Consider the following 144,179-nt stretch of genomic DNA (forward strand, 5'->3'; position numbering starts at 1 on the left):
CAATGTCTATCTTCCACTAAGCTGATAACGAAAGTTATATCCTTATGGTTGACTCAAGCTTGCCTGGAAGATTCCAGGCGTTTTGATGGATCCTGTTGTAGTGTCGCCTGCCTTACTCTGGCATCCAGGTCATCTGCTTCACAGGCAACCTGTAAACCATCATCGAGGCATCAAGCTGGGAGGTTGCGAGCAGTCATGAAGATTCCAGGTGAGGTGGTGCTGCCAGGAAGCGAAATGTGAGTTTGGAGCAGCAGTGGTGGATCTGTGTCTCTCCCCACTCAACTTCTGCCCAGCTTCTTTGTAACATAGAACCACACCTCTGGGGCGTTAGCTTATCAAAAATAGTTTCCTACAAATACAACCCAAGATTGATTGACACTTCACTTGTTTTCTCTCAGTGTCCACAACGTAACCAAGTCAAGCCGGCAGGAGTTCAAACCATCTCCAGCCCTCCTGGAATCGTTATTATTGCGATGGTGATCTATCCTCTGCTGTGTGATCTTTCACAACGTGTCGTTAACAATCCTTCTAACAGCCCTTTCTCCTTTTAATCGTCCTTTTCCTTCAGACATGCTGAAGCCGATTTAATCTCAGGCTTTCGTTTATCAGATGATTTTTTTACGACACAGAGCAGCTGGGAAACTCCTGCAGTAAGTAATGGTTAGGGTCAGGTACACAAGGCTGGGTGACTTTGTTGTGCAGCCTCCCGGCATCACCTCTCTCCTTGTTTCTCTCTGTGGATCTACTTTTCCGTTTTCCTTCTTTCTATCTGTCTCTTCCTCCTTCCCTTTCCATCTGTCTTTGTATCATTCTGATGCTTCTCACTCTCTCCAGCACTGCTTCTGTCTACTTCTTTCTCTCTGTTTCGATTTGAATTCTCGAACTCTTCTTTGCATCTGTTTCTGTATTTCATTCCATCTCTCTCAGTCTCTGTTTTAATATTTGTATTTCTCCCCATCTCTCCTGTTTTCCATTTTCTCCCTGCTTCCTGTTCCTCTTTTTCTCTTTCTCTTTGTCGTTTTATGTCTGACACTCTCTTGCTCTGAATCTTGCTCAGTCTCTAGTTATTTTGAATTGATTTCTTCTGTCTATTAACCTCTCCTCTCCTTTGTAATTATTTGGCAGTGTCTCTCTCTCATGATATATGGAGAAAGAAAGTATAAATATATATATATGTATATATATATACTTTCTTTCTCTCTTTATTTTTCTCTCTTGTCTTAATAACTTACTCTTTATTTCTCTCCGTCTCTGAATAACTCTGTCTCTGCCTCTCTTTATTTCTGCACTTTTCTAATTGGTACATTTATGTTGTCCTTGTGTTCTCTCTCTGTTTGTCCTTCTCTCTGTCTCTCGTCTCTCTCCCTCTGCCTCTCTATCTATCTGTTTATTTCGCTTTCTCTGCCCTCTCTGTCTCTCATTCTCTCTGTGTCTCTCTCTCCCTGCCTCTCTCTTTGTCTTTCTCCTGGTCTCCCTCTCTGTCTCTCTCTCGGTCTATCTATGTGCCACTCTCTCTGTCTCTCTCTCTCTGTCTTTCTCTTTCCCTCGCTTCCCTCTCTCTATATCTCCCTCTCTGTCTCTCTGCCTCTCCTTCTTTCTCTCCATCTTTCTCTCCCACCCTCTCTCGCCCTTTCCCTCTCTCTTCCCCTTTGTCTCTCTTTCTCTGTCTCTCTTTCTCTGTCTCTCTCCAAATCTCTTTGTCTCTGACTCTCCCTCTCTCATTTTCTCTGTCTCCCTCTCTCTGTCTCTGTCTCTCTCCAATTCCCTCTCCCATTCTCTCCCTCTTTCTCGCTCCCTCACTCCTTCTTTCTCACTCTCTCTCTGTCTCCCGTTCTCCCCCTCCCCTCTCTCTCTCTGTCCCTCTCTCTGTCTCCCCTCTCTCTCTCCCTCTCTCCCTTCCCCTCTCCATCTTTCTCACCATTTATGTGAAGGACACACATCCTGATCAGGTCCACAGAAGTGAATTTGATTTCCAGCTTTGCCCATTTTGTCTTGCGGTCAGTTAATTAAAGTCCAGCTGAGCTCTTTGGTGCCGTCGTTTTGAACAACAATTCACGTGTTGTCTGCAAAGAAAATCCCGCCTCAATAGGTGAGATTATCAATAAAATATAATCTCAGAATCAGATTTAAGATCATTTCAGGGCTCTGTGCTGCTAATATAAAATGTACTTTCCATCCCCTGGGAAGTGTAGGGGATGGAGTATGAAATGGGATTTAGTTCTCGTGCTTGAAACCCTTCAGCGCTTTCGATGATTTCACTAAATTAACAATTTGATTGAGTGGGTATTTCACCGCGTTCTTCAGCTCCTCTCTGAATTTAGTCTGGGTCAGGACATAAATACACGTGTTTGTGCAGGAACTGAGAAGCCGCAGCATCTTTGATGTCTGTTCTGAGATATAACCAGGGTCAGTGAAGGAGTAATAAGACCGAATGTCTGCAATTCGCACATAAATGAAAAATACAACATATGTCAGCCACAACAGTATAAAACTACCCGAGATACTGAAGAGCAAAATGATGGATTTCTTTCGGTTCTCCATCTCTGGATCACTCCGATTCTCTCCATTGCTGCGGCCCCGGAGTCCCCTGCGGACTCGACTGGACATTAAAATACGCCTGACTGTCAGAACATTGAGCAGCAAAATCAGACAGAACGGGAGACAAGGGGTTAAAATGAGGTGAAACATGTCAAATGCGGCCCATGTGGGGGAAGTACGGAAGCTCAGTTTACTCACACAAAACCAGGGAGCATTATTAATTATATATAAAGGTTCATTGGTAAAGTACCAGGGGACATTCACCAAACAGCCCAGCACACTCACTGTTCCCAGAACCACAGCCGCCGTTCTCTCGGTGCAATATTTAGTTTTCAGCTTCTCACAACAAATGGCCACAAAACGATCAAAGGTGAAAGCGACCGTGAACCAAACAGAAACATTCGTGGTTACAAAACTCAAGACTATAACAAAACTACACACGGGAGTGATGTCCAGGAATGACATTGTGAAATAAATCGAAGTAATCTGACTCAATATCGGATCAGTGATAACGACCAGAAGATCGGCCACTGCCATTCCCACCAGGTAGACACTGATACATTTGGAGAGACCGCACTTTCCTCGGGACAGGATCACAATCGCCACCAAGTTAACTGTAAGAGAGAGAAAAGGAAGCAGCGAAATTATTGATCTGACCTGGAGTGAAAGCAGCAGTTTGAGAGGATCTGAGGTGAAATTTCCAGCTTTGTTGCTGCATCAAACGGTGGAAAGTGATTGATTGACCTGGGCAGCACTTTCGGTCAAAGGGATGTTTTTAAACACAATGATCAGTAATGAATTAAGAGATGGATACAGAACGTGAATGAAGTGAGCACCGGATCCACTGGAAGGGCTGGGTGAGGGCACAGTGCCGGTGGGGAATGGAGAAGGGGTATTGCACACCCGGAATCCAGCTGATTAAAGCCGGATTTGGGTTCCAGACTGATGGGGAAAAGGGGGAAGGGTGGGGAATGTGAGGGTACAGGGTGAGGTACAGCTGGTTTCTTGCTCTGGGTTAAGTGAGCCGACAGCGGCTGGCACTAAATGGGAAAGGCAGCTGGAGCCCGAGCCAGTGAGTGAGATTGGGAGGGAGACAAGGAAAAGGACATGTAGGAGCTGAACGGGAGTCAGGAGCAGATGGTTTGGGAAAGCGAACAAATTGAGCAACGGATGAGGAGACAGAGGATTCAATGCAGTGAGAGGAGAGGCTGGGATTCATGGGGAGAGACTGCAGCAGAATGTCAGACGAAATCGAATCTATAGGTCCCACTAACACAATCCAACTATTACATTCAATAGTTCATTTCTGTGGTTATTGATATCAGGGAACCTGTGTCGTTATAAAATGTGTACAATAAATTTACTTTGTAATTCACTTGAAATTAAATTTAAAAGTATTAATTAAATCAACCTCGTTGTTTATTGAATTCACCTAACTTTAACGTACTGTATCCGAACAATTCATTACGATCAAGACATTTCTGATTATATTTTTTTCAGCAAATTTTAATTATGTTCAGTGTTAAGTTGGAAAACAAAGAACATTCACAAAAACAGACTGAGGACCTGACAGGGATATAAACATGAGGAGCGAGTCCCACAATAAAAACTCACCCAAACTGACCACATCATAATAACATATTCAAGTCATTTTTTCTCTGTGTAATTGTACTGGAAGTTTCAGCAGATCATTCTGATGAATTATTCACACCACAGCCTCTCGCTTTCGCTCTCAGTCTCCCTCTCTATCACTCACTTCACTCTCTTTCTCAAGTCCATTTTCATATCCGATTAAATCCAATCATCCTGAGCCTGCATTCTGTTCACCAGCCCCGTGTTCCACCGATCCTATTCTCAGTGTTAGTTTGTTAAATAGTGAAGCCTCTGTGGGATAGTTTAATGTTTCTACAGATCATCCAATTCTCCACCTGTTCACCTGCACTGTTCTCTTCATCCACAAATCATGGAATAAACAGAATCGAATCCCTCTCCCAGGCAGAACTCACAATAATTGAGATTCCTTCTCCAGTAATTATAGGGTATGGGGATGGATGGCGGGATTGTTCAATTTACAAAACTCCAACATCATACTTATCACCTACAGGTACATAGAAGGGCTGCTGATTCCAACAGGGACAGTGCAAATTGAGACCACAAAACATCAAAACATTTCATTTTACAGTGAAGTCCAGTGACAGTCAGTGAATTCATCCACAGTGAAGCAGAGAAGGAGATGTGAAAGAGTCAGCAGAAAACTCAGTTCAGTAACCAGACATCTGAAGCGGCGTCAGATACACACATAATGAAATAATATTTCATAACAGTGATAACCAATAAATACATTGAAATCCCAGTTAAACTGAAGCATGTTATTTGGGAGGGAGGACATTCCGCTGCCTCCTTGTAACACTGAGACCGTGAGCTGTCTCATTATCAATCACTGAAAACACATTGATGAAAACATATTCCAGGACAGGTTAGTTCCACAACAAGAAACTGTTATCAGCTCCTGATGGTCTGATACCAACTCTTAGCCCAGTACATTCAGTACAGAGAATAATCCAGTAACAATGCCAGGGTTGGATAGACAAATTCATGACAGATATAATGCAGCGCCTCAATACCGAAAGAGCAGAGACTTAACACATTCCATCATTCAACCAATAGAACAGAACAAGTGACTGTGTAAAATATGTAGGGACAAAAAACAATTTTCCAAGTACAGCAGCAGAGTTAACACCGATTTACACCATTAACAGCTGAGATAATGGCTTACCTGGAACTCCAAATGCTGCAAGAACTGGATAATAAATAAGTTCTATCTGATGGATTACTGGATATTCCATTTCTGTGAGAAGCACTGACTTCTGTTACCCTGGAAACCACAGATCCAGCAGGCACTCTGAGCTGATCCATTCCAACAAGCCCTGATTTATACAGGGGATAAGTCTCCACTGACACGGTTATACTCCTGATCATTGCTGTTAGTTACAGTCAGTTTAACAAACACATTACATTAGCAGCTTTGACTCCGCTGTAAATAATGTGGTGAATAAAACACAAACATCTCAAAGTCCACGATATTACTTAGTCAGATCTCTCTCAGGAATAAAGTTTAAATCTGATCTCATACAGGACTGATCCAACAATAATAAACGGCTTCATTTACAGCTTTTATATAACTATATTGACCATGTTCACTCCTGGTGATTCATTTATAATTTAGACAGATGTCTCCGCAGTGTGCACTGAATCCAGGGACACAAGCAGACCCGTTTCACTCTGTTCCTGCAGTTTCCCAGTTAAAATATGAATTGCGAGTCTCTGACACGAGGACAGTTAAAGGGCAGGTTGAGGATTGCAGCCTAGAAATGACTGGGTGATATTAGGGGACGGACACTGAACATGTCATATTGACATTCCTCTCTCCGCTATTTTACTGCAGATGTTTACCCGTTTATTCCACATTGGTTAACGGTTCCAGTAAAATTGGTCCCGTGTAACACCGAGCTGAGCCCATGACCCTTTTTGACCTCCATCACAAAGGCCCCGTAATTCCCTCACCCGCCTCCATTCCTTCCTCAGCCCTTTGCCATTGAAACCCTCATCAATGCCTCTGTCCCCTCCAGACTCAATTCCTCCAATGCACTCCTGACCGGCCATTCAACCTCCACCTTCTTTAAACGTGAGCTCGTCCAAAACTCTTGTCCGTGTCCAACCAGCACCAGGTCCTGCTCGGCCTCACTGACCCTCACTGGCTCCCAGTTGCATATTCATTAAATTTAAAATTCTCATCCTTGGGTTTAAATCCCTCCCCATTTCCATACCGACAGACAACCCACCCGTCAGCATCTCATTCATCGGAAACTGGCCTCTTTTGCTGGGACTCACCTCACTTGGTTCCACTCACCTATCTGATCAGAGCCAGAAGAAGCTTCTCTTCCCACCCTATCACCGTTATCTCTGATGTTTCTAAAGGTTCAATCCTTGGCTCCCTCCTCTTCCTCATCTCCATGCTGCCCTTTGGTGACACAGTCCGCAGACATGGACCAGCTTTCAGATGGACGCTGACAAAACCACCGCCTCTCTTGACCCTTCCAATATATTTGTGTTGCCAGACCCACATTCTGTTTTAGATGAGCCTCCAGTTCCTCCAGTTAAAAATTGGGAAGTCATGATCTTTGGCCCCACAATCTCCACATACTTGCCAGGGATTCCATCCTCACCCCTAGTTTTTTGATTGGTGAGTCACTTTGGATTCCAATCTCCTCAGCCTTTAGTTTATTTTTATTCTTTCTCACACTTGAATCCATCAGGGCCTCACCCCTCCCTATCTCTATAAACTACCAGTTCCGGAAGCCCCTCCCAAACATTCCGCTCCTCCACCTCTGGCCGCTTGTGCATCTGCAGTCCATTTGTCCTACTTCTGACAGCGGTGCCTTCAGCCATATCCACGCTCCTGAATGCCCTCCCTAAGCCGCTCCATCTCCATTCCTCCTTTCACGTGTCAGACGTGGCTCAGTGGGAGCAGTCTCACCTGTGAGATAGAAGTCTGTGCATTGAAGTCTAATTCCAGATACTTGAACATATAATCCCGCCTGACACTGCAGTGCAGTCCTGAGGGAGCACTCGACTATCGGAGGGTCACTACTGAGGGAGCACATTACTCTCGGAGGGTCAGTACTGAGGGAGCACAGTACTCTCGGAGGGTCAGTACTGAGGGAGTGCTGTATGGTCGGAGGGTCAATATTGAGGCAGCACAGTACTGTCTGAGGGTCAGCAGTGAGGGAGTGCTGCACTGTCGGAGGGTCGGTACTGAGGGACTGGCGCACTGCCGGATGGTCAGTGCTAAAAGAGCGCAGTACTGTCGGACGGGCAGTACTCTGGGAGCGCTATACTGTCGAAGGTGCCGACGGTACGATATTTTAAGCCGAGGGCCCATCTGCCCTCTCAGGCAGATGTAAATGATCCTACAGCAATATTCGAAAAAGAGCAGGGGAGTTCCTTCCAGTGTCCTGGCCAATATTTACCCCTCAACCAATGTTTATAAAACCGACTTTCTGGCCATTTATCTCATTGCAGTGTGTGGGAGCTTCATGTGCGCAAATTGGCTGCCACGTTTCCTACATTAACACAGCGACTACTCTTAACAATGTACTTCATTGACTATTTAGGGACGTCCAGAGGTCAAGAACGGCGCTTGATAAAAGCAAGTTCTTTCCTTCTTTCAGACCTTCCAAGAAACCCGTCTCTTGCTCAAGTTTTTGCCGTCCTTCCTACTATTTCCTCACTTGGTCAGGGGTCGTCGAAATTCTACTCTTGAAAACCAATCATATCCCCTCCGATTCTCCATTTACTTCTCCTCCTTTTACATCCTCCCGAAACCCACTCTTGACCAAGGTTTTCGCCAGTCCTCCTGATATCTTGTTATTCCTTTTACTTCTCCGTGAATCCGCTTGGGAATGTTTATTCCATTAAAGGCGGTCTGGGAATGCAAGTTGTTGTTAACTTTCATTGGAATGTGTTCATTAGTTGTCCACTGTATGAGCAAAAGTAGTTTCTGGGATCATATTCTTGTACCAGAAAGAAATTTATATCAGAGACAGACTTGCTCACATAAATAAACATTGGAAACTGCTCGTGGACACCGTTTTATTCGAACAACATAACTTGGTTTATGTTCAGGCATCGCATTGAAATCGGTTTGTACAATCGTGAGGGAACCTTTAGGGGAACCTTGATCTAATAGGAGACAAGCAACACTGACTAGGATGAAGGTTTATTAGTTATTTGCCTTTTTACTCCATGATTATAACCCGTTTTACTGCTCCCTGGGACTGATGACTATGATGAAGATTTATTAGTTACTCTATTCGGTTAAACCACATAGTTCCAGAGCAGTTTCGGTGTCCCATTATAGAAACAACATTAAAGCCATAGGGAGAGCACAGTGTAGATTCATTCGAATGAGGCCAGGGAAGGGAAACTTATTTGGAAAGACTTGAAAAAACAGGATTATTTCCATGGGAATAGAAAGGACGAGGCTTAAATCTTAAAAAAACAGTCCATTCGGCCCAACTGTTCCATTCCGGTGTATATGCTCCACACGAGCCTCCTCCTGACTTCATCTAACTCTTTCAGAATATCCTTCTGTTCCTCTCTCCCTCGTGTACTTATCCAGCTTCCCCTTAAATACATCTCCACTATTCGCCTCAACTACTCCAGGTAGGAGCAAGTTCCAAAATTCCATCCACTCTCATGGTTAAAAAGTTTCTCCTGAATTCCTTATTGGGTTTATTAGTGACTATTTTATATTGCTGAGCCCAAGTTTTGGGCGCCCCACAAGTGGAAAAATTTTCCCTCCCTCTAACATATCAAACCCCTTCCTAATTGTAAAAACCTCTATTAGGGCACTCGTCAGCCTTCTCTTCTCTAGAATAAAAATACCCAGCCTGTTCAGTCTTTCCTGATATTTATAACCTCTCAGTTCTGGTATCATTCTAGTGAATCATTTTTTGCACCTTTTCCAGTGACCATGTATCGTTTTTATAATATGGAGACCAGAACTGTTCACAGACCTGAAATGTGAAGACTGTTTCTCTCTCCACAGATGCTGCCTGACCTGTTGTGTGTGTCCAGCATTATCTGATTTAATTACAGTTTACATAGACTGGTCTAAACAAGCTCCTGTACAAGTTCAACATAATATCTCTGCTTTTCAATTCTATTCCTCTAGAAATGTTTGCATTTTTATGGCCTTCGCCCCTCAGCAAGATCGCCAGCTTGCCCCACAGTATGATGGCCGCCTTGCCCCTCAGTATGATGGCCGCCTTGCCCCTCAGTAAGATGGCCGCCTTGCCCCTCAGTGAGATAGCCACCTTGCCCCAAAGTATGATGGCCGGCTTGCCCCTCAGTATGATGGCCGCCTTGCCCCTCAGTAAGATGGCCGCCTTGCCCCTCAGTAACATGGCCGCCTTGCCCCTCAGTAAGATGGCCACCTTGCCCCTCAGTAAGATGGCCGCCTTGCCCCTCAGTAAGATAGCCACCTTGCCCCAAAGTATGATGGCAGGCTTGCCCTTCAGTATGATGGCCGCCGTGCCCCTCAGTAAGATGGCCGCCTTGCCCCTCAGGAAGAGAACCACCTTGCCCCAAAGTATGATGGCCGGCTTGCCCCTCAGTATGATGGCCGCCTTGCCCCTCAGTAGGATGGCCGCCTTGCCCCTCAGTAAGATGGCCGCCTTGCCCCAAAGTATGATGGCCACCTTGCCCCTCAGTAAGATGGCCGCCTTGACCCTCAGTATGATGGCCGCCTTGCCCCAAAGTATGATGGCCACCTTGCCCCAAAGTATGATGGCCACCTTGCCCCTCAGTAAGATGGCCGCCTTGACCCTCAGTATGATGGCCGCCTTGCCCCAAAGTATGATGGCCACCTTGCCCCAAAGTATGATGGCCGCCTTGCCCCTCAGTAAGATGGCCGCCTTGCCTCAAAGTATGATGGCCACCTTGCCCCTCAGTAAGATGGCCGCCTTGACCATCAGTATGATGGCCGCCTTGCCCCTCAGTAAGCATTGCTGGCTCCATTTTGTTTTCAGTTCAGGGCGGGAGTGAATGGTTCCCTGTTACCCACTGTGTACTGTACATGTCCAGGAGCTGACACTGTTCCATACATGGGCCGTAAAGTACCGAGAAGGAGAGACACACTGAGAGAGGCATTTTGTTTAAATGTAAAGGCACTGATTTTTTTACAGGTGTCTGTCTCAATTTTGTGTTTATTCAGGGCCACCATTTTGTGTCAACACAGCACTGGGACATTTATTACAGAGCAGCTCTCCTCACTGGGAAATAAACGCACTGTACAGAGGACAGGAAATATAAAGTGAAACACTGATACAGGTCTGAATGGAGATCAGAAATTGAACAGATAAAACACAGGTGCAGATCTCGTTGTTATGTTTAATAACTGTTTTTTTTATTCGTTCATAGGATGTGGGCGTCGCTGGCGAGGCCGGCATTTATTGCCCATCCCTAATTGCCCTCGAGAAGGTGGTGGTGAGCCGCCTTCTTGAACCGCTGCAGTCCGTGTGGTGAAGGTTCTCCCACAGTGCTGTTAGGAAGGGAGTTCCAAGATTTTGACCCAGCGACGATGAAGTAACGGCGATATATTTCCAAGTCGGGATGGTGTGTGACTTGGAGGGGAACGTGCAGGTGGTGTTGTTCCCATGTGCCTGCTGCTCTTGTCCTTCTAGGTGGTAGAGGTCGCGGGTTTGGGAGATGCTGTCGAAGAAGCCTTGGCGAGTTGCTGCAGTGCATCCTGTGGATGGTACACACTGCAGCCACTGTGCGCCAGTGGTGAAGGGAGTGAATGTTTAGGGTGGTGGATGGGGTGCCAATCAAGCGGGCTGCTTTATCTTGGATGGTGTCGAGCTTCTTGAGTGTTTTCGAGCTGCACTCATCCAAGCAAGTGGAGAGTATTCCATCACACTCCTGACTTGTGCCTTCCAGATGGGGGAAATGCTTAGGGGAGTCAGGAGGTGAGTCAATCGCCGCAGAATACCCAGCCTCTGACCTGCTCTCGTAGCCACAGTATTTATATGGCTGGTCCAGTTAAGTTTCTGGTCAATGGTGACCCCCAGGATGTTGATGGTGGGGGATTCGGTGATGGAAATGCCGTTGAATGTCAAGGGGAGGTGGTTCGACTCTCTCTTGTTGGAGATGGTCATTGCCTGGCACTTATCTGGCGCGAATGTTACTTGCCACTTATGAGCCCAAGCCTGGATGTTGTCCAGGTCTTGCTGCATGCGGGCTCGGACTGCTTCATTATTTGAGGGGTTGCGAATGGAACTGAACACTGTGCAATCATCAGCGAACATCCCCATTTCTGACCTTATGATGGAGGGAAGGTCATTGATGAAGCAGCTGAAGATGGTTGGGCCTAGGACACTGCCCTGAGGAACTCCTGCAGCAATGCCCTGGGGCTGAGATGATTGGCCTCCAACAACCACTACCATCTTCCTTTGTGCTAGGTATGACTCCAGCCACTGGAGAGTTTTCCCCCTGACTCCCATTGACTTCAATTTTACTTGGGCTCCTTGGTGCCACACTCGGTCAAATGCTGGCTTGACGTCAAGAGCAGTTACTCTCACCTCACCTCTGGAATTCAGCTCTTTTGTCCATGTTCGGACCAAGGCTGTAATGAGGTCTGCAGCCGAGTGGTCCTGACGGAACCCAAACTGAGCATCGGTGAGCAGGTTATTGGTGAGTAAGTGCCACTTGATAGCACTGTCGACGACACCTTACGTCAATTTGCTGATGATTGAGAGTGGACTGATAGGGCGGTAATTGGCCGGATTGGATTTGTCCTGCTTTTTGTGTATGAGATTTTTGGACTGGTATGCAATGTGTATCTCAGGCTGCACTAATAGAATTGATACTCTATCTTTAAATCTCATTCTACGAGGACATTCTGAACAAGTATCTAATTTGTTTCTCAGGTTTACTATCTTTCAATATTTCTCAATCTGATACTCTACCTGAGTTTTGGACTTGTATGCAATTTGTATCATATGATACACTTTTCGAATGGATATTGCATGTATTAAAGTCATGTGTGTGAGAGTTCTGGGCTCGTATTCAATTTGAATCTCGGGGTACATTATTGGGATTCATTCAGTACCTTTGAATCGGGTACCATGTGTGATTTCTATCTGGTATTTAATTCGTAGCGAATGTTGCCCTATTGTGAGATTGACACAGTGCCTTTCACTCTGAGTGTGTGATTTTGGACTGGGATTTTTGTATCTACCTGTCAGCGGGACTGAGTTAGGGGGAAATGGAACAGTGTCTGCCTCACCTACTCTGCTTGACTGTTGGATTGAAAATATGTCTCTGGAAATTGTGATCAGTGTGGGACTGACGACTTCTGCTGTCTGAGACTGTGGAACTGATGACCTGTCTGTGTCTCTGTGCTCTGTGAGTGATAATATACCTCCTGTGTGTGAGAAGGAGCTGGCTGCATTGTTCCTTCTGCCTCGGGTGGAGGAAGCATCACATTTATTCTGGATCGTTCAAGGGTTTGCCTGTGGAAAGAAAATTATCTCTTGTTACTCAGGAACATGTGAGGTAGAAAATACAGAAGTGATCAGTTTAATATCTCTCTTAATGATCATTTTGAATATCCACAAATGAAATCCAGTGATACAAACAGTGTCAGTGTCTGACTCCACTGCAGTACTGCAGCAATCAGCTTCTGCATACCAGGTGTGTTGGGCTGTTTTATAACAATTTAATGACATCCAGACACGGCCCAACCCATGCACTGATCCATGAATGGGACGACCCGATGGGGCAGGGACCTTTGCACAGGTCAGGTTTCTAATCCCCTCTCCCATGGGACTAACCGTTCAATCGAAACCAAACAGCCGCTGTTTAAAATGTGTCCTTCACACTTCTCACCTGATGCCTGCAATAGATGCTCTTTGTATAACTCCCCACATCCTTCCTGTCCGGCTCTGTTTCCACTCTTCACTGTCCAATAACAATAAACAGGGTGAGCATGGAACTAAACCAGGACCATTCACTCCTGGTTTGGGGAGAGAAAGCAGCAATGATTTTAATAGCAGGTTCTGCCCATTCTCTCTCCCTTCCCCTGGACACACCCTGTACACACACAGCCCGAGAATGACCTCTCCCTTCCCCCCTCTCACTCCATGTTCCGGGACCAGTTCCTGATCGACTCCGCCTCTTACAAACAGCCCCCGGACTGCCCCTGAACTTCCCCCGGACTCAATGCCGATCTCTGAGCCCATCTGCGGACACGGTCCCGAAGCGATGATCTGCTGTAACGAGGCTGCTCTTTGCTCCCTTCCCCCGGGGGCCGTGATCTCTCCATTCCCGACTGTTTTAAACCATCTTCTTCCGCTCACTGAGGGAATGGCGCCCACAATTCCCAATCCAAAAATCGATGGAAACTTTCCCCAATTGGAATTTTTCCGAGTCTGAGCAAAGGAATTGGGTCTGGGGGAAATGTCAGAGGGAATGGGGTCCACAGGCAGTGCAGGAACAGGCACCAGAATGGGAAACAGATGGGATTCCACCAGTGCCTAACGCTGGAATCCAGACTGACTTTACAATCTCCAACTATTAAACTAGATGTTTCCATCCCTGCTGTTTCTCTCGGAGTCTTTTGATGGGAAATGCCTTTCAGAGATAAAGTGAGCGGCTGTGAAATCAGCCAATGGATTCTCTTCATTAATGGCCCCTATAATGTGTGACTGAGAGAGGATTTCTCAAACCAATCCTGGAGAAACATGGGAGGAAAGTGGGAGTCGGTGTATTTGCTGGGACCGTGTAGGGTTAATATCAGGCAGCAACAGTCGCAGATTAATTTAACCGGAGTGAAACTGTCGGTCACTGAGAGTAATATCGAACAGCCCTGAGCTGTAAAACTGCAGATAGTACAACAGGCATTAGAGGGTTAAATGTGACCCATTGTTTCTGTCCCTCTCTGTACTGTCCCTGGGTGTGGGATTAATAGTGTTTCTGACCCTTGTACAATATCAGTGAGAGATGAGATTGCATCTTCTGTCTCTCCAACGCGATCTTTCTGGATAAAACGGCACTTTCCCGGTAAGTCTGGATCTAATACTGTTAACGTCTGTCTGTCACTGTGTCTCACCGCTCTCTCTGTCTCTCTCACCGTGTCTGCCTCCCTCTCTCTCTATGGTGCTGTATATGAAGGTGGATACTGCTATTGAGCGTGATTTGGACACAGATCGGAAGTGTAAGACTGATACTGTCTCTCTCTCTCTCTCTTCCTCTGTTGCTGGACCTGAAAGTGGGATACTGTCTGATATAAAATAGAGAGAATGAGATGTCCGGGCCGGGCCTCACTGTAACTGGGGATGTGTTCGGCTCCAGTCCCAGTTCATGGTCATAATCTTTTCACAGATTCAGGGCGAGTGTCTCTGTGAGACGGTAACACTGGTGGAGAAACTCCGCGTCATAACTCAAACCCCAACAGATGAGATTCTCCAAATAAGCTGGAATAAGGTGTTTGTGAAACGCTGAACCCGTCTGGGAGGGGATGTGTGGGGAGATAGAACAGGGAAACAGACTGAAATGGAGGAGCCGAGTTGACTTGTTATTGAATGGACTGTATTCAGACAGGAATATTAACGATTTCTCATTGTAACGGGGCTTATTTGAAAGCTTCGGGTTTTGGGAACCCTTGACTATGAAGCCCGGGTCTGTCAGGGTTTGTGCGGAGCGCTGAGGTTCGGTTCTATTATCGATAAACGGTTTGAAACTGTCGGATGGAGAGAACTGGAGGTTGAGTTAGAAGATCAGATGCCGCTCTCCGCTCTGTCACTCTGACTGTCTCCTCCCCTCCCGATTTCTCTGTTTAATCCCCCATATGGAACCAAAGCGGGTCGGTGGACTCTAAACACGGTTTACTCGTTAACAGGACGAAAGGCGAGTAATGTTCCTGATCTCCTGGGCACCAGGCAATTCACTGTTATTTGTTTCTGTACAGAGTTACATTTCAGAGACTCCCCAGTGAGTTTGATGCGTTATGTAAATAATCCAACAAAATAGAACAGAAACAGAGCGAAGCGCTGAATTCCACAGATGTAGAAAGGTTAGTCGAGCAGTTCTGGTGATTCTTTATGAGCCCAGCATGGCAAGTAGTTTAAATAAATACAAGAAACCTGGTGATGTGTGGGCTGGGGTCTATAAGTCACCGTTTAATGTACCGGATTGTGGTCACTGCCCCGACTCCAGTCCCATTAATTCCTCATCTCGTCCACAACGAGACAAAAGCAGCTCAAAGCCTCACTGGTAGCTTGATATCAGCGTCTCCCTTCAGACAGTAACCAGCCCTTTCACAGATACAGAGGGTGGCTCTGAAAAGAGCCTTTACATCCAGTTACATTGAAACTGGAGCACAGAAACAGGCCATACGGCCCAACTAGTCTATGCTGGCGTTTATGCTGCTCATGAGCCTCCTCCTTCCTTACTTCATCGAACCCTATCGGCATATCCTTCTATTCCTTTCTCACTCATGTGCTGATCTATCTTCCCCTTAAATGCCCCGATGTTATTTGCCTCAGCTACTCCTCGTAGTTGCAAGTTCCACATTCTAACCACTCTCTGGGTAAAGCAATTTCTCCTGAATTCCCTATTTAATTTATTAGCGACAATTTTATGTTTATTACCTGAAGTTTTGGACTCCCCACAAGTGGAAACATTTTCTCTACATCTATCCTAACAAACCCTATCATTATCTTAAAAACCTCGATCAGATCAACCCTCAGTCTTCTCTTTTCTAGAGAAACGAGACCCAGTCTGTTCAGTCTTTCCTGATAAGAATATCCTCTCATTTCTGGTATCATTCTTGTGAATCCTGTTTGCACCTTCTCCAATGCCCCTATGTCTATAATATGGAGACGAGCCCTGTTCGCAGTCTTCCAAGTATGGTCTAAACAAGGTTCTATACAAGTTTAACATAACTTCTTTGCTTTTCATCTCTATCCCTCTAGTAATGAATCCTAGTGTTTGATTTGTCTTTTTATGACCTGATTAACCTGGGTCGCTACTTTTAGTAATTTGTGTATCTGTACCACTAGATCCCTTTGCTGCTATATCCCGTTTAGACTCTTATTATCCAAGCAGTGTGTGACCTCCTGATTCTTCATTCTGCAAGTTTATTAATGTCCTCTTGCGTTTTGATGCATTCTTCCTTTGTATTAACTAAATCCCCCAATTGGGTGTCGTCCACAAATTTTGGAATTGTACTTCCGATTCCCGAATCCAAATCGTTAATGTAAATTGTGAAGAACAGTTGTCCCAGCAACTGGAATTCCACTTCCCACCTTTTTGCCAGTCTGAGTCGCAACCCTGAAACTCTATTCTCGCCTGTCAATTTTGTAGCCAACTTCCTATCCATTCTGCCACCTGACCTGACTCCACTTGCTCTGAACTTAGCCATGAGTCTGCAATGTGGTACATTATAGAAGGCCTTCTGAAAATCCAAATATATCACATCTACTGCATTAAACTTGTCTACATTTTCTGTTCCTTCTTCAAAGATTTCAATAAGGTTGGTCCTGTCCTTTGGGTTATCAGATTAAGCCTTGGCCGGTTTACTTGCTCTTGGAGCTCACAATGCTGGTTTTCTTCGGCAGCATCACGGCCTGGATATCAGACAACACCCAGAGCGATGGTCACCCGTCCCGGCAGCTTGTTGAGCTCCTCGTCGTTACGGATGGCCAGCTGCAGGTGTCTGGGGATGATGCGGGTCTTCTTGTTTGTCCCGGGCCGCGTTGCCGGGCAGCTCGAGGATTTCAGCCGTCAGATACTCGATGCACAGCAGCCAGTTAGACCGGGTCTCCGGCACCCACACGTTCAGCATAGTTCCCCTTTCGCAGGAGCCTGTGAACACGGGTAACAGGGAACTGCAGTCCGCCCCGGGATGAGCGAGACTGGGCCTTGGCCCGAGCTTTACCGCCGGTTTTTCCTCTTCCAGACATTTAACACAATCTCACAAACACTTTCACAAAGAATGAAGAAATCCTCCCGCACTCGCCCTTCTTATACCTTCTGGAGGAGTACAGTGGGGGCACTTGTGATGAGTCTCTCTCAGAGTGTTTACACTGCCCGCTCACCCTCACTGATATTCTATCTTTGAACTGCTGTAATATTGACCATTAGTAATATTGCTGCTCCTCCTCCTTTCCCTATTTCCCTGTCCTTTTTAAAGTTCTTATGGACTTGAATATTAAGCTGCCAATCCTGCCCAATTGTTCGTCAGGTCTCTGTAATGATTTAATGGAATTATTTAACTTTACTCAATCGCTGATATGAGCTGTGGTAAAATGTATTGCCAGCTGGTCAAGTATTGCCGGTATCGACAATCTCTTCAGTCCGATTTCAGTTGAAGAATTACTGGCTGGTGTGGAATTTCCATTGATTGGGGGTTGGCTCAATCTCCTGGGCGGAAACAGGAACTGCAACAGAGCGAGAAACGATCCGTCAGAAACCAGTTCAAATGAAGAACAAAATCCAACAGCCTGCAGTGTCGGATCAGGATCTGATGTTTGGCAACTATTTTATTGTTGATTATTTTTAGCGATGGCGGTATAGTGGTGATCATAGCTGCCTTCCAAGGAGTTGACCCGGGTTCGATTCCCGGCCATCGCAGTTAAGTGTTTTTATTAGTTTATTTCCATCAGAAACTGTTAAGTTTACAATCGAATTTGATGCAGTTCAGTTGGATATTGTTTCCAAAACATAGTGCAATTATAGTAAAATATTTTCAACCTTCATTTCTTTTCCCGAAAGAAGCAAAAGAGGAATAACATGCTGGAAATACTGATTTACCAAGGGTCGAATGAGAGTGAGGAAGGGAAATGAAATGTTAGCCTTTATTGTAAGCGTGTTGGAATATGAGAGTAAGAAGGTCTTGCTGCAATTGTAGTATGAGGAAATATTGTGTAAAATTGGCCAATTTTCGGTGGAGTTTAGAAGAATGAGAGGTGATCGCATTGAAATGTATGAAATTCTTAGACGGCTTGACAGGGTCGATGCTGAGAGTCTGATTCCCCTGGCTGGAGATTCAAGAACTCGAGCTCATGGTCTCAAGATAAGGGGTCGGCCATTTCGGACCGACATGAGGAAACATTTCTTCACTCAAAGGATTATGAATCTTTGGAATTCTCTACACCCCAGAGGGCTGTGGATGCTCTGTCGTTGAGTTATATTCAAAGCTGAGATCGATAGATTTTTGGACTCGAGGGGAATCAAGGGATATGTGGATCTGGCGGGAAAGTGGAGATGAGATCGAAGATCAGCCATGATCTTATTGAATGGCGGAGCAGGCTCGATAGGCCATATGGCCTATTCTGCTGCTATTTCTTATGTTCTTATGTTGAGAGTTTATTTCCAAGTGTGCTGACGACAATAATTTATGATGTGGAGATGCCGGTGATGGACTGGGGTTGACAAATGTAAGGAATCTTACAACACCAGGTTATAGTCCAACTGTTTTATTTGAAAATCACAAGCTTTCGGAGGCTTTCTCCTTCGTCAGGTGAGTATGGGATTCCATGGAAGGTGACTGCATTTATCGTCAGAGAACACAACCTGGTGATTACAGATAATCTTTCCAACTGCCCGTTGTCAAGGCAATCAACGTGTTCGGACAGATAGATGTAACCGACAGGACCACCGAATATACAAACGGCCAGAACAAAAGACAGAGAGAGAGAGAGAGAGAGAAACTTCCGAAAGGAAGAGAAAGACAGAGAATGACCCGTTGTATTAATAACAGAGAACTTATTTTCGCTGGTGGGGTTACGTGCAGCGTGACATGAACCCAAGATCCCGGTTGAGGCCATACTCATGGGTGCGGAACTTGGTTATCAATTTGTGCTCGACGATTTTGCGTTGCTGCATTTCTCGAAGGCTGCTTGGAGGCGAGTGTAAAGCGACCATTGTGAAGGGCAAGGTTGGGCTAATAACTGGGGAATTAGCTCAAATAGTAGAGCGCTTGCTTAACATGCGAGAAATAGCGGGATCGATGCCTGTATTTTCCCTCACTTCTTTATCTTGGGGTTTTGCAGCGAAACAAAAATGGTGTCAGTTTTCAGCAAATCCATGACCCACGGAAAGCCAAAGCTTCGATAAAGAGAACTCAAGGGGCGATAAATCATTTGGTGTGCTGCAGTCAGCAAAAGTTTTTGATTTTTGTGTTAAGCAAAGATGGAAAGATGAAGTGAGACATGGAAAAAGCTTCACAGGTCCTGATATCTTTTCTGTGGTTTGAACTCAGCATTTCCAAAGATAATAAAACTGATGAATTCCCTGCTGTGTGAGGAGCGCACGAACGGCGGAGACTGCCAGGCAGCACTGACAAGTTGGTCAGTTTACAAGCTATCTAAATTCATAAAGTCATGGACAGTTTGCAAAAACAATCCAGTCAGGTTGGAGTTGACCAGACAATCTTCTGATTTGTCATCAGACACGATATCCGCTGCTCCAATGGCCTTGGTTGTGCAGAGAAAGTAGCAGCTCACACTGCCACAGCGCTGCGGCATGTGCAGGAACCGAGTCAGTCTCGGTCATGCACACGTGACTCCACGAGTCCGGGAGTGTCAAAAGGCGCACAGTGAACATTTACCAAAGAGAGCAATCTTTGTTGCTTGCCTTCGATCGTTCAGCTGGTACAGCGGAGGACTGCAAAACAATTAACAGATAAAAGTCATCCTTAGGTTTCTGGTTGGAACAAGCGAACGTGCTTTTGGAGTAAGCAGAAATTAGCTCAATGCCGTTTTCTTTACTTTACAGACAGCCAAAAGCTTAACATGTTGGCGCTGAGGCACAGGAGACCTCCTTTCCTGTCTGAAACCAAAAGCTTTTTGTGTCTGTCCGAAAACGGCTGTTTTGCTCGAGCGCTCGCTGAGCATGTGAAAAGTAGCGAGATCGATGCCCGCATTCTCCACTCACTTTTTTACCTTGGGCAATTGTCCCGAAACAAAAATGGTGTCAGTTTTCAGCAAATCCAGAACCCACGTCAATCCTCAGCTTTGATAAATAGAGATCAAAGAGCAGCAAATCTTTTGGTGTGCTGCAGTAAGCAAAAGTTTTTGATTCTGGTATTTAGCAAAGATGGAAAGATGAAGTGAGACATGGAAAAAAGCTTCACAGGTCCTGGTATCTTTTCTGTGGATTGAACTCAGGATTTACAAAGTTAATAAAACTAATGCACTCCCTGCTGTGTGAAAAGCGCACGAACGGTGGAGACTGCCAGGCAGCACTGCCAATTAGGTTAGTTTGCAAGCTATCTAAAGTCATAAATAATGGGCAGTTGGCAAAAACAATCCAGTCCGGTCGGAGTTGTCCAGACAATCTTCTGATTTGTCATTAGACACGATATCCACTGCTCCACTGGCCGAGGGTGTGCAGAGAAAGTAGCAGCTCACACTGCCACAGCGCTGCGGCATGAGCAGGAAATGAGTCAGTCTCGGTCATGCACACGTGACTCCACGAGTCCGGGAGTGTCAAAAGGCGCACAGTGAACATTTACCAAAGAGAGCAATCTTGGCTGCTTCCCTTCGATCGTTCAGCTGGTACAGCGGAGGACAGCAATACAATTAACAGATAAAAGTCATCCTTAGCTTTCTGGTTGGAACTAGCGAACGTGCTTTTGGAGTAAGCAGAAATTAGCTCAATGCCGTTTTCTTTACTTTACAGACAGCCAAAAGCTTAACATGTTGGCGCTGAGGCACAGGAGACCTCCTTTCCTTTCTGAAACCTGAAAGCTTTTTGTGTCTGCCAGAAAACGGTTGTTTTGCTCGAGCACTTGCTTCTGCTCACCAGCAGGGAGTGCCTTTGAGTAACAACGCGTCAAACCGCGCTCACTTTCAGGCAAATAAGCCTTCCATCAGTCAGACAGACAGACAGACAGACAGAGCTCTCGCTGTTTCCTCAAGCTCGGGCTGCTGTTCTTTTCCGATGACCTTGTCTGCCTTCCGCAGGCTCGGGCTCTTCTCAGCATCATTCACGATGACTGTGCCTTCCCGTTCTGCTGTTACTCAATTGCGAACACTCGTTACCGCGGATTGGAGCAAAGTATTGAATGCATTCAGGGAGTTGGCACTTCGCGGCGCTGCCTGGAGACGAATGTTAAGCGATTATTGTGAACGGCAAATTCACTGCCTCAACTGGGGAATTAGCTCAAATGGTAGAGTGCTCGCTTAGCATGCGAGAAGTAGCGGGATCGATGCCCGCATTCTCCACTCACTTTTTTACCTTGGGCAATTGTCCCGAAACAAAAAGGGTGTCAGTTTTCAGCAAATCCATTACCCACGTGAATCCTAATCTTCGATAAAGAGAGGTCAAGGGGTAATAAATCTTTTGGTGTGCTGTAGCAAGCAATAGTTTTTGATTTTCGTGTTTCGCAAAGATGGAAAGATGAAGTGAGACATAAAAAAAGCTTCATGGGTCCTGGTCTCTTTCTTGCGGATTGAACTCAGGATTTACAAAGTGAATAAACCTAATGCATTTCCTGCTGTGTTAAAAGCGCACGAACGGTGGAGACTGCCAGGCAGCACTTCCAATTAGATCAGTTTGCAAGCTATCAAAAGTCATAAGGTAATGGACAGTTCGCAAAAACAATGCAGTCAGGTTGGAGTTGACCAGACAATCTTCTGATTTGTCATTAGACACGGTATCCACTGCTGCATTCGCCTCGGGTGTGCAGAGAAAGTAGCAGCTCACACTGCCACAACGATGCGCCATGAGCAGGAACCGAGTCAGTCTCCGTCATGCACATGTGACTCCACGAGTCCTGGAGTGTCAAAAGGCGCACAGTGAACATTTACCAAAGAGAGCAATCTTTGCTGCTTCCCTTCGATCGTTCAGCTGGTACAGCGGAGGACTGTAATAGTATTAACAGATAAAAGTCATCCTTAGCTTTCTGGTTGGAACGAGCGAACGTGCTTTTGGAGTAAGCAGAAATTAGCTCAAGGCCGTTTTCTTTATTTTACAGACAGCCGACAGCTTCACATGTTGGCGCTGAGGCACAGGAGACGTCCTTTCCTTTCTGAAACCAAAAGCTTTTTGTGTCTGCCCGAAAACGGCTGTTTTGCTCGAGCACTTGCCTCTGCTGATCAGCAGGGCGTACCTTTGAGTAACAACGCGTCAAACCGCGCTCACTTTCAGGCAAATAAGCCTTCCATTCTTCAGTCAGACAGAGCTCTCACATTTTCCTCAAACTCGGGCGGCTGTTCTTTTCCGATGACCTCGTATGCCTTCCGCAGGCTCGGGCTCTTCTCGGCATCATTCACGGTTACTGTGCCTTCCCGTTCTGCTGTTGCTCACTTGCGAATACTCGATACCGCGTATTGGAGCAAAGCATTGAAAAAATTCATGGAGGTTGCAATTCGTGGCGCTGCTTGGAGGCGAGTGTAAAGCGACTATTGTGAAGGGCAAATAGATCCGCCAAACAGGGGAATTAGCTCAAATGGTAGAGCGCTCGCTCAGCATGCGAGAAGTAGCGGGATCGATGCCCGCATTCTCCACTCACTTTTTTACCTTGGGGAATTGTCCCGAAACGAAAATGGTGTCAGTTCTCAGCAAATCCAGAAGCCACGTCAATCCTCAGCTTCGATAAAGAGAGGTCAAGGAGCAGCAAATCTTTTGGTGTGCTGCAGCGAGCAAAAGTTTTTGATTTTGGTGTTTAGCAAAGATGGAAAGATGAAGTGAGACATGGAAAAAAGCTTCACAGGTCCTGATATCTTTTCTATGGATTGAACTCAGGATTTACAAAGTTAATAAAACTAATGCACTCCCTGCTGTATGAAAAGCGCATGAACGGTGGAGACTGCCAGGCAGCATTATCAATAAGGTAAGTTTGCAAGCTATCTATAGTCATAAAGCAATGGACAGTTGGCAAAAACAATCCAGTCAGGTAGGAGTTGTCCAGACAATCTTCTGATTTGTCATTAGACACGATATCCACTGCTCCACTGGTCTCGGGTGTGCAGAGAAAGTAGCAGCTTGCACTGCCACAGCGCTGCGGTCTGAGCAGGAAATGAGTCAGTCTCGGTCATGCACACGTGACTCCACGAGTCCGGGAGTGTCAAAAGGCGCACAGTGAATATTGACCAAAGAGAGCAATCTTGGCTGCTTCCATTCGATCGTTCAGCTAGTACAGCGGAGGACTGCAATACAATTAACAGAGAAAAGTCATCCTTAGGTTTCTGGTTGGAACTAGCAAACGTGCTTTTGGAGTGAGCAGAAATTAGCTCATGGCCGTTTTCTTTACTTTACAGACAACCAAAAGCTTAACATGTTGGCGCTGAGGCACAGGAGACCTCCTTTCCTTTCTTCAACCTGAAAGTTTTTTGTGTCTGCCCGAAAACGGCTGTTTTGCTCGAGCACTTGCCTCTGCTCACCAGCAGGGCGTACCTTTGAATAACAACACGTCAAACCGCACTCATTTTCAGGCAAATAAGCCTTCCATCAGTCAGTCAGACCGACAGACAGACAGAGCTCTCGTTGTTTCCTCAAGCTCGGGCTGCTGTTCTTTTCCGATGACCTCGTCTGCGTTCCGCAGGCTCGGGCTCTTCTCGGCATCATTCACGATTACTGTGCCTTCCCGTTCTGCTGTTGCTCAATTGCGAACAATCGAGACCGCGGATTGGAGCATTGAATGCATTCAGGGAGGGGGCAATTCGTGGCACTGCCTGGAGACGAATGTTAAGCGATTATTGTGAAGGGCAAAGTCACCACCGCAACTGGGGAATTAGCTCAAATGGTAGAGTGCTCGCTTAGCATGCGAGAAGTACTGGGATCGATGTCCGCTTTTTCCACTCACTTTTTTTACCTTGGGGAATTGTCCCGAAACAAAAATGGTTCCAGTTTTCAGCAAATCCATAACCCACGTGAATCCTGAGCTTCGATAAATAGAGGTCAAGGGGCAGTAAATCTTTTGGTGTGCTGCAGTCAGCAAAAGTTTTTGATTTTGGTGTTTCGCAAAGATGGAAAGATAAAGTGAGACATGGAAAAAAGCTTCACGGGTCCTGGTATCTTTTCTTTGGATGGAACTCAGGTTTTGCAAAGTGAATAAAACTAATGCATTTCCTGCTCTGTGAAGAGTGCACGAACGGTGGAGACTTCCAGGCAGCACTTCCAATTAGGGCAATTTGCAAGCTATTAAAAGTCATAAAGTAATGGACAGTTTGCAAAAACAATCCAGTCAGGTTGGAGTTGACCAGACAATCTTCTGATTTGTCACTGCTGCATTCGCCTCTCGGGTGTGCAGAGAAAGTAACAGCTCACACTCCCACAACGATGCGCTATGAGCAGGAACCGAGTCAGTCTCGGTCATGCACATGTGACTCCACGAGTCCGGGAGTGTCAAAAGGCGCACAATGAACATTTACCAAAGAGAGCAATCTTTGCTGCTTCCCTTTGATCGATCAGCTGGTACAGCGGAGGACTGTAATACAATTAACGGATAAAAGTCATCCTTAGGATTCTGGTTGGAACCAGCGAACGTGCTTTTGGAGTCAGCAGAAATTAGCTCAAAGCCGTTTTCTTTACTTTACAGACAGCCTACAGCTTAACATGTTGGCGCTGAGGCACAGGAGACCTCCGTTCCTTTCTTCAACCTGAAAGCTTTGTGTGTCTGCCCGGAAACGTCTGTTTTGCTCGAGCACTTGCCTCTGCTCACCAGCAGGGCAAGTGCACCTTTGAGTAACAACACGTCAAACCGCACTGACTTTATCACGAACAGAAGACAAACACACGTCTTCGTTCAAAAACCACCCTGCAGGTGGACACGGAGTGAGATAAACACAGGGCAGAGATGCAGACAGTATCCGTAAACATCGGGAAGTAGACAAGAGAAATAGATTGAGCGCTTTGTTATCAGAAAAATGTCTGAACCTCCACGGTCAATGAAAGGGCTTTTGTTGGTCGGTTTCCCATTGAACCGGATAATTCGGGAGAACTTGGTGGATGTTTGGTTTGGTTCCCTTGACCCCACCAGCGGAAAAGGTTTATCGATCCCACCCGACAACTCGTTTTAAAAGCCACTCTGTCCAAAGCAAATGTATCCTTCCAGATTAAAAGGGAATAAAACTTGAAAAGAGCGTCACTGTGGATCAGTTTTCTCTCACTAAAAGTAAACTGTTTAATGAAGTAAAAGATGCACTTTCCAAAGAATCAGGGAACAGCCACTGTCTCCCTTTTTGGCAGGAGAAGAAAATCGATGTGGATGTTTATGGAGACCAAGTTCCAACATAATGTTCTACCCGGAATCGAACTGGGGACTTTTTGTTTACAAAGCAAACGTGATAACCGCTACACTACAGAAATGGATAATATTTCACTAAACAATGGGCAACTGAATGGTGTCCTCTCTCTGCTCGCAGTTGGAATGTGTTGTTTCAAGTGCAGCAAGAGATACAGACAGTGGCTGTTCCCCCTTTGCTTTAAAAACTCTCAGGGTGGTGGGTTTGAGCCCACGTTGGGCGAGTACCGTTTTAAACTTTTGTGCTGCTTCCACCGGTGAGCCCCAGCTCTGACACTTCCCCCACCCGCCTCTGTCTCACCGCGCACGATGGGGCCGCGCCCGGGCTGAATCTCTCCAATTAGGTTTCCGCCCCTGTCGCAGCATGAAATGGTCCTTATCAAAGTCACAAATGATACCCTATGTGACTACCACCATGATAAACTATCCCTCCTCATCCTTCTCAAATACAATATCTCACCGAGCTGTTATGCTGTTAGACTAGTTTCCTCTCTCTGCTCTTATTTGGAATATGTTGCTTTTCCGTCTGACAACACTTGGTATCATCGTATTATGTTAGTCCACAAGAGGAGATCATTCGGCCCGTCGTGCCTGTGCCGGGTCAAACGCACATTTTCGTTCAAAATTCGTTCAGGAATAGATTGAGTGCTTTGTTATCAGAAAATTGCCTGAACCCCGACAGTCTACAGCTTTCCACCTCGATATCAACCACACGGCCTATTTTTGTGTCACCCGCAAATTTCTTCATCATGCCCCCTACGTTTAAGTCTAAATCGTTAATGTATACCACAAAAAGCAAAGGACCAAGTACCGAGCCCTCAGGCACCCCACTGGAAACAGCCTTCCAGCCGCAAAAACACCCATCGACCATTACCCTTTGCTTCTTGCCACTGAGCTAATTTTGGATCCAACAAGCCACATTCCCTTGGATCCCATGGGCCTTTAATTTTTCGATCAATCTGCCATTTGGGAATTTTTCAAAAGCCTTGCTAAAATCCATGTCGACGACATCAATTGCGCTACCCTCATCGATCCTCCTTGTCACCTCCTCGAAAAATTCAATCAGGTTAGTCAGACACGACCTCCCCTGAACAAATCCATGCTGACTGTCCTTGATGAGTCCGTGCCTTTCGAAGTGACAGTTTATCCGAGCCCTCAGAAATTATTCCAATAATTTGAAATGGAGTCTTTCTCCTGGTTGCTGCAATAACAGACAAGGCGATTAAAGTAACCATGCCCGGCTAGCTCAATCGGTAGAGCATGAGATTCTTAATCTCAGGGTCGTGGGTTCGAGCCCCACTTTGGGCGAGTGCGATTTTCAAATTTTATGCTCAGTTCACTGACCAACAGTGCAGAAATAATGCAGAATGGAATATGCATTCGGTAGTCAGGATGGCCGAGCGGTCTAAGGCGCTGCGTTCAGGTCGCAGTCTCTTCTGGAGGCGTGGGTTCGAATCCCACTTCTGACATTGCTTACTTTTACTAAGACGTGAAAATATTTTATTGGTGGATTGGGCTGCAGCTGATTTTTCGACCAAGTTGAGTTGCTCCTCCCACAAAAGCAACTGGCTTTGTGATGGAAATGTGACTTGAGAAGTTTCAAACGGTGAAATGTTTGACATATTAATGACCTGGACAAAGAAATAGAACAGCAGTGGGAAACATTTAAAACGGTGATCAATAGAGTCCAGGAGAAATATATCCCACTGAAAAGCAAGAACAAACTAGCCAGAAATGACACACCAGGGATGAATAAAGAAATAAGGGTAAAATTGAAACTGAAGAAAAAGGCACACACTGGACAATAAAAGAGAGAGGGGAATGTGAAAAGACTGGGAAAGAAGTCTAAAGAACTATTGGAAAGGCAAAAAGGAATATAAAAAAAAGCAAAGTATTCGAGACACAACAACAGCCAAAGAAAATTTAGGACAGGAATCGGGTCACTTTGCGAGACACACGACAAACTCACAGGCAATGACAGCGAAATGGCAGAAATATTAAATAATCACTTTGCTTCAGTATTTACCAGGGAGACTGGTATTGTGGGCATGGCAGTAGAAGAAGAGATCAAAAAATATGTAAAGACATTTAAGATGGAAAGCGGGGAGATAATTGATAAACTAATCAAACTCAGAGAGGAAATTTCCTGTTAGGAGCCTAACCAGAGTTTCAAACCGCTCAGCCACGCTAATTTCCGTATTACTGTTCAGGAGCTCATTTCACAGGGACACGATTACTGCGCTCCATTTAGGGAGGCTCAGTGAAAGGCGGAAATTGATCTATTAATCGAATCATAGAATAAGACAGCGCTATTCGGATACCATTCGGCCCATCGTGCCTGTGCCTGCTCTCTGAACGAGCTGTCCAGTTAGTACCACTCGCCTGCTGTTTCTCCATTGCCCTGAAAATGTTTCCATCCAAGCGTTTATCCAATTCCCTTTTGAAAACTGTGAGTTAAGAAAAACAATATTGAAAGGGGTGATGGGGTCTCTGCACCGTCGATGTAGAGTGTGTGATGATTGAAGTTATCAAGATGGTTGCTTTACACATGGTATGTTGTGCAATCATCCTGAAATATCTTCAACATCCAATACAAATTGAATTGCAAACCTGACGGACAAACACTGGAAAACAAGTCACGAGTGAACGCAAATCATCTGGGACCCGTTTTCAGCCTCACGGCACTTTAAATAAAGTGAAATAACTTTGCATTGAAAATATTTGGAACTTGCATCTGTGCCTTTATCTGTTCCATTTGTAAAAGTTGCTGGTGTCTGATGATGTACACGCCTCTGCTCCCTCCATTGAACAAGAAAGGAGGTGTTTGACGATGACGGGACCTGTTGCTTATGAGCTCATCCTTTACATTGAGTGGGTTCGCGTTTTTTAAACGGCGTCAGCTTTAGCCCAGCGGTGAACTTCACAACAAACAAGTTCGACACCGTCTCACCGCGGGCATTGACTGACATGTTTATTGTTATTTCTTTCAGACCAAAATGAATAGTGACCGTGATTTTAAATTTGCACTAAGTGATTTTTAGATAGTCGCCTTTAAATGTTTCAAAGGCGACTCCTAATTTATGATAGTCCGGCCATTTCACCAGCCGTGTTGAAAACAAAACATGTCTCTGCTTTTCGCGTCTTTTTTCGAAAGGCAAAACATATATTTCCCCTGGCCTCTGAAGGATGGACAAGTACATTTCAGAAAGCTGAAGCAAGTTCACCGAGCTTAAATCGTCTGACCACGTTAAAGGCAATGTATACAGATATATATGCAAGTAGTTGCTGCCTGTTTCTGTGGTTCTCTTTCTTCTGTGTGTCCATCTGCAGGTCGATTTTGAATCAATACCAGTGTTCGTGTCAGTTTGTTGCATGAAATAAATGAGGGTATCAGGCGCTCCCCTCCCTGCCACTGGGTCGGTACTGAGTCAGGTTTTAGGCCAAACACCTGTTTCTTTTCTGTGAAAAAGCAATTAAAACCTTCATTCGAGAATTATCCAGTCTCATGTGAGCGGTGAAAGAAACAGTGACCCCGATGTGATGTGAACACGCAGACTTTTGATCTGGAGTCAGAACTTTGCGCCACGCACTCTGAAGACAGGATCCAGGATGTTATTGTCTGTATGAATCTTTCTCAAACATCGTTTCATTTATCCCACCTTGGTTGAATAGATAGGACTGACCAAATTTCCGCCAGGTCCCACCGGGTGTGGGACAGTATTGGAAGCAGCCTTCACCCCCAATATCACGGGTCTTTCATCGCCTGCTCTCAGCGGGCTGCAAGTTATGGACTTTGTTCACATTTCATCAGCAGTGTGAATCGTTAAATATTCACTCATTTTTAATGGGAACAAGGTTTACGCCCGGTTTCGAACTGGGGACCTTTCGCGTGTTAGGCGAACGTGATAACCACGACACGACGGAAACCTGAAGCTTGCAGTCCCGTGTTCGGGACATAACGCCTCAGCCAAGCTGATTTCCGTATTACTGTCCGGGAGCTCATTTCACAGGGATACATTCACTGCGCTGTATTTCGGAAGGCTGCAGAGAAGGATCGGTGGCTATGGTCAGGCAGGGAATCCCAGAGCATCGCGCCCACACAAACATTTCACTGTTTTTCATGTGCCTGATATCCGACCGCAGTTTGAACTGTAGCGAATCCGGCATGCTCAGATGACATTGTTCACAGAGTGTTTTCTTGCAGCCAAATCACACATTCGAAAACTTGAAATGAGATTACGAGATCGGAGCCAATTAAAGTGCTCCCAGTTACTGCAGATCAGGAATTAAAACCTGGCACCGGCTTCAGGACTATCAGAATGAGGCAATGAATCCGAAAGTGGGAAGAGAAAGGTGCAACTTTCGTCCCTGGGTGGGCTCAAACCACCAAAGCTTTTGATTAACATCCGAACGCGCTAACCGATTGCGCCACAGAGACCACCCAATACATGTGTTTGCAAGATACACGAAAGCAGCTTGTCACCTTGCCAAATTTACAGCCACAGAAATGCAATTGTCCACGATCAGTGTTACTTTTCCAGAAGCAAAGGATGGGACATTGTTTGTGGAAACATGGAAACGATCTGGTCTCGCTCACAGCATCGATATCACCGCCAACCAGCTCTCCTGCAACCGGCGCGCCCACCGGTGTTTTGTCTGTTACTCAGCAGCACTGTGGGAGAACCTTCGCCACACTGACTGCAGCGGTTCAAGAAGGCGGCTCACCACCACCTTCTCAAGGGCAATTCGGGATGGGCAATAAATGCCGGCCTCGCCAGCGACGCCCACATCCCATGAACAAATAAAGAAAAAGTATTCTAAGCGTCCTGACGCTGATGTCAGGTTTTGATCCCTGATCTGCAGTAACTGGGAGCGCTTTAAATGGCTCCGAACTCTTAATTTCATCCACAACATCAGAGTAACTGTTCCAGGAGGACATGCCGACTCAGCTGCGTCTTGGCCGCCTGTCTGGTCAGTCTTTTATTCGCCTCCAATTCCGTTTCCCAAAGCGTATCTGCAGATTCACAAAGCTGTTTGTCATTTCGGTTCCTTTCGATTTGTCCAGCTCCCGACTGGCAATAATTTGCAAACCTGGTTGCAAACCTCCGCCTTGCATCGTGTCCAGGGATGGGTTATGTGGAGAGACTGGACAATCTGGGATTGTTCTCCTTCGAGCAAAATAAGGTTAAGGGGAGATTTAATGGAGGTATTCAAAATTATGAGGGGATTTTGATAGAATGGATGGGGAGAAGCTGTTTCCATTGGCAGGAGGGTCCATAACCAGAGGATGCAACCTGCATTTGTCGAGCGCCTTTAACGTAGTAAAACGTCACAAGGTGCTTCACGGGAGCGTTATTGAACAAAATTTGACACGAAGCCACATAAGGAGATATTGGGACAGGTGACCAAAAGCTTAGTCGAAGAGGTAGGTTTTAAGGTATGTGTTAAAGGAGAGAGAGGCGGAGAGGTTTAAGGAGGCATTTCCAGAGCTTAGGTTGCTGAAGGCACAGCCGCCAATGGTGGAGCGATTTAAATCGGGGATGCGCAAGAGGCCAGAATTGGAGGAGCACAGAGATTTTTTTTATTCGTTCATGGGATGTGGGTGTCGCTGGCAAGGCCAGAATTTATTGCCCAAACCTAATTGCCCTTGAGAAGGTGGTGGTGAGCCGTCTTCTTGAACCGCTGCAGTCCGTGTGGTGAAGGTTCTCCCTCAGTGTTGTTCGGTAGGGAGTTCCAGGATCCAACGGCGATGAAGGAACGGCCGATATATTTCCAAGTCGGGATGGTGTGTGACTTGGAGGGGAACGTGCAGGGTGGTGTTATTCCCATGTACTTGCTGCCTTTGTCCTTCTAGGTGGTTGAGGTCACGGGTTTGTGAGGTGCTGTGCAAGAAGGCAATCGAGTAACAAGTCGAGCAATGTATTCCGCTCAATCATTGATCATTCCATTCAGATCTTCTGCTTTTCAGCTGCACTTCCCCCCAAACATTGCAAATAATTTTGCTCAGTATTTGTTTCGCTTTTTGAATATTTTGTTCTCCGGCTTAGCCAGATTAATATTTCATTTCAATTATCAATGACAGGGAGCAATGAACAATGAACTAGTGAGCAAAGTTTCGTTTATTATTAAAAAGCAGTGATTCCGAAATTATCCAGGCTGATATGAATGGTATAAGAAGTAGTGATTTCGACATGATTTAAATACGCAGCCTTCAGAGTCAGACGCGCTACCGTTTCACCACGAGGTCTACTGATGGCATAGATTATATATATATATATATATATATATATATTATATATACTTATTATATACTTAAATATATATGTTTGATGCAGTGTTCCCTTGTGGTTGGGAATAGTTCATTGCACAAAAATAATTCAAGTCTGTGAGACATTTAATGTTTTTTTAATCGCCATTAATACGTTCTGTTGCACACTGAAGTAAATGCTAACTTGTTTGCCAAGTGACAATTAAAACGTCAATAAATCTTTGTGTTTTGTATGTCATGAACTTTTATCCCTTCCCGTTTTACATACTGTATTTTAGGAGTCTGCTTAAAAGTGTTTAGTGCTTATTATACCAGGAATCTGGTGTAGCCGTTGTTAAATTAAAAAAGGTTTGTAGCCCCTTTCATGCATGAACAAACTCGACCCTGAAGGTTTATGGGGAGCACGTCCCAACAACATGCTTCCCTCCGAGGTTAAATCGGGGACTTTCTGCGTGTAACTGGTGAACATGATAACCGCTGCACTATGGAAATGAGAAACTTTTCGTTCTTAGCTCTGAAGGAAGTGTCTCGGGAAAACATGTACTGTTGACTCTCTTTGCACTGACTCTTTTCACGAATATTTCATCGATCGAAACTCTCCAATTCACAGGGAAAAAATGTCAGTCATTAAACTCCCGAATTAGCCCCAAAATCTATCAATCTCAGTTTTTAAATTTTCAATTGACCCCCAGCCTCAACTGCTTTTTGAGGGAGAGAGTTCCAGAATTCCACTCCCCTTTGTGTGAAGAAGTGCTTCCTGACATCAACCCTGAACGGCCCAGCTCTAATTTTAAGGTTATGCCCCCTTGTTCTGGACTCTCCCCACCAGAGGAAATAGTCTCTATCTGCCCTGTCAAATCCTTTAATAATCCAAACACCTCAATTAGATCACCCCTTAATATTCTGCACTCAAGGGAATGCAAGTCTGGTCTTTGCAACCTGTCCTCATAATTGCTTATCAAGGATAGCCAACAAAAAGGGTTTTACGACGGCTGGCTCTTTAATGCGTTGGGTTTTGTCAACGGGCTCGTTGGTCTAGGGGTATGATTCTCGCTTCGGGGTTGTCTGTCCAAATATGTGAGAGGTCCCGGGTTCAAATCCCGGACGAGCCCTTATTTTACTCTTCAACTTCCAAAGACAGAAAAGTACCCAAATCAACCCACATGAGTGAAACAATTCCAATGTTTCATCCTATTCCCAAACACAACTGCCCAACGTGGTTCTGATGAAAGGTCATTGACCTGAAACATTAACTCTGTTACTCTCTCCACAGATTCTGCCTGACCTGCTGAGGGTTTCCAGAATTTTCGATGTCATCAGAGTATCACTTCCCTCATCACCGAACTACACTCCTCCACTAGATGCAGCCTTGTGGTGCAAGCAGGCTCCTTCCGCACAGCCAGGTGTTCTGCTTTAGGCATTAATTATAACTATAACTTTGGAACTTGTTAGTTAAAACATATGGCCTTGCCCATTGACCAGAGAGCAGAATGGTGTTTGTCTCTCACCAGTGCAGCCCTTTCCCGCTTCGTCAGCTTGGAATGATACGTAGCTATCATACATATCTCACACCTCTCCTGCTTCCCTGTGAAGCTGGTAAGACGAATAGCACACAATGCTGTCTGACACACATACACACCAGCTCTGAATGATTTAAAGGCCTTGTTATGATTGTCAGAGAATTGTTTATATCAAAAGGATAATTAAACTTATGAGTAATATGATATCAGCTCCGATCCAAGAGTTTCTGGACTTCAGAATCTACTCGTCTCTATATTAAACATATGCATGCATATAAAATGAAGCAAATCTGTCTGATGATTGTAGTTTCGTTCTCCCAACAGAGATTTATACTTCCTTACTTAAGAGGCAAATGGTAAAGGTTAATATTAATTCAATATAAAGACTAATTCTTTCCTTACAATACAGATACCCCAAACTAATATAACACTTCAAACTGATAGAGCTTCTCAAATTAAAAGAGTACCTCAAACTAATACGGTACCTCAAGCTAATACAATACCTGAAACGGATAGAGAATCTGAAACTAATATAATACCTCAAGCTAATACATCATCTCAAACTAATAAAGAACCTCAAACTAATACAGTACCTCAATCAAATACAACACCTTAAACTAATACAGTACCTCAAACCGATACAGAACCTGAAACATAAATTAATACCTCAAACTAATACAGCATCTCAATCTAATACCGTATCTCAAAGCAATAAAGTACCTCAAACAAATACAACAGCTTAATCCAATACAGCACCTCAAACTGATGCAGAATCTGAAATTAATATTTTTTTTATTCGTTAATGGGATGTGGGTGTCGCTGGCGAGGCCGGTATTTATTGCCCATCCCTAATTACCCTGGAGAAGGTGGTGGTGAGCCGCCTTCTTGAACCGCTGCAATCCGTGTGACGAATGCTCTCCCGCAGTGCTAATAAGTAACAGACAAAGCAGCGATTAGCGCGCCGGTTGCAGGAGAGCTGGTTGGCGGTGATATCGATGCTGTGAGCGAGATCAGACCGTTTCCATGTTTCCACAAACAATGTTCCTTCCTTTATTTCTGGAAAAGTAACACTGATAATGGACAACTACATTTCTGTGGCTGCAACATGAAACTTTGGCCAGGTGACACGCTGCTTTCGTGTATCTTGCAAGAAACCGCACCGGTTGGTCTCTGTGGCGCAATCGGTTAGCGCGTTCGGCTGTTAACCGTAAAGGCTGATGTTTCGAGCAAGAAAACACTCAATGAACAATATCATCTGAGCATGCCATTCGCAATAGTTTAAACTGCGGTCGGATAACAGGTACATGAAAAAAACAGTGAAATGTTTGTGTGGGCGCGATGCTCTGGGATTCCCTGCCTGACCATCGCCACCTGTCCTTCTCTGCAGCCTTCCGAAATACAGTGCAGTAAATGTATCCCTGTGAAATGAGCTCCTGGACAGTAATACGGAAATTAGTTTGGCTGAGGGGTTATATCCATATCACAGAGGTTGAAGCATCAGTTTTCCGTAGTGTAGTGGTTATCCCGTTTGCCGAACAGGTGAAAGGTCCCCGGTTCGAAACCGGCCGGTAGCATTTTGAAACCTTGTCCCCATTAAAAATGATTAAATATTTAACGATTCACATTGCTGAATGATGTGAACAAAGTCCACATCTCCCAGCCCTGTTCATGCAGTCCGCTGGGAGCAGGCGATGAATGCCAGCGTGATATTGGGGGTGAAGGCTGCTTCCAAAACTGTCTCACACCCGGTGGGATCTGGCGGAGATTTGATAAGCCCTATCTATTTAACCAATATATGAGACGGTGTTTGAGAAACATTCAAAAAATATAATAACATCCAGGATCCTGTCTTCAGAGTGCGTGGCGCAAAGGTCTGACTCCAGATCAAAAGTCTGCGTGTTCACCTCACATCGGGGTCACTGTTTCTTTCACCGCTCACATGAGACTGGATAATTCCCGAATGAAGGTTTTAATTGCTTTTTCACACAAAACAAAACAGAAGTTTGGTCTAAACCCTGACTCAGTCCCGACCCAGTGGCAGGGAGGGGAGCGCCTGATACCCTCATTTATTTCATGCAACAAACTGACACGAATACTGGTATTGATTCAAAATCGACCTGCAGATGGACACACACAGAAAAAAGACAACCACAGAAACAGACAGCAACGACTTGTACATATATATATATATATATATCTGTGTATATCGCCTTGAACGTGGTCAGACGATTTAAGCTCGGTGAACTTGCTTCTGCTTTCTGAACTGTACTTGTCCATCCTTCAGAGGTCACGGGAAATATATTTTTTGCCTTTCGAAAAAAGACGCGAAAAGCAGAGACATGTTTTGTTTTCAACACGGCTGGTGAAATGGCCGGACTATCATAAATTAGGGGTCGCCTTTGAAACACTGAAAGGAGACTACCTAAAAATCACTGAGTGCAAATTTAAAATCACGGTCACTATTTATTTAGGTCTGAAAGAAATAACAATAAACATGGCATGATGTGGAAATGCCGGTGATGGACTGGGGTTGACAATTGTAAACAATTTTACAACACCAAGTTATCGTCCAGCAATTTTATTTTAAATTCACAAGCTTTCGGAGGCTTCCTCCTTCCTCAGGTGAACGTTTGTTGGAAACGTTTATCATTCCCAACAAACGTTCACCTGAGGAAGGAGGAAGCCTCCGAAAGCTTGTGAATTTAAAATAAATTTGCTGGACTATAACTTGGTGTTGTAAAATTGTTTACAATAAACATGGCAGTCAGCGTCCGCGGTGAGACGGTGTCGAACTTGTTTGCTGCGAAGTTCACCGCTGGGCTAAAGTTGAAGGACGCGAACCCACTCAATGTAAAGAATGAGCTCAGAACCAACAGGTCCCGTCAACGTCAAACACCTCCTTTCTTGTTCAATGGAGGGAGCAGAGGCGTGTTCATCATCAGACGCCAGCAACTTTAAGAAATGGAACAGATAAAGGCACAGATGCAAGTTCCAAATCTTTTCAATGCAAAGTTATTTCACTTTATTTAAAGTGCGGTGAGGCTGAAAACGGGTCCCAGATGATTTGCGTTCACTCGTGACTTGTTTTCCAGTGTTTGTCCGCCAGGTTTGCAATTCAATTTGTATTGCATATTGAAGATATTTCAGGATGATTGCACAACATACCATGTGTAAAGCAACCATCTTGATAACTTCAATCATCACACACTCTACATCGACGCTGCAGAGGCCCCAGCACCCCTTTCAATATTGTTTTTCTTAACTCACAGTTTTCAAAAGGGAATTGGATAAAAGCTTGGATGGAAACTTTTTCTGGTCTATGGGGAAACAGCAGGCGAGTGGGACTAACTGGACAGCACTTTCAGAGAGCTGGCACAGGCACGATGGGCCGAATGGCATCCGAATGGCGCTGTCTTATTCTATGATCCTATTAATAGGTCAATTTCCACCTGTCACTAAGCCTCTCTTAATGGAGCGCAGTAATCGTGTCCCTGTGAACTGAGCTCCTGAACAGTAATACGGAAATTAGCGTGGCTGAGCGGTATGAAACTGTGGTTCGGCTCCTAACAGGAAACTTCCTCTCTAGCTTTGATTAGTTTATCAATTATCTCCCCCCTTTCGATCTTAAATGTCTTTATATTTTTTTGATCTCTTCTTCTCCTGTCATGCCCACAATATTAGTCTCCCTGGTAAATAGTGAAGCAAAGTGCTTATTTAATATTTCGGCCATTTCGCTGTCATTGCCTGTGAGTTTGTCATGTGTATCCCTTCGTGGCCCTATTCCAATCCTAAATTTTCTTTGGCTGTTGATGTGTCCAGAATACTTCCCTTTTTTTAATTCCTTTTTGTCCTTTCCAATAGTTCTTTAGACTTCTTTCCCAGTCTTTTCACATTCCCCTCTCTCCTTTATTGTCTCGTGTGTGCCTTTTTCTTCAGTTTCAATTTTGTCCTTATTTCTTTATTCATCCCTGTTGTATCATTTCTGGCTAGTTTTTTCTTGCTTTGTCGTGGGATATATTTCTCCTGGACTCTATCGATCATCGTTTTAAATGTTTCACACTGCTGTTCTATTTCTTTGTCCCGGTCATTATTATGTCAAACATTTTACCATTCAAAACTTCTCAAGTCACATATGCATGACAAAGCCAGTTGCTTTTGTGGGAGGAGCAAATAAACTTGGCAGAAAAATCAGCTGCAGCCCAATCCACAAATAAAATATTTCCACGTCTTGGTAAAAATCAGCAATGTCAGAAGTGGGATTCGAACCCACGCCTCCAGAAGAGACGGCGACCTGAACGCAGCGCCTTAGACCGCTCGGCCATTCTGACTACCGATACCGTGTTTTATTCTGCATTATTTCTGCACTGTTGGCCAGTGATAGCAGCATGAAACTTAAAAATGGTCCTCCCCTAATGTGGGGCTCGAACCCACGATCCGGAGATTAATAGTCTCATGTTCCACCAACTGAGCTAGCTAGGCCTGCGTACTAATAACCGCCTTATCTGTTATTGCAGGAAGCAGGAGAAAGACTCCATTTCAAATGAGGGACAGGATCAACTGTCACTTCGAAAGGCACGGACCAATCAAGGGCAGTCAGCATGGATTTGTTGAGGGGAGGTCGTGTCCAACTCACCTGATTGAATTTTTCGAGGAGATGACAAGGAGGATCGATGAGGGTAGCGCAATTGATGTAGTCTACATGGATTGTAGCAAGGCTTTTGAAAAATTCCCACATGGCAGATTGGTCGAAAAAGTAAAGGCCCATGGGATCCAAGGGAATGTGGCTTATTGGATCCAAAATTAGCTGAGTGGTAGAAAGCAAAGGGTAATGGTCAACGGGTGTTTTTGCGGCTGGAAGGCTGTTTCCAGTGGGCTGTCGCAGGGCTCGGTACTTGGTCCTTTGCTTTTTGTGGTATACATTAACGATTTGGACTTTAGCGTAGGGGGCATGATTGAGAAATTTGCGGTTGACATAAAAGTGGGCCGTGTGGTTGATAGCGAGGAGGAAAGCTGTGGACTGTGGGGGTTCAGGCATTTTTCTGATAACAAAGCACTCAATCCATCTCTGAACGAATTTTGAACGAATACGTGTGTTTGACCGGGCACAGGCACGAGGGGCCGAATGATCTCCTCTGGCGGACGAACATAATACAATGATACTCAGTGTTGTCAGACGAAAAAGCAACACATTCCAAATAAGAGCAGAGAGATGAAACTAGTCTAACAGCATAACAGCACGGTGAGATATTGTATTTGAGAAGGATGAGGAGGGATAGTTTATCATGGTGGTAGTAACATCGGGCATCATTTGTGACTTTGATCAGGACCATTTCTTGCTGCGACAGGGGCGGAAACCTAATTGGAGAGATTCAGCCCGGGCGTGGCCCCATCGTGTGCGGTGAGACGGAGGGGGGCGGGTGGAAGCAGCATAAAAGTTTAAAATGGTACTCGCCCAACGTGGGGCTCAAACCCACTACCCTGAGAGTTTTTAAAGATAAGGGGGAGCAGCCACTGTCTGTGTCTCCAGCTGCAATGGAAAGAACACATTCCAAGTACGAGCAGAGAGAGCACACCATTCAGCAACCCATTGTGTTACATACCATGCCATCGGTTTCCGTAGTGTAGCGGTTATCACGTTCGCTTTACACGCGAAAGGTCCCCAGTTCGATCCCGGGCGGAAACATTATGTTGGAACTTGGTCTCCACAAACAGACAGATCGATTTTCTTCTCCTGCCAAAAAGGGAGACAGTGGCTGTTGCCGTGTTCTTTGTCACCTGCATATTTTACTTCATTAAACAGATAATGTTGAGTGTTAGAAAACTGATCCACAGTGACGCTCTTTTCAAGTTTTATTCCCTTCTCATCTGGAAGGATATGTTGGCTTTCGACAGAGTGGCTTTTGAAAGGAGTTAGTCGGGTGGGATCGACAAACCTTTTCCAATGGTGGGGGACAAGGGAATACGAACCAACCATTCACCAAGTTCTCTCAAATTCTCCGGTTCAATGGGAAACCGGCCAACAAAAGCCCTTTCATTGACCGTGGAGGTTCAGACAATTTTCTGATAACAAAGCGCTCAATCTATTTCTCTTGTCTATTTCCCTATGTTTCCGGATACTGTCTGCATCTCTGCCCTGTGTTTATCTCACTATGTGTCCACCTGAAGGGTGGTTTTTGAACGAAGATGTGTGTTTGTCTTCTGTTATTTGCATTAAATAAATGAGGTCATCAGGTGCTTCCCTCCCGGCCAGAGGCAGACTTTAGAGCAGGGTTCTGTTAATTGTGAAGACGCAAAGAAAGCTTGAATTGCAGAATTGTTCAAACCGGCTCTCAGGGAAAAAACTGTGATCCCCACGTGATTTGAACCCGCAACCTTCTGATCTGGCGTTGCGTCACGATGCCTGGGTATTTCAATGGGTGTTTGTTTCTATCAATGTTTGTCAAGCACCGCTTTCGAGCTCCCAGATTGGTGGAATGGGTTGGCTTTCAAATCCCCGCCCACTCCCACCGGATGTCAGGCAGCATCAGAAGTATCCTTCACCTGTCAGCGGTAGCATGGCGCTCGCTTCCATCGCCTGCTGTCACCGGACTGCAGCAAATACAATTACATTCATCCTGCACCCAGAATTATCACATCACAGGAAATGGATGTGGGAAACTGCTCAAGATACATAACAGGACGGGAAACTTCTGAAAAACACGTGGACTTTCGATGTTTGGACTTTGGTGAGAACTGCAAAAAAGAAGGTGTGAAAAAATAAATTATGGGTGTGATGCTTGTATATAAAGTGAATGTTTATTTTCGGATTTCTCCCGTTACTGTCGCAAATATGGGTTGTTAATCCATCAACAATAACGTCCGCTTGATTTTAGCCCAATTGGTTACAAAATAGCAATTTTAATAGACTGATTACAGCAGAGTTGCACTACAGGTATCTTCAACATTACATTCAACAGTATTATTATTATTATAATACAACTGTCTACAGATTACATTAATGACAAGCAATCAACACAACCTGACCTGTCTGCGAATCCAGGTATATCAGACCTGACATTTGCGGACTGCCTGTGGCAATGGACTTCCGACTGTCCCCTATTGAGAGCTCTAACATTTGAGAAGGGAGCATGCCCTATCTTTATACGATTCGGCTGCATTGTTCTGTACGTAAGCACTACTGATCTTAACTCATGGTCGTAAACCATCCCACTTTGCTGACTCACAGAAACCACCAAGGGTTGTTTATTGTCTTAGTTTTTTTTAGACTTTCTCCGTCATCAGGTTTTGGATGCATATACTAGATTAACACAACCTGGAGTTCAGGTGTCCAGGACACCCAAGTTTCTCTGGACATCAACATTTTATAGTTTCTCACCATTTCAAAAATATTCAGTTCTCTGTTCTTCCTACCAAAGTGAATAACCTCACATTTCCCCACATTATAATCCATCTGCCACATTCTTGCCCACACGCTTAACCTGTCTGTATCCCTTTGTAGACTCTTTGTGTCCTCTTCACAGCTTACTTTCCCACCTAGATTTGTATCTTCAACAAACTTGGATACAATACACTCGATCCCTTCATCAAGTCATTACAAGTCGTCTATAGGCATATAAATAGTAAACTGGTAGTGAGAGGAGGGGTAAGAACGATTAGGGACCAAAAGGGAGATCTACACATGAAGGCATAGGGCATGGCTGAGGTTCTAAATGAGTATTTTGCATCTGTCTTTACCGAGGTAGAAAATGCTGCCTAAATCACAGTAAATCACAGTAAAATGGGAGGTAGTTGAGATACTGGATGGGGTGAAAATTGATAAAGAGGAGATACTAGAAAGGCTGGCTGTACTTAAAGTAGATAAGTCATCTGGTCCGAATGGGATGCGTCCTCGGTTGCTGAGGGAAGTAAGGGTGTAAATTGCCGAGGTCCTGGCCATAATCTTTCAATCCTCCTTAGATACAGGGTTTGGTGCCAGAGAACTGGAGAATTGCAGATGTTACACCCTTGTTCAAAAAAGGTTGTAAGGATAAACCCAACAACGAGAGGCCAGTCAGTTTAACCACGGTGGTGGGAAGCTTTTAGAAATTATAATCTGGGACAAAATTAATAGTCATTTGGACAGGAAAGCCACTTTGGATTTGTTAAAGGCAAATCGTGATTGAGTTTTGTGGTGAGTTAACAGAGAGGGCTGATGAGGGCAATGTGGTTGATGTTGTGTAAATGTCCTTTCAAAAGGCATTTGATAAAGTGCCACAAAATAGACTTGTCAAAAGGGGCGATAGTGGCTGCTTCCTTATTCTTTAAAAGCGCTTTCTTTTCTTTCACTCAACAGATAACTTTGAGTGAGCGAAAACTGATCCACAGTGACGCTTATTTTAAGTTTATACCCTTTTAATCTGAAAGGATATATTGGCCTTGGAAGGAGTGCAGCACAGATTCACCAGATTGTTACCAGGGTTAAGGAGTTAAGTTATGAGAAGATGTGGTATAAATTAGGTTTAAAATCACACAAGTCACACTGCAAAAAGTTTTCATTTTTGATACATACATTAATGACCTGGGCTTGAGTATACAGGGTATAATTTGAAAGATTGCAGATGACACGAATATCGGGAATGTAGTAAACAATGTGGTGGATAGTATCAGACTTCAGGAGGACATCGACAGCCTGGTGAAATGGACTTTATTAATAGAGGCATAGAGTACAAAAGCAACAAAGTTATGCTAACCGTTCATAAAACATTGGTTGGGCTGCAGCTGGAGGATTGTGTTCAATTCTGTGCACCGCACTTTAGGAAAGGTGTCAATGCCTTGGAGAGGGTGCAGAGGAGATTTACTAGAATGGTAACAGGGATGAGGGACTTCAGTTATGAGACGAGAATGGAGAAGCTGGGATTGACCCCTTAGAGCAGAGAAGGTTAAGGGGAGATTTGAAAGAGGTGTTCAAAATAATGAAAGGTTTTGATAGAGCAAATAAGGAGAAACTGTTTTCAGTGGCAGAAGAGTCGGTAACCAGAGGACACAGATTTAAGGTAATTGGTAAAAGAGCCTGAGGCGACATGAGGGAATATAATTTACACAGCGAGTTGTTATGATCTGGAATGCGCTGCCTGAAAGGCCGGTGGAAGCAGATTCAATAGTAACTTTCAAAAGGTGATTGGATAAATACTTGAAAAGAAAAAAAAATCAGGGCTTATGAGGAAAGAGCTTATGGGTGGTTAGACTACTTGGATCGCTCTTTCAGAGAGCTAGCACAGGCACGATGGGCCGAATGATCGCCTTCTATGTTGCAACATATTAAGTGTTGCTGGGCGAAGAAGCAACACATTCCAAATCAGAACAGAGACAGGAGACTAAGTCAGTTCCCCATTGTTTTTAATGAGATAGCAGCGGGTTCCGTAGTGTAGCGGTGATCGGGTTTGCTTTGCACGCGAAAAGTTCCCGAGCGTAAACATTATGTTGAAACTTGCTCTCCATAAACATCCAGCGAGGAGTTTTTTCTCCTGCCAAAAAGGGCGACAGTGGCTGCTCCCTTATTCTTGAAATGCTGCATCTTTTACTTCACTAAACAGATAACTTTGAGTGAGAGAAAACTGATCCGCAGTGACGCTCATTTCAAGTTTTATTCCCTTTTACTCTAAAAGGGTATATTGGCCTTGGAAGGAGCGCAGCCCAGATTTACCAGAATGTTAGCAGGGCTCGAAGGGTTAAATTATGAGGAGCGGTTGCATACTTGTATTCCCTGGAATATCGAAGGATTTTTCGGATTTTGGAAGGGAGATGGACAAACCCTTTCCGCTGGGGAGGGAGCCTCAGGCAATATCACAATAGCTGCTTTCCGAGTGAAAACGGCCCGACGCATCACTGTGAATATGAGAGACGAGTCTCTCGGTGCCGCGTCCTGCACAGTGAATGTCAAAACTTTTAAAAGGTGCAGAAACATAAACCTCCAATGGGAATGAGATTTTGTCAGAGGTTGCCGCCTTCCCTGCTGCTCTTGCCTTTTGCGAGGCACCTATTTCGGTTTCAATTTCCAAACTGGGTGAGTTGGTGATCACAGTACAGTAGACTCAGCGGTCCCGGGTGAGATGGAGAGAAATCAGCCGTGGCGCAGACATACTGCAGGAGAGAGTCAGAGCTGGGATTCACCCCTGAAAGCAACAGAAACAGTTTGAAAGAGAAATCATCCAACGTGGGGTTTGAACCCACGACCCGGAGATTCGGAGTCTCATGCTCTACCGACTGAGCTAGCCGGGCCTAAAGCACTCGATCACTCTTGTCTGTCATTGCAGTAAACTCGGCCCTGGGTGTCCATGTGCAGCAATCCCAACAAAACGACTATATCATTGGCTGTGTTTATCTCTGTGTGTGTGTCCACCTTCAGGTTGATTTTGAGCGAATACGAGTGTTTGTCTTCTGTTTGTAACATTAAACAAAATAGCGCATCAGACACTTCCCTCCCTGACACGGGGGAACCAGTGAGACAGACTTGTTTTTGAGAAAACGCAAATGAATCATCAATTGCGGAATTATACAGACTCTTATCAGCGCCAAAAGTAGATTTACAATATATACACCCCAATAAATAAATACTACAGATCCGTGTAATACATTTGCAACCAACAGAGTCACGAAACCATAAATATTATTTGTACCTAATACAAACACTCTCAGATATATTTCGAAACTATTCGCACCTTCTCTGGTGGTCCAGTGGTTCGGATTCGGTGCTTTCACAGCCACGGCCCGTGTTCAATGCTTGGTCAGGGAATTTGCTCTTAAAAAAAACCTTTTGCCAAATCATAGCAAATTGACGGCACAAAAGGAGACCATTCGGCCCATCGCGTCCGCGCCGGCCGAAAATGAGCCACCCAGCCTCATCCCACTTTCCAGCACTCGGTCCGTCACCTTGTCGGTTATGCCACTTCAGGTTCATATTCAAGTATTTTTTAAATGTAACGAGGGATTCTGCCTCTCCCACCCTTTCAGGCAGTGAGTTCCAGACCCCAGAAAAAGGATTCTCCTCATCTCCCCTCTAATCCTTCGAACAATCACTTTAAATCTATGCCCCCTGGTTATTGATCTCCCTGCTAAGGTAAATACGTCCTTCGCATCCATTCTATCTCGGCCCTTCATAATTTTGTACACCTCAATTAAATCACCCCTCAGCCTCCACTGTTCGAAATAAAACAACCCCAGCCGATCCATGCTTTCCTCACAGCCAACATTCTCCAGCCCTGGCAACCTCCTCGTAAATCTCCTCTGTACCCTCTCTAGAGCAATCACATCTTTTTTGACCAGTCTGCCAATTGGGACCTTGTCAAAAGCCTTGCTAAAATCCAAGTAGACTACATCAAAGTACTCCAGGTGTGTTCTCACCAAAGCCCTATTTAATTGCAGCAAGACTTCCTTACTCTTATACTCCAACCTCCTTGCAAAAAGGCCAACATACCATTTTTCTTCCTAATAGCTTACTGTACCTTCATGTTAACTTTCTGTGATTTGTTTACAAGTACACCCAACTCCCTCTGAATATCAACATTTATTGGACTCTCACCTTATAAAAACTATTCTGCTTTTCTATTCTTCCTACCAAAGTGGACAATTTCACATTTTCCCACCTTATACTCCTACTGCCACCTTCTTACCCAATCAATTAACCTGTCCACCTCCCTTTGCGTCCTCCTCACGGCTTACTTTCCCACCTACCTTTGTATCGTCAGCAAACTTGGATACATTACACTCGGTCCCCTCATCCATGTCATTAATATAGAATGTAAACAGCAATTGCAACATAAATTGTCCGCCCAGGATCGAAAGCAGGGCCGTTCGCGTGTCAAACGAACTGGTAACCACTACACCACAAAAAACCGCTGGTGACTTATACTGGGCAGAGGGGAACCGACCAGTCACCTCTGTCTGCTCTGATTGGGACAGTTTTACCTCTCTTTAAACAACATCTCTCCTGTCCCACACTTAAATCATGGAATTGAATCATAGAATATTACAGCACAGAAGGAGGCCATTCGGCCGTGTTGCCCTGCCTACTCTTTGAAAGAGCTGTCCAATTTAGTCCAAAAAAACCAGCCTTTTCCCCATAACCTTGCAAATCAGTCCTCTTCAAGTACCTGTCCAATTGCCTTTTGAAAGTTCCTATGAAAGCTGCTTCCACCGCCCTTTCAGGGAGTGGCTACCAGATCGGAACAACCCTCTGTGTGAAACAAAATATCCTCATTTCCCCTCTAGTCCTAAAAGCTCTCAATCCTTCTCCAAGGATGCCTTTTTACAAATATTTCATTCATCAAAAACCACACAAGTTACACCGGAGAAAGTCTTCATTTTCAAGTAATGAACGTTCCGAAGGAGCTCCCTAATTTCCCTCCCCTAACATTATGAATCAGATCATTCTCGTCCGGATCCTGTTCCACATGAACCGGCCACGCCCACCCCCGTCAGGAAATAGCCATTCTGATTCTGTGACTGTGGCCAGCTTTGTTCGGGCAGTTGGTTTGACAGGGACCTCACACCATACCCTCCTCCCGTGTTTTATTCCACATCCGCAGATTGGGGCCCGGCCTGGACTGATTTTTTTTCTCTGTCTCACCCGGGGCCGCTGAATTTCCTGCTCAGATCACAAACCAGCTCTCCTACACCCGATCAACAATTCACCCAGTTTGTAAATTGAAACCGGAGCAAGTCCCTCGTCAGAGGGCAAGAGATGTAGGGGAGGCAGCAACCTCTGACTAAATCTCAGGCTCATCACAGAGGTTTGTGTCTCTGAACCCCGAATAACCTTCTGCTCCTTTTATAGTTTTGATCATTGCGCACGAGGCGGCACTGACAGAATCGTCTCTTGCACTGACAGTCAAGCAAGCAGAGGGTTCACTTGCAAAAGCAGCGTCAAAGTTTAAAACAGAATTTGCCCAACGTGGAGCTCGAACCGACGACCACAAGATTAAGAGTCTTATGCTCCACCGACTGAGCTAGCCGGGCCCACTAAAATCTCTCCATTTGGTCTGTTATTGCAGTGAGGCAGCTGCTGGCTCCCCCCGAGGGGCTGAGTTTCGAATCGGAGAAGTAGACAGCTCAGAAGCAGGCCATTCGGGCCATCGCGCCCGTGCCTTGTCCTACAAACCATGTACCAGATTCTCCTGAATTCCAAGGTGTGGAACGAAAGCGAACAACAAAAGCCCTTACATTCGACCGTGGAGGTACAGGCAATTCTCTGAGAAACCGGTTTGTCTATTTCCCGGTGTTTGCCTGTCTCTCTGGCTGTGTTTATCTCTGTGCGTGTGGAGCTGCAGGCTGATTTTGAATTAATAAGTGCGTTTGTGTATGTTTCTTGCAATAAATAAATGAGGGAATCAGACGCTTCTCTCCCTGACACTGGGGAACTAGTGAGGCAGAATTCAGAGCAGGGTTCTGTTTATTGTGAAAAAGGGATCTCAATATGTATTATTCAGTCTCTTACCAGCGCGAAGTACAAGTGCGACCCAGACGTGATTTAAACACTGAGCTATCTCATCTGGAGTCAGTACGCGCTACCATTGCGCCACGAAGTGAGATAGTAGAGAGTTGGGTTTTACCTTAATGAACGTTTCTCATTTACTGTTTCATTTATTTCAGATTCCCAAATCCCCGCCCACTCCCACCGGGTGTCAGGCAGCCTCAGAAGCAGCCTTCACCTGTCCGCGGCAGCTTGTCTGCAGCAAACACAATGGCACACACCCGGCACCCAGAATCATCACATCACAGGAAAGGAACTGCTCAAAATGCAGAAGAGGACGGGCAGCATCTGAAAAAACGCGGAGACTTTCGGTGTGTGGAATTTGTTCAAGACTGCTCAGAAGACGGTGTTAAAATGTAAACTATGGATTTGTATAAATGGATGTCATGCTTCTTTATAAAGTGAGTGTTTATGTTCTGTGTGCCATTGAAAAATTTATTTTGATTATTTTTAAAATATGATATATCTTGTCATAAATATGTATGATTGCATCTGTGACATTTATAAATACATTTGGGTGTAACTGTGTGGTGGTTATCATTATATCTCTGTGTATCTGTGTTATGTATTTGTGTGCAATGACAAATAAGACATAGAAGACTGAAGCCGATGGTTTCATTCTTCCCGTCGTTTAGCAGCAGGAAATTACTCGGCCATGCAGGCGACTTTTTTGTCTTCATTCATGGGATGTGGGTGTCAATGGCAAGGTCAGCATTTATTGCCCATCCCAAATAGCTCTTGAGAAGTTGCTGGGGAGCCTCCTTCGTGAACTGCACCTTTCATTGACTGTGTTATTGACATTTTCTGGATTTGCACAAACTATTTCCGCTGGTTGCGAATTCTAGGACGAGGGGGCACAGTCCAAAAATTAAATCTGAGATAGATAGCTTTTTGCCAGCCGAAGGTATTAAGGGATATGGGCCAAAGGCAGGTATATGCAGTTGGATCACAGATCAGCCATGATCTTATCAAATGGCGGAGTGTGCTCGAGGGGCTGAATGACATACTCCTGTTCCTATGTTACATTTCCCCATGTTACATTTCCCCAAGTGTCTGTTTTCTCCATAGTTTTCACAGAGGAAAAAAAACCTGCCCCAACATAATGCTCCCGCCCATGATCGAAACGGGGACTTTCTGCATATCAGGACAAGTTGATAACCGCTATACTACGGAAACCTCTGTTCTGATTAATAGCCAGAAGTTAGAATGACTGCATTGATTCTCTTTCATAACTATTCAATTGATCGAAGTTGCACAAGTCACAAAAGAAAAATGTTCATTTCAAAGTTATTAAACTCCCAAATGTGACCTGCCTTGTTTGGACAGGGGTTGACCCAGACGTGACAGCCTCAACAAAGCATATTCTCAACATTTCCATTGGGAACAAGAGGAGGCCATTGAGCCCCTTGAACCTGTTCCGCCCTTCAATTCGATCATTGATGATCTGCACCTCAAATCTATTTACCCTCCTTTGCTCCCGATCCCTCGATACCCTCAGCCAACAAAACTCTATCGATCTCAGTCTTGAAAGCTTCAATTGCCCCCCAGCATCCACAGCCTTTTGGGGGACAGAGCTCCAGATTTCTATTGCCCTTTGTGTAAAAAAGTGCTTCCTGATTTCGAACCTGAGTTGCATGGTTCTAATTTTAAGCTTATGTCCCCCTCGTTCTTGATTCCCCAGAGGAAATTGATTCTCTCTCTCTCTCGATTCTATCGAATCATTTAAACATGTTAAACATCTCGCTCAGACCGCCCCTCAATCTTCTATACTCGAGGGAATACGCAGCCTGTCGTCATAATTTAACCTTTTTAGCCCCGGTAATATTCTGGTGAATCTGCTCTGCACCCCCTCAAAGGTCAATCTATCCTTCCTGAGGTGCAGTGTCCAAAACTGAACGCAGTTACTCCAGACGCAGGCTAACCAGAGCTTTATATAACTGCAACATACATTCCACTTCTTTATATTCCAGCCCCCTGAGATAAAGGTTAACACTCCGTTAGTCTTTTAAATTATTTTTGGACCCGTCCGTTAGCTTTTACTGATTTATGTAAATGAACCGTTAATTCTCTCTGCTTCTCCACAGTTCCGAGCTTCTTACCATTTGGAAAATACCCAGAGCATAGGTACAAAGTGGATTACCCCACATTGAACTCCATCTGCCATAGTTTTGCCCACTCACTTAATCTATCAATGTCCCTTTGTAACTTTCAACTTGCATTCCACACTACTTACTGCACCACCTAACTTAGTGTCATCAGCAAACTTGGGTATACGACTCTCTGTTCCTTCATCAAAGTCATTGATAAATATGGTGACAAGCTGAGACCCCAGTTACAGATCCCTGGGGGACACCACTAGTCGCATCCTGCCAATTGGAGTATGTACCCATTATCCCTACTCTCTGTCTCCTATCTGCGAACCAATTCTCTCCCCATGTCAATAATTTGACTCAAGTTTCATGCGCTTTCATTTTTGCGAACAGTCTCTTGTGTGGAATCTTATCAAATGCCTGTCGGAATTCTATATTAATAATATCATAGGAACATAGGAACATGGGAACATAGCCTTTGTGTACAGAAGTGTTTTCTAATCTCACTCCTGAAAGGTCTGGCCCCTCGTCCGAGAATCCCCAACCAGCGGAAATAGTTTCTCTCTATCCAGAAAATGTCAATGACACAGTCAATGAAAGGCGCAGTTCACGAAGACGGCTCACCAGCACCTTCTCAAGAGCAATTCGGGATGGGCAATAAATGCTGACCTTGCCATTGACACCCACATCCCATGATTGAAGACAAAAAATGTCGCCTGCATGGCCGAGTAATTTCCTGCTGCTAAACGACGGGAAGAATGAAACCATCGGCTTCAGTCCTTTGAACGAACTGTATACACTTGCCGTCGAGCTCAATCCCCACTTGGTCCTCTGCCCCGAATATCCACTGCATCAGAAAATCCTCCATAACATCGAATCTCAGCATGGAAACATCACAGAAGGAGGTCATTCGGCCCATCGTGCCTGTGCCAAATATTTGAAAGAGCGATTCAATTGGACCCGCTCCCCTTCCCTGTCCCCATAGCACTGCAATACTTTCCCCTTCAATTGTTGATCCAGCTCCCCTTTGAATGTTATTATTGAATCTGTTTCCACCGCCCTTTCAGGCAGTGCATTCCAGATCATGGCAACTCGCTGCCTAAAAACATTCTCCTCATCTCACCTATGTTGCCAATAACCTTAAATCTGTGTCCTCTGGTTAGCATCCTTTCTGGCACTGGAAATAGTTTCTCCTGATTTATTCTATCAAAACCGTTCATGATTTTGAACACCTCTGTTAAATCTCCCCTCAACCGTCTCTGCTCTCAGGAGAACAACCCCAGCTTCTCCAGTCTCTCCACCTCACTGAAGTCCCTCATTCCTGGCACCATTCTAGTAAATCACCTCTGCACCTTCTCCAAGGCCTTGACATCCTTCCTAAAGTGTGGTGGGCAGAATTGTGTGGTGGCCAGCTGGGGCCGAACCAGTGATTTATGAAGGTTCAGCAGACGTTCCTTGCATGAGTACTCTATGCCTCTATTAATAAAGTCAACGATTCCGGATATTTTTTTATCAGTCAGGATGGCCGAGCGGACTAAGGCGCTGCGTTCAGGTCGTAGTTTCCTTTGGAGGCGTGGGTTCGAACCCCACTTCTAATATCGGTTATTTTGACTAATATTTTATTTGTTGCTTGAGCTGCAGTTGATTTTTCGGCCCAGTTGATTTGCTCTTCCCGCAATTACCAACCCGGTCTCCATCCACGGCATGTTTTGACGCCCACCGGTTCATCCCTAAGCCATTGGAAGTAAATGCCTTTCATGACTGCTGCTTACAAATGTATTTACATGTATCTGTATTATTTATTCATTTATTGGGGTGTATATGATGTCAATGTATTTTCTGGATGTTTATTTCTCTATGTCTTATTTTTTATTACACACAAATACATAATACAGATACACAGAGATATAATGATAACCACCACACAGTTACACCCAAATGTATTTATAAGTGTCACGGATGCAATCATATATATTTATAACAAGATATATCATATTGTAAAAATAATCAAAATAAATGTATAAATGGCACACATAACATAAACACTCACTTAATAAAGAAGCATGACATCCATTGTTTAAATTTTCACACCGTCCTGTTAGCAGTCCTGAACAAAGTCCACACAGCGAAAGTCTCAGCGTTTTTTCAGATGCTGCCCGTCCTGTTATGCATTTTGAGCAGTACCTTTCCTGTGATGTGATGATTCTGGGTGCCGGGTGTGTGTAATTGGATTTGCTGCAGTCATGCTGCCGCGGACAGGTGAAGGCAGCTCCTGAGGCTGCCTGAGACCCGGTGGGAGTGGGCGGGGATTTGGTAATCTGAAATAAATTCAACGGTGCATGAGAAGCTTTCATCAAGATCAACATCAAGGTCCCTGCCATTCGACCTCCAGGCGCAATAGCGGCGCGTCTGATTCAAGGTTGCGTGTTCAAATCACATCGGGGTCACGCTTGTTCTTAACGTTGGTCGGAGTCTGAATAATTCCGGAATTCTTATTGCATTCCCTTTTTCACAATAAACAGAACCCTGCTCTGAATTCTGCCTCACTACTTCCCCAGTGTCAGGGAGAGAAGCGTCTGATTCCCTCATTTATTTATTGCAAGAAACACACACAAACACACTTATTAATTCAAAATCAGCCTGCAGCTCCACACGCACAGAAATGAACACAGCCAGAGAGACAGGCAAACACCGGGAAATAGACAAACCGGTTTCTCAGAGAATTGACTGTACCTCCACGGTCGAATGTAAGGTAATTTGTTGTTCGCTTTCGGTCCACACCTTGGAATTCAGGAGAATCTGGTGCATGGTTTGTCGGACAAGGCACGGGCGCGCTGGCCCGAATGGCCAGCTTCTGAGCTGTGTCCTTCTCCGATTCTGAACTCAGCCCCTCGCGGGGAGCCAGCAGCTGCCTCGCTGCAATAACAAACCAAATTAAGCTTTTTCAGCTCGACCCGGCCAGTTCAGTCGGTAAACGATGAGACTTTTAATCTCAGATTCGTGGGTTCGAGCCCCACGTTGTGCGAATTCTGTTTTAAACTTTCACGCTGCTTTCGCGAGTGAACCCTCCGCTTGCTTGACTGTCAGTGCAAGAGACGATTCTGTCAGTGCCGCCTCGTGTGCAATGGTCAAAACTTTAAAAGGAGCAGTAGGTTGTTTGGGGTTCAGATACACAAACCTCTCTGATGAGCCTGAGATTTTGTCAGAGGTTGCTGCCTCACCTGCATCTCTTGCTCTCTGACGAGGCACTTGCTCCAGTTACAATTTACAAACGAGGTGAGTTGGTGATCGGGTGCAGGAGAGCTGAGGAGAATTATTTTTACCCAGAGGGTGGCAGGAGTCTGGAACTGACTGCCTGAAAGGGTGCTGGAGGTAGAATCCCTCGTTACATTTAAATAATACTTGGATATGCACCTGAATTGGCGTAACCAAAAAGGCTCCGGACCGAGCGCTGGAAAGTAGGATTCGGCTGACTGGCGCATTTTCGGCCGGCGCGGACATAATGGGCCGAATGGCCTCCTTCTGTGTTGAACATTTGCTGTGATTCTCCAAAATTGGCACTTGTTTTTTGTAACAGCAAGTCCTCTGATCAGGAATCGAACCAAGGCTATAACAGTGAGAATGCCGAATCCTAACCACGACACCACCAGAAAACACATGTCAGGTTTCTGAATATATCTGGGAGTGTTTGTATGAGGTTCAAATAATATTTCTGGTTTTGTGACTCTTTTCGTTGCAAATGTATTTACATATACCTGTATTATTTATTTATTTATTGGGGTGTATATATACTAAAGCTACTTTTGGCGCTGATAAGAGTCTGTATAATTCCGCAATTCATGCTTTAGTTGCGTTTTCACTGGTTCCCCAGTGTCGGGGAGGGAAGTGTCTGATGCGCTCTTTTATTTAATGTTACCAACAGAAGACAAACACTCGTATTCGTTCAAAATCAACCTGCAGGTGGACACAAGAGTGGAACATAACACTCTTAATCTCAGAATCGTGGATTCGAGCTCCCCGTTGGGCGAATTCGCTTTTAAACTTTTTATGTTGCTTTCAGGGGCGAACCCCAGCTCTGACTCCACCCCCGACCTCCCGTGCAGTGTCACCGCGCACATTGTGGCCGCGCCCGGGCTGATTTCTCTCTCTCACCCGGGACCGCTGAGTCTGCTGTACCGTGATCACCAACTCATCCAGTTTGTGAATTTAAACCGGAACAGGTGTCTCGCAAAGGGCAAGAGAAGTGGGGAAGGCTGAAACCTCTGACAAAATCTCATTCCCATTAGAGATTTGTGTATCTGAACCCCAAACACTTTCTTCACCTTTTAAAAGTTTTGACATTCACTGCACAGGACGCAGCACCAAGAGGCTCGTCTCTTACACTCACAGTGATGCGTCGGACCGTTTTCACTCGTAAAACAGCTATTGTCATATTGTGATATTGTCTTAGACTCCCTCACCAGCGGAAAGGGTTTGTCTATCTACCTTTCAAAATCATAAAAAGCCTTCTATATTCCAGGGGATACAAGTATGTAACCGCTCCTCATAATTTAACCCTTCGTGCTCTGCTAACATTCTGGTGAATCTGAGCTGCGCTCCTTCCAAGGCCAATGTACCCTTTTAGAGTAAAAGGGAATAAAACTTGAAATGAGCGTCACTGAGGATCAGTTTTCTCTCACTCAAAGTTATCTGTTTCGTGAATTAAAAGATGCAGCTTTTCAAGAATAAGGGAGCAGCCACTGTCGCCCTTTTTGGCACGAGAAAAAATCTCCTCCGTGGATGTTTATGGAGAGCAAGTTTCAAAACAATGTTTACACTCGGGAGCTTTTCGCATGTGAAGCAAACGCGATAACCACGACACTACGGAAAGCGCTGCTATCTCATTAAAAACAATGGGGAACTGACTTAGTCTCCTGTCTCTGTTCTGATTTGGAATGCGTTGCTTCTCCGTCCAGCAAAACTTAATATGTTACAACACAGAAGGAGATCATTCGGCCCATCGTGCCTGTGCTAGTTCTTTGAAAGAGCTATCCAAGATGTCTCACCACCATAAGCTTTTTCCTCGTAAGCCCTGCAAATTGTTTTCCTTTTCAAGTATTTATCCAATCCCGTTTTGAAAATTACTATTGAATCTGCTTCCACCGGTCTTTCAGGCAGCGCATTCCAGATCATAACAACTCGCTGTGTAAATTATGTTCTCCCATGTCGCCACAGGCTCTTTTGCCAATTACCTTAAATCTGTGTCCTCTGGTTACCGACCCTTCTGCAACTGAAAACAGTTTCTCCTTATTTGCTCTGTCAAAACCTTTCATTATTTTGAACAACTCTTTCAAATCTCCCCTTAATCTTCTGCGCTTTCAGGGGATAATCCCAGATTCTCCAGTCTCACCACATAACTAAAGTGCCTCATCCCTGTTACCATTCTAGTAAATCTCCTCTGCACCCTCTACAAGGCCTTGACATCTTTCCTAAAGTGCGGTGCTCAGAATTGAATACAATGCTCCAGCTGCAGTCTAACCAGTGTTTTATAAACGTTGAGCATAACTGTGCTGCTTTTGTACTCTATGCCTCTATTATTAAAGTCCATTTCACCAGGCTGTCTATGTCCTCCTGAAGTCTGATACGATCCACCACATTGTTTACTACATTCCCGAGATACCTGTCATCTGCAATCTTTCAAATTATACCCTGTATACTCATGTCCAGGTCATTAATGTATGTATCAAAAATGAAAACGTTTTGCAGTGTGACTTATGTGATTTTAAACCTAATTTATACAACATCTTCTCATAATTTAACTTATTGCACCCTGATAACAATCTGGTGAATTTTTGCTGCCATCCTTCCAAGGCCAATATATCCTTTCAGATTAAAAGGGTATAAACTTGAAATAAGCCTTACTGTGGATCAGTTTTCGCTCATTCAAAGTTATCTGTTGAGTGAAATAAAAGAAAGCGCTTTTAAAGAATAAGGAAGCATCCACTATCGCCCATTTTGACAAGTCTATTTTGTGGCACTTTATCAACCGTCTTTTGAAAGGCCATTCACACAACATCAACCACATTGCCCTCATCAGCCCTCTCTGTCAATTCATCACGAAACTCAATCACGATTTGCCTTTAATAAATCCAAAGTGGCTTTCCTGTCCAAATGACTATTAATTTTGTCCCAGATTATCATTTCTAAAACCTTCCCACCATCGTGGTAAAACTGACTGGCCTCTCGTTGTTGGGTTTATCCTTACACCCTTTTTTGAACAAGGCTGTGACATCTGCAATTCTCCAGTTCTGTGGCAGCAAACCCTGTATCTAAGGAGGATTGAAAGATTATGGCCAGGACCTCTGCAATTTACACCCTTACTTCCCTCAGCAACCTAGCATGCATCCCATTCGGACCAGGTGACTTATCTACTTTAAGCACAGCCAGCCTTTCTACGATCTCCTCTTTATCAATTTTCACCCCATCCAGTATCTCAACTACCTCCCCATTTACTGTGATTTACTGTGATTAGGCAGCATTTTCTACCTCGGTAAAGACAGATGCTAAATACTCATTTAGAACCTCAGCCATGCCCTATGCCTTCATGTGTTGATCTCCTTTTTGGTCCCTAATCGTTCTTACCCCTCCTCTCAATACCAGTTTGCTATTTATATGCCTATAGACGACTTATAATGACTTGATGAAGGGATCGAGTGTAATGTTTCCAAGTTTGTTGAAGATACAAATCTAGGTGGGAAAGTAAGCTGTGAAGAGGACACAAAGAGTCTACAAAGGGATACAGACAGGTTAAGCGTGTGGGCAAGAATGTGGCAGATGGAGTATAATGTGGGGAAATGTAAGGTTATTCACTTTGGTAGGAAGAACAGAGAACTGAATATTTTTGAAATGGTGAGAAACTATGAAATGTTGATGTCCAGAGAAACTTGAGTGCCTGGACACCTGAACTCCAGGTTGTGCTAACCTAGTATAATCATCCAAAATCTGATGACGGAGAAAGTCTAAAAAAAACTAAGACAATAAACAACCCTTGGTGGTTTCTGAGAGTCAGCAAAGTGGGATGGTTTACGACCATGAGTTAAGATCAGCGGTGCTTACGTACAGAACAATGCAGCCGAATCGTATAAAGATAGGGCATGCTCCCTTCTCAAATGTTAGAGCTCTCAATAGGGGATAGTCAGAAGTCCATTTCCACAGGCAGTCCGCAAAGTTCAGGTCTGATCTACCTGGATTCGCAGACAGTCCAGGTTGTGTTGATTGCTTGTCATGAATGTAATCTGTAGACAGTTGTATTATAATAATAATACTGTTGAATGTAATGTTGAAGACACCTGTCGTGCAACTCTGTTGTAATCAGTCTATTAAAATTGCTATTTTGTAACCAATCGGGCTAATTTCAAGCGGAAGTTATTGTTGATGGATTAACAACCCATAGTTGCGACAGTAACGGGAGAAATCCGCAAACAAACATTCACTTTAAATAGAAGCATCACACCCATAATTTATATTTTCACACGTTCATTTTTGCAGTTCTCACCAAAGTCCAAACATCGAAAGTCCAAGTGTTTTTCAGAAGATTCCCATCCTGTTATGTATTTTGAGCAGTTTCCTACATGTATAAACATCACACCCATAGTTTATATTTTCACACGTTCTTTTTTGCAGTTCTAATCGAAGTCTAAACACGGAAAGTCTAAATGTTTTTCAGAAGATCCCCTCCTGTTATGTACCTTGAGCAGTTTCCCACATCCATTTCCTGTGATGTGATAATTCTGGGTGCAGGATGAATGGAATTGGATTTGCTGCAGTCCGCTGACAGCAGGCGATGGAAGCGAGCGCCATGCTGCCGCTGACAGGTGACGGCGACTTCTGATGCTGCCTGACATCCGGTGGGAGTGGGCGGGGATTTGAAAGGCAACCCATTCCACCAATCTCGGAGCTCTAAAGCGGTGCTTGACAAACATTGATAGAAACAAACACGCAGTGTAGCATCCAGGCCTCTTGGCGCAACGGTAGCGCGTCTGACTCCAGATCAGAAGGTTGCGTGTTCAAATCACGTCGGGGTCGCAGTTTTTTTCCCTGAGAGCCGGTTTGAACAATTCTGCAATTCAAGTTTTCTTTGCGTCTTCACAATGAACAGAATCCTGCTCCGAAGTCTGCCTCTGGCCGGGAGGGAAGCACCTGATGACCTCATTTATTTAATGCAAATAACAGAAGACAAACACACATCTTCGTTCAAAAACCACCCTGCAGGTGGACACATAGTGAGATAAACACAGGGCAGAGATGCAGACAGTATCCGGAAACATCGGGAAATAGACAAGAGAAATAGATTGAGCGCTTTGTTATCAGAAAATTGTCTGAACCTCCACGGTCAATGAAAGGGATTTTGTTGGCCGGTTTCCCATTGCACCGGAGAATTCGGGAGAACTTGGTGGATGGTTGGTTCGTATTCCCTTGTCCCCCACCATTGGAAAAGGTTTGTCCATCCCACCCGACTAACTCCTTTCAAAAGCCACTATTTCCAAAGCCAATATATCCTTCCAGATGAGAAGGGAATAAAACTTGAAAAGAGCGTCACTGTGGATCAGTTTTCTCTCACTCAAAATTATCTGTTTAATGAAGTAAAATATGCAGGTGACAAAGAATACGGCAACAGCCACTGTCTCCCTTTTTGGCAGGAGAAGAAAATCGATCTGTCTGTTTGTGGAGACCAAGTTCCAACATAATGCTTCCGCCCGGGATCGAACTGGGGACCTTTCGCGTGTAAAGCGAACGTGATAACCGCTACACTACGGAAACCGATGGCATAGTATGTAACACAATGGGTAGCTGAATGGTGTGCTCTCTCTGCTCGGACTTGGAATGTGTTCTTTCCATTGCAGCTGGAGACACAGACAGTGGCTGCTCCCCCTTAACTTTAAAAACTCTCAGGGTAGTGGGTTTGAGCCCCACGTTGGGCGAGTACCGTTTTAAACTTTTATGCTGCTTCCACCCGCACCCCTCCGTCTCACCGCACACGATGGGGCCACGCCCGGGCTGAATCTCTCCATTTCGGTTTCCGCCCCTGTCGCAGCATGAAATGGTCCTTATCAAAGTCACAATTGATACCCTATGTGACTCCAACCATGATAAACTATCCCTCCTCATCCTTCTCAAATACAATATCTCACCGTGCTGTTTTGCTGTTAGACTAGTTTCCTCTCTCTGCTCTTATTTGGAATGTGTTGCTTTTCCATCTGACAACACTTAGTATCATGGTATTATGTTAGTCCACAAGAGGAGATCATTCGGCCCATCGTGCCTGTGCCGGGTCAAACACACGTATTCGTTCAAAATAAGTTCAGAGACAGATTGAGCGTTTTTTTTATCAGAAAAATGCCTGAACCCCCACAGTCCACAGCTTTCCTCCTCGCTATCAACCACACGACCTACTTTTATGTCAACCGCAAATTTCTCAATCATGCCCCCTACGCTTAACTCCAAATCGTTAATGTACACCACAAAAAGCAAAGGACCAAGTACCGAGCCCTGCGACACCCCACTGGAAACAGCCTTCCAGCCGCAAAAACACCCGTTGACCATTACCCTTTGCTTTCTACCACTCAGCTAATTTTGGATCCAATAAGCCACATTCCCTTGGATCCCATGGGCCTTTACTTTTTCGACCAATCTGCCATGTGGGAATTTTTCAAAAGCCTTGCTACAATCCATGTAGACTACATCAATTGCGCTACCTCATCGATCCTCCTTGTCATCTCCTCGAAAAATTCAATCAGGTGAGTTGGACACGACCTCCCCTCAACAAATCCATGCTGACTGCCCTTGATTGGTCCGTGCCTTTCGAAGTGACAGTTGATCCTGTCCCTCAGAATTGATTCCAATAATTTCTCCTGCTTGCTGCAATAACAGATAAGGCGGTTATTAGTGCTCAGGCCTGGCTAGCTCAGTTGGTAGAACATGAGACTATTAATCTCAGGATCGTGGGTTCAAGCCCTACATTTGGCGAGGACCATTTTTAACTTTCATGCTGCTATCACTGGCCAACAGTGCAGAAATAATGGAGAATAAAGCATGGTATCGGTAGTCAGAATGGCCGAGCGGTCTAAGGCGCTGCGTTCAGGTTGCAGTCTTTTCTGGAGGCGTGGGTTCGAATTCCACTTCTAACATTGCTGATTTTTACCAAGACCTGGAAATATTTTATTTGTGGATTGGGCTGCAGCTGATTTTTCTGCCAAGTTGATTTGCTCCACCCACAAAAGCAACTGGCTTTGTCATGCATATGTGATTTGAGAAGTTTTGAATGGTGAAATGTTTGACATATTAATGACCGGGACAAAGAAATAGAACAGCAGTGGGAAACATTTAAAACGATGATCGATAGAGTCCAGGAGAAATATATCCCACGAAAAAGCAAGAAAAAACTAGCCAGAAATGATACAACAGGGATGAATAAAGAAATAAGGACAAAATTGAAACTAAAGAAAAAGGCACACACGAGACAATAAAGGAGAGAGGGGAATGTGAAAAGACTGGGAAAGAAGTCGAAAGAACTATTGGAAAGGCAAAAAGGAATATCAAATAAGCGAAGTATTCTGGACACATCAACAGCCAAAGAAAATTTAGGATTGGAATAGGGCCACTAAGGGATACACACGACAAACTCACAGGCAATGACAGCGAAATGGCAGAAATATTAAATAATCACTTTGCTTCAGTATTTAACAGGGAGACTAATATTGTGGGCATGACAGGAGAAGAAGAGATTAAAAAATATATAAAGACATTTAAGATCGAAAGGGGGGAGATAATTCATAAACTAATCAAAGCTAGAGAGGAAATTTCCTGTTAGGAGCCGAACCAGAGTTTCAAACCGCTCAGCCACGCTAATTTCCGTATTACTGTTCAGGAGCACAGTACACAGGGACACGATTACTGCGCTCCATTTAGGGAGGCTAAGTGACAGGTGGAAATTGACCTATTAATAGAATCATAGAATAGGACAGCGCCATTCGGATGCCATTCGGCCCATCGTGCCTGTGCCAGCTCTCTGAAAGAGCTTTCCAGTTCGTCCCACTCGCCTGCTGTTTCCCCATAGCCCAGAAAATGTTTCCATCCAAGCGTTTATCCAATTCCCTTTTGAAAACTGTGAGTTAAGAAAAACAATATTGAAAGGGGTGCTGGGGCCTCTGCAGTGTCGATGTAGAGTGTGTGATGATTGAAGTTATCAAGATGGTTGCTTTACACATGGTATGTTGTGCAATCATCCTGAAATATCTTCAATATCCAATACAAATTGAATTGCAAATCTGACGGACAAACACTGGAAAACAAGTCACGAGTGAACGCAAATCATCTGGGACCCGTTTTCAGCCTCACGGCACTTTAAATAAAGTGAAATAACTTTGCATTGAAAAGATTTGGAACTTGCATCTGTGCCTTTATCTGTTCCATTTCTTAAAGTTGCTGGCGTCTGATGATGAACACGCCTCTGCTCCCTCCATTGAACAAGAAAGGAGGTGTTTGACGTTGACGGGACCTGTTGGTTCTGAGCTCATTCTTCACATTGAGTGGGATCGCGTCCTTCAACTTTAGCCCAGCGGTGAACTTCGCAGCAAACAAGTTCGACACCGTCTCACCGCGGACGCTGACTGCCATGTTTATTGTAAACAATTTTACAACACCAAGTTATAGTCCAGCAATTTTATTTTAAATTCACAAGCTTTCGGAGGCTTCCTCCTTCCTCAGGTGAACGTTTGTTGGAAATGAAAACGTTTCCAACAAACGTTCACCTGAGGAAGGAGGAAGCCTCCGAAAGCTTGTGAATTTAAAATGAAATTGCTGGACTATAACTTGGTGTTGTAAAATTGTTTACAATTGTCAACCCCAGTCCATCACCGGCATCTCCACATCATGCCATGTTTATTGTTATTTCTTTCAGACCTAAATAAATAGTGACCGTGATTTTAAATTTGCACTCAATGATTTTTAGGTCGTCTCCTTTCAGTGTTTCAAAGGCGACCCCTAATTTATGATAGTCCGGCCATTTCACCAGCCGTGTTGAAAACAAAACATGTCTCTGCTTTTCGCGGCTTTTTTCGAAAGGCAAAAAATATATTTCCCGTGACCTCTGAAGGATAGGCAAGTACATTTCAGAAAGCTGAAGCAAGTTCACCGAGCTTAAATCGTCTGACCACGTTAAAGGCGATATATACAGATATATATATATATATATATACAAGTAGTTGCTGTCTGTTTCTGTGGTTGTCTTTTTTCTGTGTGTGTCCATCTGCAGGTCGATTTTGAATCAATACCAGTATTCGTGTCAGTTTGTTGCATGAAATAATGAGGGTATCAGGCGCTCCCCTCCCTCCCACTGGGTAGGTACTGAGTCAGGGTTTAGACCAAACTTCTGTTTTGTTTTGTGTGAAAAAGCAATTGAAACCTTCATTCGGGAATTATCCAGTCTCATGTGAGTGGTGAAAGAAACAGTGACCCCGATGTGATGTGAACACACAAACTTTTGATCTGGAGTCAGACCTTTGCGCCACGCACTCTGAAGACAGGATCCTGGATGTTATTATATTTTTTGAATGTTTCTCAAACACCGTTTCATCTATTGGTTAAATAGATAGGGCTTATCAAATCTCCGCCAGATCCCACCGGGTGTGAGACAGTATTGGAAGCAGCCTTCACCCCCAATATCACGCTGGCATTCATCGCCTGCTCCCAGCGGACTGCATGAACAGGGCTGGGAGATATGGACTTTGTTCACATCATTCATCAATGTGAATCGTTAAATATTTAATCATTTTTAATGGGGACAAGGTTTACAAAATGCTCCCGCCCAGTTTCGAACTGGGGACCTTTCGCCTGCTCGGCAAACGTGATAACCACTATACTACGGAAAACTGATGCTTCAAGCTCTGTGATATGGATATAACCCCTCAGCCAAACTAATTTCCGTATTACTGTCCAGGAGCTCATTTCACAGGGATACATTTACTGCGCTGTATTTCGGAAGGCTGCAGAGAAGGATCGGTGGTGATGGTCAGGCAGGGAATCCCAGAGCATCGCGCCCACACAAACATTTCACTGTTTTTTTCATGTACCTGTTATCCGACCGCAGTTTAAACTATTGCGAATGGCATGCTCAGATGATATTGTTCATTGAGTGTTTTCTTGCTCGAAACATCAGCCTTTACGGTTAACAGCCGAACGCGCTAACCGATTGCGCCACAGAGACCAACCGGTGTTGTTTCTTGCAATATACACGAAAGCAGCGTGTCACCTGGCCAAAGTTTCATGTTGCAGCCACAGAAATGTCGTTGTCCATTATCAGTGTTACTTTTCCAGAAATAAAGGAAGGAACATTGTTTGTGGAAACATGGAAACGGTCTGATCTCGCTCACAGCATCGATATCACCGCCAACCAGCTCTCCTGCAACCGGCGCGCTAATCGCTGCTTTGTCTGTTACTTATTAGCACTGCGGGAGAGCATTCGTCACACGGATTGCAGCGGTTCAACAAGGCGGCTCACCACCACCTTCTCAAGGGTAATTAGGGATGGGCAATAAATACCGGCCTCGCCAGCGACACCCACATCCCATTCACGAATTAAAAAAAATATTAATTTCAGATTCTGCATCAGTTTGAGGTGCTGTATTGGATTAAGCTGTTGTATTTGTTTGAGGTACTTTATTGCTTTGAGATACTGTATTAGATTGAGATGCTGTATTAGTTTGAGGTATTAATTTATGTTTCAGGTTCTGTATCGGTTTGAGGTACTGTATTAGTTTAAGGTGTTGTATTTGATTGAGGTACTGTATTAGTTTGAGGTTCTTTATTAGTTTGAGATGATGTATTAGCTTGAGGTATTATATTAGTTTCAGATTCTCTATCCGTTTCAGGTATTGTATTAGCTTGAGGTACCGTATTAGTTTGAGGTACTGTTTTAATTTGAGAAGCTCTATCAGTTTGAGGTGTTATATTAGTTTGGGGTATCTGTATTGTAAGGAAAGAGTTAGTCTTTATATTGAATTAATATTAACCTTTACCATTTGCCTCTTTAGTAAGGAAGTATAAATCTCTGTTGGGAGAATGAAACTACAATAATAAGACAGATTTGCTTCATTTTATATGCATGCATATGTTTAATATAGAGACGAGTAGATTCTGAAGTCCAGAAACTCTTGGATCGGAGCTGATATCATAATACTCATAAGTTTAATTATCCTTTTGATATAAACAATTCTCTGACAATCATAACAAGGCCTTTAAATCATTCAGAGCTGGTGTGTATGTGTGTCAGACAGCATTGTGTGCTATTCATCTTACCAGCTTCACAGGGAAGCAGGAGAGGTGTGAGATATGTATGATTGCAACGTATCATTCCAAGCTGACGCAGCGGGAAAGGGCTGCACTGGTGAGAGATAAACACCATTCTGCTCTCTGGTCAATGGGCAAGGCCATATGTTTTAACTAACAAGTTCAAAAGTGATATTTATAATTAATGCCTAAAGCAGAACACCTGGCTGTGCGGAAGGAGCCTGCTTGCACCACAAGGCGACATCTTGTGGAGGAGTGTAGTTCGGTGATGAGGGAAGTGATACTCTGATAACATGGAAAATTCTGGAAACCCTCATCAGGTCAGGCAGAATCTGTGGAGAGAGCAACAGAGTTAATGTTTCAGGTCAATGACCTTTCATCAGAACCACGTTGGGCAGTTGTGTTTGGTAATAGTATGAAACATTGGAATTGTTTCACTCATGTGGGGTGATTTGGGTACTTTTCTGTCTTTGGAAGTTGAAGAGTAAAATAAGGGCTCGTCCGGGATTTGAACCCGGGACCTCTCATATGTTTGGATAGATAACCCCGAAGCGAGAATCATCCCCCTAGACCAACGAGCCCGTTGACAAAAACCAATGCATTCAAGAGCCAGCCGTCGTAAAACCCTTTTTGTTGGCTATCCTTGATAAGCAATTATGAGGACAGGTTGCAAAGACCAGACTTGCATTCCCTTGAGTGCAGAATATTAAGGGGTGATCTAATTGAGGTGTTTGGATTATTAAAGGATTTGACATGGCAGATAGAGACTATTTCCTCTGGTGGGGAGAGTCCAGAACAAGGGGGCATAACCTTAAAATTAGAGCTGGGCCGTTCAGGGTTGATGTCAGGAAGCACTTCTTCACACAAAGGGGAGTGGAATTCTGGAACTCTCTCCCTCAAAAAGCAGTTGAGGCTGGGGGTCAATTGAAAATTTCAAAACTGAGATTGATAGATTTTGGGGCTAATTCGGGCGTTTAATGACTTTGACATTTTTTCCCTGTGACTTGGAGAGTTTCGATCGATGAAATATTCGTGAAAAGAGTCAGTGCAAAGAGAGTCAACAGTTCATGTTTTCCCGAGACACTTCCTTCAGAGCTAAGAACGAAAAGTTTCTCATTTCCATAGTGCAGCGGTTATCATGTTCACCAGTTACACGCAGAAAGTCCACGATTTAACCTCGGAGGGAAGCATGTTGTTGGGACTTGCTCCCCATAAACCTCCAGGGTCGAGTTTGTTCATGCATGAAAGGGGCGACAAACCTTTTTAAATTTAACAACGCCTACACCAGATTCCTGGTACAATAAGCACTAAACACTTTTAAGCAGACTCCTAAAATAAAGTATGTAAAACGGGAAGGGATAAAAGTTCATGACATACAAAACACAAAGATTTATTGACGTTTTAATTGTCACTTGGCAAACAAGTGAGCATTTCCTTCAGTGTGCAACAGAACGTATTAATGGCGATTAAAAAAACATTAAATGTCTCACAGACTTGAATTATTTTTGTGCAATGAACTATTCCCAACCACAAGGGAACACTGCATCAAACATATATATTTAAGTATATAATAAGTATATATATATATATAATCTATGCCATCAGTAGACCTCGTGGTGAAACGGTAGCGCGTCTGACTCTGGATTCTGAAGGCTGCGTATTTAAATCATGTCGAAATCATTACTTCTTATACCATTCATATCAGCCTGGATAATTTCGGAATCACTGCTTTTTAATAATAAACGAAACTTTGCTCACTAGTTCATTGTTCATTGCTTCCTGTCATTGATAATTAAAATGAAATATTAATCTAGCTAAGCCGGAGAACAAAATATTAAACAAGCGAAACAAATACTGAGCAAAATTATTTGCAATGTTTGGGGGGAAGTGCAGCTGAAAAGCAGAAGATCTGAATGGAATGATCAATGATTGAGCGGAATACATTGCTCGACTTTTACTCGATTGCCTTCTTGCACAGCACCTCACAAACCCGTGACCTCAACCACCTAGAAGGACAAAGGCAGCAAGTACATGGGAATAACACCACCTGCACGTTCCCCTCCAAGTCACACACCATCCCGACTTGGAAATATATCGGCCGTTCCTTCATCGCAGTTGGATCCTGGAACTCCCTACCTAACAACACTGAGGTTTCGGCAATTAGGTTTGGGCAATAAATTCTGGCCTTGCCAGCGACACCCACATCCCATGAACGAATAAAAAAAATCTCTGTGCTCCTCCAATTCTGGCCTCTTGCGCATCCCCGATTTAAATCGCTCCACCATTGGCGGCTGTGCCTTCAGCAACCTAAGCTCTGGAAATGCCTCCTTAAACCTCTCCGCCTCTCTCTCCTTTAACACATACCTTAAAACCTACCTCTTCGACTAAGCTTTTGGTCACCTGTCCCAATATCTCCTTATGTGGCTTCGGGTCAAATTTTGTTTAATAACGCTCCCGTGAAGCACCTTGTGACGTTTTACTACCTTAAAGGCGCTCGACAAATGCAGGCTGTGTCCTCTGGTTATCGACCCTCCTGCCAATGGAAACAGCTTCTCCCCATCCATTCTATCAAAATCCCCTCATAATTTTGTACACCTCTATTAAATCTCCCCTTAACCTTATTTTGCTCGAAGGAGAACAATCCCAGCTTCTCCAGTCTCTCCACATAACCCATCACTGGACACGATGCAAGGCGGAGGTTTGCAACCAGGTTTGCAAATTATTGCCAGTCGGGAGCTGGACAAATCGAAAGGAACCGAAATGACAAACAGCTTTGTGAATCTGTAGATACGCTTTGGGAAACGGAATGGGAGGCGAATAAAAGACTGACCAGACAGGCGGCCAAGACGCAGCTGAGTGGGCATGTCCCCATGGAACAGTTACTCTGATGTTGTGGATGAAATTAAGAGGTCTGAGCCATTTAAAGCGCTCCCAGTTACTGCAGATCAGGGATCAAAACCTGACATCAGCGTCAGGACGCTTAGAATACTTTTTCTTTATTTGTTCATGGGATGTGGGCGTCGCTGGCGAGGCCGGCATTTATTGCCCATCCCGAATTGCCCTTGAGAAGGTGGTGGTGAGCCGCCTTCTTGAACCGCTGCAGTCCGTGTGGTGAAGGTTCTCCCACAGTGCGACTAAGCAACAGACAAAGCACCGGTGGGAGCGCCGGTTGCAGGAGAGCTGGTTGGCGGTGATATCGATGCTGTGAGCGAGACCAGACCGTTCCCATGTTTCCACAAACAATGTCCCATCTTTTGTTTCTGGAAAAGTAACACTGATAGTTGTCAATTGCATTTCTGTGGCTGCAACTTGTAACTTTGGCTAGGTGACACGCTGCTTTAGTGTATCTTGCAAACACATGCATTGGGTGATCTCTGTGGCGCAATCGGTTAGCGCGTTCGGATGTTAATCAAAAGCTTTGGTGGTTTGAGGCCACCCATGGACGAAAGTTGCACCTTTCTCTTCCCACTTTCGGATTCATTGCCTCATTCTGATAGTCCTGAAGCCGGTGCCAGGTTTTAATTCCTGATCTGCAGTAACTGGGAGCACTTTGAATGACTCCGATCTCGTAATCTCATTTCAAGTTTTCGAATGTGTGATTTGGCGACAAGAAAACACTCTGTGAACAATGTCTTCTGAGCATGCCTGATTCGCTACAGTTCAAACTGCGGTCGGATATCAGGCACATGAAAAACAGTGAAATGTTTGTGTGGGCGCGATGCTCTGAGATTCCCTGCCTGACCATCGCTACCGATCCTTCTCTGCAGCCTTCCGAAATACAGCGCAGTGAATGTATCCCTGTGAAATCAGCTTGGCTGAGGCGTTATGTCCCGAACACGGGACTGCAAGCTTCAGGTTTCCGTCGTGTCGTGGTTATCACGTTCGCCTAACACGCGAAAGGTCCCCAGTTCGAAACCGGGTGGCAACCTTGTTCCCATTAAAAATGAGTAAATATTTAACGATTCACACTGCTGATGAAATGTGAACAAAGTCCATAACTTGCAGCCCGCTGAGAGCAGGCGATGAAAGACCCGTGATATTGGGGGTGAAGGCTGCTTCCAATACTGTCCCACACCCGGTGGGACCTGGCGGAAATTTGGTAAGTCCGATCTATTCAACCAAGGTGGGATAAATGAAACGGTGTTTGAGAAACATTCATACATACAATAACATCCTGGATCCTGTCTTCAGAGTGCGTCGCGCAAAGGTCTGACTCCAGATCAAAAGTCTGCGTGTTCACATCACATCGGGGTCACTGTTTCTTTCACCGCTCACATGAGACTGGATAATTCCCGAATGAATGTTTTAATTGCTTTTTCACAGAAAAGAAACAGGTGTTTGGCCTAAAACCTGACTCAGTACCGACCCAGTGGCAGGGAGGGGAGCGCCTGATACCCTCATTTATTTCATGCAACAAACTGACACGAACACTGGTATTGATTCAAAATCGACCTGCAGATGGACACACAGAAGAAAGACAACCACAGAAACAGACAGCAACTACTTGCATATATATCTGTATACATTGCCTTTAACGTGGTCAGACGATTTAAGTTCGGTGAACTTGCTTCAGCTTTCTGTAATGTACTTGTCCATCCTTCAGAGGCCAGGGGAAATATATTTTTTGCCTTTCGAAAAAAGACGCGAAAAGCAGAGACATGTTTTGTTTTCAACACGGCTGGTGAAATGGCCGGACTATCATAAATTAAGAGTCGCCTTTGAAACATTTGAAGGCGACTATCTAAAAATCACTTAGTGCAAATTTAAAATCACGGTCACTATTCATTTTGGTCTGAAAGAAATAACAATAAACATGTCAGTCAGTGCCCGCGGTGAGACGGTGATGAACTTGTTTGTTGTGAGGTTCACCGCTGGGCTAAAGCTGACGCCGTTTAAAAAACGCGAACCCACTCAATGTAAAGGATGAGCTCATAACCAACAGGTCCCGTCATCGTCAAACATCTCCTTTCTTGTTCAATAGAGGGAGCAGAGGCGTGCACATCTTCAGACGCCAGCAACTTTTACAAATGTAACAGGTGAAGGCACAGATGCAAGTTCCAAATATTTTCAATGCAAAGTTATTTCACTTTATTTAAAGTGCCGTGAGACTGAAAATGGGTCCCAGATGATTTGCGTTCACTCGTGACTTGTTTTCCAGTGTTTGTCCTTCAGGTTCGCAATTCAATTTGTATTGGATGTTGAAGATATTTCAGGATGATTGCACAACATACCATGTGTAAAGAAACATCTTGATAACTTCAATCATCACACACTCTACATCGACGCTGCAGAGGCCCCAGCACCCCTTTCAATATTGTTTTTCTTAACTCACAGTTTTCAAAGGGGAATTGGATAAACGATTGGATGGAAACTTTTTCAGGGCTGTGGGGAAACAGCAGGCGAGTGGGACGAACTGGACAGCTCTTTCAGAGAGCTGGCACAGGCACGATGGGACGAATGGTATCCGAATAGCGCTGTCTTATTCTATGATTCGATTAATAGATCAATTTCCGCCTTTCACTGAGCCTCCCTAAATGGAGCGCAGTAATCGTGTCCCTGTGAAATGAGCTCCTGAACAGTAATACGGAAATTAGCGTGGCTGAGCGGTTTGAAACTCTGGTTAGGCTCCGAACAGGAAATTTCCTCTCTGAGTTTGATTAGTTTATCAATTATCTCCCCGCTTTCCATCTTAAATGTCTTTACATATTTTTTGATCTCTTCTTCTACTGCCATGCCTACAATACCAGTCTCCCTGGTAAATACTGAAGCAAAGTGATTATTTAATATTTCTGCCATTTCGCTGTCATTGCCTGTGAGTTTGTCGTGTGTATCGCTAAGTGACCCAATTCCTATCCTAAATTTTCTTTGGCTGTTGTGTCTCGAATACTTTGCTTTTTTTTATATTCCTTTTTGCCTTTCCAATAGTTCTTTAGACTTCTTTCCCCGTCTTTTCACATTCAACTCTCTCCTTTATTGTCCAGTGTGTGCCTTTTTCTTTAGTTTCAATTTTACCCTGATTTCTTTATTCATCCCTGGTGTGTCATTTCTGGCTAGTTTGTTCTTGCTTTTCAGTGGGATATATTTCTCCTGGACTCTATTGATCACCGTTTTAAATGTTTCCCACTGCTGTTCTATTTCTTTGTCCAGGTCATTAATATGTCAAACATTTCACCGTTTGAAACTTCTCAAGTCACATTTCCATCACAAAGCCAGTTGCTTTTGTGGGAGGAGCAACTCAACTTGGTCGAAAAATCAGCTGCAGCCCAATCCACCAATATAATATTTTCACGTCTTAGTAAAAGTAAGCAATGTCAGAAGTGGGATTCGAACCCACGCCTCCAGAAGAGACTGCGACCTGAACGCAGCGCCTTAGACCGCTCGGCCATCCTGACTACCGGATGCATGCTCCATTCTGCATTATTTCTGCACTGTTGGTCAGTGAATTGAGCATCAAAGTTGAAAATCGCACTCGCCCAACGTGGGGCTCGAACCCACGACCCTGAGATGAAGAAGCTCATGCTCTACCGACTGAGCTAGCCGGGCAATGGTTACTTTAATCGCCTTGTCTGTTATTGCAGCAACCAGGAGAAAGACTCCATTTCAAATTATTGGAATAATTTCTGAGGGCTCGGATAAACTGTCACTTCGAAAGGCACGGACTCATCAAGGACAGTCAGCATGGATTTGTTCAGGGGAGGTCGTGTCTGACTAACCTGATTGAATTTTTCGAGGAGGTGACAAGGAGGATCGATGAGGGTAGAGCAATTGATGTCGTCTGCATGGATTTTAGCAAGGCTTTTGAAAAATTCCCAAATGGCAGATTGGTCGAAAAATTAAAGGCCCATGGGATCTAAGGGAATGTGGCTTGTTGGATCCAAAATTAGCTCAGTGGCAGAAAGCAAAGGGTAATGGTCGATGGGTGTTTTTGCGGCTGGAAGGCTGTTTCCAGTGGGGTGCCTGAGGGCTCGGTACTTGGTCCTTTGCTTTTTGTGGTCTACATTAACGATTTGGACTTAAACGTAGGGGGCATGATGAAGAAATTTGCGGGTGACACAAAAATAGGCCGTGTGGTTGATATTGAGGTGGAAAGCTGTAGACTGTCGGGGTTCAGGCAATTTTCTGATAACAAAGCACTCAATCTATTCCTGAACGAATTTTGAACGAAAATGTGCGTTTGACCCGGCACAGGCACGACGGGCCGAATGATCTCCTCTTGTGGACAAACATAATACGATGATACTAAGTGTTGTCAGACGGAAAAGCAACACATTCCAAATAAGAGCAGAGAGAGGAAACTAGACTAACAGCATAACAGCACGGTGAGATATTGTATTTGAGAAGGATGAGGAGGGATAGTTTATCATGGTTGTAGTCACATACGGTATCATTTGTGACTTTGATAAGGACCATTTCATGCTGCGACAGGGGCGGAAACCTAATTGGAGAGATTCAGCCCGGGCGCGGCCCCATCGTGAGCGGTGAGACAGAGGGGGGTGGGGGAAGTGTCAGAGCTGGGGCTCACCGGTGGAAGCAGCACAAAAGTTTAAAACGGTACTCGCCCAACGTGGGCTCAAACCCACCACCCTGAGAGTTTTTAAAGCAAAGGGGGAACAGCCACTGTCTGTATCTCTTGCTGCACTTGAAACAACACATTCCAACTGCGAGCAGAGAGAGAACACCATTCAGTTGCCCATTGTTTAGTGAAATATTATCCATTTCCGTAGTGTAGCGGTTATCACGTCTGCTTTGTACGCAAAAAGTCCCCAGTTCGATTCCGGGCAGGAACATTATGTTGGAACTTGGTCTCCATAAACATCCACATCGATTTTCTTCTCCTGCCAAAAAGGGAGACAGTGGCTGTTCCCTGATTCTTTGGAAGCTGCATCTTTTACTTCATTAAACAGTTTACTTTGAGTGAGAGAAAACTGATCCACAGTGACGCTCTTTTCAAGTTTTATTCCCTTTTAATCTGGAAGGATACATTTGCTTTGGACAGAGTGGCTTTTGAAATGAGTTGTCGGGTGGGATCGACAAACCTTTTCCGCTGGTGGGGTCAAGGGAACCAAACCAAACATCCACCAAGTTCTCCCGAATTATCCGGTTCAATGGGAAAGCGACCAACAAAAGCCCTTTCATTGACCGTGGAGGTTCAGACATTTTTCTGATAACAAAGCGCTCAATCTATTTCTCTTGTCTACTTCCCGATGTTTCCGGATACTGTCTGCATCTCTGCCCTGTGTTTATCTCACTCCGTGTCCACCTGCAGGGTGGTTTTTGAACGAAGACGTGTGTTTGTCTTCTGTTCGTGATAAAGTCAGTGCGGTTTGACGTGTTGTTACTCAAAGGTGCACTTGCCCTGCTGGTGAGCAGAGGCAAGTGCTCGAGCAAAACAGACGTTTTCGGGCAGATGCACAAAGCTTTCAGGTTGAAGAAAGGAACGGAGGTCTCCTGTGCCTCAGCGCCAACATGTTAAGCTGTAGGCTGTTTGTAAAGCAAAGAAAACGGCTTTGAGCTAATTTCTGCTTGCTCCAAAAGCACGTTCGCTGGTTCCAACCAGAATCCTAAGGATGACTTTTATCTGTTAATTGTATTGCAGTCCTCCGCTATACCAGCTGAACGATCGAAGGGAAGCAGCAAAGATTGCTCTCTTTGGTAAATGTTCACTGTGCGCCTTTTGACACTCCCGGACTCGTGGAGTCACATGTGCATGACCGAGACTGACTCGGTTCCTGCTCATAGCGCATCGTTGTGGGAGTGTGAGCTGTTACTTTCTCTGCACACCCGAGAGGCGAATGCAGCAGTGGATACCGTGTCTTATGACAAATCAGAAGATTGTCTGGCCAACTCCAACCTGACTGGATTGTTTTTGCAAACTGTCCATTACTTTATGACTTTTAATAGCTTGCAAATTGCCCTAATTGGAAGTGCTGCCTGGAAGTCTCCACCGTTCTTGCACTCTGAACAGAGCAGGAAATGCATTAGTTTTATTCACTTTGTAAATCCTGAGTTCAATCCAAAGAAAAGATACCAGGACCCGTGAAGCTTTTTTCCATGTCTCACCAAAATCAAAAACTTTTGCTGACTGCAGCACTCCAGAAGATTTACTGCCCCTTGATCTCGATTTATCGAAGCTCAGGATTCACGTGGGTTATGGATTTGCTGAAAACTGAAACCATTTTTGTTTCGGGACAATTTCCCAAGGTAAAAAAGTGAGTGGAAAATGCGGACATCGATCCCAGAACTTCTCGCATGCGAAGCGAGCACTCTACCATTTGAGCTAATTCCCCAGTTGCGGTGGTGACTTTGCCCTTCACAATAATCGCTTAACACTCGTCTCCAGGCAGTGCCACGAATTGCCCCCTCCCTGAATGCATTCAATGCTCCAATCCGCGGTCTCGAGTGTTCGCAATTGAGCAACAGCAGAACGGGATGGCACAGTAATCGTGAATGATGCCGAGAAGAGCCCGAGCCTGCGGAAGGCAGACGAGGTCATCGGAAAAGAACAGCAGCCCGAGCTTGAGGAAACAGCGAGAGCTCTGTCTGTCTGTCTGTCTGACTGACTGATGGATGGCTGAATTGCCTGAAAGTCAGTGCGGTTTGACGTGTTGTTACTCAAAGGTACGTCCTGCTGGTGAGCAGAGGAAAGTGCTGGAGCAAAACAGCCGTTTTCGGACAGACACAAAAAGCTTTTGGTTTCAGAAAGGAAAGGAGGTCTCCTGTGCCTCAGTGCCAACATGTTAAGCTTTTGGCTGTCTGTAAAGTAAAGAAAACGGCCTTGAGCTAATTTCTGCTCACTCCAAAAGCACGTTCGCTAGTTCCAACCAGAAACCTAAGGATGACTTTTATCTGTTAATTGTATTGCAGTCCTCCGCTGTACCAGCTGAACGATCGAAGGGAAGCAGCCAAGATTGCTCTCTTTGGTCAATATTCACTGTGCGCCTTTTGACACTCCCGGACTCGTGGAGTCACGTGTGCATGACCGAGACTGACTCATTTCCTGCTCATACCGCAGCGCTGTGGCAATGTGAGCTGCTACTTTCTCTGCACACCCTCGGCCAGTGGAGCAGTGGAAATCGTGTCCAATGAAAATCAGAAGACTGTCTGGACAACTCCTACCTGACTGGATTGTTTTTGCCAACTGTCCATTACTTTATGACTTTAGTTAGCTTGCAAACTAACCTAATCAGCAGTGCTGCCTGGCAGTCTCCACCGTTCGTGTGCTCTTCACACAGCAGGGAATCGAATAGTTTTATTAACTTTGTAAATCCTGAGTTCAATCCACAGAAAATATATCAGGGCCTGTGAAGCTTTTTTCCATGCCTCACTTCATCTTTCCATCTTTGCTAAACACCAAAATCAAAAACTTTTGCTCGCTGCAGCACACCAAAAGATTTGCTGCTCCTTGACCTCTCTTTATCGAAGCTGAGGATTGACGTGGGTTCTGGATTTGCTGAGAACTGACACCATTTTCGTTTTGGGACAATTCCCCAAGGTAAAAAAGTGCGTGGAAAATACGGGCATCGATCCCGATACTTCTCGCATGCTAAGCGAGCACTCTACCGTTTGAGCTAATTCCCCTGTTTGGCGGATCTATTTGCCCTTCACAATAGTCGCTTCACACTCGCCTCCAAGCAGCGCCTCGAATTGCAACCTCCATTAATTTTTTCAATGCTTTGCTCCAATCCGCGGTATCGAGTATTCGCAAGTGAGCAACAGCAGAACGGGAAGGCACAGTAATCGTGAATGATGCCGAGAAGAGCCCGAGCCTGCGGAACGCAGACGAGGTCATCGGAAAAGAACAGCAGCCCGAGCTTGAGGAAACAGCGAGAGCTCTGTCTGTCTGTCGGTCTGACTGACTGATGGAAGGCTGATTTGCCTGCAAGTGAGTGCGGTTTGACGTGTTGTTATTCAAAGCTACGCCCTGCTGGTGAGCAGAGGCAAGTGCTCGAGCAAAACAGCCGTTTTCGGGCAAACACAAAAAGCTTTTGGTTTCAGAAAGGAAAGGAGGTCTCTTGTGCCTCAGCGCCAACATGTTAAGCTGTAGGCTGTCTGTAAAATAAAGAAAACGGCTATTTTCTGCTTACTCCAAAAGCACGTTCGCTCGTTCCAACCAGAAAGCTAAGGATGACTTTTATCTGTTAATACTATTACAGTCCTCCGCTGTACCAGCTGAACGATCGAAGGGAAGCAGCAAAGATTGCTCTCTTTGGTAACTGTTCACTGTGCGCCTTTTGACACTCCAGGACTCGTGGAGTCACATGTGCATGACCGAGACTGACTCGGTTCCTGCTCATAGCGCATCGTTGTGGCAGTGTGAGCTGCTACTTTCTCTGCACACCCGAGGCGAATGCAGCAGTGGATACCGTGTCTAATGACAAATCAGAAGATTGTCTGGTCAACTCCAACCTGACTGCATTGTTTTTGAGAACTGTCCATTACCTTATGACTTTTGATAGCTTGCAAACTGACCTAATTGGAAGTGCTGCCTGGCAGTCTCCACCGTTCGTGCGCTTTTAACACAGCAGGAAATGCATTAGGTTTATTCACTTCGTGAATCCTGAGTTCAATCCACAAAAAAGATACCAGGACCCATGAAGCTTTTTTCCATGTCTCACTTCATCTTTCCATCTTTGCTAAACACTAAAATCAAAAACTTTTGCTTACTGCAGCACACCAAAAGATTTATTACCCCTTGACCTCTCTTTATCGAAGCTTAGGATTCACGTGGGTTATGGATTTGCTGAAAACTGACACCATTTTTGTTTCGGGACAATTCCCCAAGGTAAAAAAGTGAGTGGAGAATGCGGGCATCGATCCCGCTATTTCTCGCATGCCAAGCGAGCACTCTACCATTTGAGCTAATTCCCCAGTTGCAGCCGTCAATTTGCCCTTCACAATAATCGCTTAACATTCGTCTCCAGGCAGCTCCGCGAATTGCCCCCTCCCTGAATGCATTCAATACTTTGCTCCAATCCGCGGTATCGAGTGTTCGCAATTGAGCAACAGCAGAACGGGAAGGCACAGTAATCGTGAATGATGCTGAGAAGAGCCCGAGCCTGCAGAAGGCATACGAGGTCATCGGAAAAGAACAGCCGCCCGAGTTTGAGGAAACAGTGAGAGCTCTGTCTGACTGACCGATCGAAGGCTTATTTGCCTGAAAGTGAGTGCGGTTTGACGCGTTGTTACTCAAAGGCACTCCCTGCTGGTGAGCAGAAGCAAGTGCTCGAGCAAAACAGCCGTTTTCGGGGAGACACAAAAAGCTTTCAGGTTTCAGAAAGGAAAGGAGGTCTCCTGTGCCTCAGCGCCAACATGTTAAGCTTTTGGCTGTCTGTGAAGTAAAGAAAACGGCCTTGAGCTAATTTCTGCTTACTCCAAAAGCACGTTCGCTAGTTCCAACCAGAAACCTAAGGATGACTTTTATCTGTTAATTGTATTGCAGTCCTCCGCTGTACCAGCTGAACGATCGAAGGGAAGCAGCCAAGATTGCTCTCTTTGGTAAATATTCACTGTGCGCCTTTTGACACTCCCGGACTCGTGGAGTCACATGTACATGACCGAGACTGACTCATTTCCTGCTCATACCGCAGCGCTGTGGCAGTGTGAGCTGCTACTTTCTCTGCAAACCCTCGACCAGTGGAGCAGTGGATATCGTGTCCAATGACAAATCAGAAGATTGTCTGGACAGCTCCGACCTGACTGGATTGTTTTTGCCAACTGTCCATTACTTTATGACTTTAGATAGCTTGCAAACTAACCTAATTGGCAGTGCTGCCTGGCAGTCTCCACCGTTCATGCGCTTTTCACACAGCAGGGCGTGCATTAGTTTTATTAACTTTGTGAATCCTGCGTTCAATCCACAGAAGAGATATCAGGACCTGTGAAGCTTTTTTCCATGTCTCACTTCATCTTTCCATCTTTGCTCAACACCAAAATCAAAAACTTTTGCTTACTGCAGCACACCAAAAGATTGATTACCCATTGACCTCTCTTTGTCGAAGCTGAGGATTCACGTGGGTTTTGGATTGGCTGAAAACTGACACCATTTTTGTTTCGGGACAACTCCCCAAGGTAAAAAAGTGAGTAGAGAATGGGGGTATCAATCCCGCTACTTCTCGCATGCAAAGCGAGCATTCTACCATTTGAGCTAATTCCCCTGCTTGTCAAATCAAATTGCCCTTCACAATAGTCGCTTCACACTCGCCTCCAAGCAGCGCCACGAATTGCCCCCTCCCTGAATGCATTCAATACTTTGCTCCAATCCGCGGTATCGAGTGTTCGCAATTGAGCAACAGCAGAACGGGAAGGCACAGTAATCGTGAATGATGCCGAGAAGAGCCCGAGCCTGCGGAACGCAGACGAGGTCATCGGAAAAGAACATCAGCCCGAGCTTGAGGAAACAGCGAGAGCTCTGTCTGTCTGCCGGTCTGACTGACTGATGGAAGGCTTATTTGCCTGAAAGTGAGTGCGGTTTGACGTGTTGTTATTCAAAGGCACTCCCTGCTGGTGAGCAGAGGCAAGTGCTCGAGCAAAACAGCCGTGTTCGGGCAGACACAGAAAGCTTTTAGGTTTGAGAAAGGAAAGGAGGTCTCCTGTGCCTCAGCACCAACATGTTAAGCTGTAGGCTGTCTGTAAAGTTAGGAGAACGGCCTTGAGCTAATTTCTGCTTCGTCCAAAAGCACGTTTGCTAGTTCCAACCAGAAACCTGAGGATGATTTTCTCCACTTGCTGAGGATTTCCAGCATTTTCTCTTTATATTTCACATTTCCAGCATCCGCATTATTTTGCTTTTGATTGGATGAACCTCGTCCTTCTAAACCCCATCACAGAATCATCAGCGAGATGGGTTTACAATGGCGGATGACCTTACCCAGAATGTCGCGCGCGGTAGAATACGGTCTATCTCCATTCGAAGGGGCGCAGCGCGCAGGCGCGGCAAGGGCAGCCGGCCGGATAAATCAGCGCCTTGGAGAGATAGAGGGGTTTCTGGGGCGCGTTGGATTGTGGGCTCTCCGGCCGCCATTAGTCGCAGGTTGTGGGTCAGTGTTTTGTTGCCCGCGTCGCCCACAGACCGTTTCTGGAAATACAGACTGAGGAATTCAGAGCGGGTTTGCTGAACAGACACTGACCGTACAATGTAGAACAGAGTTTATCAAACTATTTTTCTCGTGACACAGTGGAAGAAAAACACTTCCCCCAGGGACCCCAAACAATAATAACTTCAGACTGGAGTTTTCATCAAATCCCAATAAAGGTGAGTCCATGCTCGCTCTTCAATTCACTTCAAGTAATAATTAAAATTAGACATCGACGTTGCTTGAAAAACATTTTAAATACAGTATAAATACAGTAAAAGAAGATCAGGTTGAGTTTCACTTCCTCAATGTGAGGGGTGGGTCTGTCAGTTGGTCATGATCTCGTTCCAATCTGGATCACAGGATGAAAGTGCTTCACGCATCTCAGGTGCGCTGTTGAGTTTCTTTCTCTTGTTTTTAACCTTGTCAAAGTCGAAAATCCCATTTCGCACAGGTAGGTTGTTGTGAACGGCAGCAACAACAGAACACGAATCATAACAGAGGATATTCTTTGAAAGCACTGATCCAAAAAGATGACAATCTGAATGACTTGTGGCGTGTTTTCAATGTGTTCACAGGTGAGTCGCACCGGCTCGTTTTCTTGCTCAGGCATCAAGTTTAGCCTCATTATTGATTCAGGATTTCCCAAAGCAAAAGGATTTTCACCCAACGCTTTTCCTTCAAATTTTCAAATCCCTCTACAGGGAAGTAGCGACTAAAATGGTCAGACAGAGCAGCGAGATGTAACTGTGTGACACATTTCATTTCATTCCCTTTATCTTCATTGATGCTGTTCTCCTCAATGTGTTGTAACAGTGTGAAGCAGGAAATGAGCTCCGCTCCCATTTCTGATCATAACTCTTCAAAAACCCTGTATTTCAGTGAGCTTCCTTTAATGAAAAACCCCTTCTCATTCCAAGCCATTAGAGAGAGTGCGGTGCCCAGAACTGAGCACGGAACTCTAAATGATGCCTAACCAGAGCACTGCTTTTTTTCCAATTCCCTTGAGATAAAGATCAAAATTTAATCTCCATTTTAACATTGTTTTAGTGAATTAGTGATCACTTTTAGTGATTTCTGTATTGGACCCCCTAAATCTCTATCCTCCCCCACAGTTCCTTGCTTCTTGCCATTTAGGAAATACACTGATCTATCGTTTTATGGTCCAAAGGGATAACCTCACACTTCCCCACGTTGAACTCCATCTGCCACAGTTTCACCCATTCACTTAATCTATCAATGTCCCTTTGCAAATTTCTGCTTCCATCTACAACGTTTACTGTGCTACCTAAATTATTGTCGTCAGCACACTTGGAAATAAAGCTCTTTACATAAGAACATAAGAAATAGCAGCAGAATAGGCCATATGGCCCATCGAGCCTGCTCCGCCATTCAATAAGATGATGGCTGATCTTCGATCTCAAGTCCACTTTCCTGCCCCATCCGCATATCCCTTGATTCCCCAAGAGTCCAAAAATATATCGATCTTACCTTTCAATATAACTCAACGACTGATCATCCACAGCCCTCTGGGGTGTAGAGAATTCCAAAGATTCACAATCCCTTGAGTGAAGAAATGTTTCCTCATGTCGGTCCTAAATGGCCGATTCCTTATCTTGAGACGATGAGCTCCAGTTCTTGACTCTCCAGCCAGGGGAATCAGACTCTCAGCATCTACCCTGTCAAGTCGTCTAAGAATTTTATACATTTCAATGCGATCACCTCTCATTCTTCTAAACTCCACCGAATATTGGCCAATTTTACGCAATATTTCCTCATACTACAATTGCAGCAAGACCTCCTTACTCTTATATTCCAACACCCTTACAATAAAGGCTAACACATCATTTCCCTTCCTCACTCTCATTAGACCCTTGGTAACTCAGTATTTCCAGCATGTTTTTCCTCTTTTCCTTCTGTAGGGAAAAGAAATGAAGGTTGAAAACATTTTACCATAATTACACCCGATTATGTTTTGGAAACAAGATCCAACTGAACTGCATCAAATTCGATTGCAAACTTAACAGTTTCTGATGGAAATAAACTAATAAGAACACTTAAATGCGATAGCCGGGAATCGAACCCGGGTCAACTGCTTGGAAGGCAGCTATGCTGACCACTATACCACCATCGCTGAAAATAACCAACAATAAAATAGTTCCCAAACATCAGACCCTGAACAGACACTGCAGGCTGTTGGATTTTGTTCTTCATTTTCACTGGTTTCTGACGGATCCTTTCTCGCTCTGTTGCAGTTCCTGTTTCCGCCCAGTCGATTTCGCCAACCCCCAATCAATGGAAATTCCACACCAGCCAGTAATTCTTCACCTGATATCGGACTGAAGAGACAGTCGATACCTGCAATACTTGACCAGCTGGAAATACATTTTACCACAGCTCACATCAGCCTTTGAGTAAAGTTAAATAATTACATTAAATCATTACAGAGACCTGAATACCAACTGGGCAGGAATGGCAGCTTAATATTCAAGTCTATAAGATGTTTAGAAAGGACAGGGAAATAGGGAAAGGAGGAGGAGCAGCAATATTACTAAAGGACAATATTACAGCAGTTCAAAGATAGAATATCAGTGAGGGTGAGCGGGCTGTGTAAACACTCTGAGAGAGACCCATCACAAGTGTCCCCACTGTACTCCTCCAGAAGGTATCAGAAGGGCGAGTGCGGGAGGATTTCTTCATTCTTTGTGAAAGTGTTTGTGAGATTGTGGAAATGTCTGGAAGAGGAAAAACCGGCGGGAAAGCTCGGTCCAAGGCCAAGTCTCGCTCATCCCGGGCCGGACTGCAGTTCCCTGTTACCCGTGTTGAAAGGCTCCTGCGGAAGGGGAACTATGCTGAATGTGTGGGTGCCGGAGCCCCGGTCTATCTGGCTGCTATGCATCGAGTATCTGACGGCTGAAATCCTCGAGCTGGCCGGCCACGCGGCCCGGGACAAACAAGAAGACCCGCCTCATCCCCAGACACCTGCAGCTGGCCATCTGCAACGACGAGGAGCTCAACAAGCTGCTGGGACGGGTGACCATCGCTCAGGGTGTTGTCTGATATCCAGGCCGTGCTGCTGCCGAAGAAAACCAGCATTGTGAGCTCCAAGAGCAAGTAAACCGGCCAAGGCTTAATCTGATAACCCAAAGGACAGGACCAACCTTATTGAAATCTTTGAAGAAGGAACAGAAAGTGTAGACAAGTTTAATGCAGTAGATGTGATATATTTGGATTTTCCGAAGGCCTTCTATAATGTACCACATTGCAGACTCATGGCTAAGTTCAGAGCACGTGGAGTCAGGGTCAGGTGGCAGAATGGATAGTAAGTTGGCTTCAAAACTGAAAGCCGAGAATAGAGGTTAAGGGTCGCTACTCAGACTGGCAAAAGGTGGGAAGTGGAGTTCCAGTTGCTGGGACCACTGTTCTTCACAATTTACATTAACGATTTGGATTCGGGAATCGGAAGTACAATTCCAAAATTTGTGGACGACACCAACTTGGTGGATTTAGTTAATACAAACGAAGAATGCATCAAAACGCCAGACGGCATTAATAAACTTGCAGAATGAAGAATCAGGAGGTCACACACTGCTTGGATAATAAGAGTCTAAACGGGACAGAGGAGCAAAGGGATCCAGTGGCATAGGTACACAAATTACTAAAAGTAGCGACCCAGGTTAATCAGGTCATAAAAAGACAAATCAAACACTAGGATTCATTTCTAGAGGGATAGAGTTGAAAAGCAAAGAAGTTATGTTAAACTTGTATAGAACCTTGTTTAGACCAGACTTGGAATACTGCGAACAGGTCTCGTCTCCATATGATAGACATAGGTGCATTGGAGAAGGTGCAGACAAGATTCACAAGGATGATACCAGAAATGAGAGGGTATTCTTATCAGGAAAGACTGAACAGACTGGGTCTCGTTTCACTGGAAAAGAGAAGGCTGAGGGTTGATCTGATCGAGGTTTTTAAGATAATGACAGGGTTTGTTAGGATAGATGTCGAGAAAATGTTTCCACTTGTGGGGAGTCCAAAACTTCAGGTAATAAATATAAAATAGTCGCTAATAAATCAAATAGGGAATTCAGGAGAAATTGCTTTACCCAGAGAGTGGTTAGAATGTGGAACTTGCAACTACGAGGAGTAGCTGAGGCAAATAACATAGGGGGCATTTAAGGGGAAGATAGATCAGCACATGAGGGAGAAAGGAATAGAAGGATATGCCGATAGGGTTCGATGAAGTAAGGAAGGAGGAGGCTCATGAGCAGCATAAACGCCAGCATAGACCAGTTGGGCCGAATGGCCTGTTTCTGTGCTGTAGTTTCAATGTAACTCGATGTAAAGGCTCTTTTCAGAGCCACCCTCTGTATCTGTGAAAGGGCTGGTTACTGTCTGAAGGGAGACGCTGATATCATGCTATCAGTGTGGCTTTGAGCTGCTTTTGCATCGTTGTGGACGAGATGAGGTATTAATGGGACTGGAGTCGGGGCAGTGACCACAGTCCGGTACTTTAAACGGTGACTTATGGACCCCAGCCCACACATCACCAGATTTCTTGTATTTATTTAAACTCCTTGCCATGCTGGGCTCATAAAGAATCACCAGAACTGCTCGAATAACCTTTCTACATCTGTGGAATTCAGCGGTTCGCTCCGTTTCTGTTCTATTTTGTTGGATTATTTACATAACGCATCAAACTCACTGGGGAATCACTGAGATGTAACTCTGTACAGAAACAAATAACAGTGAATTGCCTGGTGCCCAGGAGATCAGGAACATTACTCACCTCTCGTCCTGTTAACGAGTAAACCGTGTTTCGAGTCCACCGACCCGCTTTGGTTCCATATGGGGGATTAAACAGATAAATCGGGAGGGGAGGAGACAGTCAGAGTGACAGAGCGGAGAGCGGCCTCTGATCTTCCAGCTCCACCTCCAGTTCTCTCCATCCGACAGTTTCAAACCGTTTATCGATAATACAACCGAACCTCAGCGCTCCGCACAAACCCTGACAGACCCGGGCTTCATATTCAAGGATTCCCAAAACCCGAAGCTTTCAAATAAGCCCCGTTACAATGAGAAATCGTTCATATTCCTGCCTAAATACAGTCCATTCAATAACAAGTCAACTCGGCTCCTCCATTTCAGTCTGTTTCCCTGTTCTATCTCCCCACACATCCCCTCCCAGACGGGTTCAGCGTTTTACAAACACCTTATTCCAGCTTATTTGGAGAATCTCATGTGTTGGGGTTTGAGTTATGACGCGGAGTTTCTCCGCCAGTTTTACCGTCTCACAGAGACTCTCGCCCTGAATCTGTGAAAAGATTATGACCATGAACTGGGACTGGAGCCGAACACATCCCCAGTTACAGTGAGGCCCGGCCCGGACATCTCATTCTCTCTATTTTGTATCAGACAGTGTCCCACTTTCATGTCCAGCAATATATAGAGAGAGACAGTATCAGTCTTACACTCCCTATCTGTGTCCAAATCACGCTCAATAGCAGTATCCACCTTCATATACAGCACCAGAGAGAGAGAGGGAGGTAGACCCGGTGAGAGAGACAGAGAGAGAGGTGAGACACAGTGACAGACAGACGTTAACAGTATTAGTTCCAGACTGACCGGGAAAGTGCCGTTTTATCCAGAAAGATCGCGTTGGAGAGACAAAAGATGCAATCTCATCTCTCACTGATATTGTACAAGGGTCAGAAACACTATTAATCCCACACTCAGGGATAGTACAGAGAGGGACAGAAATATTGGGTCACATTTAACCCTCTAATGCCTGTTGTACTATCTGCAGTTTGGGAGCTCAGGGCTGTTCGATATTACTCTCAGTGATCTACAGTTTCACTCCGGTTACATTAATCTGCGACTGTTGCTGCCTGATATTAACCCTACACGGTCCCAGCAAATACAGCGACTCCCACTTTCCTCCCATGTTTCTCCAGGATTGGTTTGAGAAATCCTCTCTCAGTCACACATTATAGGGGCCATTAATGAAGAGAATCCATTGGCTGATTTCACAGCCGCTCACTTTATCTCTGAAAGGCTCTTTACCATCAAAAGACCCCGAGAGAAACAGCAGGGATGGAAACATCTAGTTTAATACTTGGAGATTGTAAAATCAGTCTGTATTCCAGCGTTAGGCACTGGTGGAATCCCATCTGTTTCCCATTCTGGTGCCTGTTCCTGCACTTCCTGTGGACCCCATTCCCTCTGACCTTTCCCCCAGACCCACTTCCTTTGCTCAGACTCGGAAAAATTCCAATTGGGGAAGGTTTCCATCGATTTTTGGATTGGGAATTTTGGGCGCCATTCCCTCAGTGAGCGGAAGAAGATGGTTTAAAACAGCCGGGAATGGAGAGATCACGGCCCCCGGGGGAAGGGAGCAAAGAGCAGCCTCGTTACAGCAGATCATCGCTTCGGGACCGTGTCCGCAGATGGGCTCAGAGATCGGCATTGAGTCCGGGGGGAAGTTCAGGGGGAGTCCGGGAGGCTGTTTGTAAGAGGCGGAGTGGATCAGGAACTGGTCCCGGAACATGGACTGAGAGGGGGGAAGGGAGAGGTCATTCTCGGGCTGTGTGTGTACAGGGTGTGTCCAGGGGAAGGGAGAGAGAATGGGAAGAACCTGCTATTAAAACCATTGCTGTTTTCTCTCCCCAAACCAGGAGTGAATGGTCCTGGTTTAGTTCCAGCCTCACCCTGTTTATTGTTATTGGACAGTGAAGAGTGGAAACAGAGCCGGACAGTAAGGATGTGGGGAGTTATACAAAGAGCATCTATTGCAGGCATCAGGTGAGAAGTGTGAAGGACACATTTTAAACAGCGGCTGTTTGGTTTCGGTTGAACGGTTAGTCCCATGGGAGAGGGGATGAGAAACCTGACCTGTTTCCCATCGGGTAGTCCCATTCATGGATCAGTGCAGGGGTTGGGCCGTGTCTGGATGTCATTAAAGTGTTGTAAAACAGCCCAAAACACCTGGTGTGCAGAAGCTGAGTGCTGCAGTACTGCAGTGGAGTCAGACACTGACACTGTTTGTATCACTGGATTTCATTTGTGGATATTCAAAATGATCATTAACAGAGATATTAAACTGATCACTTCTGTATTTTCTACCTCACATGTTCCTGAGTAACAAGAGATAATTTTCTTTCTACCGTAAAACCCTTGAACGATCCAGAATAAATGTGATGCTTCCTCCACCCGTGGCAGAAGGAACAGTGCAGCCAGCTCCTTCTCACACACAGTAAGTATATTATCACTCACAGAGCACAGAGACACAGACAGGTCATCAGTTCCACAGTCACAGACAGCAGAAGTGGTCCGTCCCACACTGATCACAATTTCCGGAGACACATTTTCAACCCAACAGTCAAGTAGAGTAGGTGAGGCAGACACTGTTCCATTTTCCCCTAACTCAGTCCCGCTGACAGGGAGATACAAAAATCCTGGACTAAAATCACACTCTCAGAGTGAAAGGCACTGTGTAAATCTGACAATAGAGCAACATTAGCTACGAATTAAATACCAGATAGGAATCACACATGGTACCCGATTCAAAGTTACAGAATGAATCCCAATAATGTACCCCGAGATTCAAATTGAATATTAGCCCAGAACTCTCACACACATGACTTTAATACATGCAATATCCATTCGAAAAGTGTATTATATGATACAAATTGCATACAAGTCCTAAACTCAGGTAGAGTATCAGATTGAGAAATACTGAAAGATAGTAAACCTGAGAAACAAATTGGAAACCTGTTCAGATGCACTCGTAGAATGAGATTTAAATAGAGTATCAATTCTAGTAGTGCAGACTGAGATACACATTACATACCAGTCCAAAAATCTCATAAAATATTAGACTGAAAGATATGGTATCAATTCAATTTCTACAGACTGATCTACACATTACATACTAATTCAAAAATGTCAAATTATCAGTTTGAAAGATACATTATCATCCACAACAGTACTCACAGAGATACAGATTTAATAGTACTCCAAAAAGCACACAAATTATCTGATTAAAACCTCCAGCATCAAATCCTAAAGTGTGTCCATATTTACCAATTAAACAAGGAGTAAATTTATTTAAACATTGAGATATTAAAGCTACAATATTGAACGCCATAATATAATCTGAGAGAATAATTACGTACAGATACAGAATGAATCTCACATTCAGAGACAGTAGCAGAGACACACAGACACAGAATGAATCCAACTCTCACAGATGCAGAAGGAATCCCAAACTCATATACAGTACTAGAGACTGACAGACACAGAGTAAATCCCACACTCTCATGGAGTACCAGAGACTGACAGATACCGAAAGAATCCCACACTAACACACAGTATGAGAGACTGAATATAAAGAATGAATCACAAACTCTCACACACACTGCTGACAAGATACAGAATCAATTCCAAACTCACACACAGTATCAGAGAGTGACAGATACAGAATGAATCCCCCACTCACACACAGTACCAGAGACTGACAGATACAGAATGAATCCCACACTCACACACAGTACCAGAAACTGACAGATACAGAATGAATCCCACACTCACACACAGTACCAGAGACTGACAGATACAGAATGAATCCCACACTCATACACAGTACCAGAGACTGACAGATACAGAATGAATCCTACACTCACACACAGTACCAGAGACTGACAGATACAGAATGAATCCCACACTCACACACAGTACCAGAGACTGACAGATACAGAATGAATCCCACACTCACACACAGTACCAGAGACTGACAGATACAGAATCAATCCCACACTCACACACAGTACCAGAGACTGACAGATACAGAATGAATCCCACACTCACACACAGTACCAGAGACTGATAGATACAGAATGAATCCCACACTCACGCACAGTACCAGAGACTGACAGATACAGAATCAATCCCACACTCACACACAGTACCAGAGACTGACAGATACAGAATGAATCCCACACTCACACACAGTACCAGAGACTGTCGCAGCATGAAATGGTCCTTATCAAAGTCACAAATGATACCCTATGTGACTACCACCATGAAAAACTATCCCTCCTTATCCTTCCCAAATACAATATCTCAACGTGCTGTTATGCTGTGAGTCTAGTTTCCTCTCTCTGCTCTTATTTGGAATGTGTTGCTATTCCATCTGACAACACTTGGTATCATCGTATTATGTTAGTCCACAAGAGGAGATCATTCGGCCCATCGTGCCTGTGCCGGGTCAAACACACGTATTCGTTCAAAATTCGTTCAGAGATAGATTGAGTGCTTTGTTATCAGAAAATTGCCCGAACCCCCACAGTCTACAGCTTTCCACCTCGCTATCAACCACACGGCCTATTTTTGTGTCACCTGCAAATGTCTTTATCATGCCTCCGACGTTTAAGTCCAAATTGTTAATGTATATCACAAAAATCAAAGGACCAAGTACCCAACCCTGCGGCACCCCACTGGAAACAGCCTTCCAGCCGCAAAAACATCCGTCGACCATTAACTTCCTGCCACTGAGCCAATTTTGGATCCAACAAGCCGAATTCCCTTGAATCCCATGGGCCTTCACTTTTTTGACCAATCTGCCATGAGGGAACTTTTCAAAAGCCTTGCTAAAGTCCACGTAGACGACATCAATTGCGCTCCCCTCATTGATCCTGCTTGTCAACTCCTCGAAAAATTCAATCAGGTTCGTCAGACACGACCTCCCCTTGACAAATCCATGCTGACTGTTCTTGAATCGTCCGTGCCTTTCGAAGTGACAGTTTATCCTGTCCCTCAGAATTGATTGCAATAATTCGAAATGGAGTCTTTCTCCTGCTTGCTGTTATGACAGATAAGGCGGTGAGCAATCCTCAGGCCCGGCGAGCTCAGTTGGATAGAGCACGAGGCTCTTAATCGTGGGTTCGAGCCCCACGTTGGGTGAGTAACATTTTAAACTTTCATGATGCTTTCACTGGCCAACAGTGCAGAAATGATGCAGAATGAAACATGGAATCGGTCGTCAGGATGGCCGAGCGGTCAAAGGCGCTGCGTTCAGGTTGCAGCCTCTTCTGGAGGCGTGGGTTCGAATCCCACTTCTCACATTTGTTATCTTTGCTATTACGTGGAAATATTTTATTTGTGGATTGGGCTGCAGCTGATTTTGCTGCCAAGTCAATTTGCTCCTCCCACAAAAGCAACTGGCTTTGTCATGGATATGTGACTTGAGAAGTTTCGAACGGTGAAATGGTTGACATATTAATGACCTGGACAAAGAAATAGAACAGCAGTGGGAAACATTTAAAACGGCGATCAATAGAGTCCAGGAGAAATATATCCCACTAAAAAGCAAGAACAAACTAGCCAGAAATGACACACCAGGAATGAATAAAGAAATAAGGGCAAAATTGAAATTTTAAAAAAGGCACACACTGGACAATAAAGGAGAGAGGGGAATGTGAAAAGACTGGGAAAGAAGTCTAAAGAACTATTAGAAAGGCAAAATGGAATATCAAAAAAACCCAAAGTATTCGAGACACATCAAACAGCCAAAGAAAATTTCGGATAGGAATAGGGTTACTGGGGGATACACACGACAAACTCACAGGCAATGACAGCGAATTGGCAGAAATATTAAATAATCGCTTTGCTTCAGTATTTATCAGGGAGACTGGTATTGTGGGCGTGACAGTAGAAGAAGAGATCAAAAAAATATGCAAAGACAGTTAAGATCGAATGGGGGAGATAATTAATAAACTAATCAATCTTAGACAGGAAATTTCCTGTTAGGGGCCTAACCAGAGTTTCAAACCGCTCAGCCACGCTAATTTCCGTATTATTGTTCAGGAGCTCATTTCACAGGGACACGATTACTGTGCTCCATTTTGGGAGGCTCAGTGAAAGGCGGAAATTGATCTATTAATAGAATCATAGAATAATACAGCGCCATTCGGATGGCATTCGGCCCATCGTACCTGTGCCAACTCTCTGAAAGAGCTGTCCAGTTCGTCCCACTCGCCTGCTGTTTCTCCATAGCCCTGAAAATGTTTCCATCCACACGTTTATCCAATTCCCTTTTGAAAACTGTGAGTTAAGAAAAACAATATTGAAAGGGGTGCTGGGGCCTCTGCAGCGTCGATGTAGAGTGTGTGATGATTGAAGTTATCAAGATGATTGCATTACACATGGTATGTTGTGTAATGATACTGAAATATCTTCAATATCCAATACAAATTCAATTGCAAACCTGATGGACAAACACTGGAAAACACGTCAAGAGTGAACGCCAATCATCTGGGACCTCTTTTTAGCCTCACGGCACTTTAAATAAAGTGAAATAACTTTGCATTGAAAAGATTTGGAACTTGCATCTGTACCTTTATCTGTTCCATTTCTTAAAGTTGCTGGCGTCTGATGATGTACACGCCTCTGCTCGCTCTATTGAACAAGAAAGGAGGTGTTTGACGTTGACAGGACCTGTTGGTTATGAGCTCATCCTTTACATTTAGTGGGTTCCCGTCCTTTAAGCGGCGTCAACTTTAGTCCAGCGGTGAACTTCACAGCAAACAAGTTCGACACCGTCTCACCGCGGGCACTGACTGACATGTTTATTGTTATTTCTTTCAGACCTAAATGAATAGCAACCGTGATTTTAAATTTGCACTAAGTGATTTTTAGGTAGTCGCCTTTAAATGTTTCAAAGGCGACTCCTAATTGATGATCGTCCGGCCATTTCACCAGCCCTGTTGAAAACAAAACATGTCTCTGCTTTTTGCGTCTTTTTTCGAAAGGCAAAAAATATATTTCCCGTGACCTCTGGAGGATGTACAAGTACATTTCAGAAAGCTGAAGCAAGTTCACCGAGCTTAAATCGTCTGACCACGTTAAACGCGCTAAATATATATATACAAGTACTTGCTGTCTGTTTCTGTGGTTGTCTTTTTTCTGTGTGTGTCCATCTGCAGGTCGATTTTGAATCAATACCAGTATTCGTGTCAGTTTGTTGCATGTAATAAATGAGGATATCAGGCGCCCCCCTCCCTGCCACTGGGTAGGGACTGAGTCAGGTTTTAGACCACACATCTGTTGTATTTGTGAAAAAGCAATTAAAATCTTCATTCTGGAATTATCCAGTCTCATGTGAGCGGTGAACGAAACAGTGGCCCCGATGTGATGTGAACACGCAGCCTTTTGATCTGGACTCAGACCTTTGCGCCACGCACTCTGAAGACAGGATCCTGGATGTTATTATATATATGAATGTTTCTCAAACACCGTTTCATTTATTGGTTGAATAGACAGGGCTTATCAAATCTCCGCCAGATCCCACCGGTAATGAGACAGTATTGGAAGCAGCCTTCACCCCCAATATCACGCTGGCTTTCATCGCCTGCTCTCAGCGGACTGTATTAACAGGGCTGGGAGATATGGAGTTTGTTCACATTTAATCAGCTGTGTGTATCATTTAATATTTACTCATTGTAAATGGGAGCAACGTTTCAAAATGTTCCTAGCCGGTTTTGGACCGGGGACTTCTCGCGTGTTATGTGAACATAATAACCACTACACTCCGGAAACCTAACACCTGATACTCCGTGTTAGAGATATAACCCCTCAGCCAAACACATTTCCGTATTACTGTCCAGGAGCTGATTTCACAGGGATACATTTACTGCGCTGTATTTCGGAAGGCTGCAGAGAAGGATCGGTGGCGAAGGTCAGGCAGGGAATCCCAGAGCATCGCGCCGAAACAAACATTTCACTGTTTTTTTTCACGTGCATGATATCCGACCGCAGTGTAAATTATGGCGAATCAGGCAAGCTCAGATGACATTGTTCACAGAGTGCTTTCTTGCAGCCAAATCAGACATTAGAAAACTTGAAATGAGATGAAGAGATCGGAGCCATTTAAAGTGCTCCCAGTTCCTGCAGATCAGGAATTAAAACCTGGCACCGGCTTCAGGGCGATCAGAATGAGGCAATGAATCCGAAAGTGGGAAGTAAAAGGAAGCACTATCGCCCCTGGGTGGGCTCGAACCACCAACCTCTCGGTTAACAGCCGAACGCGCTAACCGATTACGCCACAGAGACCATCTGGTGTGGCTGTTTGCAAGATGCACTAAAGCAGCGTGTCACCTAGCCAAAGTTACATGTTGCAGCCACAGAAATGCAATTGACCACGATCAGTGTTACTTTTCCAGAAATATAGGATGGGACATTGTTTGTGGAAACATGGAAACGGTCTGGTCTCGCTCACAGCATCGATATCACCGCCAACCAGCTCTCCTGCAACCGGCGCGCCAACCGGTGCTTTGTCTGTTAGTTCGTTGCACTGTGGGAGAACCTTCGTCACACTGACTGCAGCGGTTTAAAAAGACGGTTCACCACCACCTTCTCAAGGGCAATTGGGGATGGGCAATAAATGCCGGCCTCGCCAGCGACGCCCACATCCCATGAATGAATAAAAAAGTATTCTGAGCGTCCTGACGCTGATTTCAGTTTTTGAAGCCTGATCTGCAGTAACTGGGAGCGGTTTAAATGGCTCCGACCTCTTAATTTCACCCACAACATCAGAGTAACTGTTCCAGGGGGACAGGCCGACTCAGCTGCGTCTTGACCGCCTGTCTGGTCAGTCCTTTATTCGTCTCCAATTCCGTTTCCCAAAGCGTTTCTACAGATTCACAAAGCTGTTTGTCATTTCGGTTCCTTTCGATTTGTCCAGCTCCCGACTGGCAATAATTTGCAAACCTGGTTGCAACCCTCCGCCTTGCATCGTGTCCGGGGATGGGTTATGTGGAGAGACTGGAGAAGCTGGGATTGTTCTTCTTAGAGCAAAAAAAGGTGAAGGGGAGATTTAATAGAGGCGTTCAAAATTATGAGGGGATTTTGATAGAATGGATGGGGAGAAGCTGTTTCCATTGGCAGGAGGGTCGATAACCAGAGGACACAGCCTGCATTTGTCGAGCGCCTTTAACGTAGTAAAACGTCACAAGGTGCTTCACGGGAGCGTTATTAAACAAAATTTGACACTAAGCCACATAAGGAGATATTGGGACAGGTGACCAAAAGCTTAGTCGAAGAGGTAGGTTTTAAGGTATGTGTTAAAGGAGAGAGAGGCGGAGAGGTTTAAGGAGGCATTTCCAGAGCTTAGGTAGCTGAAGGCACAGCCGCCAATGGTGTAGCGATTTAAATCGGGGATGCGCAAGAGGCCAGAATTGGAGGAGCACAGAGATTTTTTACATTCGTTCATGGGATGTGGGTGTCGCTGGCAAGGCCAGAATTTATTGCCCAAACCTAATTGCCCTTGAGAAGGTGGTGTTGAGCCGTCTTCTTGAACCGCTGCAGTCCGTGTGGTGAAGGTTCTCCCTCAGTGTTGTTCGGTAGGGAGTTCCAGGATCCAACGGCGATGAAGGAACGGCCGATATATTTCCAAGTCGGGATGGTGTGTGACTTGGAGGGGAACGTGCAGGTGGTGTTATTCCCATGTACTTGCTGCCTTTGTCCTTCTAGATGGTTGAGGTCACGGGTTTGTGAGGTGCTGTGCAAGAAGGCAATCGAGTAACAAGTCGAGCAATGTATTCCGCTCAATCATTGATCATTCCATTCAGATCTTCTGCTTTTCAGCTGCACTTCCCCCCAAACATTGCAAATAATTTTGCTCAGTATTTGTTTCGCTTGTTTAATATTTTGTTCTCCGGCTTAGCTAGATTAATATTTCATTTCAATTATCAATGACAGAGAGCAATGAACAATGAACTAGTGAGCAAAGTTTCGTTTATTATTAAAAAGCAGTGATTCCGAAATTATCCAGGCTGATATGAATGGTATAAGAAGTAGTGATTTCGACATGATTTAAATACGCAGCCTTCAGAATCCAGAGTCAGACGCGCTACCGTTTCACCACGAGGTCTACTGATGGCATAGATTATATATATATATATATATATATATATATATATTATATATATACTTATTATATACTTAAATATATATGTTTGATGCAGTGTTCCCTTGTGGTTGGGAATAGTTCATTGCACAAAAATAATTCAAGTCTGTGAGACATTTAATGTTTTTTTAATCGCCATTAATACGTTCTGTTGCACACTGAAGGAAATGCTAACTTGTTTGCCAAGTGACAATTAAAACGTCAATAAATCTTTGTGTTTTGTATGTCATGAACTTTTATCCCTTCCCGTTTTACATACTGTATTTTAGGAGTCTGCTTAAAAGTGTTTTGTGCTTATTATACCAGGAATCTGGTGTAGCCGTTGTTAAATTTAAAAAGGTTTGTAGCCCCTTTCATGCATGAACAAACTCGACCCTGGAGGTTTATGGGGAGCAAGTCCCAACAACATGCTTCCCTCCGAGGTTAAATCGGGGACTTTCTGCATGTAACTGGTGAACATGATAACCGCTGCACTATGGAAATGAGAAACTTTTCGTTCTTAGCTCTGAAGGAAGTGTCTCGGGAAAACATGAACTGTTGACTCTCTTTGCACTGACTCTTTTCACGAATATTTAATCGATCGAAACTGTCCAAGTCACAGGGAAAAAATGTCAAAGTCATTAAACTCCCGAATTAGCCCCAAAATCTATCAATCTCAGTTTTGAAATTTTCAATTGACCCCCAGCCTCAACTGCTTTTTGAGGGAGAGAGTTCCAGAATTCCACTCCCCTTTGTGTGAAGAAGTGCTTCCTGACATCAACCCTGAACGGCCCAGCTCTAATTTTAAGGTTATGCCCCCTTGTTCTGGACTCTCCCCACCAGAGGAAATAGTCTCTATCTGCCCTGTCAAATCCTTTAATAATCCAAACACCTCAATTAGATCACCCCTTAATATTCTGCACTCAAGGGAATGCAAGTCTGGTCTTTGCAACCTGTCCTCATAATTGCTTATCAAGGATAGCCAACAAAAAGGGTTTTACGACGGCTGGCTCTTTAATGCGTTGGGTTTTGTCAACGGGCTCGTTGGTCTAGGGGTATGATTCTCGCTTCGGGGTTATCTGTCCAAATATGTGAGAGGTCCCGGGTTCAAATCCCGGACGAGCCCTTATTTTACTCTTCAACTTCCAAAGACAGAAAAGTACCCAAATCAACCCACATGAGTGAAACAATTCCAATGTTTCATACTATTACCAAACACAACTGCCCAACGTGGTTCTGATGAAAGGTCATTGACCTGAAACATTAACTCTGTTACTCTCTCCACAGATTCTGCCTGACCTGCTGAGGGTTTCCAGAATTTTCTATGTCATCAGAGTATCACTTCCCTCATCACCTAACTGCACTCCTCCACTAGATGTCGCCTTGTGGTGCAAGCAGGCTCCTTCGGCACAGCCAGGTGTTCTGCTTTAGGCATTAATTATAACTATAACTTTTGAACTTGTTAGTTAAAACATATGGCCTTGCCCATTGACCAGAGAGCAGAATGGTGTTTGTCTCTCACAAGTACAGCCCTTTCCCGCTTCGTCAGCTTGGAATGATACGTTGCAATCATACATATCTCACACCTCTCCTGCTTCCCTGTGAAGCTGGTAAGACGAATAGCACACAATGCTGTCTGACACACATACACACCAGCTCTGAATGATTTAAAGGCCTTGTTATGATTGTCAGAGAATTGTTTATATCAAAAGGATAATAAAACTTATGAGTATTATGATATCAGCTCCGATCCAAGAGTTTCTGGACTTCAGAATCTACTCGTCTCTATATTAAACATATGCATGCATATAAAATGAAGCAAATCTGACTTATGATTGTAGTTTCATTCTCCCAACAGAGATTTATACTTCCTTACTTAAGAGGCAAATGGTAAAGGTTAATATTAATTCAATATAAAGACTAACTCTTTCCTTACAATACAGATACCCCAAACTAATATAACACTTCAAACTGATAGAGCTTCTCAAATTAAAAGAGTACCTCAAACTAATACGGTACCTCAAGCTAATACAATACCTGAAACGGATAGAGAATCTGAAACTAATATAATACCTCAAGCCAATACATCATCTCAAACTAATAAAGAACCTCAAACTAATACAGTACCTCAATCAAATACAACACCTTAAACTAATACAGTACCTCAAACCGATGCAGAACCTGAAACATAAATTAATACCTCAAACTCATACAGCATCTCAATCTAATACAGTATCTCAAAGCAATAAAGTACCTCAAACAAATACAACAGCTTAATCCAATACAGCACCTCAAACTGATGCAGAATCTGAAATTAATATTTTTTTTATTCGTTAATGGGATGTGGGTGTCGCTGGCGAGGCCGGTATTTATTGCCCATCCCTAATTACCCTTGAGAAGGTGGTGGTGAGCCGCCTTGTTGAACCGCTGCAATCCGTGTGACGAAGGCTCTCCCGCAGTGCTAACAAGTAACAGACAAAGCAGCGATTAGCGCGCCGGTTGCAGGAGAGCTGGTTGGCGGTGATATCGATGCTGTGAGCGAGATCAGACCGTTTCCATGTTTCCACAAACAATGTTCCTTCCTTTATTTCTGGAAAAGTAACACTGATAATGGACAACGACATTTCTGTGGCTGCAACATGAAACTTTGACCAGGTGACACGCTGCTTTCGTGTATCTTGCAAGAAACCACACCGGTTGGTCTCTGTGGCGCAATCGGTTAGCGCGTTCGGCTGTTAACCGTAAAGGCTGATGTTTCGAGCAAGAAAACACTCAATGAACAATATCATCTGCGCATGCCATTCGCAATAGTTTAAACTGCGGTCGGATAACAGGTACATGAAAAAAACAGTGAAATGTTTGTGTGGGCGCGATGCTCTGGGATTCCCTGCCTGACCATCGCCACCGATCCTTCTCTGCAGCCTTCCGAAATACAGCGCAGGAAATGTATCCCTGTGAAATGAGCTCCTGGACAATGATACGGAAATTAGTTTGGCTGAGGGGTTATATCCATATCACAGAGCTTGAAGCATCAGTTTTCCGTAGTATAGTGGTTATCACGTTTGCCGAGCAGGCGAAAGGTCCCCGGTTCGGAACTGGGCGGGCGCGTTTTGTAAACCTTGTCCCCATTAAAAATGATTAAATATTTAACGATTCACATTGCTGAATGATGTGAACAAAATCCATATCTCCCAGCCCTGTTCATGCAGTCCGCTGGGAGCAGGCGATGAAAGCCAACGTGATATTGGGGGTGAAGGCTGCTTCCAAGACTGTCTCACACCCGGTGGGATCTGGCGGAGATTTGATAAGCCCTATCTATTTAACCAATATATGAAACGGTGTTTGAGAAACATTCAAAAAATATAATAACATCCAGGATCCTGTCTTCAGAGTGCGTGGCGCAAAGGTCTGACTCCAGATCAAAAGGCTGCGTGTTCACATCACATCGGGGTCACTGTTTCTTTCACCGCTCACATGAGACTGGATAATTCCCGAATGAAGGTTTCAATTGCTTTTTCACACAAAACAAAACAGAAGTTTGGTCGAAACCCTGACTCAGTACCTACCCAGTGGCAGGGAGGGGAGCGCCTGATAACCTCATTTATTTCATGCAACAAACTGACACGAATACTGGTATTGATTCAAAATCTACCTGCAGATGGACACACACAGAAAAAAGACAACCACAGAAACAGACAGCAACTACTTGTATATATATATGTATATATATATCTGTATATATCGCCTTTAACGTGGTCAGACGATTTAAGCTCGGTGAACTTGCTTCAGCTTTCTGAAATGTACTTGCCCATCCTTCAGAGGTCACGGGAAATATATTTTTTGCCTTTCGAAAAAAGCCGCGAAAAGCAGAGACATGTTTTGTTTTCAACACGGCTGGTGAAATGGCCGGACTATCATAAATTAGGGGTCGCCTTTGAAACACTGAAAGGAGACTACCTAAAAATCATTGAGTGCAAATTTAAAATCACGGTCACTATTTATTGAGGTCTGAAAGAAATAACAATAAACATGGCATGATGTGGAGATGCCGGTGATGGACTGGGGTTGACAATTGTAAACAATTTTACAACACCAAGTTATAGTCCAGCAATTTCATTTTAAATTCACAAGCTTTCGGAGGCTTCCTCCTTCCTCAGGTGAACGTTTGTTGGAAACGTTTTCATTTCCAACAAACGTTCACCTGAGGAAGGAGGAAGCCTCCGAAAGCTTGTGAATTTAAAATAAAATTGCTGGGCTATAACTTGGTGTTGTAAAATTGTTTACAATAAACATGGCAGTCAGCGTCCGCGGTGAGACGGTGTCGAACTTGTTTGCTGCGAAGTTCACCGCTGGGCTAAAGTTGAAGGACGCGAACCCACTCAATGTAAAGAATGAGCTCAGAACCAACAGGTCCCGTCAACGTCAAACACCTCCTTTCTTGTTCAATGGAGGGAGCAGAGGCGTGTTCATCATCAGACGCCAGCAACTTTAAGAAATGGAACAGATAAAGGCACAGATGCAAGTTCCAAATCTTTTCAATGCAAAGTTATTTCACTTTATTTAAAGTGCCGTGAGGCTGAAAACGGGTCCCAGATGATTTGCGTTCACTCGTGACTTGTTTTCCAGTGTTTGTCCGTCAGATTTGCAATTCAATTTGTATTGGATATTGAAGATATTTCAGGATGATTGCACAACATACCATGTGTAAAGCAACCATCTTGATAACTTCAATCATCACACACTCTCCATCGACGCTGCAGAGGCCCCAGCACCCCTTTCAATATTGTTTTTCTTAACTCACAGTTTTCAAAAGGGAATTGGATAAACGCTTGGATGGAAACATTTTCTGGGCTATGGGGAAACAGCAGGCGAGTGGGACTAACTGGAAAGCTCTTTCAGAGAGCTGGCACAGGCACGATGGGCCGAATGGCATCCGAATGGCGCTGTCCTATTCTATGATTCTATTAATAGGTCAATTTCCACCTGTCACTAAGCCTCCCTAAATGGAGCGCAGTAATCGTGTCCCTGTGAACTGTGCTCCTGAACAGTAATACGGAAATTCGCGTGGCTGAGCGGTTTGAAACTCTGGTTCGGCTCCTAACAGGAAATTTCCTCTCTGGCTTTGATTAGTTTATGAATTATCTCCCCCCTTTCGATCTTAAATGTCTTTATATATTTTTTTATCTCTTCTTCTGCTGTCATGCCCACAATATTAGTCTCCCTGTTAAATACTGAAGCAAAGTGATTATTTAATATTTCTGCCATTTCGCTGTCATTGCCTGTGAGTTTGTCGTGTGTATCCCTTAGTGGCCCTATTCCAATCCTAAATTTTCTTTGGCTGTTGATGTGTCCAGAATACTTCGCTTTTTTGATATTCCTTTTTGCCTTTGCAATAGTTCTTTAGACTTCTTTCCCAGTCTTTTCACATTCCCATCTCTCCTTTATTGTCTCATGTGTGCCTTTTTCTTTAGTTTCAATTTTGTCCTTATTTCTTTATTCATCCCTGTTGTATCATTTCTGGCTAGTTTTTTCTTGCTTTGTCGTGGGATATATTTCTCCTGGACTCTATCGATCATCGTTTTAAATGTTTCCCACTGCTGTTCTATTTCTTTGTCCCGGTCATTAATATGTCAAACATTTCACCATTCAAAACTTCTCAAATCACATATGCATGACAAAGCCAGTTGCTTTTGTGGGTGGAGCAAATCAACTTGGCAGAAAAATCAGCTGCAGCCCAATCCACAAATAAAATATTTCCAGGTCTTGGTAAAAATCAGCAATGTCAGAAGTGGAATTCGAACCCACGCCTCCAGAAAAGACTGCAACCTGAACGCAGCGCCTTAGACCGCTCGGCCATTCTGACTACCGATACCATGCTTTATTCTGCATTATTTCTGCACTGTTGGCCAGTGATAGCAGCATGAAAGTTAAAAATGGTCCTCGCCTAATGTGGGGCTTGAACCCACGATCCTGAGATTAATAGTCTCATGTTCTACCAACTGAGCTAGCCAGGCCTGAGTACTAATAACCGCCTTATCTGTTATTGCAGCAAGCAGGAGAAATTATTGGAATCAATTCTGAGGGACAGGATCAACTGTCACTTCGAAAGGCACGGACCAATCAAGGGCAGTCAGCATGGATTTGTTGAGGGGAGGTCGTGTCCAACTCACCTGATTGAATTTTTCGAGGAGATGACAAGGAGGATCGATGAGGGTAGCGCAATTGATGTAGTCTACATGGATTGTAGCAAGGCTTTTGAAAAATTCCCACATGGCAGATTGGTCGAAAAAGTAAAGGCCCATGGGATCCAAGGGAATGTGGCTTATTGGATCCAAAATTAGCTGAGTGGTAGAAAGCAAAGGGTAATGGTCAACGGGTGTTTTTGCGGCTGGAAGGCTGTTTCCAGTGGGGTGTCGCAGGGCTCGGTACTTGGTCCTTTGCTTTTTGTGGTGTACATTAACGATTTGGAGTTAAGCGGAGGGGGCATGATTGAGAAATTTGCGGTTGACATAAAAGTAGGCCGTGTGGTTGATAGCGAGGAGGAAAGCTGTGGACTGTGGGGGTTCAGGCAATTTTCTGATAAAAAAAACACTCAATCTGTCTCTGAACTTATTTTGAACGAATACGTGTGTTTGACCCGGCACAGGCACGATGGGCCGAATGATCTCCTCTTGTGGACTAACATAATACGATGATACTAAGTGTTGTCAGATGGAAAAGCAACACATTCCAAATAAGAGCAGAGAGAGGAAACTAGTCTAACAGCATAACAGCACGGTGAGATATTGTATTTGAGAAGGATGAGGAGGGATAGTTTATCATGGTTGGAGTCACATAGGGTATCATTTGTGACTTTGATAAGGACCATTTCATGCTGCGACAGGGGCGGAAACCGAAATGGAGAGATTCAGCCCGGGCGCGGCCCCATCGTGTGCGGTGAGACGGAGGAGGGCGGGTGGAAGCAGCATAAAAGTTTAAAACGGTACTCGCCCAACGTGGGGCTCAAACCCACGACCCTGAGAGTTTTTAAAGATGAGGGGGAGCAGCCACTGTCTGTGTCTCTTGCTGGAATGGAAACAACACATTCCAAGTACGAGCAGAGAGAGCACACCATTCAGCTGCCCATTGTGTTATACACTATGCCATCGGTTTCCGTAGTGTAGTGGTTATCACGTTCGCTTTACACGCGAAAGGTCCCCGGTTCGATCCTGGGCAGAAACATTATGTTGGAACTTGGTCTCCACAAACAGACAGATCGATTTTCTTCTCCTGCCAAAAAGGGAGACAGTGGCTGTTGCCGTATTCTTTGTCACCTGCATATTTTACTTCATTAAACAGATAATTTTGAGTGAGAGAAAACTGATCCACAGTGACGCTCTTTTCAAGTTTTATTCCCTTCTCATCTGGAAGGATATATTGACTTCGGACAGAGTGGCTTTTGAAAGGAGTTAGTCCGGTGGGATGGACAAACCTTTTCCAATGGTGGGGGACAAGGGAATACGAACCAACCATCCACCAAGTTCTCCCGAATTCTCCGGTTCAATGGGAAACCGGCCAACAAAAGCCCTTTCATTGACCGTGGAGGTTCAGACAATTTTCTGATAACAAAGCGCTCAATCTATTTCTCTTGTCTATTTCCCTATGTTTCCGGATACTGTCTGCATCTCTGCCCTGTGTTTATCTCACTATGTGTCCACCTGCAGGGTGGTTTTTGAACGAAGATGTGTGTTTGTCTTCTGTTATTTGCATTAAATAAATGAGGTCATCAGGTGCTTCCCTCCCGACCAGAGGCAGACTTTCGAGCAGGGTTCTGTTAATTGTGAAGACGCAAAGAAAACTTGAATTGCAGAATTGTTCAAACCGGCTCTCAGGGAAAAAACTGTGACCCCGACGTGATTTGAACACACAACCTTCTGATCTGGAGTCAGACGCGCTACCGTTGCTCTACGATGCCTGGGTGTTTTAATGGGTGATTGTTTCTATCAATGTTTGTCAAGCACCGCTTTTGAGCTCCGAGATTGGTCGAATGGGTTGGCTTTCAAATCCCCGCCCACTCCCACCGGATGTCAGGCAGCATCAGAAGCATCCTTCACCTGTCAGGGGCAGCATGGCGCTCGCTTCCATCGCCTGCTGTCATCGGACTGCAGCAAATCCAATTACATTCATCCTGCACCCAGAATTATCACATCACAGGAAAAGGATGTGGGAAACTGCTCAAGTTACAGAACAGGAGGGGAAACTTCTAAAAAACACTTAGACTTTCGGTGATTCGACTTCGATTAGAACTGCAAAAAAGAACGTGTGAAAATATAAACTGTGGGTGTGATGTTCATGTCTGTCGGAAACTGCTCAAAATACATAACAGGACGGGAAACTTCTGAAAAACACGTGGACTTTCGATGTTTGGACTTTGGTTAGAACTGCAAAAGAGAACGTGTGAAAATATAAACTATGGGTGTGATGTTTATATATAAAGTGAATGTTAGCGGATTTCTCCCGTTACTGTCGCAACTATGAGTTGTTAATCCATCAACAATAACTTCCGCTAGATTTTAGCCCGAGTGGTTACAAAATAGCAAGTTTGGTAGATTGACTTACAACAGAGTTGTACCACAGCTGTCTTCAACATTACATTCAACAGGATTATTATTATAATACAACTGTCTACAGATTACATTAATGTCAAGCAATCAACACAACCTGACCTGTCTGCGAATCCAGATATATCAGAACTGACCTGTGCTGACTGCCTGTGGCAATGGACTTCTGACTGACCCCTATTGAGAGCTCTAACATTTGAGAAGGGAGCATGCCCTATCTTTATACGATTCGGTTACATTGTTCTGTACGTAAACACCACTGATCTTAACTCATGATCGTAAACCATCCGACTTTGCTGACTCTCAGAAACCACCAAGGATTGTTTCATGTCTTCGTGTTTATTTAGCCTTTCTCCGTCATCAGGTTTTATATGCTTATACTAGGTTAGTACAACCTGGAGATCAGGTGTCCAGGACACCCAAGTTTCTGTGGACATCAACATTTAATAGTTTCTCACCATTACAAAAATATACTGTTTATCTGTTCTTCCTACCAACGTGAATAACCTCACATTTCCCCACATTATGCTCCATCTGTCACCTTCTTGCCCACACACTAAAACTGTCTATATCCCTTTGCAGACTCTTTGTGTCCTCCTCACAGCTTACTTTCCCACCTAGCTTTGTATCATCAGCAAACTTGGATACGTTAAACTCGATCCCTTCATCAAGTCATTAAAAGTCTTCGATCAGCATATACATAGTAAACGGGTAGTAAGAGGAGGGGTAAGACCGATTAGGGACCAAAAAGGAGATCTACACATGAAGGCATAGGGCATTGCTTAGGTACTGAATGAGTATTCTGCATCTGTCTTTACCGGGGAAGAAAATGCTGCCTAAATGACAGTAAAAGGGGAGGTAGTTGGGATACTGGATGGGGTGAAAATTGATAAAGAGGAGATACTAGAAAGGCTGGCTGTACTTAAAGTAGATAAGTCACCTGGTCCGAATAGAATGCATCCTAGGTTGCTGAGGGAAGTAAGGGTGTAAATGACAGAGGTCCTGGCCATAACCTTTCAATCCTCCTTAGATACAGGGTTTGGTGCCAGAGAACTGGAGAATTGCAGATTTTACACCCTTGCTCAAAAAAGAGTGAAAGGATAAACGCAGCAATTAAAGGCCAGTCAGTTTAACCACGGTAGTGGGAAGCTTTTAGAAATGATAATCCGGGACAAAATGAATTGTCATTTGGACAAGAAAGCCACTGTGGCTTTCTTGGCAAATCTTGATTGAGTTTTCTGATTAGTTAACAGAGACGGCTGATGAGGGCAATGTGGTTGATGTTTTGTATATGGCCTTTCAAAAGGCGTTTGATAAAGTGCCACAAAATAGGCTTGTCAAAAGGTGCGATAGTGGCTGCTTGCTTATTCTTTAAAAGCGCTTTCTTTTATTTCACTCAACAGATAACTTTGAGTGAGCGAAAACTGATCCACAGTGACGCTTATTTCAAGTTTATACCCTTTTAATCTGAAAGGATATATTGGCCTTGGAAGGAGTGCAGCACAGATTCACCAGATTGTTACCAGGGTGCGATGCCTTAAATTATGAGAAGATGTTCTATAAACTCGGCTTAAAGTCACACAAGTCACACTGCAAAAAGTTTTCATTTTTCTTACATACATTAATGACCTGCACTTGGGTGTACAGGGTATAATTTCAAAGTTTGCAGATGGCACGAAACTCGGGAATCGATCAAACAATGTGATAGATACTATCAGACTTCAGGAGGACATATACAGCCTTGTGAAATGGACTTTATTAATCGGGGCATAGAGTAAAAAAGCAACAAAGTTATGACAAACGTTTACAAAACACTGATTAAGCTGCAGCTGGAGTATTGTGTTCAATTCTGGGCACCGCACTTTAGGAAAGATGTCAAGGCCTTGGAGAGGGTGCAGAGGAGATTTACTAGAATGGTAACAGGGATGAGGGACTTCAGTTATATGGCGAGAATGGAGAAGCTGGGATTATCCCCTTGGAGCAGAGAAGGTTAAGGGGAGATTTGACAGAAGTGTTCAAAATAATGAAAGGTTTTGATAGAGCAAATAAGGAGAAACTGTTTTCAGTGGCAGAAGGGTCGGTAACCAGAGGACGCAGATTTCAGGTAATTGGCAAAAGAGCCAGAGGCGACATGAGGGAACATAATTTACACAGCGAGTTGTTATGATCTGGAATGCGCTGCCTGAAAGGCCGGTGGAAGCAGATTCAATCGTAACTTTCAAAAGTGGATTGGATAAATACTTGAAAAGGAAAATAAATTGCAGGGCTTCTGAGGAAAGAGCTTATGGGTGGTGAGACCATTGGATAGCACTTTCAAAGAGCTAGCACAGGCACGATGGGCCGAATGATCTCCTTCTGTTTTGTAACATGTTAAGTGTTGCTGGACGGAGAAGCAACACATTCCAAATCAGAACAGAGACAGGAGAGTAAGTCAGTTCACCATTGTTGTTAATGAAATAGTCGCAGTTTCCGTAGTGTAGCGGTTATCGCGTTTGCTCTAACAGACGAAAGGTTCCAGAGCATAAATGTTATGTTGAAACTTGCTCTCCATAAAAATCCAGGTAGGAGTTTTTTTCTCCTGCCAAAAAAGGCGACAATGGCTGCTCCCTTATTATTGAAAAGCTGTATCTTTTACTTCACGAAACTTTGAGTGAGAGAAAACTGATCCTCAGTGATGCTCATTTCAAGTTTTATTCCCTTTTATTCCAAAAGGGTATATTGGTCTTGGAAGGAGCGCAGCCCAGATTTACCAGAACGTTAGCAGGGCTCGAAGGGTTAAATTATGAGCAGCGGTTACACACTTGTATTCCCTGGAATTTTGAAGGCTTTTTAGGATTTTGAAAGGTAGATAGACAAAACCTTTCCGCTGGTGAGGGTGTCTAAGACAATATCACAATGTCACAATCTCTGTTTAACGAGTGAAAACGGCCAGACGCATCACTGTGAGTGTCAGAGACGAGTCTCAAGGTGCCGCGTCCTGTACAGTGAATGTCAAAACTTTTTAAAGTTGCAGAAAGTGTTCGGGGTTCAGATACACAAACCTCCAATGGGAATGCGATTTTGTCAGAGGTTGCAGCCTTCCCTACTTCTCTTGCCCTTTGTGAGGCACCTGTTCCGGTTTAAATTTACAAACTGGATGAGTTGGTGATCACGGTATAGCAGACTCAGCGGTCCCGGGTGAGAGAGAGAGAAATCAGCCCGGGCGCGGCGACACTGCACGGGAGGTCAGGGGGAATCAGAGCTTGGGTTCTCCCCTGAAAGCAACAGAAACAGTTGAAAAGAGCATTCGCCTAACGTGGGGCTCGAACCCACGACCCTGAGTTTAAGAGGCTCATGTGCTGCCGAATGAGTTGGCCGGGCCTGGAAGTTGCAACCACTCTTGTCTGTCGTCTCAGTGAACTCGACCCTGGCTGTCCATATCATTGGCTGTGATTATCTCTGTGTCTCTGTCGACCTGCAGGTTGATATTGAAGGAATCCGAGTGTTTGTCTTCTGTTTTTAACATTAAATAAAAGAGGGCATCAGACACTTCCCTCCCTGACACTGGGGAACAAGTGAGACAGACTTGTTATTGTGAAAACGCAAATGAAGCATTAATTGCGGAATTATACAGACTCATATCAGCGCCAAAAGTAGCTTCACAATATATACACCCCAATAAATAAATAAATAAATGATACAAATAATACAATAATACATTTGTAAATAACAGAGTCACGAAACCAGAAATGTTATTTGTACCTAATGTAAACACTCCCAGATGTATTTGAAAATCTGCCATGGCTTCCCTGGTGGTCTTGTAGTTAGAATTCGGGACTTTCACAGCTGTGGCCTGGGTTCGATTCTCGGTTCGGGAATTTTGCTTTTACAAAAAACAAACGCAAATTTTTTCGAATCATGGCAAATTTACCGCACAGAAGGAGGCCATTCTGCCCATCGCGTCCGCGCCGGCCGAAAATAAGCCACCCAGTCTAATCTCACTTTCCAGCACTCGGTCCGTAGCATTTTACGTTACGCCACTTCAGGTGCATATCCAAGTATTATTTAAATGTAACGAGGGATTCTGCCTCTCCCACCCTTTCAGGCAGTGCGTTCCATACACCCACCACCCTCTGGGTGAAAAAAATTCCCCTCAGCTCCCCTCTAATCCTTCCACCAATCACTTTAAATCTATGCTCCCTGGTTATTGACCTCCCTGCAAAGGTAAATAGGTCCTTCCAATCGCCTCTATCTCGGCCCTTCATAATTTTGTACACCTCAATTAAATCACCCCTCAGCCTCCTCCGTTGCAAAGAAATCAACCCCAGCCTATCCAATCTTTCCTCACAGCCAACATTCTCCAGCCATGGCAACCTCCTCGTAAATCTCCTCTGTCCCCTCTCTCGTGCAATTCCATCTTTTTTGACCAGTCTGTCAATTGGGACCTTGTCAAAAGCCTTGCTAAAATCTATGCGGACTACATCAAAGTACTCCAGGTGTGTTCTCACCAAAGCCCTATTTAATTGCAGCAAGACTTCCTTACTCTTATACTCCAACCTCCTTTCAAAAAGGCCAACATACCATTTTTCTTCCTAATTGCTTGCTGTACCTGCATGTTAAATTTCTGTGATTTATTTACAAGTAAACCCAACTCCCTCTGAATACCAACATTTATTGGACTCTCACCTTTTGAAAAATATTCTGCTTTTCTATTCTTCCTACCAAAGTGGACAATTTCACATTTTCCCACCTTATACTCCAACTGCCACTTTCTTACCCAATCACTTAACCTGTCCACCTCCCTTTGCGTCCTCCTCACGGCTTACTTTCCCATCTACCTTTTTATCATCAGCAAACTTGGATCCATTAAACTCGGTCCCCTCATCTAAGTCATTAATATAGAATGTGAACAGTAACTGCAATATAAATTGTCCGCCCAGGATCGAAAGCAGGGCCGTTCACGTGTAAAGCGAACTGTTAACCACTACACCACAAAAAAACCGCTGGTGACTGATACCGGACAGAGGGGAACTGACCAGTCATCTCTCTCTGCTCTGATTGGGACAGTTTTACTTCTCTTTAAACAACATCTCTCCTGTCCCACACTAAAATAATGGAATAGAATCATAGAATATTACAGCACAGAAGGAGGCCATTCGGCTGTGTTGCCCTGCCGACTCTTTGAAAGATCTGTCCAATTTAGTCCAAAAAACCCAGCCTTTTCCCCGTAAACTTGCAAATCAGTTCTCTTCAAGTGCCTGTCCAATTGCCTTTTGAAAGTTCCTATGAAAGCTGCTTCCACCGCCCTTTCAGGGAGTGGCTACCAGATCGTAACAACCCTCTGTGTGAAAAAAAAATCTCCTCATTTCCCCTCTAGTCCTAAAAGCTCTCAATCCTTCTCCACGGATGCCTTTTTACAAACATTTCATTCATCAAAACCACACAAGCAACACAGGAAAAAGTCTTCATTTTCAAGTCATTAACGTTCCGAAGGAGCTCCCTAATTTCCCTCCCCTAACCTTATGAATCAGATCATTCTCGTCCGGATCCTTTTCCACATGAACCGGCCTCCCCCCTCAGGAAGTAGCCATTCTGATTCTGTGACTGTGGCCAGCTTTGTTCGGGCAGTTGGTTTGACAGGGACCTCACACTGCACTCTCCTCCCGTATTTTGTTCCACATCCGCAGATTGGGGCCGGGCCTGGACTGACTTTTTTTCTCTGTCTCACCCGGGGCCGCTGACTCTCCAACTCAGATCACAAACTAGCTCTCCTGCACCCGATCACCAACTTACCCAGTTTGTAAATTGAAACTGGAGCAAGTGCCTCGTCAGAGAGCAAGAGATGTTGGTGAGGCAGCAACCTCTGACATAATTTCAGGGTCATCAGAGAGGTTTGTGTATCTGAACCCCAAATAACCTTCTGCTCCTTTTAAAGTTTTGACCATTGCACACGAGGCGGCACTGACAGAATCGTCTCTTGCACTGACAGTGAAGCAAGCGGAGGGTTCACTCGGGAAAGCAGCGTGAAAGTTTAAAACAGAATTCGCCCAACATGAGGCTCGAACCCACGACCCTGAGATTAAAAGTCTCATGGTCTACCGACTGAACAAGCCGGGCCTGCTGAAATGGCTCAATTTGGTCGATTATTGCAGCGAGGCAGCTGCTGGCTCCCCGTGAGGGGCTGAGTTCTGAATCGGAGAAGGATACAGCTCAGAAGCAGGTCATTCGGGCCATCGCGCTCGTGCCTTGTCCGACAAACCATGTACCAGATTCTCCTGAATTCCAAGGTGTGGAACGAAAGCGAACAACAAAATACCTTACATTCGACCGTGGAGGTACAGGCAATTCTCTGAGAAACCGGTTTGTCTATTTCCCGGTGTTTGTCTGTCTCTCTGGCTGTGTTTATCTCTGTGCGTGTGGAGCTGCAGGCTGATTTTGAATTAATAATTGTGTTTGTTTATGTTTCTTGCAATAAATAAATGAGGGAATCAGACGCTTCTCTCCCTGACAGTGGGGAACTCGTGAGGCGAAATTCAGAGCAGGATTCTGTTTATTGTGAAAACGGGATTGTAATAAGGAAGCGGGTATTATCCAGCCTCCTAACAACACTAAGGACAACTGTGAGCCCGACGTGATTTAAACACACAACCTTCTAATCTGGAGTCAGACTCGCTACCGTTGCGCTACAAGGTCTGATAGCAAAGATTTGGATGTTTACCTTTTTGAAAGTTTCTCATACACCGTTTCATTTATTTCAGATTACCAAATCCCCGCCCACTCCCACCGGGTATCAGGCAGCCTCAGCAGCAGCTTTCACCTGTCTGCGGCAGCACGACTGCAGCAAATCCAATTACACACACCCGGCACCCAGAATCATCACATCACAGGAAAGGAACTGCTCAAAATGCACAATAGGGCGGGCAGCATCTGAAAAAACGCTGAGAGTTTCTGTGTGTGGACTTTGTTCAGGACTGCGAACAGGACGGTGTGAAAATTTAAACAATGGATGTGTACAAATGGATGTCATGCTTCTTTACAAAGTGAGTGTTTATGTTATGTGTGCCATTTATAAATTTATTTTAATTATTTTTACAATATGATATATCTTGTTATAAATATATATGATTGCATCTGTGACACTTATAAATACATTTGGGTGTAACTGTGTGGTGGTTATCATTATATCGCTGTGTATCTGTGTTATGTATTTGTGTGTAATAAGAAATAAGACATAGAGAAATAAATATCCAGAAAATACATTGACATTATATACACCCCAATAAGTGAATAAATAATACAGATACATGTAAATACATTTGTAAGCAGCAGTCATGGAAGGCATTTACTTCGAATGGCTTCGGGATGAGCCGGTGGGCGTCAAAACCTGCCGTGGACGGAGACCGGGTTCCTGATTGCGGGAAGAGCAAATCAACTGGGCCGAAAAATCAACTGCAGCTCAAGCAACAAATAAAACAGGAGTCAAAATAACCCATGCCAGAAATGGGATTCGAACCCACGCTTCCAAAGCAGACTGCGACGTAAACGCAGCGCCTTAGTCATCTCGGCCATCCTGACGGATGAACGATTCCTTCATTCGCCACCTTTTCCACATTGAGAACCCCCCCCCCCCCGCCCACCCCGGAGAAAGTTTCACTCACTCCAGTGCTTGGTGAGATAAATGCTGCTGGAAAGGCTCGGTGAGCGGGATGCAACCTCCCCGGGTTTTCCTGAGCCTATTGTAGTTTTTCCTATTTAATCACGGGAATATCCGCAATCAGCAGCTAAAAAGGGTTAAAAGCTGAATCACAGAGAAAGGGAAATCCACGTTAAATCTGATAATGCTGTAAACAAAACTCGCTGGTGCTCCAGTGGTTAAGATTCGGGACTATCATCACTATGGTTTGGGTTCGCTTCCCAGTCAGGGAGTCTATTTTTACCAAACAGTTCACTTAATTGCACAAAATAATTCAAGTCAACAAGAGAGAGTCCAACCACCTCCCCATGACATTCAACGGCATTGCCATCGCAGAATCCCCCACCATCAACATCCTGGGGGTCACCATTGACCAGAAACTTAACTGGACCAGCCATATAAATACTGTGGCTACGAGAGCAGGTCAGAGGCTGGGTATTCTGCGGCGAGTGACTCACCTCCTGACTCCCAAAAGCCTTTCCACCATCTACAAGGCACAAGTCAGGAGTGTGATGGAATACTCTCCACTAGCCTGGATGAGTGCAGCTCCAACAACACTCAAGAAGCTCGCCACCATCCAAGATAAAGCAGCCCGCTTGATTGGCACCCCATCCACCACCCTAAACATTCACTCCCTTCACCACCGGCGCACTGTGGCTGCAGTGTGCACCATCCATAGGATGCACTGCAGCAACTCGCCAAGGCTTCTTCGACAGCACATCCGAAATCCGCGACCTCTACCACCTAGAAGGACAAGAGCAGCAGGTACATGGGAACAACACCACCTGCATGTTCCCCTCCAAGTCACACACCATCCCGACTTGGAAATATATCGCCGTTCCTTCATTGTCGCTGGGTCAAAATCCTGGAACTCCCTTCCTAACAGCACTGTGGGAGAAAAGTCACCACACGGACTGCAGCGCTTCAAGAAGGCGGCTCACCACCACCTTCTCAAGGGCAATTAGGGATGGGCAATAAATGCTGGCCTCGCCAGCGACGCCCACATCCCGTGAACGAATTTTAAAAAAGGTGAATCTTTTAATCACCATTAATAAACCCACAACTTTCTGTTTCGCACTGAATGAAATGCTAACAAGTTTGCCGAGTAACTGTCGAAACTACGCTAACTTTTGTAACTTTCATCCCTTCTCATTTTACGCACTGCTTAAAAGTGTTCAGTGTTTATGAGACCAGGAATCTGGAGCAGCCGTTGTTGAATGTGAAAGGATTGCAGCCCAATTTGCACGAGAGAAAGCTCGCCCCTGGAAGTTTGTGAGGAGCAAGTTCCAGCAAATTGTTTCTGACCCGGGATTAAACCGGGAGTTTTTCGTGTGTGACGCCAACATGATAATCATTACACAACGAAAACATCTATTCAGTCCAGCCCAGGTCAGATGGAAGTGTGAAGGGAGAAAGTGAACTGCTGACTCCCACTTCTGGGGGATATCCCAAAGCGCTGCATGGAGGTGTAATCAAAAACATAGAATAATTGAAACACAGGAGGCCATTCGGCCCATCGTGCCTGTGCCAGCTCTTCAAACTAAATGGTGCAATTTTAAAGGGGTTGCAGGAACAGAGCGACCTGGGGGCATACGCACACAAATCTTTGAAGGTGGCAGGACAAGTTGAATAGATTGTAAAAAAAAATATCCGGAATCGTTGACTTTATTAATAGAGGCCAAGAGTACTAAAGCAAGGAACTTATGCTAAACATTTATAAATCACTGGTTAGGCCCCAGCTGGCCACGACACAATTCTGCCCACCACACTTTAGGAAGGATGTCAAGGCCTTGGAGAGGGAGCAGAGTTGATTTACTAGAATGGTGCCAGTGATGAGTGACTTCAGTGAGGTGGAGAGACTGGAGAAGCTGGGGTTGTTCCACTTTGAACAGAGACGGTTAAGGGGAGATTTAACAGAGGTGTTCAAAATCATGAACGGTTTTGATGGAATAAATAAGGAGAAAATATTTCCAGTGCCAGAAATGATGGTAACCGGAGGACACAGGTTAAAGGTAATTGGCAACAGAGGTGAGATGAGGAGAATGTTTTTACGCAGCGAGTTGTCATGATCTGGAATGCACTGCCTGAAAGGGTGGTGGAAACAGATTCAAGAATAACATTCAAAGGGGAACTGGGTAAATCCTTGTAGGGGAAAATTTTGCAGGGCTTTGGGGAAAGGGAAGGGGAGTGGGTCTAATTGGATAGCTCTTTCAAAAAGTTCGCACAGGCACGATGGGCCGAATGGCCTCCTTCTGTGATGTTTCCATGCTGAGATTCTATGTTATGGAGGATTTTCTGATGTAGTGGATATTCGGGGCAGAGGACCAAGTGGGGATTGAGCTCGACGGCAAGTGTATACAGTTCGTTCAAAGGACTGAAGCCGATGGTTTCATTCTTCCCGTCGCTCAGCAGCACGAAATTACTCTGCCATGCAGGCGACTTTTTTTTGTCTTCATTCATGGGATGTGGGTGTCAATGGCAAGGTCAGCATTTATTGCACATCCCTAACTGTTCTTGAGAAGGTGCTGGTGAGCCGCCTTCTTGAACTGCACCTTCCATTGACTGTGTCATTGACATTTTCCGGATAGAGAGAAACTATTTCCGCTGGTTGTGGATTCTCGGTCCAGGGGGCACAGTCTAAAAATTAGAGCCAGATCTTTCAGGAGTGAGATTAGAAAACACTTCTGCACACCAAAGGTGATAGAAGTTTGGAACTCTCTTCCCCAAACGGGGATGGATGCTAGCTTAATTGCGAATTTTAAATCTGAGATAGATAGCTTTTTGCCAACCGAAGGTATGAAGGGATGTGGACGAAAGGCAGATATATGGAGTTAGACCACAGATTAGCCATGATCTTATCAAATGGCGGAGCGGGCTGGAGGGGCTTAATGGCCTACTCCTCTACCGATGGTACATTTCCCCAAGTGTCTGTTCTCTCCATAGTTGTTGAATTATCGCCTTGTGTTTCTAGCATAATTTCGTTTGAAGCTCGGTTTGGGGATGAGACGGTGGGCGTCAAAACGTGCCGTGGATGGAGACCGGATTGGTTGTTGCGGGAAGAGCAAATCAACTGGGCCGATAATTCAACTGCAGCTCAAGCAACAAATGAAATAGGAGTCAAAATAACCACTGTCATAAGTGGGATTTGAACCCACACCTCCAGCGGAGACCGCAACCTGCACGCAACGCCTTACTCCGCTCGGCCATCCTGACCGACAAATAACTCGTTCACTCGCATTCCTTTCCACACTGAGACCGCCCCGGAGACAGTTTCACTCACTCCAGTGCTTGGTAAGATAAATGCTGCCATAAAGGCTCGGTGAGCGGGATGCTACCTCCCTGGGTTTTCATGAGCCTATTGTGCATTATTCTTATTTAATCACGGGAATATTCGCAATAAGGAGCGAAACAGAATTAAAAGCTCAATCACAGAGAAAGGAAAATCCATGTTACATCTGATAATACTGGAAATAGTGCTCCCTGGTGGTCTAGTGGTTAGAATTTGGCGCCTTTATCGCCGCAGCCCGGGTTCGATTCCCGGTCAGGAAAGCAACTTTTGAACACATTCATCGAACGAACTTCCTCATTAAAACAATCTTTGTTTTAATCACCATGAATTAACCGATATCGTTATTTTGCAGAACGAAAGGCTGCTGAGGGAAGTTGGAAAACTTTAATAATTTATTTTGTGCGATGAACTTTTTATCCCTTCTCATTTTACACACTGTATTTTTAAGGGCTCGGTTTAAAATGTTCAGTGCTCGTGAGACCACGAATTTGTGTTCAATTTAACAGGACCGGGTATTTCACAGTGAAAAAAAAAATTGCCCCAACATAATGTTTCCACCCGGGAAACTTTCGCGTGTGAGGCGAACATGATAACCACAACACTGCAGAAACCTCTGTTCTGATCATCAGCCAGAAGTTAGAATGACTGCATTGATTCTCTTTCATAACTATTCAATTGATCGAAATTGCACAAGTCACAAAAGAAAAATGTTCATTTCAATGTTATTAAACTCCCAAATGTGGCCTGCCTTGTTTGGACAGGGGTTGACCCAGACGTGACAGCCTCAACAAAGCATATTCTCAACATTTCCATTGGGAACACGAGGAGGCCATTCAGCCCATTGAACCTGTTCCGCCCTTCAATTAGATCAGAGATGATCTGTACCTCAAATCGATTAACCCGCCTTTGCTCCCCATCCCTCGATACCCTAAACCAACAATAATCTATAGATCTCAGTCTTGAAAGCTTCAATTGACCCTCAGAATCCACATGTTTTTGGGGACAGAGTTCCAGACTTCTACTGCGCTTTGTGTAAAAAAGTGCTTCCTGATTTCGAACCTGAATGGCATGGTTCTAATTTTAAGGTTATGTCCCCCTCGTTCTTGATTCCCCAGAGGAAATTCGTTCTCTCTCTCTATTCTATGGAATCATTTAAACATGTTAAACACCTCGCTCAGACCGCCCCTCAATGTTCTCTTCTCGAGGGAATCCGAGCCGAGTCCATGCAGCCTGTCCTCATAATTTAACCTTTTTAGCCCCGGTAACATTCTGGTGAATCTGCTCTGCACCCCCTCCAAGGCCAATCTATCCTTCCTGAGGTGCAGTGTCCAAAACTGAACGCAGTTACTCCAGACGCAGTCTATCCAGAGCTTTATATAACTGGAACATAACTTCCACTTCTTTATATTCCAGCCCCCTGAGATAAAGGCTAACACTCCGTTAGCCTTTTAAATTATTTTTGGACCCGTCCGTTGGCTTTTACTGATTTAAGTAAATGAACCGTTAATTCTCTCTGCTTCTCCACAGTTCCGAGCTTCTTCCCATTTGGAAAATACCCTGACCATCGGTCCAAAGTGGATTACCCCACATTGCACTCCATCTGCTATCGTTCTGCCCACTAACTGAATCTATTAATGTCCCTTTCCAATTTTCCATGCGCATTCCACACTACTGACTCTACCACTTAACTTAGTGTCATCAGCAAACTTGGATATACTACTCCCTGTTCCTTCATCGAAGTCATTGATAAATATGGCGACAAGCTGAGACCCCAGTTACAGATCCCTGGGGGACACCACTAGTCACATGCTGCCAATTGGAGTATGGACCCATTATCCCTACTCTCTGTCTCCTATCTCGCAACCAATTCTCTACCCATGTCGATATGTTGCCTCAAGTTGCATGCGCTTTCATTTTTGTCAACAGTCTCTTGTGCAGCAACAACAACAACAACAACAACAACAACGACTCGTGTGCTACATAGAATTACATCGAATGTACAGCAGGTAAACAGTGCCTTTCGGCCCAACTATGAAATAAAAATCCCACAGTGCACCCAGTGATAGTGCCCCATTGATCCACAGTGTCCCAGTGATCCACAGTGCACCGAGTGATCCCACATTGCACCCAGTGATAGTTCCCCAGTCATGCACAGTGTCCCAGTGATCCACAGTGCACCCAGTGATCCCACAGTGATCGCAGAGGGACACACTGATCCTGCAGTGCTCCCAGTGATCCAAAGTGACCCAGTGATCCAAAGTGCCCCAGTAATCCCAGAGTGTCCCAGTGCTCTCAAAATGATCCCAATGATCCCACAGTGCACCCAGTGTTCCCAAAGCGCACCCAGTGATTTCACGGTACACCCAGAGGTCCCAGTATCCAAACTGCATTTGTGTAAAAGTTTGAGAGACTTTCTTTGTATTCAACAACTTGTGTATATAAAATAACGTGTGTTATATTATTTATATATTACATAGAATGAGTAAAGACATCTCTCCTTTAATACCACGAAGCTGAAACTAAATGGCGGCCAGCAAGGCGGCCATCTTAAGCAAAATGGCCGCCAGTGTCCCAGTGATCTCACAGTCACCCAATGATCACAAATTGTCCCACTGGTCCCACAGTGTCCCCAGTGATCCCACAATGTCCCAGTGAACCTGCAGTGTCCCAGTGATCCCACAGTAACACAATGATCCCACAATGTCCCAGTGAACCTACAGTGTCCCAGTGATCCCACAGTAACACAATGATCCCACAATGTCCCAGTGAACCTGCAGTGTCCCAGTGATCTCACAGTAACGCAATGATCACACATTGTCCCAATAATCCCACAGTGTCCCCAGTGATCCCACAATGTCCCAGTGAACCTGCAGTGTCCCAGTGATCCCACTGCAACCCAATGATCACACATTGTCCCAATAATCCCACAGTGTCCCAGTGATCCCACAATGTCCCAGTGAGCCTACAGTGTCCCAGTGATCCACCAGCAGCCCGTGATCCCACAGTGTTCCTAGTGATCCCACCGTGACCCATTGATCCCATAGTGATCCAGACAAAATTCACGTGAGCCCCATTGCCTGCAGCCTCTGGTGAAGGCCTCGGTCAGTCCCCTGTGGAGAGAAAGCTTCTTGTACAAGGAATACTCCTCCTCCAAAACATTCTCATTCCACATCTTTATGTTACAGCATTTCCACAAACAAATTCCTCTGGAGAGAGAGATTGTGAAAAGGAATTGATTGTAAACAAAGCAAGTGATTAAAAAGGCACAGCAAGAGCCCAGAGCTCCCCCACACTCACTCACTCACACATATTCACACACAGTCATTCACTCATTCCATTACACAGGCAGGCAATCTCTCAGCAAACACCACTGACAAACAAACTCCCCAGTTAAAAAGCAGAGAATCTGAAGAAAAGAGAGAAATGCTGGGAGAGAGAGAGAGAGACAGAGAGAGAAAGACACTCAGGGCAGACTGAAGAGCACAAGTTGCTTCTCTCTCTCTAATACAAGTTTGCTGCGTGTTCTCTCCTGCTTTGGCACTCATTCCCTCACTCCCTCAAGCACCATCCCCCAACCATCCCCTGAAAGGTGCTGGTCTGTCTGTCTGTCCTGGTTAGTGTTTGCTGCAGGGTCCAAATTACCCCTGTGCTCATTTGATCTTCTGTTCCTGGAGCAGCCGAAAAAAGCCTGGGCATTTTTTGCTGCTTCACCCGTTTTGTTGTAGTTTGCAAAGGTGAACGAACTTTGCCTTTGCTCTTTTCTCTTACTTTAATTAGCAGTGGACATAAAGCCTGCAGTTTGTGGGCAACTTACAGTTTGTTGATTTTTCCAATTAGCCAAATAGTTCCAACAAATTCATGACGTTTAAAACAGCGAAAGCAAAATAGTTTTTTTAGAAACCTAATAAACAGCATGATCCCTCACTCAGTTACAGGGACAATCTCTCAGCAACATTCATTGACACAGAAACAAAGCCCAGTTTATAAAGGAGAAGAATCCAAAGAGTAAAAGATTGAGAGACAATCTTTATCGACAACAACAACTTTTATTTATATATTATAGCAACTATTACAACATCAATTTGCATCTATACATACACATGTATTTCGATTATACAACTACTATTATAAAGCCTCCATAAAGCATGTGGGGAAAGAGCAGAGGGGGAAATTGGACAAATTCGACAGCCCTTTTGAAGAGTCGGCACACGCACAGTGGGCCGAATGGCCTCCTCTTCTGCCATAGTCACCATGAAACCATGAATCTGTGAACAACAAATTCAATGCCATGAAACTGAAACAAAATGGACACCAGTGAGGCAGCCATCGTACTGAGGGGCAAGCTGGACATCTTACTGAGGGGCAAGGCTGCCATTTAACTGAGGCGCAAGGTGGCGAACTTAATGGGGGCAATATGGTGATCAGGAACAAATTGACCGCAATGAAGCTTAAACAAAATGGCCGTCCTGATCCTGAAACATAATGGCCGTTAATAAGGCATCCATCTCACTGAGGAGCAGCTTGTTACGGTGAGAGACAAGGAGAGGGTTCATTTGGTGTTCCTGTTAAATCATTGTTGCACTATAGTTAAAGATACAAACTGTGTGAGACTGGCACTAGCTGGTGTTTAACACAAAGACAGCGGTGCAGTGAGGGAAATAAAGACCAAAATGTGAACTTCTGCAAAAAAGGATTAACATTTGGTTATTTGGAATTAATTCTTACAGAGAAGGAGAGACCAGACATTCAGAGGAAAGGTCCAATGAGCCATTTTGAATAGAGTTTGCAATTGTAGCTTCTACTAAATAAATCAGAGTAAAATTGGACTCAATCTGAATGTCGTTCTGATCTGGGATTTGGTTAATTTCTCCATTATTCATATTTTTCTTTAATCTGAAACAATAACAGTATTTGTAACAGATACAGAGCACTTTAGTGACACAGCAGAAGGGGTAAGAGTACATTGTGATTTATTACAGAATCCAGCAGCTCACTGGGAAAGTTACACATGGTACAGATGGAGGAGCAAAAAGGTGCAAAGTGATTTCACACTTTAATTTGCGGCAATGACTGTTTATCTCCACAAGGTTTAGTTTCATATTTAAATAACGGGCTCTTTATCCTGAAAAAACTTCAGGCACAAACTATGGTTTTATGAAGAAAACAATAATTTATTAATGTTAATAAACCAGAAAAATTGAGATTAGAATTTAAACAACACCTTGGGTTTATGCCCGAATTAAAATTGCTTTAACACCAATAAAACAACACATTCTGAATTCCAAAAATACGTAACCGTTTGGAAATCCAATGCCGATCTTAGGCTAAGTCCGTAACGAAATTTATTTCCTTGTGGTTGGCTCAAACTTGGAGCAAGTCTCCAGGTATTTTGATGGATAATGTTGTCGTGTAGCGTGGCTTTCTCTTGTATCCAGGTCACTTGCTTCACAGGCAATCGGTAAACCAGCATCGAGGCATCAAGCTGGGAGGTAGCGAGCAGTCCGGAAAATTCGAGGTGAGGTGGTGCTGACAGGAAGCGAAAGGTGAGGTTGGAGCCCGAGTGGTGGATCTGTGTCTCTCCCCACTCAACTTCTGCCCAGCTTTTAAAGACCTTTTTAACAGAGAATCACATCTCTGGGACGATGGCTTATCAACAAAAGGTTCCTACAAATAAAACCCATGATTGATTGACACTTCACTTGTTTTCTCTCAGTGTCCACAACGGAACCAAGTTAATTCCGTAGATTTTCAAACCACCTCTAGCCCTCCTGGAATCGTTCTTGTTGCTATAGTGATCTATCCTCTGCTGTGTGATCTTTCATAATGTGTTATTATCAATCATTTTAACAACCCTTCCACCTTTTAACAATCCTTTTCCTTCAGACATGCTGAAGCTGACTTATTCTCAGGCTTTCGTTCATCCGATGATCTTTCACTACACAGAGCAGCTGGGAAACTCCTGCAGTAAGTAATGGTCAGTGTCAGGTACACGAGACTGAGGGACTTTATTGTGCAGCCTACAGGCATCACCTTTAGAAATGTCAAAATTTAATCCACAAGAGTGTTACCCCAGAACAAACATGAACTGTCTGACCTGCTTCATCTGCTGCTGTTCTGCTGGTCAGCACTCTCACACACTCCAGGCTGATTACACAGTTTGTTTGGTTATTGAATGCTTTCTGTGTTCTATTCTCACTCCTGTCTCTACCCTCCTGTCACTATATATGTTTGTCCGTCTTTCATTGTGTCTGTTCTCTGTTTATATCGTTTGTCTCTTTTTTTTTTCTGCCTGTTTTTCTATCTTATTTTTTCCACTTCTACTTCCATCACTTTGTAACTTTTTGTCAGTCTCTCTCTGTCGTTCCATCCATGCCTGCTTGCTCTCTCTCATTATATCGATGATTTCTTTCACTCTTTCTTTCTCTCTTTATTTTTCTCTCCTTTCTTACAAACTGTCTTTATATCTCTCCTTTGCCGAGTAGCTCTGTCTTTCTCCCTCTTTGTTTCTCTCTCTCTCTGTGTCTCACTATCTCTCTCACACACACACACCCTCGCTTTTATGTGAATCTGTCTGAAATTTTTCTGCGCTTTTTTAATCATTATATTTCTTTTGTCCCTGTATTCTCTCCCCATCTGTCTAAATCTCTCTCTTTTTTCCCCTTCTCTCTGTTTCTCTCTCCCGCTGTTTGTGTCTCTCTCTCCCTCCCCTGTCTCGCTATCCCACTCCCTCTCTTTCTCTCCCACACCTCTGTCTCTTTCTCCCTCTTTCTCTAACTCTCTGTCATTTTTTTTCTCTCTCTCTCCCTCTCTCTCCCTCGCTCTCTCCTTTTCCATTTATGTGGACTGCATCCATTCTGATCAGGCCCACAGCAGCTACTTTTATTACCAGCTTTTCAAATTTTGCCCGGTGGCCAATTGGTTGAAGTCCAGCTGAGCTCTTTAGAGCCGCCATTTCGAGCAACAATTCATGTGTCGTCTGCAGAGTAAATCCTGCCTCAATAGGAAAGATTGTCAATAAAATATATCAGAATCAGATTTCAGATCATTTCAGGACTCTGTGCTGCTAATATAAAATGTACTTTCCATGCCCTGGGAAGTGTACGGGATGGAGAATGAAATGCGATTTAATTCTAGTGCTTGAAACCCTTCAGCTCTTTCTATGATTTCACTAATTTAACAATTAGATTGAATGGATATTTCGCTGCGTTCTTAAGCTCCACTCTGAATTTAGTCTGGGTCAGGACATAAATACACGTGTTTGTGCAGGAACTGAGAAGCTGCAGCATCTTTGCTGCGTGTTCTGTGAGATAAACAGGGTCAGTATAGGAGTAATAAGACTGAATGTCTGCAATTCGCACATGAATGTAAAATTCAACCTGTGTCAGCCACAACAGTATAAAACTGCCCGATATACTGAAGAGTAAAATGATGGATTTCTTTCGGTTCTCCATCTCTGGATCACTCTGATTCTCTCCATTGCTGCGGCCCCGGAGTCCCCTGCGGACTCGACTGGACACTAAAATACGCCTGACCGTCAGAACATTGAACAGCAAAATCAGACAGAACGGGACACATGGGGTTAAAATGAGGTGAAACATCTCAAATGCGGCCCATGCGGGGGAAGTACGGAAGATCAATTTAGTCTCACAAAACCAGGGAACATTGTCAATTATAAAGCCAGGTTCATTTGTAAAGTACCAGGGGACATTCACCAAACAGCCCAGCACACTCACTGTTCCCAGAACCACAGCCGCCGTTCTCTCGGTGCAATATTTAGTTTTCAGCTTCTCACAACAAATGGCCACAAATCGATCAAAGGTGAAAGTGACTGTGAACCAGACAGAAACCCCCGTGGCTGCAGAACCCAAGAATAGAATAAAACTACACACGGGAGTAATGCCCAGGAATGAAAATGGGCGATACATCCAAGGAATCTCTCTCAATATCGGATCCGCTATAACGACCATGAGATCGGCCATTGCCATTCCCACCAGGTAGCGACTGATACATTTGGAGAGACCGCACTTTCCACGGGACAGGATCACAATCGCCACCAAGTTAACTGTAAGAGAGAGAAAAGGAAGCAGAGAAATTACTGATCAGACCTGGAGCCAAAGCAGCAGTTTGAGAGGATCTGGGGTGAAATTTCCAGCTTTGTTGCAGCATCGATGGGTGGGAAGTGATTGATTGACGTGGACAGCACTTTCGGGCAGAGAGATGTTTTTAAACACAACGATCAATAATGAATTTGGAGATGGATACATAAAGCGAATACAGTGAGCACCGGATCCACTGGGAGGGGTGAGTGAGGGCGCAGTGCCGGTGCGGAAAGGAGAAGACGTTTTACACAATGGGAATCCAGCGGATTAAAGCTGGATTTGGGTCCCAGACTGATGGGAAAGAGAGGGAAGTGTCGGGAAGGTGAGGGGATAGGGGGACGTGCAGCCTCTTTGTTGCTCTGGGTTAAGAGAGCCGACAGGGGCTGGGACTGAACGGGAAAGGCAGCTGGAGTCCGAGCCATTGAGTGAGATTGGGAGGGAGACAAGGAAAAGAACATGTCGGAGCTGGAGGGGAATCAGGAGCAGAAGATTTGGGACAGTGGACAAACTGAAGGAACGGATGAGGAGACAATGGATAAAATGCAGTGGGAGGAGAGGCTGGGATTCACAGGGAGAGACTGCAGCAGAGTGTTAGAGGAAATCTAATCTATAGGTCCCACTAACACAATCCAACTAATACATTCAACAGTTCATTTCTGTGGTTATAGCTGTCAGCGAACCTGTGTTGGGTATAAACTATGTTCAATAAATTCACTTTGTGCATTCAATTAAAATTAAATTGATATGTATTAATTAAATCAACCTCGTTGTTCATTGAATTCACCCCAACTTTAACGTACAGTATCCGGATAATTCATTACGATCAATAAATTATTGATTCTCTTCTTGAAGTAACTTTTAATCATGTTTAGTGACACGTTGGAAAACAAGGAACATTCACAAAAACAGACTGAGTGCCTGACAGGGATATAAACACAAGGAGCGAGTCCCACAATATAAACTCACCCAATCTGACCATATCATAAGTCACATGTTCTATATTTAATTGTACTGGAAGTTTCAGCAGTTCATTCTGATGATATATTCACACCACAGCCTCTCGCTTTCCCTCTCAGTGGCCCTCTCTATCACTCAATCTACTCTCTTTCTCAAGTCCATTTTTATATCCGATTAAATCCTATCAGCTTGTGCCTGCATTCTGTTCACCAGCCCCGTGTTCAACCGATCCTATTCTCAGTGTCAGTTTGTTAAATAGTGAAGCCTCTGTGGAATAGTTTAATGTTTCTACAGATCATCCGATTCTCCACTTGTTCACCTACACTGTTCACTTCATCTACAAATCATGGAATAAACAGAATCAATTTCCTCTCCCAAATAGATCTCACAATAATTAAGATTCCTGCTGCAGTAATTATAAAGTAAAGTGATAGATGGCGGGATTGTTCAATTAACAAAACGACAAAATCACACTTATAATCTACAGATACATAGAAGGGCTCCTGTTTCCAACAGATAGAGTGTTAACTGATACAAGATAACATCGAAACATTTCATTTTACAATGTAGTCCAGTAACAGTCAATGAATTCATCCACAGTGAAGCAGAGAAGGAGATGTGAAAGAGTCAGCAGCAAACTCAGTTCAGTAGCCAGACATCTGAAGCGGCGTCAGATACACACATAATGAAATAATATTTCATAACAGTGATCACCAATACATACATTGAAATCCCAGTTAAACTGAAGCATGTTATTGGGGAGGGAGGACACTGCACTGCCTCCATGTAACACTGAGACCGTGAGCTGTCTCATTATCAATCACTGAAAACACATTGATGAAAACATATTCCAGAACAGGTTAGTTCCACACGATGGAAATATTAACAGCTCCTGATGGTCTGATACCAGCTCTTAGTCCTGACAGCGTCTGATTCCAATACATTCAGTACGGGAATTATCCAGTAATGATGCCAGGTTTGTAAGTGCAAAGGTCACGACAGACATAATATAACTCCTACAACTTCGAGCGTTTATAAGTTAAGGAGATAGCATGAATCAACAATATATTAATACAGGGATTAATCCAGTTACAATGCCAGTGTTGGATATACGAAGTTCATTACGGATATAATGCACCTCCTACAAGACCGAAAGAGCAGAGACTTAACACATTCCATCATTCAACCAATAGAACAGAACAGGTCACTGTGTAATATGTGTAGGGAGAAAAAGTAATTTGCCAAGTGCAGCATTGGACTTAACACTGATTTCTGCAAATAATTGCTGGGATAATGGCTTACCTGGAACTCCAACGGCTGCAAGAACAGGATAATACATGCGTTGTACATGAATTATTACTGGATATCCCATTTCTGTGAGAAGCACTGACTTCTGTTGGCCTGGAAACCACAGCTCCAGCAGGCACTCTGAGCTGATCCATTCCAACAAGTCCTGATTTATACAGTGGGTAAGTCTCCACTGACACGGTTATACTCCTGACCATTGCTGTTAATTACAGTCAGTTCAACAAACACATTACATCAGCAGCTTTGACTCCGAAGTAAATAATGTGGAGAATAAAACACAAACATCTCAAATTCCACGATATTACTTAATCAGACCTCTCTCAGGAATAAAGTTTAAATCTGTTCTCATGCAGGACTGATCCAATAATAATGAGCGGGTCCATTTACAGCTTTTATATAATTATATTGACCATGTTCACTCCTGGTGTTTCATTTATAATTTAGACAGATGTCTCCGCAGTGTGGACTGAATCCAGGGGCACAAGCAGACCCGTTTCACTCTGTTCCTGCAGTTTCCCAGTTAAAATATGAATTGTGAGTCTCTGACACGAGGACAGTTAAAGGGCAGGTTGAGGATTGCAGCCGAGAAATGAATGTGGGTGATATTAGGGGACGGACACTGAACGTGTCCCATTGACATTCCTCTCTCCGCTATTTTACTGCAGATGTTTACCCGTTTATTCTACATTGGTTAACGGCTCCAGTAAATTGGTCCCGTGTCACACCGAGCTGAGCTCATGACCCGATTTGACCTCCATCATAAAGGCCCAGTGATTCCCTCACCCGCCTCCTTTCCTTTCTCAGCCCATTGTCATTGAAACCCTCATTAATGCCTCTGTCCCCTCCAGACTCCATTCCTCCAATGCACTCCTGGCCGGACACCCAATCCCTACCTTCAATAAATGTGAACTCGTCCAAAACTCTTTTGTCTGTGTCCAACCAGCACCAGGTCCTGCTCGGCCTCACTGACCCTCACTGGCACCCAGTTCCATATCACTTATATTTAAAATTCTCATCATTGGGTTTAAATCCCTCCATGGCCCACCCCTCCCCATCTGTACACCTACAGGAAACCCACCAATGACCTCCTCATTCATCGGACACTGGTCTCTTTTGCTGGGACTACCCTCACTTGGTTCCATTCACCTATCTGATCAGAGCCAGGAGAAGCTTCTCTTCCCACCCTATCACCGTTATCTCTGATGTTTCTAAAGGTTCAATCCTTGGCTCCCTCCTCTTCCTCATCTACATGCTGCCCTTTGGTGACACAGTCCACAGACCTGGACCTGCTTTCACATGGACGATGACAAAACCACCGCCTCTGTTGACCCTTCGTGCAGGAACAGAGAGATCTGGGGTTATATGTGCACAAATCGTTGAAGATGGCAGTGCAGATTGAGAAAGCAGGTCAAAAAGCATACAGGATCCTGGACTTTATAAATAGAGGCAAAGAGCACAAAAGCAAGGATGTCGCGATGAACCTTAATAAAACACTGGTTCGACCACAATTGTCGTATTGTGTCCAGTTCTGGGCCCCGCACTTTAGGAAAAATGTGAAGGCCTTAGAGAATGTGCAAAAGAGATTTACTAGAATGATTCCCAGGATGAGGCACTTTAGTGACGTGGATCGACTGGAGTAGCTGAGGTTGTTTTCCTTGGAACAGGGAAGGTTGAGAGGAGATTTGATCGAGGTAGTCAAAATCATGAAGGATCCAGTTAGAGTAGATAGAAAGAAACTGTTCCCATTGGCGGAAGGGTCAAGAATCAGAGGACATCAATTTAAGGAGATTGGCAAAAGAACCAAAGGTGACATGAGGAAAAACTTTTTTACATAGCGAGTGGTTCGGATCTGGAATGCACTGCCCGAGGGGGTGGTGGAGGCAGATTAAATCATGGCCTTCAAAAGAGAACTGGATAAGTACTTGAAAGGAAAAAAAATGCAGAACAACGGGGATAGGGCTGGGGAGTGGGACTAGCTAGATTGCTCTTGCATAGAGCCAGCACGTATTTGATGCTCCGAATGGCCTCCTTCTATGCAGTAACCGTTCTAAGATTCTATGACTCCAAAGTCTTTGTGCTCGTCAGACCCACATTCTGTTTTGGATGAGACACAATTTCCTCCAGTTAAAAATTGGGAAGTCGGAGTGACGAATTCCTTCCCACCCCTGGCTTTTTGATTGGTGAGTCGCTCACCACTCCGGTCCTCCACCTTTGGCAACTTGTGCATCCACAGTTCATTTGTCCGACTTTTGACAGCCGTGTCTTCAGCCATATTCACGCTCCAGTATGCCCTCCGTCAGCCCCTCCATTCCCATCTCCCCACTTCAGGTTTCAGCCGTGGCTCAGTGTTAGCACTGTCACATCTGAGTCAGAAATTTGTGAGTTCAAATCCCACTCCGGACACGTGAACACATAATCCAGGCTGACACTGCAGTGCAGTGCTGAGGGAGCACAATGTGGTCTGATGGTCAGGACTGAGGGAGCACTGTGCTGTCGGATGGTCAGTACTGGGGGAGCACAGTTCTGTCGGATGGTCAGTACTGAGGGAGCACTGTGCTGTCGGATGGTCAGTACTGGGGTAGCACAGTTCTGTCGGATGGTCAGTACTGAGGGAGCACAGTACTGTCGGATGGTCAGTACTGAGGGAGCACAGTGCTGTCGGATGGTCAGTACTGAGGGAGCACAGTGCTGTCGGATGCACAGTGATGAGGGAGCACAGTGCTGTCGGATTGTCAGTATGGAGGGAGCACAGTGCTGTCGGATGCACAGTGATGAGGGAGCACAGTGCTGTCGGATGGTCAGTACTGAGGGAGCACAGTGCTGTCGGCTGGTCAGTACTGAGGGAGCACAGTGCTGTCGGATGGTCAGTAATAAAGGAGCACTGTGCTGTCGGATGGTCAGTACCGTGGGCGCACTGTGCTGCCGAATGGTCAGTACTGAGGGAGCACAGTGCTGTCGGATGCACAGTGCTGAGGGAGCACAGTGCTGTCGGATGGTCAGTACTGAGGGAGCACAGTGCTGTCGGATGGTCAGTACTGAGGGAGCACTGTGCTGTCGGATGGTCAGTACTGAGGGAGCACTGTGCTGTCGGATGGTCAGTACTGAGGGAGCACTGTGCTGTCGGATGGTCAGTACTGAGGGAGCACAGTGCTGTCGGAGGGTCACTACTGAAGGAGCGCCGTGCTGTCGAATGGTCAATACTGAGGTCGCACAGTACTGTCGGAGGCTCAATACTGAGGCAGCGCAGTGCTGTCGGGGGGTCACTACTGAAGGAACGCAGTGCTGTCGGAGGGTCAATACAGAGGGAGCGCATCAATGTCGGAGGTGCCAACTTTTTTCAGACACATTAAACCGAGGGCCCATCTGCCCTCTCAGGTGGGTGTAAAAGTTCCCCCGGAAATATTCAAAATAGTGCAGGGGAGTTCTCCCCGTTGTCCTAGCAAATAACTTTCCCTCAACCAACATTACTGAAACCGATGTTCTGGTCATTTATCTCAGTGAAGTGTGTGAGATCTTGCTGTGTGCAAATTGACTGCCGCGTTTCCTACATTCCCACAGTGACTACACTTCACAATGTTCTTCATTGACTATTTAGGGACGTCCTGAGGCCTTGAAAGGCGCTATATAATGGCAAGTTCTTTCCTTCTTTCAGACGTCCGGACCATGAAACCCATCTCTTGCTCCAAGCTTTTATCATTCCTCCTAATATCTCCTTCTTTTGGGCCTTCTTTCGGGCACTATCGCGTCCTGCTCTCTTCTGCCAAAACTGCTCACTTTTCCAGGATCATCCTGGAATGCAAAGATAACCCCCGGCTTCTCTTCTCCACTACAAACCATCTTCTTAAACCCCTCATCCCTGCCCCCTCCACCCTCACCTCCAACGAAAAATGCGAGTCGCTCATGGAATTCTTTGTCACAAAGATTGAGACCATCCGTTCAGCTGCCTCCCTTCCCCTAGCCCACCAAGCCAAACTTCCCCTACGGCTCCCCCCTGCCCTTGTCCTGTCCTCACATCTTTCTCTTGTCTATCTCCTGTCTCCCCTCATACCCTCTCGGAGCTCATCTTGACCATGAGACCCACTTCCTGCTCACTCGATCTATTCCCAATAAACTGCTGACCACCCAACTTCCCTTCCTGGCCCCCGTGCTAGCTGATATTTTTAACGGTTCGCTCTCCTCAGGTACTGTCCTCCTCCCCTTCAAATCTGCGGTCATCAACACCCTCCTCAAAAAACCCGCCTTTGAAGCCTCTGTCCTCACAAGCTACCGCCCCATCTCCAACCTCTCTTTCCCCTCCAAATTCCTTGAACGTGTTGTAGCCTCCCAAATCCGTGGATATCTTTCCCACAACTCCATGTTTGAAAATCTCCAATCAGGTTTCCGCCCCTTCCACAGTACTGAACCGGCCCTAATAAAAGTCGCAAATAACATCCTATGTGCCTGTGACGATGGTAAACTCTCCCTCCTCATCCTTCTCGACCTGTCTGCAGCCTTTGACACGGTTGACCTCACCATCCTCCTCCAACACCTCTCCTCCGTCGTCCAGCTGGGTGGGACTGCGTTCACCTGGTTCCATTCTTATCTATCCAGTCATCGCCAGAGAATCACCTGCAATGGCTTCTCTTCCCGCTCCTGCACCGTTACCTCTGAAGTCCCCCAATGATCTATCCTTGACCCCTCCAATTTCTCATCTACATGCTGCCGCTTGGCGACATCATCCGAAAATACAATTTCAGATTCCACATGTACACTGACGACACTCAGCCCCACCTCACAACCACCTCCTCGACCCCTCCACTGTCGCTCATTTGACACATTGCTTGACCGACATCCAGTAATGGATGAGCAAAAAAATTCCTCCAACTAAATATTGGGAATACCAAAGCCATTGTCTTTGGTGCAAACCCCATTCCCGAACCACCGACTCCATCCCTTTCCCTGGCCATTGTCTGAGGATGAACCAGACTGTTCACATCCTTGGCGACCTGAGATGAATTTCTGACCACATTCTGCTCCATCACCAACACCGCCCGTTTCCACCTCCATTTCATCGCGTGTCGCCGCCCCTGCCTCAGATCATCTGCTGCTAAAACACTCATCCATGCCTTTGTTAACTCTAGACTTGACTATTACATGCTCTCCTGGCTGGCCTCCTATCTTCCGCTCTACATAAACTTGTCCTCATCCAAACTCTGCTGCCCGTATCCTAAATCGCACCACGTCCTGTTCTCCCCTCACCCCCTGTGCTCGCTGACCTATATTGGCTCCTGGTCCGGTAACGCCTCGATGTTAAAATTCTCGTCCTTGTTTTCAAATCCCTTCATGGCCTCGCCGCCCCCACCATCTCTGTATCTTCCTCCAGCCCGACAACGCCCTGAGATCTCTTTGCTCCTCCATTTCTGGCCTCTTTTGCATCCCCAATTTTAATCACTCCACCATTGGAGGGCGTGCCTTCAGCTGCCTAGGCCCCAAGCTCTGGAATTCCCTCTCTAAACTTCTCCGCCTCTCTCCCTCTCTCTCCTCCTTTAAGACACTCCTTAGAATCTACCTCTTTGAACAAGCTTTTGGTCACCTGGCCTAATATCTCTTTATGTGGCTCGCTGTCAAATATTGTTTGATAATCGCTCCTGTGAAGCACCTTGGGACGTTTTACTATGTTAAAGGCGCGATATAAATGCAAGTTGTTGTTGTTATTGATCATGGTTGATCTGTATCTTAATTCTATCTACCTGCTTTGGTTCCAAGACCCTTTAATACTCTTGCCTAACAAAAATCTATCAGTCTCAGTGTTGAAATTATCAATTGACCCCCAGCCTCAACAGCTTTTTAGGGCGGAGTGAGTCCCAGATTCCCACTACCCTTTCTGTGAAGAAGTGCTTCCTGAAATCATCCCTGAACACCTGAGCTCTAATTTTAAGGTCATGACCCCTTGTTCTGGGCTCTCGATCTGCCCCAATCAAATCCTTTAATCATCTTAAACACCTTAAGTAGATCTTCTATACTCAAGGGAACACAAGACTGGACTATGCAACCGGTCCTTATAATTTAACTCTTCTAGTCCCGGTATCATTCTGGTGAATCTGTGCTGCACCCCCTCCAAGACGAATATATCCTTCCTGAGGTGCGGTGCCCAGAACTGAACACAATGTTTCCAGATGGTGTTTAACCAGAGCTCTGTACAGCTGTAACATAACTTCTACCCCTTTGCATTACAGTTCCCGAGATAAAGGCCGATATTCCATTTGCCTTTTAAATTAAATTTTGTACCTGTCCACTAGCTTTTAGTGATTTCTGTACTTGGACCCTAAATCTCCCTGCTCATGAACAGTTCCGAGCTTCTCATCATTCAGAACATTCTTAGAACTTTCTTCGGCCTAAAGTCGATGACCTCACACTTTCCCACATTGAACTCTGTCTCCACAGTTTTGCAACTTTCTGCTCCCAGCTACACTATTTACTGTGTCACCTAACTTAGTGTCATCAGCAAACTTTGATGTTCAGCTATTCCTTCACCCAAGTCATTTATAAATATAGTGAAAAGCCATGGCCCCAGTAAAGATCACTGGGGGACACCACTAGTCATATCCTGCCAATTTGAGTATATATCCATTATTCCTAGTCTCTCTCCTACCTACTAATTAATTCCCCATTCAACCCAAAAGGTTGCCTCCAATTCCATGTGCTCTCATCTAACAGTCACTTATGTGGAACCTTGTCGAATGTTATCAGCATGATCTGTAAAAACTCCCACCAAACTCCCGTCTGCTGGGGGAGTGAGGCCTTCACATTGAGCAGCCTCCCACCTCGCTTTGACTCTGAAAACACGCCAAGCGAGATCCACCCAGCAATTGACTTGTGGGCCCCTTCAAATATGTGGCCCCATGAACGGGCACTGCAAGATCATGCGGGGTACAATAACCATTTCTCTGAGGCTGAATTTGTTAAATCTACAGCATTGACAATGTTACATAATGTGAGCTGTGAGGTTGGTTTAGTGAGAGCGCATTTCGTTCAACGAGAACGGGTGAGAGTGACGTCATGGGAAGCAGTGTCACTAACGGAGCTGTTTAACATCGGGTGGCCCGGTGCATGTGGACGTCACGCGTCGAAAGAAAACCAGAAGCACCCACACTGTCGCTAATCACTCCCATCATACTAAAGAGCAGGTTTAGGCCATACGGCCCCTCGCTCCTGCTCCGCCATTCTATCAGATCATGGCTGATCTTCGATCTCAACTCCACTTTCCTGCCCAATCCCCATATCCATTGATTCCCCTAGAGACAAAAATCTATCGATCTCAGCCTTGAATATATTCAATGAATCAGCATTCACAGCCCTCTGAGGTAGAGAATTCCAAAGATTCACAACCCTCTGTTGAAGAAATTCCTCCTCATCAAACTCCGAAATTGCCGACGTTTTATCCGGAGACGATGCCCCTAGATTCAGACTATCCACCCATGGGAAACATCTTCTCAGCATCTATTCTTTTAAGCCTTCTCAGAATCTTATATGTTTCAATGAGATCACCTATCATTTTCAAAAGTCCAGAGAGTATAGGCCCATTCTACTCAATCTCTCCTCATAAGACAACCCTCTCATCCCAGGAATCAATCTGGAGAACCTTTGTTGCACCGCCTCTAAGGCAAGTATAGCTTACCATACGTAAGGAGACCAATACTGCACACAGTACTCCAAATGTGGTCTCACAAGCCCTGTATAATTACAGCAAGAGTTTCTTACACTTGAACTCCTACAGCCTTGCAATAAAGGCAAACATACCATTTGCCTTCCTAATTGCTTGCTGTACCTGCATGTTAGCTTTCTGTATTTCATCCACAAGGACAACCCAAATGCTTTTGAGCACTAATATTTAATAGTTTCTCACCATTTAAAACATATTCCGTTTTTCTAATCTTTCTACCAAAGTGAATAATCTCACATTTCCCCACATTATACTCCATCTGCCACCTTCATGCCCACTCACTTAATCTGTCGATATCCCTTTGCAGACTCTTTGTGTTCTCCTCAAAGCTTACTTTCACACCTAGCTTTGTATCATCAGCAAACTTGGTACTTTGGTCAGTGCTGTGGCAGTGCAGTACTGTCGGAGGGTCAGTATTGAGGTAGCACAGTGGTGTAGGAGTGGCAATACTGAGGGAGTGCTGCTCTTTCGGAGCGGCAGTAATGAGGGAGCGCAACAATGTCGGATGTGCCAACTTTTGTAGAACACATTAAAGCGAGAGCTCATCGGCTCTCTCAGGTAGATGTGAAAGATTCCCCGACAATATTAAAAAAAGTGTAGGGGAGCTCTCCCCGGTGTCGTGGCCAATAATTATCCCTCAACCAACAATACTGAGACCGATTATCTGGTCACTTATCTCAATGAAATGTGTGGGATCTTGCTGTGTGCAAATTGGCTGACACGTTTCCTGCATTACTATAGTGACTGCACTAAACAATGTTCTTCATTGACTGTTTTGGGATGTCCTGAGGCCTTGAAAGGCGCCATAAAAAGGCAAGTTCTTTCCTTCTTTCAGACCTTCCATGAAACCCATCTCTTGCTTCAAGCTGTTGTCATCTTTCCTAATACCACCTTCTTTTGGGCCTTCTTTCGGGCACTATCGGGTCCTGCTCTCCTCTGCCAAAACTGGTCACTATTCCAGGACCATTCTGGAATGCAAAGATAACCCCCGGCTTCTCTTCCCCACTAAAACCATCTTCCTAAAGCCCTCTCACCTGCCCCCTCCACCCCCACCTCTAACCGAAAGTGCAAGGAGCTCATGGAATACTTTGTCACTAAGATTGAGACCATCCGTTCAGCTGCCTCCCTTCCCCTAGCCCACCAAGCCAAACTTCCCCTACGGCTCCCCCCTGCTCTAGCCCTGTACTCACATATTTCTCTTGTTTCTCTCCTGTCTCCCTTCAGGCCCTCTCCGAGTTCATCTTGACCATGAGACCCACCTCCTGTTCCCTCGACCCTAGTCCCGCTAAACTGCTGACCACCCAACGTCCCTTCCGGGCCCTATGTTTGATGATATTGTTAACGGTTCCCTCTCCTCAGGTACTGTCCCCCTCCCCATCAAATCTTCCATCATTGCACCCTTCTCACCCTTGACCCCTCTGTCCTTGCAAACTATCGCTTCCATCTCCAACCTCCCTTTCTTCTCCAAATTCCTTGAAAGTGTTGTGGCCTCCCAAATCCGTACCCATCTTTCCCACAACTCCATTTTTGAATCCCTCCAATCAGGTTTCCGCTCCTGCCACAGTATTGAAATGGCCCTTATAAAAGTCACAAATGACATTCCATGTGACTGTGACCATGGAAAACTATCCCTCCTCATCCTTCTCGACCTATCTGCAGCCTTTGACACGGTTGACCACACCATCCTCCTCCAAGGCCTGACCTCCGTTGTCCAGCAGGGTGGGACTGCACTCGCCTGGGTCTATTCTGATCTATGCAATGGTAACCATTGAATAACCTGCAATGGCTTCTCTTCCTTCTACCGCATCGTTACATCTGGTGTCCCCCAAGGATCTATCTTTGGCTCCCTTTTATTCCTCATCTACATGCTGCCCCTCGGCGACATCATCCGAAAACTCAACGTCAAATTCCACATGTACACTGACGACACTCAGCTCTACCTCACAACAAAACCGCTCGACCCCTCCACTGTCTCTCATTTGTCACATTGCTTGTCCGACATCCAGTAATGGATGAGCAAAAATTTTCTCCAACTAAATATTGGGAAGACCGAAGCCATTGTCTTTGGTCCCCGCTGCAAACTCCATTCCCTAGCCACCGAGTCCATTCCTCTCCCTGGCCACTGTCTGAGGATGAACCAGGCTGTTCACAAACTTGGCATCCTATTGTACCCTGAGATGAGTTAATGACCACATTTCTGCTCCATCAACAAGGCCGCCTGTTTCCATCTCCGTAACATCGCTCGTCTCTGCTCCTGCCTCAGCTCATCAGCTGCTTAAAGCCCCATCCATGACCTTGTTACCTCTAGATTTGACTATTCCAATGCTCTCCTGGCCGGTCTCCCATATTCCACCTCCCATATACTTGACCTCATCCAATACCCTGCTGCCCATATCCTAACTCGCAACTAATCGCTTTTACCCAGCACCCCTGTGCTCGCTGACCGACATTGGCTCCCGGTCGGAGAACGCCTTGATTTTAAAATTCTCATCTTTGTTTTCAAATCCCTCCATGGCCTCGCCCCTTCCTATCTCTGTAACCTCCTCCAGCCCGACAACCCCCCGAGATCTCTGTGCTCCTCCAATTCTGGCCTCTTTTGCATCCCCGATTTTAATCAATCCAGCATTGGCTGACGTGCATTTAGCTGCCTAGGCCCCAAGCTCTGGAATTCTCTCCCTAAACTTCTCCGCCTCTCTCCCTCTCTCTCCTCCTTTAAGACGCTCCATAGACTCTACCTCTTTGAACAAGCTTTTGCTCACCTGTGCTAATATCTCCTTATGTGGCTCGGTGTCAAATATTGTTTGATAATCGCTCCTATGAAGCACCTTGGGGCGTTTTAGTACGTTAAAGGCGCGATATAAATGCAAGTTGTTGTTGTTGTTGATCATGGTTGATCTGTATCTTAACTCTATCTACCTGCCTTGGTTCTAGAACCTTTAATACCCTTGCCTAACAAAAATCTATCTGTCTCAGTATCGAAATAGTCAATTGACCTCCAGCTTCAACAGCTTTTTAGAGGGGAGTGAGTTCCAGATTCCCACTACCCTTTCTGTGAAGAACTGTTTCTTGACATCACCCCTGACCGCATTTGCTCTAATTTTAAGGTCATGGCCCCTTGTTTTTGTCCCTCCATCTACCCCAATCAAATCCTTTAATCATCTTAAACACCTCAATTCGATCACCCCTTAATCTTCTATACTCATGGGAATACAAGACTAGTCTGTGCAACCTGTTCTTATAATTTAAACCTTTTAGTCCCGGTATCATTCTGGTGAATCTGTGCTGCACCCCCTCCAAGACCAATATATCCTTCCTGAGGTGCGGTGCCCAGAACTGAACACAATACTCCAGATGGTGTTTAACCAGAGCTCTGTACAGCTGTAACATAACTTCTATCCCTTGATATTCCAGCCCTCTCGAGATAAAGGCCAACATTCTTTCAGCCTTTTAAATTATTTTTGGACCTGTCCACTCGCTTTTAGTGATTTCTGTACTTGGACCCTAAATCTCCCTGCTCATCCACAGTTCCGAGCTTCTCAACATTTAGAACATATTCTGTTTTTCTATTTTTTTCAACCATAGTAAATAACCTCAAGTTTTCCCAAATTGAACTCTATCTGCCACAGTTTTGCCCACTCACTTAATCTACCTACGACCTTTGCAACTTTCTGCTCCCATCTATACTATTTACTGTACCACCAAACTTAGTTTCATCTGCAAACTTAGATATACAGCTATTCCTTCATCCAAGTCATTTAAAAATATCGTCAAAAGCCGTGGTCCCAGTAAAGATCACTGGGGGACACCACTAGTCACATCCTGTCAATTTGAGTATATATCCATTATTCCTATTCTCTGTCTCATACCTACTAATCAATTCCCCATTCAAGCCAATAGGTTGCCTCCCGTTCTATGTGCTCTCATTTAACAGTCCCTTATGTGAAACCTTGTCGAATGTTATCAGCTTGATCTGTAAAATCTCCCACCAAACTTCCGTCTGCTGGGGGAGTGAGGCCTCCACATTGAGCAGCCTCCCACCTCGCTTTGACTCTGAAAACACTCCAAGCCAGGCCAGCCCAGCAATTGTCATGTGGGCTCCTTGAAATATGTGGCCTCATGAACGGGCACTACAAGATCATGCGGGGAGCTGTAACCATTTGTCTGAGGCTGAATTTGATAAATCTACAGCATTGACTATTTTACATAATTTGAGCTGTGAGGTTGGTTTAGTGAGAGCGCATTCCGTTCAACGAGAACGGGTGAAAGTGACGTCATTGGAAACGGGTGCACTAACGTCGCCATAGGTTTTTAACATGAGATGAGAGTGATGTCATCGGGTGGCCCGGTACATGTGGGCATCACGCGTTCAACGAAAACCGGAACTACCCACTAATACTCCCATCAAACAAAAGAACAAAAGAACTTAAGAAATAGGAGCAGGAGTTGGCCTGCTCCGCCTTTCAATAAGATATGGTTGATCTTTGACCTCAACTCCACTTTCCTGCCCGATCCCCATAGCCCTTGATTCCCCTGGAGTTGAAAAAACAATCGATCTCAGTTTTGAATATATTCAATAACTCAGCATCCACAGCTTTCTGGGGTAGAGAATTCCAAAGATTCACAATCCTCTGCGTGAATAAATTCTTCCTCCTCTCAGTCTTAAATGGCCGACTCCTTATCCTGAGACTATGCCCCCTAATTATAGACTCTCCAGCCATGGGAACCATTTTCTCAGCATCTACTCTTTCAAGACTTCTGAGAACCTTATATTTTTCAATGTGATCACCTTTCATTTTCAAAACTCCAGAGAATATACGTCCATTTTACTCAATCTCTCCTCACAGGACAACTCTCTCATCCCAGGAATCAATCTAGAGAACCTGTGTTGCACCACCTCTAAGGCAAGTATATCCGTCCTTGGGTAAGGAGACGAATACTGCACACAGCACTGCAAGTGTGGTCTCACCAAAGCCCAGGACAATTGTTGAAACAGTTCCTTACTCTTGTACTCCAACACCCTTGCAATAAAGGCCAACAGAGATTCATAGAATCATTGAAAATGTACGGCACAGAAGGAGGCCATTCGGCCCATCGTGTCCGCGCCGGCTGCGAAACGAGCCACCGAGCATAACCCATTTTCCTGCATTTGGTCCGTTGCCCTGCAGATCACAGCTCTTCAGGTGCATAACCAGGTGTTTTTTTTAAATGAGATGAGGGCATCTGCCTCCACCACCCTCTCAGGCAGTGAGTTTCAGACCCCCACCACCCTCTGGTAGAAAAAAAAATCCTAATTTCCGCTCTAATCCTTCTACCAATCACTTTAAATCTATGCTCCCTGGTTATTGACCCCTCCGTTAAGGGAAATAGGTCCTTCCTATTCACTCTATCTAGGCCCTCATAATTTTGTACACCTCAGTCAAATCGCTCTTCAGCCTCCTCTGTTCCAAGAAAAACAACGCCAGCCTATCCAATCTGTCATCATAGCTAAAATTCTCACGTTATGGCAACATCCTCGTAAATCTCATCTGCACCCTCTCAAGTGCAATTAAATCCTTCCTGTTATGTGATGACCAGAACTGTGCGCAGTACTCAAGCTGTGGCCTAAATAGTGTTTTATAGAGTTCCAGCATAACATCCCTGCTATTATATTCTATGCCTCGGCTAATAAAGGAAAGCATCCCACATGCCTTCTTAACCACCTTATCTACCTGTCCTGCTACCTTCAGAGATCTGTGGACATCCACTCCCAGGTCCCTAACTTCTTCTACTACTTTCTGTATCCTCCCATTTATTGTGTACACCCTTCCCTTGTTTGCTCTCCCCAAATACAGAACCTCACACTTCTCCAGATTGAACTCTATTTGCTACCTTTCTGCCCATCTGACCAGTCCATTGCAGTCTACAGCTTCCCTCCTCACTATCAACCACACGGCCGATCTTTATGCTATCCGCAAATTTCATAATCATGCCCCCTACATCTAAGTCCAAATCTTTAATGCATACCACAAAAGGCAATGGACCTCATACCGAGCCCTGGGACAATGTGGGATCACTGGATGCACTGTGGGGTCACTGGATTACTGTGGGATCACTGGATACTGTGCTATCACTGGGACACTGTGCGCTCACTGTGGGATCACTCGGTCACTCTGCGATCAATGTGGGATCACTGGGTGCACTGTGGATCACTGGGACACTGTGGATCAATGGTGCACTTTCACTGGTTGCATTGTGGGATCACTTGGTCACGATCGGAACACTGTGGGATATTTATTTACCCAGTTGGGCCGAAAGGCCCCTGTATCTCTGTTGTACATTCGATGTAATTCTACGCAGTATGAAAATAGGTATAATGCTGTTCTTTAAAACAGGGATTCCCGGAGAGACTTCTTTACCAAGATGGGCCGAATGGCCTCTTTCTGAGCAATGCTGTATTCCATGCAATATATATATATATATATATATATATATTGCATGGAATACATATATATATATATATATATATGTATATGTATATATACATATATATATATATATATATATATATATATGTATATATACATATACATATATATATATATATATATATATATATATATATATATATATATATATATATATATATATGTATATATATAGATAAATATATTATATACACAAGAAGAATTTGTTGTAAAATAGTAATAGCAGTTGGGCCGAATGGCCTCTGTACTATACTGAGCTGTACTGTACATTCAATGTAAAATATACATAACTATATAATTCTATTATATATTATATTATACTACATATTCAAGAATGTATTATTGTTGTCAAATAAGGAATTCAGCGGAAAATCTTTACCCGGATGGGCCGAATGGCCTGCTTCTGTAACGGGTTGCATTCTATGTAATATTTATGTGAAGATATATTATGTTGCATTATACTTACAAGAAGTAGTTGTTGTAAAATAGTAATAGCAGTCGGGCCGAATGGCCTCTCTACTGTGCTGTACTGTACATTCGATGTTACAAATATATAAATGTATTATTTAAATATATATTGTATCATATTTTCTACTCCAGAAGTTGTTGTCAAATAAGAAATTCAGGGGAACTTCTTTACCCAGATGGGCTGAATGGCCTGTTTCTGTGCCGTGCTGTATTCTATGTAAAACATATATAAAGATATGTACGGGGTTAAATTCGATAACCCCCGAATCCGGGCGCGGGGGTCGATTAACCCCCACGTGATTAACCTGCACCCGGTCATTGAGATTCAGAAAGCCCGTGAGATTGGTGCTGCCTGGTGATTTACCTGATTCCTGGGAACAGTCTCACCAGCAGGGGGGCCCCGATATTGTGTGAGTAGTTAACACCTCTTAAAGGCAGGCTGCAACTCTTAAAGGCGGGCTTCACCTCACAAAGTCAAACATTTGATTCAGATACAAACCTCCGGGGTCAATCCTTCTCGTATAGTTTTGATTGACAGCTTCTTTTGAATTCAACAGAGGACTGCTTAAAATGACTGGCTCCCAGTTACTGTTTTGAAGGCATTCATCAGCCTGTCTTTTTCAGACTGGTGAGTCTGTTTGGAATCTCTGAGAATGTTAATCAAGTCGACAGTTTCCATAGTTTGTGGGAAAAAGACAACAAAGAACCAGGATGTTCGAAAGTTCGGTCATAGTTTCGTATAGTATTTGTGAATTATTTATTATTTTCTTTTCCAATAAGGATCTGGTTGAGCTTTATTGTAAAACTGTGTCTTACTGCTACTATTCTATTCATTCTCTTACTGTTTCATCAATTTGTTTGGCAGTTAAAGTCTAAAACAAGGTCGAGTGTAGTGTGAATCTGTCACCCTCTGAAGAGCAGGCACTATTAGGCACTGGATAGAACGAGTGGGCTGAGATAATCTGAAGGGGTTTCACTGTTCATTACCTGAAGCCCTTCAAATGTTACATTGATAACAGGACAAGTGGAAACAATGAGACATTGGGAGTGAAGCCTCACCTAACAGAGGAGCTGCTTTTTCAAGCTTAGAAACACAACTGATTATAAATCAGCAAAATGTAATTTCATTAACGGAGGCAAAAAGGCAACGATCTCTGAACTGTCGCCACTATCTGAAAAACACAGACATTTTACTGATTGGGGAATAATGATCTTGTTCAAAACATACAAATTACAATTCAATACTATTTTTTAAAAAAAAATAACGATCTGATATAAAGCATTCTCCAACCAAACAAAACCACCAACAATCCCCAGGATATTCAGAGATTATGTGATTGGGCAAAATTGTGGCAAATGGAGTTCAATGTGGGGAAATGTGAGGTCATCCACTTCGGATCTAAGATAGATCAGAGAGTTTTCTAAATGGTGAGGAGCTCGGAACTGTGGAGGAGCAGAGAGTTTTACTGGTCCAAGTGCAGAAATCATTAAAAGCAAGTGGACAGTTACAAAAATAATTAAAAAGACTAATAGAATGTCGGCCTTTATTTCTCGAGGGCTGGAATATATCGGTGTGGAAGTTATGTTCCAGCTGTACAGAGCTCTGGTTAGAGCCCATCTGGAGGACTGCATTCAGTTCTGGGCACTGCACCTCAGGAAGGATATATTGGCCTTGGAGGGCGTGCAGCGCATATTCACCAGAATGATATCGGGGCTAAATGGGTTAAATTATGAGGACAGGTTGAATAGACAAGGCTTGTATTCCCCTGAATATAGAAGATTAAGGGGTGATCTAATTGAGAATCCAGAACAAGGGAGCAGAACATTAAAATCAGAGCGGGGTCGTTCAGGGTGATGTCAGGAAACACTTCTTCATACAAAGGGTGGTGGAAATCTGGAACTCTCTCCTCCAAAAGTCTGTTGAGGCGGGGGGTCAATACGAAATTTCAAAACAGAGATTGATAGATTTTTGTTGGGCAAGGGTATTAAGGATTAAGGAACCAAGGCGGGTAAATGGAGTTAAGATACAGATAAGCCATGATCTAATTGAATGGCGGAACAGGCTCAAGGAGCTGAATTGTCTACTCCTGTTCCAATATAACAGGATCGTGGGGCTGAATTGTCTACTCCTGTCCCTATGTGACAGGCTCGTGGGGCTGAATTGCCTCCTCTTGTTCCTATGTAACATGCTCGAGGGGCTGAATGGACTCCTCCTTTTCCAGTCAAACAGGCTGGAAGGGCTTAATGGCCTAGTCCTATTCCAGTTAATAGGCTCGAGGTGCTGAATTGCCTTCAGTTCCCGTATAACATGCTCGAAGGGCTGAATGCCCTCCTCCTGTTCCTATACAACAGGCTTAAGGGGCTGATTGGCCTCCAGTTCCGGTGCAAAGGGCTCCAGGGGCTGCATAGCATCCTCCTGTTCCTACTTAACATGCTCGAGCGGATGAATGGTGTCCCGTTCCTGTATAACAGGCTCGAAGGGCTGAATAGCCTCCTCCTCTGCCAGTGCAACAGGCTCGAGGGGTTTAATGGCCTTGTCCTTTTCCAGGGTAATACGCTCGAGGTGCTGAATGGCCTTCAGTTCCCATATAACATGCTCAAGGGCATGAATTGCCTCCTCCTGTTGCTATCTGACAAGTTTGAGGAGTTGATTGGCCTTCAGTTCCTGCAGAACAGTCTTGAACGGCTGAATAGCCTCCTCCTTTTCCAATGTAACAGGTTTGAGGGACTGATCGGCCTCTAGTAACAGTGGAACGGGCTTGAGGGGCTGAATGGCCTCCTCCTCTTCCTGTGTAACAGCCTTCAGGGGATGAATGACCTCCTCCTGTAACTGTGCAACAAGCTCGAGGGGCTGAATGGACTTCTCCTGTTCCTATCCAACAGCCTTGAGGTGCTTGCCGCTATTTCGTCCAAGATGGCTGCGGTAATCGCCGCCATTTTATCCAAGATTGCCGCCGTGCTTGAATACAAATTGTTGTTGTTGTATTAGTTGTTGTGATGGTGGTCTAAATACAAAGACTGCCACCCTGGGAGCACTCTGGGGATCTGGGTGCACTCTGCGATCCCTGGGTGCACTCTGGGATGACTGGGTGCACTCTGGGTTCAGTCAAGAGTCACTGGGACATTCTGGGGTCAATGTGGTATCACCGCGGACAATCTGCAGCAATTTTCTTCAAGATGGCCGCCATACTTGCCGCCATTTTGTCCAAGGGTGTCCACCGAACCTGCCGCCATTTCATCCAAAATGGGATCACTCTGGGGTGACTTGGTTTAATTCGAGATCCCTGGGTGCACTTTCGAATGACTCTGGGGTTACTGGGTTCATTCTGGGATCACTCTGGGGTGACTGGGAGGAGTCTGAGTTGACTGGGTGTAAGCTGGGAGCCCTGGGAGCATTCTCGGATTACTTTGCGGTGACTGGGTGCATTATGGGATCAATCTGGGTTGACTGGATGCACTCTGGAACCCCTGGGCGAACTTTGGGATGAATCCATGGTGATAGGGTGCATTCTGGGATCACTGGGTCCACTCTGGAATAAATCTGGGGTGACTGGGTGCACTCTTAGATGCCTGGGAGAACTCTGGGATCACTCTGGGATCAATCTGGGGTGACTGGGTGCACGTTGGGCTGCCTGCGTGCGTTCTGGGATCACTCAGGAGTGACTGGTTGCACTCTGGGCTCCCTGCGTGCAATCTGGGATCACTATGGGGTGATTGGGTGCACCCTGGTATCCCTGTGTGAAAATAGCGATGACTCTGAGGTGACTGGGTGCATTCTGGTGTACTGAGGGTGTCACTGGGACATTCTGGTGTCACTGTGGGATCACTTGGGACACTCTGCTGCTTACTTGCCCACATTTTGTTCAAGAATGCCGTCGTACGTGCGGCCATTTTGTCCAAGTTAGTCACCATGCTTGCCGCCATTTTTCCAAGATGGCCACCAGACATGCCGCCGTTTTGTCCAAGATGGCTGCCACACTTGTGACCAATTTGTCCAAGATGGCGACCGTACTTGCCGCCATGCTGACCGTGTGTAAATACACATACATATATCATATATACAGATATATGATATATATATATATATATCAAAAATACAAGTTTTTGTTGTCGTAGTAATTGTTGTCGTGGTGGTCTAAATATAAAGACTGCCACTCTGGGATCACTCTGGTGTGACTCGGCGCACTCCGGGATCACTGGGTGTAATCTGGGGTCCCTGGGTGCGCTCAGGAGTCCCTTGCAGCACTCTGGGATCACTCTGGGTTGATAGGGTGCATTCTGGAATCCCTGGGTGCACCCTAGGTTCACTCTGGGGTGACTGGGTGCATTCTGGGATCACTGGGTGCACTCTGGGTTCACTGTGGGATCACTGGGACATTGTGGGGTCACTGCGATATCACTGGGGACACTCTGCGCGGTACTTGCCGCTATTTTGTCCAAGGTAGCTATCGGACGAATGCAAGTTGTTGTTGTTGAAGTAGTGGTAGTTGTTGTGATGGTGGTCTAAATATAAAGATTGCCAGTTTTGGATCCCTCTAGGGAGACCTGTGCCTCCCCCAGAGGAGGCCGACCGAGACCTTCTTCCCTGAAGGGGACTTATGGAGGCCTCCCCCAGAGGAGACCGACCGTGGCCTCCTCAACAGGCTGCACCCAAACAGGGCCCACGAGAGTTCGGTCTGTTTATTGCCCTGTGGTTTAATTTCCTCTCTGGGCCCTGGTTTTGGGGCCTCGGTTTAACATGTTCCTGTTCGATTGTGACCGTTGTGATTTAACCAGGTTAAAGCCTGGGGTTAAAGTAGCCCGGCCTGCAATGTTATACAAACACGTTAACCCAGTGTGAGACAAACAGGGGCCGAGAGGAGATTAACGTCGGAAACGTGAACCACTGGACAGGCTGATAGGGTTTGTTATAATTTCAAAAAGATGCTTGTGTTTCGGGGAGATGAGACAACTCTGAGGGGACAAAGCGGCCATTTGAGGGGTTTTGATGGAGTAAATAAGGAGAAACTGTTTCCAGTGGCAGGGGGTCGGTAACCAGAGGACACAGATTCAAAATAATTGTCAAAAGATACAGAGGTGACATGAGGAAGGATTATATTTTATGCAGCGAGATGTAATGATCTGCAATTCAATAGTAACTTTCAAAAGGGAATTAGAGAATTACTAGAAAAGGAAAAATGTGTTGGCCACGGGGAAAGATCAGGGTAATGGGACCATCTGGTTAGCTTTTTAAAAGAGCCGACACCGGCACGATGGGCCGAATGGCTTCCCTTTGTGATGTATCATTCTGTGATTTTGCGGCGGGTTCCCGGCGGCCATTTTGGGGCAGGTGCATGGCGGCCATTTTGCGTTGCATGTCGGGAGGCCAGATTGTGGGGTCCCAGCTGAGCTCTTTTGCTCACAGTCCCTCTCACCATTTTGTGTAAATTGCATATCCAGCCTTCCGAGTAAGAGCCCTCCCCCCGACATACACACACACACACACACACACACACTGTTCACTGGACCAAACAGAGGAATGGAATTTCCAGGATCCTTCATTCAATATTTTAGAACACGAACACCATCAAAAAAAGAGACCAGGCCTGAGGTGAAGTAAACTGTGGAGTTTTATTAACACAGCACACAGACAACAACTTACATTTATATTGCACCGTTATAGTAATAAAACGACACAGGGCGCTTCACAGGAGCTATTCATGTGACACCGAGCCACACAATGAGGTATTAGGACAAGTTACCAAAAGCTTGGGAAAAGAGGCAGGTTTTCAGGAGCGACGTAAAGGAGGAGAGAGAGGCGGAGAGGTTTAGGAAGGAAATTCCAGAGATAAGGGCGCAGGCAGCTGAAGGCACGGCCGCCAATGGTGGAGCAAAAGGAGTGGGGGATTTGAATGAGGCCAGAATTGGAGCAGCGTGGAGATTTTGGATGGTTTTAGGGACACTTGTTGCACAGTCTGACAACTCATTGGGAGGGACTCACTCTGTACAGAGGGACAAATGTTACCCTGGGCCCTTCCTGACTGTACAATGACCCAGTGTCCCACTGCAGCCCAGACTGAGCCCCACCCTGGGCCCTTCCTGTCTGTACATTGAGCCAGTGTCCCACTGCAGCCCAGACTGAGCCCCACCCTGGGCCCTTCCTGTCTGTACATTGACCCAGTGTCCCACTGCAGCCCAGACTGAGCCCCACCCTGGGCCCTTCCTGTCTGTACATTGACCCAGTGTCCCACTGCAGCCCAGACTGAGCCCCACCCTGGGCCCTTCCTGTCTGTACATTGACCCTGTGTCCCACTGCAGCCCAGACTGAGCCCCACCCTGGGCCCTTCCTGTCTGTACATTGACCCAGTGCCCCATTGGGGACCATCCAGCCCCGGATATCCGGCAGAATCAGCGCTGTGGGACCGGGTGACTGAGTCTCGTGACCCTGTCGCTGGGCCTCTGACGTCACAATGGGAGACGACGCTCGCTCAGCTCGAGCTGGAAACCGTTAAAGGGCCGTTCGGATTTAAACCTGGAGCGCGGCCGGTTAAAGGGGAGGGACAGAGAATCGGCCAAAAATGTTCATATCATGAGACCAGGAATGGTAATAAATTGAAATGTTCATATCATGAGACCAGTAATGGTTATAAATTGAAATGTTCATATAATGCGACCAGGAATGGTTGTCAATTGAAATGTTCATATCATGAGACCAGGAATCGTTATAAATTGAAATGTTCATATAATGCGACCAGGAATGGTTATAAATTGAAATGTTCATATCATGAGACCAGGAATCGTTATAAATTGAAATGTTCATATAATGAGACCAGGAATGGTTATAAATTGAAATGTTCATATAATGAGACCAGGAATGGTTATAAATTGAAATGTTCATATAATGAGACCAGGAATGGTTATCAATTGAAATGTTCATACTCCCACTCTCAGTCCGCGTCTGGATTCCCGCAGTGACTCCAGCTGATTCTTCCCGTTTGAACTGAACTGATTCCCCCACAGCCTGAAGCAGATTAAAGATTGAACAGGAAATGAACAGATTGAACAACAGTGTAAATAACAGGGAGACTGGTGTTAATATATCATTAATAATTACAGACAAATATTACACATACAAAGCACTGAATCCCATTGATATTTTATTTATTACATTAAATATTAACACAAACACTCACCCGATCCACTCCAGACTCCTGCGGGTCAATGTGAGGGAGCGGAGAGCGGGGGCAGATCGGTCTGTGAAGGAGTTTGATCCCATGGTTAGAACCGTCAGTGACCGGTTTGTACTGAGAGCGGAGACGAGATCATCGGTACAAGAATCTGTGAGACCCACATTGGACAGACTGGGGATCAGAGAGAGAGAAACAACAGGAATCAGAGTAAATTCCCAGTGTTTATTGTGTTACGATTACTCACACTGACATTAATGTACCGTGTGAGACATCCAGTTATTAAAACACAATCTCACACAGTGTGATACTTACTCCAGTTCCTGTATTTTACAGTCCGGGTTCCTCAGAGCCGCAGTCAGTAGTTTCACTCCTGA

General features: G+C 44.8%; 1 protein-coding gene and 21 non-coding genes across 22 annotated transcripts in view; 10 read left to right on the forward strand and 12 right to left on the reverse strand.

Annotated features, from left to right (window-relative positions):
- The first annotated feature begins 17,664 nt into the window (after nt 1-17,664).
- Nucleotides 17,665-17,736, forward strand: trnag-ucc (transfer RNA glycine (anticodon UCC)). The gene has a single exon. It is a non-coding gene; the product is annotated as a tRNA-Gly (tRNA).
- An 8,853-nt stretch (nt 17,737-26,589) lies between these two features.
- On the forward strand, nt 26,590-26,662 carry trnak-cuu (transfer RNA lysine (anticodon CUU)). The gene has a single exon. It is a non-coding gene; the product is annotated as a tRNA-Lys (tRNA).
- Nucleotides 26,663-26,740: 78 nt separating this feature from the next.
- Nucleotides 26,741-26,823, forward strand: trnal-cag (transfer RNA leucine (anticodon CAG)). The gene has a single exon. It is a non-coding gene; the product is annotated as a tRNA-Leu (tRNA).
- A 5,823-nt stretch (nt 26,824-32,646) lies between these two features.
- trnap-cgg (transfer RNA proline (anticodon CGG)) lies at nt 32,647-32,734 on the forward strand. Its single transcript is given in 2 exon segments — nt 32,647-32,682; nt 32,699-32,734. It is a non-coding gene; the product is annotated as a tRNA-Pro (tRNA).
- A 4,653-nt stretch (nt 32,735-37,387) lies between these two features.
- On the reverse strand, nt 37,388-37,470 carry trnal-cag (transfer RNA leucine (anticodon CAG)). The gene has a single exon. It is a non-coding gene; the product is annotated as a tRNA-Leu (tRNA).
- A 1,282-nt stretch (nt 37,471-38,752) lies between these two features.
- trnav-uac (transfer RNA valine (anticodon UAC)) lies at nt 38,753-38,825 on the forward strand. Its single transcript has one exon. It is a non-coding gene; the product is annotated as a tRNA-Val (tRNA).
- A 4,501-nt stretch (nt 38,826-43,326) lies between these two features.
- trnar-ccg (transfer RNA arginine (anticodon CCG)) lies at nt 43,327-43,399 on the reverse strand. Its single transcript has one exon. It is a non-coding gene; the product is annotated as a tRNA-Arg (tRNA).
- A 2,663-nt stretch (nt 43,400-46,062) lies between these two features.
- On the reverse strand, nt 46,063-46,135 carry trnak-cuu (transfer RNA lysine (anticodon CUU)). The gene has a single exon. It is a non-coding gene; the product is annotated as a tRNA-Lys (tRNA).
- A 10,596-nt stretch (nt 46,136-56,731) lies between these two features.
- trnaw-cca (transfer RNA tryptophan (anticodon CCA)) lies at nt 56,732-56,803 on the forward strand. Its single transcript has one exon. It is a non-coding gene; the product is annotated as a tRNA-Trp (tRNA).
- A 662-nt stretch (nt 56,804-57,465) lies between these two features.
- trnav-uac (transfer RNA valine (anticodon UAC)) lies at nt 57,466-57,538 on the reverse strand. Its single transcript has one exon. It is a non-coding gene; the product is annotated as a tRNA-Val (tRNA).
- Nucleotides 57,539-58,671: 1,133 nt separating this feature from the next.
- trnan-auu (transfer RNA asparagine (anticodon AUU)) lies at nt 58,672-58,744 on the forward strand. The gene has a single exon. It is a non-coding gene; the product is annotated as a tRNA-Asn (tRNA).
- A 10,629-nt stretch (nt 58,745-69,373) lies between these two features.
- Nucleotides 69,374-69,456, reverse strand: trnal-cag (transfer RNA leucine (anticodon CAG)). The gene has a single exon. It is a non-coding gene; the product is annotated as a tRNA-Leu (tRNA).
- A 78-nt stretch (nt 69,457-69,534) lies between these two features.
- Nucleotides 69,535-69,607, reverse strand: trnak-cuu (transfer RNA lysine (anticodon CUU)). The gene has a single exon. It is a non-coding gene; the product is annotated as a tRNA-Lys (tRNA).
- Nucleotides 69,608-79,198: 9,591 nt separating this feature from the next.
- On the reverse strand, nt 79,199-79,270 carry trnag-ucc (transfer RNA glycine (anticodon UCC)). The gene has a single exon. It is a non-coding gene; the product is annotated as a tRNA-Gly (tRNA).
- Nucleotides 79,271-87,174: 7,904 nt separating this feature from the next.
- trnal-cag (transfer RNA leucine (anticodon CAG)) lies at nt 87,175-87,257 on the forward strand. Its single transcript has one exon. It is a non-coding gene; the product is annotated as a tRNA-Leu (tRNA).
- Nucleotides 87,258-90,169: 2,912 nt separating this feature from the next.
- On the reverse strand, nt 90,170-90,243 carry trnan-guu (transfer RNA asparagine (anticodon GUU)). Its single transcript has one exon. It is a non-coding gene; the product is annotated as a tRNA-Asn (tRNA).
- Nucleotides 90,244-93,115: 2,872 nt separating this feature from the next.
- Nucleotides 93,116-93,203, forward strand: trnap-cgg (transfer RNA proline (anticodon CGG)). Its single transcript is given in 2 exon segments — nt 93,116-93,151; nt 93,168-93,203. It is a non-coding gene; the product is annotated as a tRNA-Pro (tRNA).
- A 4,654-nt stretch (nt 93,204-97,857) lies between these two features.
- trnal-cag (transfer RNA leucine (anticodon CAG)) lies at nt 97,858-97,940 on the reverse strand. Its single transcript has one exon. It is a non-coding gene; the product is annotated as a tRNA-Leu (tRNA).
- Nucleotides 97,941-98,018: 78 nt separating this feature from the next.
- On the reverse strand, nt 98,019-98,091 carry trnan-auu (transfer RNA asparagine (anticodon AUU)). Its single transcript has one exon. It is a non-coding gene; the product is annotated as a tRNA-Asn (tRNA).
- Nucleotides 98,092-99,225: 1,134 nt separating this feature from the next.
- trnav-uac (transfer RNA valine (anticodon UAC)) lies at nt 99,226-99,298 on the forward strand. The gene has a single exon. It is a non-coding gene; the product is annotated as a tRNA-Val (tRNA).
- A 7,402-nt stretch (nt 99,299-106,700) lies between these two features.
- trnak-uuu (transfer RNA lysine (anticodon UUU)) lies at nt 106,701-106,773 on the reverse strand. Its single transcript has one exon. It is a non-coding gene; the product is annotated as a tRNA-Lys (tRNA).
- Nucleotides 106,774-142,227: 35,454 nt separating this feature from the next.
- LOC137313347 (NACHT, LRR and PYD domains-containing protein 3-like) overlaps nt 142,228-144,179 on the reverse strand; it is an 8,283-nt gene continuing 6,331 nt past the window's right edge. The window contains exons 7-9 of the mRNA XM_067979474.1: nt 144,118-144,179; nt 143,809-143,976; nt 142,228-143,636 (exon numbers count right to left, since the gene is read on the reverse strand). The exon at nt 144,118-144,179 is cut by the window's right edge and continues 109 nt beyond it. Of these exons, the coding sequence (XP_067835575.1) occupies nt 143,549-143,636; nt 143,809-143,976; nt 144,118-144,179 (318 nt within the window). The 3' untranslated portion in view covers nt 142,228-143,548. The remainder of the gene's footprint in view (nt 143,637-143,808; nt 143,977-144,117) is intronic.

This window comes from Heptranchias perlo, unplaced genomic scaffold, assembly GCF_035084215.1.
Source record: "Heptranchias perlo isolate sHepPer1 unplaced genomic scaffold, sHepPer1.hap1 HAP1_SCAFFOLD_47, whole genome shotgun sequence".
NCBI lineage: Eukaryota > Metazoa > Chordata > Chondrichthyes > Hexanchiformes > Hexanchidae > Heptranchias > Heptranchias perlo.